The 144,179-nt window shown below is 40.1% G+C and overlaps 6 protein-coding genes and 3 pseudogenes across 6 annotated transcripts; 5 read left to right on the top strand and 4 right to left on the bottom strand.

Moving 5' to 3' along the window:
* Positions 1–10,063: 10,063 nt before the first annotated feature.
* Positions 10,064–11,059, bottom strand: OR52R1 (olfactory receptor family 52 subfamily R member 1). The gene has a single exon (XM_055422646.2). The coding sequence runs from the start codon at positions 11,006–11,008 to the stop codon at positions 10,064–10,066; it is 945 nt and encodes a 314-aa protein (XP_055278621.1). The 5' UTR covers positions 11,009–11,059.
* Positions 11,060–30,611: 19,552 nt separating this feature from the next.
* Positions 30,612–31,619, bottom strand: LOC129553644 (olfactory receptor 52R1-like; annotated as a pseudogene).
* Positions 31,620–48,897: 17,278 nt separating this feature from the next.
* On the top strand, positions 48,898–49,896 carry OR51F2 (olfactory receptor family 51 subfamily F member 2). Its single transcript, XM_055422645.2, has one exon. It carries the CDS (start codon positions 48,898–48,900, stop codon positions 49,894–49,896), a length of 999 nt encoding a protein of 332 aa, XP_055278620.2.
* A 16,125-nt stretch (positions 49,897–66,021) lies between these two features.
* Positions 66,022–66,883, top strand: LOC129553980 (olfactory receptor 51A7-like; annotated as a pseudogene).
* A 5,678-nt stretch (positions 66,884–72,561) lies between these two features.
* Positions 72,562–73,530, bottom strand: OR51S1 (olfactory receptor family 51 subfamily S member 1). The gene has a single exon (XM_055422644.2). It carries the CDS (start codon positions 73,528–73,530, stop codon positions 72,562–72,564), a length of 969 nt encoding a protein of 322 aa, XP_055278619.2.
* Positions 73,531–99,339: 25,809 nt separating this feature from the next.
* LOC129553643 (olfactory receptor 51H1-like) lies at positions 99,340–100,311 on the top strand. The gene has a single exon (XM_055422422.2). The coding sequence runs from the start codon at positions 99,340–99,342 to the stop codon at positions 100,309–100,311; it is 972 nt and encodes a 323-aa protein (XP_055278397.1).
* An 11,033-nt stretch (positions 100,312–111,344) lies between these two features.
* LOC129553977 (olfactory receptor 51H1-like) lies at positions 111,345–112,295 on the bottom strand. The gene has a single exon (XM_055422642.2). The coding sequence runs from the start codon at positions 112,293–112,295 to the stop codon at positions 111,345–111,347; it is 951 nt and encodes a 316-aa protein (XP_055278617.1).
* Positions 112,296–119,759: 7,464 nt separating this feature from the next.
* Positions 119,760–134,602, top strand: LOC129553642 (olfactory receptor 51H1-like; annotated as a pseudogene).
* A 7,704-nt stretch (positions 134,603–142,306) lies between these two features.
* Positions 142,307–143,344, top strand: LOC129553978 (olfactory receptor 51T1-like). Its single transcript, XM_055422643.2, has one exon. The coding sequence runs from the start codon at positions 142,307–142,309 to the stop codon at positions 143,342–143,344; it is 1,038 nt and encodes a 345-aa protein (XP_055278618.2).
* The last annotated feature ends 835 nt before the right edge of the window (positions 143,345–144,179 follow it).

Below are 144,179 nucleotides of genomic sequence, written 5' to 3'. Positions count from 1 at the left end.
CAGCACTTTCACAACATCATCTTTTAGGACTTGATATAGCTAAACTGAAATTCCATCACCTCCACTAGCTTTGTTTGTAGTGATGCTTCCTAATGCCCACTTGACTTTGCATTCTAGGATGTCTGGCTCTAGGTGAATGATCATACCATTGTGATTATCTGGGTCATGAAGATCTTTTTTGTATAGTTCTTCCTTGTATTCTTGTCACCACTTCTTAATATCTTCTGCTTCTGTTGGGTCCATACCATTCCTGTCCTTTATTGTGCCCATCTTTGTATGAGATGTTCCCTTGGTATCTCTAATTTTCTTGAAGAGATCTCTAGTCCTTCCCATTCTATTGTTTTCCTCTATCTTTTTGCACTGATCACTGAGGAAGGCTTTCTTATCTCTCATTGCTATTCTTTGGAACTCTGCATTCAAATGGATATATCTTTCCTTTTCTCCTTTGCCTTTTGCATCACTTCTTTTCTCAGCTATTTGTAAGACCTCCTCAGGCAACCATTTTCCCTTTTTGCATTTCTTTTTCTTGGGCATGGTCTTGATCACTGCTTCCTGTACAATGTCACAAACCTCCATCCATAGATCTTCAGGCAGTCTGTCTATCAGATCTAATCCCTTGAGTTTATTTGTCAGTTCCACTATATAATTGTAAAGGATTTGATTTAGGCCATACCTGAATGGTTTTCCCTACTTTCTTCAATTTAAGTGTGACTTTGGCAATAAGGAGTTCATGATCTGAACCACAATCAGCTCCCGGTCTTGTTTTTGCTGATTGGATAGAGCCTCTCTATCTTTGGCTGCAAAGAATATAATCAATCTGATTTTGATATTAACCATCTGGTGATGTCCATGTGTAGAGTATTCTCTTGTGTTGTTGGAAGAGGATGTTTGCTATGCCCAGTGCATTCTCCCGGTAAAACTCAAAAATCCATAACCCTGAAACTTACTGGGCTATAGTTTTATAATCAAAGAACAAGTGAGGGGGGGAGAACATCTTTGCCTTTCTTGAGTTGATGCCATACTTCCATCATCAGTTCCTTCTCCAGGTTGAGCAGAGGAGTTTTCTTATACCTACACGGTCAAGTTAAGTCCACAAATTATTGTTTTTTATGTGTGCAAAAAGCATGTACTAACTTACTGAGCTCACTGGCCAGGATGTGGGCCTCATGTCACTACTGTTTTGCTCTTTTGGGGGCAAGTCTCATGCTTCTGTCACATGGTTTTGTTGCTAAACAAGCCTGAATGGTTTTGTGGCTAAGTAAACCTGATTTCTTGAGTAATCATTAACTTAGAGGGATCTCCCATAATTTTTTCTACTTACAATCCCCTAGTGGGATTAACTATTTAATGACCTGTTTATCCCTTCACTCTGTCCCTATTGAAACTGTCTGTGAAGTGATGGAAATATTCTATATCTTAATTGGGTGGGTAACCACACAGACATTTACATGTGTCAGAAATCATTAAACTCTGTATTAAAATATTTGCATTTTATCCTCCCACTTATGCAGCCATAAAGCTAATTTAAAAATGAAATAGAGACACACATTCATTAACTGATTTACTGATAATGGAATCATGATTTTTTACAACTCTAAAATTTGGGAATTTGACAATGGTCCTTCAAAATACCTATTTATTTCTGGAGGTACTTTTAGGCTCCAATAGCTGCTTCTTCTGAGAAAACAAACATACTCCTGATTTCTCTTAAAGCACCTTCATTTGACATCGGTTTTAGTAAAGTAAGAGCCTGGATTTTAGAACCTTCTTCATCACTGACTTTGACAAGAGAGTAGTGAGTGAGGACAAAAAAACAATGCAGTAAATGTGATAAATGTGTTCATTACTTTGATTGTGGTGATGGCATCACTGGTGTATGCCTATGTCCAAATCCCCTATGTCAAAATGTATGCCTTAAATATGTGCAACTATTTGTATATTACATGTGACTCAATAAAGTTAAAAATAAGAAAACAATAAAGGACATGTAGTTTTCTAAACTAGTTTAAAATTCTAATTGAAAAGGGAATTGAATATTAACAAATAATTAAATTTCTAGGTACTTTCTTGCTACTATGAACCCTACAACATAGTTATTTTCAAAGAGATTCTTCTTCCTTCTTCTTTCCCAGAACTTCTTCATTTGAAATCCATTGTCATCAGGGAATCAGCAAATTTTGGTAAAAGAGAACAGCATTTAGTTTACCTAATTCCTATTGTTAGGAGTCTCAATAAGTTGTGATTTTTGGCAATGATATTACACCTAGACTTTCAAACTTTCTGGATTTTATTCCGAAATTCCTCATGTTCTCAGATTATCCACTGCACTTCCCTAGGCTTTGGCACTAAATTAACTTCTGTACACTTTTGTTGTTATTTCAATTACTTTTTTTCTCATACTGAAATTAAACTTCCTCAATCATTGATAATTTTTAAAAATACCTAAAAGTGCCAAAAAAAATCAAAATACCACAAATCTCACCATTATTCTTAAATGTTATATCATTTGGATGTATTTCCTGAATCCTTTTCTATACATATATATTACCTTTAAGAATTGGCATCAGCCATATGAGTATGTTTGATGTTAGGACTTTGATGTTATTGTCATCAGTGTATCCTATGTGATGATTTGCAGAGATGTGTTGGGATTACCCTCCAGTGAAGCCCAGCTCAAGGCTTTTGGCATATGTGCCTTCCATATCTGTGTCATCTTGGCTTTTTACACCTCTGCTCTCTTTGCTTTCCTTACCCACCACTTTGGATGTCATGTGCTCTGAGTAGTACATGTTGTGTTTGCTATTCTCTATCTCCTGGTACCTCCCATGCTCAACCCCATCATCTATGGAGTTAGAACCAAACAGATCAGGGACAGGGTTATTCAAAGATGTTGTAGAAAAGACTCCCAACTCACAGCATAGGGTTTTAACCACCCCAAGGTCCCCACTGATAAGGCATTGATGATATAAATGCATACATTTTGCCAGGATGTCACAAATTGTCACAAAGTCATGGCTGTGAACAATTGGCTCAGAGGACTGACACCCTCATGAAGAAAGAGGGACAATTTTCAGGATACCTTGGATAAGAACTTTCAGAAAGAAGTGATTGATAATGGCCACAAGGTCGGCTTATGTTCATCATTTGAAGAAACAGTAGAAAAAAGTTTCAGCTATCAAATTAGTGAACATCTAAAAAGAATATCATCTTCCACAGACCCCGAGGTGAAAATTCCTTTTACATGGCTGGTAGAAGTATAAATTGGTATACCTTGTTACAATGAAGTTTAAAATTTCCCTGTAAACTGTTTAAAAGTCCTGTATTGTCCTCAACTTTGGAGTTTACTTATAGATTTTTAGAAAATGTACAAAGATATGTAGGTGGCTCAGATGGTAAAGAATTTGCCTTCAACACAGGAGATCTGGGTTCTATTCCTGAGTTGGGAAGATCCCCTAAAGAAGGGAATGGCCACCCACTCGAGCATTTTTGCCTGGAAAATTTCATGGACAGAGGAGTCTAGTGAGCTACAGTCCATGGCATCGGAAAGAGTTGGACATGACTGAACAACTAACAGTTTCACGAACCATTTTTTCCTTCTGTGCAAATATTCAGATATATGAACAGACAGATATCCAATGAGACAGGCAGAGGTCTGTAAATAATAGGCTCTATCTTGTAGCCCCCTGCTTTTGAATTAAAACAGCACAACACTTGGGCCAATTTTCAGGGTAGGAAGACAGGCTTAAAGCCCCATAGCAGTGTACTTACAGATACTGAGTTAATTTTGACCTTATGACAATTACCATGAGAATTTGGGCTGGAAGATAGCTGACTGACCAATCGTGCATTTGTAATGCACTTAGGGTGTGACTCTTCTTACTTGGAGGATCAGCAAATTTTTTTCTGAAAAAAAATCAGATCATAAACATTTTAGGCTTGGTCGGCCATACAACCTCTGTAGCAACTTCGGCTTAGTCATTATGGCATAAAAGTAGACATAGTCAATATATGAATATGTGCGTATGGCTGTGTTCCAATAAAAGTTTATTTATAAAAATAGGCTGCCAGATGGATTTGGTGCTAGATTTTCTTAGCACCTGTCATGGCACAGAATAGGTAGTCAATAAACATTTGCCGAGGAAAGTAACAAATACAGGTCATTATTCAGTAGCTATGGAATCACTAAGCAATTAACCATACCTTAAAATGTTCTAACAGAAATGTTCACTTTGTCACCAGACTCACAAGACAGTTACATCCTCTTCTCATACTGGTGGTTGCCCTGCTGGCTATGGAAGGATTATGTGTACCTCACACTGCCGATATTCTGTGGGTTCATACACTTTGATCCCTCTGGTGGCCACCACCTAAGAGTCAATGACACAAAAACTCATCTGGCTCTTATCTACCCAACACCTTTTCAGTATTTGATCTCACTTGACCTGAGTCTTTGCTTGAAAACATTGATTCTTACCTGCTTCATAGCAGAAACATATAGGCAAGAATAACATCTTTTCAACTTTCCTTTAACAACCTACGGACAAATGTGTCAGGAAACCAAAGGTTCCTAAAAAGGGTTTCTGCAAGATCTGAAGTAAACTGAGCCTCTTTCTGATTTTCTCTAGATTTGTAACATTGTGAGAGAATTGGGGCTTACCCTATAGGTCTTACTCTATAATCTGGAAAGTTTACCATCCTACCTAGGTAATAACTATAGGCTTGCTCAAGACATATACTCCTATCTGGCTCATAGTGACATTCAGAAATACACACCCACTATCTAGGGTTTATTTCCTTCTGCCTGGCCTGACCTTTGCAAACAGTCATATATTCTATTTGAGCTATAGGCTCTCTCCTTCCTTTTTGCCTTCTGTATATCACTCTCCACTTGTGAGGATGTAGTCACTGAGCCTCAGATGCACCAGCAAAAGCATAACTTGTACCATCTTCATCCCTGCACTGAGCACTGGTGGAGAGTCTGGCTAAAGATTTAACTTATCAGAGTGAACAATGATCTCTTTGATTGACTGTGGAAAGCATTGCTGTTTTTGCAGATATGACACCATACACTTTTACATTTTATTGTTTCTTTCACAAAACCTCTGCATCTGTATTTAAAATGAGAAAAACAGAGCTCTGTGCAGTTACATGATTTGCCCAAGACCACATAATAAATTCGTGCCAAGCGCACAATGCCACACCACTTGGGTGGTCCACACCACTGCCTCTGCTAGGTACTGATTGATTGGAACACCCACTTTGATTGGCTACAGCAGAGACTGTTGCCCTGTCATCATGAAAAAGCCAGATAAAAAGGAGATCTGTGAAACTGTATACTGAATTACAGACAGATCTGCATTTGAATCCGGCCCCTCCTTAGTTGCTGGGCTAGAACACTCTACAATAGGTTCCAGGCTGCTCTTCTGAAATTTCAGATTTCATCCTGCTTTCTCTAGGAAGGCATCTTTATCAGCTTCTGCCCATGAGCCTTAATAGCGAACTCACCTGTTTCACGAACTCTTTTAGGGGTGGTGACTCTTCTCAAGCAGGCTTCAGCTACTCATTTACTGCGAAGTGAAGTCGCTCAGTCGTGTCCGACTCTTTGCGACCCCATGGACTGTAGCCTACCAGGCTTCTCTGTCCATGGGATTCTCCAGGCAAGAATACTGGAGTGGGTTACCATTTCCTTCTCCAGAGGATCTTCCCGACCCAGGGATCGAACCCGGTCTCCCGCATTGGAGGCAGACGCTTTAACCTCTGAGCCACCAGAGAAGCCCACTGTAGTTGCTTTCAAAAGCGAGTTTCTCTCTGCTGATTCTATTTCCCAGATTCTCCATTGACCTTTTGGAAGACCAAAGTTTCCTCCTAAGAGATACCTCTCAGCTTCCTCATTCCATTCACTGGCTCTGATTTTCACCTCTCAGATTTTATTTTTATATGGACCATGGAGGAGTGGGGCTGATCTGAGATACATGTCTGATTGGGAGGTGGGAGCCCTTGAGAGGCACCTCTCTTTCCTCCCTGCACTTTCTGCTGAGTTCCTAGGGAATCTGGTGCCTTCACACTCACTCACTGGGTGAAATATCAGTTCAATCCAAGTTGCTCAACCCTGAAGGGATAAAGACTAACATGGGCTGAGATCTTGCTAAGCAATAGCTTCAGGGAAATTTAGACTCTGTTTAGGGTAGCTAAAACTAAAGGCCAGAACAATAATGCTGGAGCAGGATGGGTTTCAGATCCACTCTCCTTACTGGAGGCTTTGTGAACGGAGGCAGTCTTCCTACTTTTCCAGAGTCTTCCTGGGGGACACAGTACAAGCAGCAAGTCTTCTTTCTGGCTCAGCAGTCATGTTCTCTGGACCTGGACCCTGCACTGAGTCAGGCTGTCCTGCATGGTGCACACCTTGGGGTCCAACTCTTTGAAGCCTCTGTGAGCCCTACTGCTCCCTGGGTTGGGCAGAGAAGACTGGGACACAGGGCACTACTCACTGTGAGCTCTGCTTTATCTCTCACCAACTCTATCATGACCAGAAATAGCTCTAAATGGCTACTGGAATTCAGTTTTAACAGAAACCACCCACTAGAGCTCAGCTGGTAAAGAATCCGCCTGCAATGCGGGAGACCTGGGTTTGATCCCTGGGTTGAGAAGATACCCTGGAGAAGGGAAAGGCTACCCACTCCAGTATTCTGGCCTGGAGAATTCCGTCGACTGTATAATCTATGGGGTTGCAAAGAGTTGGACCCGACTGAGCGACTTTCACTTCACTTCACTTCTACACACTGGAGCATTTTTGAAGACCTGTGAGAGTTGCTTTTGTCATTATAGTCATATATAATGACCTGCCTCAGGGAACTCTGCCCCTCTGCCTGACTGTTAAACCCACATGCAGGAAATAGTGTTTAGAATTTTTAGTAGAGTATAATTCTCAACTACTTGAACCTCATGCTGGGTGGTTCAGTAGAACAGGATTAAAGAAGTAGATTGATCTATCCTTCTCCAGCTGTAAGGAGATTGTAAACTCAACATATCCTTTTTGAAGAGCAGTCTTAAGTCCTCTAAGGGTTCACAAACCCATTGTTCCCCAGACCTCCTGGGAGTTGGGTTTGTTTTCAAAGACAGAGGTACAGCTTTAATCTGAGTATGGTGAATCCAAGGTTTTGTCTCAGGCAGTTTGACAGATGAGCTCATGGTGAATAACACCTTGTATGGTCCAATCTACCTTGCAGTCAATTGGTCCTCAGCCCGCTGTTCTTTCTAGGTTTTAAGGAGGACTCCATCACTGGGTTAGAAAAAATGTAAGGCTACTTCAGTTGCATAGGCAGATGGAAGCTTAGAAACTTAATGTTGGCTGAAAGGCTTTTACTCTAATATGTGGACAACTGGCTCATAGCTGACCTTACATATGACAAATGTCTGCAGAATACTATCAGAACCCTGAACTATTTGGCTAATTGTGGATAAAAAGTTTCCTAGAAAAATGCCCAGATATGCAAACAGTCGTCTATCTGGGCTTTGTCCTCTCCCAAGGACAGTGGGGTATTTCACCTGACAGGAAGCAGGCAGTTTCAGGCTTGAGGGCACCCAAGATCTGCAGACAACTGAGAGGGTATCAGGGGATGGCAGGGTTCTGTTGGATTTGGATCCCAAACTATAGGCTCATGTTCAAGCCCCTCTATGAGGACTGAAAGGGCATTGAGCCCTTTACTCAAGATCAGAGGTTAGTATAATATAGCAAAACTCATGAACAGAGGTTTTTATAATGTCCAAAGATTTAACATAATTAGCAACAGCTAGGCATTTCAGAGCATTTACAGATACCCTGTCTGGTTGAACAATTGAAATGGCTTATCATACAATATTTCAAAGGGGCTTAATTTAAGCCTACTTCTGGGAGCCACTCTGATATGTAGTAGGCAACTGGCAAAGCCTCATTCCAAGTTAAATTAGTTTACTGACATATTTTGGCAATTCTCCTTTTCAGTGTATGACTCATTTTCTCAGTTTTTCCTGTTGATTGTGGTCTCCAGGATGAATGTAAGTTCCAATCGATTTGCAGTGCTTTAGACAGTTGTTGGGGTATGCTAAAGACAAATAGTAGTTTCTATGCTAACCAATAGGACACAGGAACCTGGTTTAGTATCATCATCTAAGATCTGACAGGGCATCCAATTTGGACCAGGAGCCACATTTGCAGTAGGACAGTTTCCTTTGTGCAAATATCCTGTTCTTATTGTTCAGTTCGTAAGTTGTGTCCAACTCTTTGTGACCCCATGGACTGCAGCATGCTAGGCTTCCCTGTTCTACATTTTCTCCCAGAGTTTGCTCAAACTCATGTCCACTGAGTCAGTGATGCCATCCAACCATCTCATCCTCTGTTGCCACCTTCTCCTCCTGCCCTTAATCTTTCTAAGAATCAGAGTATTTTCCAATGAGTCAGTCCTTTGCATCGGGTAGACAAAGTACTGGAGTTTCATCTTCAGCGTCAGTCCTTCTAATGAATATTCAGGACTGATTTCCTTTAGGATGGACTGGTTTGATCTCCTCCCTGTACAACGGACTCTCAAGAGTCTTCTCCAACAACACAGTTCAAAAGCATCCATTCTTTGGTGCTTAGCCTTCTTTATAGTCCAACTCTCACATCCATACATGATTACTGGCAAAACCACACGTTTGACTACAAGGACCTTTGTTGGCAAAGTGATGTCTTTGCTTTTTAATATGCTACCTAGGATTTTCATAGCTTTCCTTCAAAGGAGCAAGCATCTTTTAATTTCATGGCTGCAGTCACTATCTGCAGTGATTTTGGAGCCCAAGAAAATAAAGTCTGTCACTGTTTCCATTGTTTCCCCATCTATTTGCATGAAGTGATAGGATTGGATGTCATGATCTTAGTTTTCTGAGTGTTGAGTTTTAAGCCAACTTTTTCATTCTCCTCTTTCACTTTCATCAAGAAGTTCTTTAGTTCTTCTTCACTTTCTGCCATAAGGTTGGTGTCATCTGCATATCTGAGGTTATTGATATTTCTCCCGGTAATCTTGATTCCAGTTTGTGCTTCATCCAGCCCAGCATTTCACATGACGTATTCTGTATAATTTAAATAAGCAGGGTGATAATACACAGCCTTGATGTACTCTTTTTCTGATTTGGAACCAGTCTGTTGTTCCATGTCTGGTTCTAACTGTTGCTTCTTGACCTGCATGCAGGTTTTGCAGCAGGCAGGTAAGGTAGTCTGGTATTCCCATCTCTGTAAGAATTTTCCAGTTTGTTGTGACCCACACAGTCAAAGGCTCTGGCATAGTAAATAAAGCAGGGTTGATAAGAAGTCTGGGGTCCCTAAGAAGGAGAAAGGGGTCTGAGGCTCTTGAGGAGAAAAGGACAAACTTTTTTTTCCCCCTACATTCCTTCATCTTAGTCACATAAAAATTTTTTTTCTTTAAGCACAGAGCTAATGATTACACAAAAAATCAACTCATCTTGCTCAAGGAGTTTTTCCTTGAACTCTGTATGAATGATTATGTTACAACTATGTATCCTGCTGGAGGACATGTTTCTCCTTCTTAAGAACATTCTGAATAATCCTGACATCTTAAAATGTATATTGTGGGAGTGGGTCTGGTAAGACCTTTACTACCTTGAGACATTCTTTTGATTTACTGTAATAACCAACTGCTAAGGCTACGAGTGGGGCACTCTCCGCCCCCTTCTGATGTCTATGTCAGAAAGTTTCTCTGTCCTTTTTCACTGTAATAAAAGTGTCACACAAGAGCTCTGAGTGATCAAGCCTGGTCCCTGATCCTGAAGCTAAATCCTCTTCTTTGGCGATCATAAATCCAACATCATTTACTGTAAATGATCAAACATAGGTAAAACTTGTATTCATTATCAGTCACTACTTTCAGGGCATCCTGAAAAGTGTTCCTCTTACTTCGGGAAGGTGGCTGATCTGTGAGCCAGTTGTTCACAGAGATGACTTTGTGATGATATATGATATCCTGGCAAACTTCTGCATTTATATTCCCATGTCAGTGGGGTGATTGGGGTGGTTGAAGCCCTATGCTTTGACTCAGGGGTCTTTTCCACAACATCCTTGAATAACCCTGTCCCTGATCTGTTTGGTTCTAACTCCATAGATGATGGGGTTGAGCATGGGAGGTACCAGGAGATAGAGAATAGCCAACATGATGTGTACCACTCGGGGCACATGATGTCCAAAGCGGTGGGTAAGGAAAGTAAAGAGAGCTGGGATGTAGAAAGCCAAGATGACACAGATGTGGGAGGCACATGTGCCAAAAGCTTTGAGCCGGGCTTCACCTGAGGGTAACTGTAGCACTGTTCTCAGAATCATTACATAGGATACAGTGATGACAATAATGTCAAAGCCAACCACAGAGAAGGCCACAAAAAGCCCATATGCACGGTTAACTCTAGTGTCAGCACACACCAACTTCAGCACAGCCATGTGCTCACAGTATGACTGGGGGATGATCCGATTGGGGCAGAAGCACATCCTGGACACCATGAAACAGAAAGGACTCACCCACAGCAGCCCTCTCATCATCACACCTGCCCCCAGTTTACCCACAACAGATGGGGTCAGGATACTTGAGTGATGCAGTGGGAAGCAGATAGCCACGTAACGGTCCAAGGCCATAGCCATGAGCAATCCGGACTCCACCGAAGAAAAGGCATGGATGAAGAACAACTGGATGAGGCAGGCATGGTATTCAATCTCATGATCATGAAACCAGAGTATGGCCAGCATTTTAGGTTGTGTGGAAGTGGAGAGGACCAGGTCAGTGATAGCCAGCATGGCCAGAAAGAGGTACATGGGCTCATGCAAGGTGGGGTCAGTTCGGATTACAAGAAGGAGAGTGATATTGCCAACTAGAGCCACAACATACATGGCGCAGAATGGAAAGGCAACCCAAAACTGGGAATTCTCCAATCCTGGGATCCCAAGCAGGATGAAGGACACAGGATGAGAAGAGCTGTTCCCTGAAGTCAGCATTGCACTCTGGGTTATATTTCTTCACTGGAAAGGTAATCTACTCTCTGTAGGAGATAGCGTTAAGATAAATCTTCATTATTATTTATTATATTTAGATATAATAATTGAATAATAAGGTAAACGTTGAATGGCAAACCAGAATAACTTCAGCTATTTTAATAAGTAAAATTTTGCACTATAAAATGTTGCTAATCTGTTTTCATTACTTACATTTATGTTCTTGAATATGTGGTCAGAGCACACCACTAGCTGCAACCATGATATTTTATAACACAATTTTTTTGAAATAAGACTATGTAAAAGGAAAATTGAAAAATAATGCCATGTTAATTCTGTCCCTGTGTTCTAGTAAGAACTGACAACTGATTTGCTTAAACTTTCGCATAGGTCATTTCATCCCTGTTGGAAATCCCTAACTCGGGGAAGCACTTTGTTCACTACACCACAATGAGGAATCAGTTTCTGGAGGACCCATGCTCTGAGGATGAGGGGAGCAGTGATCTGTCTTTGCTCTTCCAGCCGGCAGAGGGCTCCTGCTTCTCCGAGGCTGGATACATATGCAGTTGACCCCCTCACCTCCCTGCTGATAGCTTCCAAGACTCCCAAAGTCAAGAATCCTACTGTGTTCTCAAGGCCCTGGGAGGAAGTCCAGTCATGCCTTCCCCCGAACCCCTCCCAGGACAGGGCTAGTCTCAAGGAGGTGGAGCAAGCACACTAGCCAAGGACACCAGGCTGGTTAGGGGCTGAGCCAGGCTTCTACCCCATGTGCCCTGTTTTTCTCCGAATTTCATATACACTTGGACTGACCTGTATTGCGAGTGTTCAGAGCCAGAATGTATCTGAATTTTTACATGAGAATCCCTTTTTTTCCTTCTATAGAAATACTTAGATGTATACACAGACATCCTGATGAAGTAGACGGAGATCTATAAACAACAGTCTCTGTGCTGGGGCCTCATGCTTCTGAATTAAAACAGAAGCAACACTTGGGCCACTTTTCAAAGTACGAAGTCACTCTGAAAACACTTTGACTTAAAGGACCATAGCAGTGTATTTATTGAGTTAGTTTTAACTCTAAGACAATTACCGTGAAGATTTGGGTTCTTACCTATAATGGATTTAGTGTGTGGTTTCTCAGTTGGAGAATCAACTAACTTTCCTTGGTCAAATCATGAATATATTAGGCTTTGTGGGCCACAGAATCTCTGTTACAACTAGTTAGCATAGGTACTGTAGCGTGAAAGAAGCCATAGTCAATATCTAACTTGTGGGTGTGGCTGTGCTCCAACAAAACTTTATTTTTAAAACCGTGCTGCAAAGTGGAGCTGGTGCAGGCTATAGTTTTTCAATCCTTGTCCTAAGTGATAAATTTCATGAAGTTATCCCTGATCTGTGCTCTCTTTCTAGAACCTCTGCTTTGCAAAGAAAGGGAATTTAATCAATGTTGCCTGAAGAAACTAACAAATAAAGGTCATTATTCAGTAGCAATGGAGTCATGAAACAATTTTCCATATCTTAAAATGTCCACATTGGCTCCAAACACAGAAGACAGTTATGTCCATTTCTCATACTAGCGGTTGCCCTGCTGGCCAGGGTTTGACTTTGGGAACATCATCCTCTGCTGGTATTTGCTGGTATCACAAGGATTGATGCTTGTGTCTGATCCCACTGCTGACCACTGTTTATCTCAGAGTCAATAGCAAAAAACACACCTGGTTTGTACCCAATATCTTTACACAATTTAATCTTAGTTGACATGAGTCTTCGTTTGAAAGCATTAGCTCTTACCTCCTTCATAACAGAAACACATAGTCAAGGAGAGTATCTTTTCAAACTCCCTTTATCAAATCACCTCTGGGTATGGACAAATGTTTCATTCACAGGACTCAGTGGTTCCTAAGAAGGGTTTATGCACGATCTGAAATAAATCTAGCCTCTTTCTGATTTGTAACATTGTGAAAGAAGTGGAACTAAGATTCTGTAAGTCCTGTTCTAAATGGAAAGCTTTGCCATCCTTCCTAGATAATAGATATTTGGGGCTTTCCAGATGGCTCAGTGGTAAAGAATCTGCCTGCCAATGCAGGAGACACAGCTTTGATCCCTGGGTGGGGAAGATCCCCTGGAAAAGGAAATGGCAACCCACTCTAGTATCATTGGCCTGGAAAATCCCATGGACAGAGGAGCCTGGCAGTCCACGGGGTTGCAAAAGAGTCAGACACAACTCTGATGGGCTATAATTCATGGGGTCTCAAAGAGTCGGACATGACTGAGCAACTAACACACACACACAAGGCTTAGCAATTAAAAACAAAGTCACCAATAATAAAAAATGAAAAGAAATTCAGAAATGCATGCATTATCTGGGCACTAGGGCTGTGTTTTATCCCCTTTGACCTGGCCTGATGTTCTCAATCACATATTGTGTTTACTCTAGAGGCTCCCTCATTTCCCTTTTTTCACCTCCTATGTGTCACTCTTCACTTTCAAGGGCATAGTCACTGAGGCTTAAGGTCACTTGGAAAAGCATACTTGGCTCATCCTCACTATTTCAGTCGGTACTGGTGATGATGCTGGATATAAATTTATCAAAGTGAATAATAATCTCTTTGATGAATTCTGAAATATATTGCTATTTTTGTAGATACAACATTATACACTTTTATATTTTATTGTTTCTCTCGTAAAGTCTCTGCATCTTTATTTACCATGAGAGAAACAGAACTGAGGGTAGCTACATGATTTGCCCAAAACCACACAATAAATTAGTGCCAAGTGCACAGCTCCACACCCAATGATCTTGGTGGTCCACAGTACTGCCTCTGTAGGTAGAGACTGATTAGAACACCCATGGATACAGCTGTGATTGTTGCCCTGTCATGAAAAAGCCAGATACAAAGGGAACCTGTGAAATTTTTTAGTGAATTACAGATCTGCATTTGAATCTGGAACCCCACTAAGTCATTGAACTGGAAGCCTCTACATTAGGTTCCAGGTGGATTTTCTGGCCTCTCTGAGTATAGACTGCTGAATGGCATCTTCATTGAATCTGCCCATGAACCATAATAGAAACTCACCTTTTATATAAACTCCCTTTGGGGTGGTGACTCTCTTCTCAGCCAGGGTTCAGCTACTCATATACTGTAGCTTCTTTCAAAACCAGTTTCTCTCCTCTGATAGATCTATTTTCCAGACGGTCCCATGGCCTTTTCACAGACCAATGTTCCCTCACAAGTGATGCCTCTCAGCTTCTTCATTCTATTCTCCTATTCTGCTGGCTCTGACATTCAGGTCTCAGATTTTCTTTCTTGGGTCGACAGTGGAGGAGCAGAGCTGACCTGAAATTCAAGTCTGAGTGGAAGATGGGAGCTTCTTGAGAGGCACCTCGCTTTCCTCTCTGCACTTTCTGCTGTGTTCCTTTGAAATCTGGTACCTTCACTATCACTCACCTGATGAAATATCAGTTCAATCCACGTTGCTCAAACCCAAAGGGATAAAGACTAAATGGGCTGAGATCTTGCTAAGAAATAGCTTCTGGGAATTTTACACTCTGTTTTATTACTTTTGGGCATTTAAAACTAAGACCCAGAACCATAATACTAGAGTAGTTTGGGGTCCTGATCCAACCTCCTTCCTAAATGGATTGTGTAAGGAGGTAGTCCTTCACTTTTCTAGAATTTTCCTGGAGGACGCAGAATAAGCAGCAAGTCTTCTTCCCATCTCAGGCTGGAGAACAGCAGTCATGATCTCTGGGCTTGGAGCCCCCAGTGAGTCAGGCCATTCTGCACAGAGCACACCATGCCTCCAGCTCCTTGAAGACTCTGAGTCTTATTGCTCCCTGGGATGGGCAGAGATAACTGGGGCCCAAGGCACCCCTCACTGAAAGCTCTGCTTTATCTCTCACCAACTCCAACTTTACCGGACACAACTGTAAATGACTTCTGGAAAACAACTTGTAACAGAGAACACCGAATGGAGCCTCTTTAAAACCTGTGTGTTTACACTTTCCCTTCCCCCAGGCACCGATTCTCTCCACCCTCCTAGGTCCCACTGCCTCATACTTGAACTGACTTCCTCTAAGCCTGGAGACTAAAAGTGGAAGCATTAACCCCTAAATCTCACTTCTTTATATGTGTGCATTTGAATGCATACATAATAACATGTGTTGTTGATATTGTTTTTGTTCAGTTACTAAGACATGTCTGACTCTTTGCAACCCCAAAGACTGCAGGACACCGGGCTTCCCTGTCCTTCATTGTCTCCTAGAATTTGCTCAAATTCATGTCCACTGATCGTATGAGTGTAAGTTTATCTACATGCCTATACTGTTTGAAGAGTATGTATATTTACAACTGAAGGGATATTTTGTGCAATGTGCAATGTCTTCCTTTATCATGTATATTGATGTGTATATCTGAGTAACAGTAATAAATATGTGTGTAAAGGAGTGGATTTTCTTGAGGATGTATGTATGTGAAATTGTATATACGTGCAAGGACAAATAATGACTTGCATGAAGATTACATTTTAGTGTGATAGCAGGGCTCTGTGAGGGCGAGGTCACTATACATGTGGAGAAAACAACATCACCTGCCATTTCAGTAAGAAAAGAATATTGCCTGCCATTAAGCCATTGAGCCATCAATCAGTGGGCTCTGGAACGTATCCCCCTTCCTGCAACACCATTTCTTAGTTACAGTAAATAGTCTTCATTCAGCATCCTCGACTCCCTGAATTCCAGTGAGTGGGTTCAACCGTTGCTAACTAGGGAAGGGAGGTGATATAGAGACAAAGGGAGGAACAGTCAAAATAACCGCCCCCCACAACACACACACAAAATAGTGCAGGCTTGGGGCAGTGTCCTGATCCTCTCTCAAGGGATATGCATAGCAATATCTTTGAACTGTTTTGCAGATCTGAAAATCCCACCAGGTGGGAAAAATTAACTGCATGCTTCCCACAAACATGTAGACCCCAGACCACTTGGAACCAAAAGGTTGATGATGCTGACTCCCAATTATTAGCACACCACCAGCCAATCAGAAGACTGTCCAATAGATGACCATGCTGTCTTTGAGCCATTTCTATAAAACTCTTCATAATCTCTCCAGATTCGGACACAGAGTATGAGAGCATTACAATAGCAATAAAGCTATTATTTTCTATTTCACCTAAAACTCTGTCTGAGAATTAGTTTTATGCTGGGGTACAGAGGGTGGATTTGACTTCAACAGTAAGGACTTGAATTCAGATACTGATGTTCTAACCTCTGGTACCTCTGAATGTGACCTCATTTGGAAATAAGCTCATGTTGTGCTGTGCTTAGTTGCTCAGTCACGTTCGACTGTTTGGAAACAAGCTCACTGCAGATGTAATTATAACTAATAATAATAACAAATAAATATTAAAATGAAATGAAAATAAACTAGTAATAATAATTTCATGCTGAAGTAGAGTGGGTTCCTAGTCAATATGACTGATTTCCTTCTAAAAAGGGAAAATTTGGACACTGAGACATGCACCTACACAGCATGGCTCATAGTTTCTTTGAGTTAGAAAAGACTGTGGTCCATGTGATTAGTTTGATTAGATTTCTGTGATTGTGATTTTCATTCTGTCTGTCCTCTGATAGATAAGGACAAGAAGCTTGTGGAAGCTTCCTGATGGGAGAGACTGACTGATGGGGGAACCTGGGTCTTGTTCTGATGCGTGAGGTTCAGTTCAGTTCAGTTCAGTTCAGTCGCTCAGTCATGTCCGACTCTCCGCGACCCCATGAATCACAGCACGCCAGGCCTCCCTGTCCATCACCACCTCCCTGAGTTCACTCAAACTCATGTCCACAGAGTTGGTGATGCCATCCAGCCATCTCATTCTCGGTCGTCCCCTTCTCCTCCCGCCCCCAACCTTTCCCAGCATCAGAGTCTTTTCCAGTGAGTCAACTTGTCGCATGAGGTGGCCAAAGTATTGGAGTCTCAGCTTTAGCATCAGTCCTTCCAATGAACACCCAGGATCGATCTCCCTTAGAATGGACTGGTTGGATCTCCTTGTGGTACAAGGGACTCTCAAGAGTCTTCTCCAACACCACAGTTCAAAAGCATCGATTCTTTGGCGATCAGCCTTCTTCACAGTCCAACTCTCACATCCATACATGACCACGGGAAAGACCATAGCCTTGAGTGAGGTAGTACTCAGTAAATCTTTAATCCAATTTTCTGCTGCTGGGCAAGGCCCAAACTAGGTGGAGGCAATGAAGACAATGGCGACCTCCTTCAAAAGTCCCACACATGCACCGCTGCACTCAGTGCCCCCGACCCTTCAGCAGGCCACCGCTGACCCACGCCTCCATCAGAGACCCCTGGACACTCATGGGCAAATCTGAGTCAGTTTCTTGTGAGGTCTCTGCTCCTTTCTCCTGGGTCCTGATGTGCACAAGGTTTTGTTGTGCCCTCCAAGAGTCTGTTTCCCCAGTCCTGTGAAAGTTTTGGTGGCTCTATGGAGGAATTAATGGTGACCTCCTCCAAGAAGGCTTATGCCATACCCAGGTCTGCTGCACCCAGAGCCCCTGCCCCTGCAGCAGGCTTCTGCTGACCAATACCTCCACAGGAGACACTCAAACACTCAAAGGGAGTTCTGGCTCAGTCTCTGTGGGGTCTCCTGATGTGCACAAGGTTTTGTTTGAGCCCTCTGAGCATCTCTGGCGGGTTTGGGGTTTGATTCTAAATGCAATTTCACCCCTCCTACCATCTTGCTGGGACTTCTTCTTTGCCCTTGTACATGGGGTATCTTTTTTTGGTGGGATCCAACATTTTCCTGTAGACGGTTACTAAGCAATGAGTTATAATTTTGGAATTCTCACAAAATAAGATGAGTGAAGATAAGTGCATGTTCTTCTACTCTGCCATCTTGATTTAGCTTAGATGGACGGGTCATGGTGGAGATGTTTTGACAAAATGTGGTCACTGAAGAAGGCAATGGAAAACCACTTCAGTATTCTTGCCTTGAGAACTCCATGAACAGTATGAAAAGGCAAAAAGATAGGACACTGAAAGATGAACTCCAGAGGTCAGTAGGTGCCCAATACGCTACTGGAGAAGAGAGGAGGAGTAACTCCAGAAAGAATGAAGAGACAGAGCCAAAGCAAAAACAACACCCAGTTGTGGATGTGACTGGTGATGGAAGTAAAGTCCAATGCTGTAAAAAACAATATAGCATAGGAATCTGGAATGTTAAGTCCATGAATCAAGGTAAATTGGAAGTGGTCAAACAGGAGATGGCAAGAGTGAACATCAACATTTTAGGAATCAGTGAACTAAAATGGACTGCTGCTGCTGCTGCTAAGTTGCTTCAGTCGTGCCTGACTCTGTGTGACCCCATAGACAGCAGCCCACCAGGCCTCCCCATCCCTGGGATTCTCCAGGCAAGAACAATGGAGTGGGGTTGCCATTTTCTTCTCCAATGCATGAAAGGGAAAAGTGAAAGTGAAGTTGCTCAGTCGTGTCCAACTCTTTGCAAGCCCATGGACTGCAGCCCACCAGGCTCATCCATCCATGGGATATTCCAGGCAAGAGTACTGGAGTGGGGAGCCATTGCCTTCTCCTAAAATGGACTGGAATGGGCAAATTTAACTCAGATGACCATTATATTTACTACTGTGGGCAAGAATCCCTTAGAAGAAATGGAGTAGCCATCATAGTCAACAGAAGAGTCTGGAATGCAATACTTGGATGCAATCTCAAAAATGACAGAATGATCTCTATTCATTTCCAAGGCATACCATTCAATATCATAGTAATACAAGTCTATGCCCCAGCTAGTAACACTGAAGAAGCTGAAGATGAATGATTCTATGTAGACTTACAAGATTTTCTAGAACTAACTTTGAAAAAAGATGTCCTTTTCCTTATAGGGGACTGGAATGCAAAAGTAGGAATTCAAGAGATACCTGGAGTAACAGACAAATTTGGCCTTGGAGTACAAAATGAAGAAAGGCAAAGGCTAATAGAGTTTTCCCAAGAGAATGCACTGGTCATAACAAACACCTTCTTCCAAAAACACAAGAAAAGACTCTACACATGGACATCACCAGAGGTTCAATACCGAAATCACATTGATTATATTCTTTGCAGCCAAATATGGAGAAGCTCTAAAGAGTGAGTAAAACAAGACCAAGAGCTGACTGTGGCTCAGATCATGACTCCTTCTTGCCAAATTCAGACTTAAATTAAAGAAGGTAGGGAAAACCACTAGACCATTCAGGTACAACCTAAATTGAATCTCTTACAATTATACAGTGGAAGTAACAAAATAGATCCAAGGGATGAGATTTGATAGGCAGAGTGCCTGAAGAATTATGGACAGGTGTTTGTGACATTGTACAGGAGGCAGTGAGCAAGACTATACCCAAGAAAAAGAAATGCAAAAAAGCAAAATGGTTGTCTGAGGAGGCCTTACAAATAGCTGAGAAAACAAGAGACGTTGAAGGCAAAGGAGAAAAGAAATGATACACCCATCTGAATGCAGAGTTCCAAAGAATAGCAAGGAGAGATAAGAAAATCTTCCTCAGTGATCAATGCAAAGAAATAGAGAAAACCAATAAAATGGGAGACTAGAGATCTCCTCAAGAAAATTAGAGATACCAAGGGAACATTGCATACAAAGATGGTCACAATAAAGGACAGAAATGGTATGGACTTAACAGAAGCAGAAGATATTAAGTAGAGGTGGCAAGAATACACAGAAGAACTATACAAAAAATATCTTCATGACCTAGATAACCATGATGGTGTGATCACTCACCTAGAGCCAGACATCCTGGAATGCAAAGTCAAGTGTGCCTTAGGAAGCATCACTATGAACAAAGCTAGTGGAGGTGATAGAATTCCAGTTGAGCTACTTCAAATCCTTAAAGATGATTTTCTAAAAATGCTGCACTCAATATACCAGTAAATTTGGAAAACTCAGCAATGGCCACATGACTGGAAAAATTCAGTTTTCATTACAATGCCAAAGAAAGGCAATGCCAAAGAATGTTCCAACTACTGCACAATTGCCCTCTTTTCACATGCTAGTAAAGGAATGCTCAAAATTCTCCAAGCCAGGCTTCACCAATACGTGAACCATGAACTAACTTCAAGATGTTCAAACTGGAATTAGAAAAGGCAGAGGAACCGGAGATCAAATTGCCAACATCTGCTGGATCATGGAAAAAGCAAGAGAGTTCCAGAAGACGTCTACTTCTGCTTTATTGACTATGCCAAAGCCTTTGACTTTGTGGATCACAACAAACTGTGGAAAATTCTTCAAGAGATGGGAATACCAGACTACCTGACCTGCCTCCTGAGAACTCTGTATGCAGGTCAAGAAGCGACAGTTGGAACTGGACATGGAATAACAGACTGGTTCCATATCAGGAAAGGAGTACATCAAGGCTGTATATCGTCACCCTGCTTATTTAACTTATATGATGAGTACATCATGCGAAATGCTGGGCTGTATGAAGCACAAGTTGTAACCAAGATTGCCGGGAGAAATATCAATAACCTCAGATATGCAGATGAAACCACCATTATGGCAGAAAGTGAAAAAGAACTAAAGAGCCTCTTGATGAAAGTAAAAGAGGAGAGTGAAAAAGCTGGCTTAAAATTCCACATTCACAAAATGAAGATCATGTCATCTAGTCCCATCACTTCCTGGAAAATAGATGGGGAAACAGTGAAAACAGTGACAGACTTTATTTTTGGGGGCTCCAAAATCACTGCAGATGGTGACCGCAACCATGAAATTAAACGATGCTTGCTCCTTGGAAGAAAAGCAGTGACCAACATAGACAGCATATTATAAAGCAGAGACATTGCTTTGCTGACAAAGTCCGTCCAGTCAAAGTTATGGCTTTCAAGAAGTCATTTATGGATGTGAGAGTTGGACTATAAAGAAAGCTGAGCACTGAAGAATTGATGCTTTTGAATTGTGGTGTTGGGGAAGACTCTTGAGAGTCCCTTGGACTGCAAGGAGATCTAATCAGTCAATCCTAAAGGAAATCAGTCCTGAATACTCCTTGGAAGGACTGATGCTGAAGCTGAAACTCCAATTTTTTGGCCACCTGATGTGGAGAGCTGACTCATTGGAAAAGACCTTGATGCTGGGAAAGATTGAAAGTGGCAGGAGAAGGTGACAGCAGAGTATGAGATGGTTTGATGGCATCACCAGCTTAATGGACATGAGTTTGAGTATGCTTCAGGAGTTGGTGATGGACAGGGAAGCCTGGCATGCTATAGTCCATGGGGTTGCAAAGAGTCAGACATGACTGAGCTATTGAGCTGAACTGAACTGAACTGAACTGAGACTTGCACACAAAGAGAATGCCATGTATACACAACGTCAGAGATTCTGGTAATATGTTTATATGGCAAGGTTTCCAGAAAATCACTGAAGCTAGGACAGATGCAAGGTACAGGTTCTTCTTCAGAGCCATTAGAAGGAATCAGCCCTGCTGACACCTTAATCTTGGACTTCTAAGCTTCACAACTGTGACACAGTCAATTTCTGTTATTTACTCCACTCAGCTTTTGTTACATTGTTAAGCGAACCATTGAAAACTAATATAACAATAAATGCATTTTTATACATTATTCTAAGACATCATCTGAAAATAATTCACTTAACATGAGCCATTGGATTTTTAATATAATTCTAAGGAAATTATTCATCTACATATGATCCTGTAGAACATACATGATTAGTGTTCCACATACCCAAGAGATGATCTTTTCTTTATGTAATAATAGATCAATACACTGTGGAAGAAAATCAGGAAGAAGTCAGAAGCAGCCACAAATATAATTAAGTAATTTTCATCAGAGAAATCTATGAACTTCAGTGACAAAAAATATGTGGCTAGAACAACTGGGTATAAAAACCAAGATGAAATTTAATTCCTACCTCAATGTAAAACATCTTTATTTGCAATATAGTATAAGCTTAAATTTAGAAGCTAAAACTATAAATATTATAAGAGAAAATTTAATAGGATAATATTGTCATGAACTGAAGGAAAACAAAGATTTCTTAGGATACAAAACAGATTAAAAAAAATTCGGCATTTGAATTTCATCAAACTACAAAACATATAAAAGTAAAAAAGAAACCCACAGATGAAGAAAAACAAAATCTCACAATAGAGAGATAAAGTACTCATTAAAATTCTAAGCATATGATTTAAGAGACACTTCACAAAGAGAAGTAAATGAACGACTAGTATATGCATGAAAATATGCTCAACTCATTATTCATTAGGGAAATGAAAATTCAAACCACAAAGAGATACAAAGTCATTAGAATAACTAAACAAAATGCATTGGCAACACTAAGTGTTCAAAAATACTGTGGGGCACTTGGGGCCCTCAGGCACTGAGGACAACCCCATCAGGAATCTTTTTGGCTACTTCTAACAAAGTCAGGCATATTTTGATGAAGCAGGTCCACTTCAAGTTGCATACACCAAAGAATTGGTTAATACTTACATCAAAATGTAAGAATATCATAACTTTGTGATTCAACTATATTTCAGTTGAGAAAAAGAGCATATTTAAGGTAGCTGTGTACATAATAACAGCTAAAATATGGAAACCCAAATATCTGTCAATTGGAGAGTAATGAAATTTTGCAACATTTATTCAATAAAACACTACTCAGTAAAGAAGGGAAAAAAATAAAGAACTGGGAAAAAAGTATTTGTGGAAATAATATTGTGGAATTTCAGAGTGCCAGGATAAAGACTGGAGACTAAGGCTTTAAAATACGGAACCTATCAACTTCAAAAGAAAGACAACATTTTGTTTTAGTCTACTCAGGCTTAGTAATGAATGTGTGACATTTGTTTAACAGTTTCTCTGTGCCAGGTTGTACTCTAGAGGATTTTAAACTGTGTAGTTATGTATTCTCTACAACAACCCAATGAAATAGGTATCAACCTTCTCATTGTACAGGTAGAGAATCTAAGGCACAGAGAGGTTAAGGTTTTAGAGTGTAGACATACAGAACCAGAATGTTAACTTTACTCTCATTCACTGTAGTTAGCTAAACCTTGAAGTGCTCAAAGAAATTATTTAAAGCCTAGTAATTCTGTATATATAGTCAATCTATCAACGAAGTGTAAAAGGAAAAAATCAGAGAGATATTTTACATCTGCAGAACACACAGAAAATTTATCATTTAAGCGTCACACCCATATTTTTCTGATTAACACTGAATTATGTATTTTAGCAAAAAGAAACATATATGCAATAAAGTTCAACAACTGATTAGAATTGTTAGCTAAGTATAAATTACTCAAGGGTGCCATGTAAAGTAATCTCAGGAAAGGAGCATTCCAACATGCCTTTAAAAGTGCAGAATGTATTAAAGTCTTGCACAAAATAGGGCCTCAGAGCAGAAGTGTTGTCAGAAATTCCTGATTCAGGCCCGCCAGCCCTCAGACCTAATGAAATAGAATTTTCATTTTAACAAGAGGTTGAGGATGTTTGTATGCTCATGAAATTTTGAAAGCTTTTAGCACCATTACACCCAGGGCAGATTCATGTCAATATATGGCAAAACCAATGCAATAATGTAAAGTAATTAGCCTCCAATTAAAATAAATAAATTTAAAAAAAGAATAATTAGCAGAAAGTCATTAGTGAGATGATGCTGAAAGCTTGTCTTTATCCTCCTAGTGAGCAAAATGGAAGATAATTTGAATGCTAGTGAAGTAAGAAAGTTTTCCCAGAAATCCATGGTCCAATGTAAATTAAACAAAATATGATGTATTGAATTAGAGTCAAAGAAAATAATTTATTTTGTTGAATGAATGCTTTCTTTCACAGTGACACGTGTTTAGTTATGTAGAATAATGTCATTATTTTTCCTAGTCATAGTATGTATTTTAAATTCTCTATTGAATAACATGTATTTAAACATATTTCAATCAAAACTGACTTGCTTTAAAGTTCAAATAAATGAAAAATGAATAAATCATATTTTATATAGCTACAAGAGCATATGTAAATTAGGGCTGAAGGAAGGGAGAAAGATAACAATTGAGGTATGTAGAAAAAACAAAACATACTACTGAGCAATAATAGAAAATGAATCACTCATACATGCAACAGTATGGATGAATCTGAAAAGCTGTATTCTGAACTAGACACACGGCTCAAGTTTTGGAAGGAAAAATAATAAAATAGAGAGAAAGAAATCAGATCAGGAATTGCCTGCTTGGGATGGAGGGGGTGTTTGAATACAAACAGGCATCAAAAATCTTTATAAAGTGATAGAAATTTTCTAATATCTTAATTGAGCAGGTACCCACACAGGCATTTACATGAGTGAGAACTCATTCAACTGGGGCTTCCTAGGTGACTCAGTAGATAAAGAATATGCTTGCAGTGCAAGAGACACAGGAGACTTGGGTTCAATCCCTGAGTTAGGAAGATCCTCTGGAGGAGGGCATGGCCACATATCCAGTATTCTTGTCTGGAGAATTGCATGGACAAAGGAGCCTGGCAAGCTACAACCCATAGGGTCACAAAAAGTCCGACACAACTCAAAAGACTGAACATGCATGCACAAACTCATTAAACTATGTATTACAGATATTTGCATTTTACTATTTCAAGTTATACAGCCATAAAATAATTTTTAAAAGACAGAGAGAATCAGAATTATTTATTGATTTGCTAATAAGGGGATCATGGTTCCTCAGAACTCTAAAATTTAGGAATTCTGACAATGGTCCTCCAGAATACCCATTCATTTCTGAAGATTCCTTTAAGCTCCATTAGCTGTTTCTCTTGTGAAAAACAAATACTCCTGATTTCTCTTAAAGCACCTTCATCTGATGTTGGTTTTAATAACATAAGAGCCTCTATTTTAGGACCTTTTTCACCATTGGCTTTGACAAGAGAGTAGTGCATGAGAATAAAAATAAAGTGTGATACATATGTTTATCACCTTGATTGTGGTGATGGTATCAGAGGTATACACCTATGTCCAAACTCATCAAAATGCATTAAATATGTGCAAATATTTGTATGCTTCATACAACTCAAAAAAATGGAAAAAAATAAGAAAAAATGAAGGACATGTAGTTTTTAATATACCTCAAATTTTTCATTTAAAAGGAAACTGAATGGATAAGAAAACTGTGGTACATATACAAAATGGAGTATTACTCAGAAATTAAAAAGAATATATTTGAATCAGTTCTAATGAGGTGGATGAAACTGGAGCCTATTATACACAGTGAAATAAGCCAGAAAGAAAAACACCGATGGTGTTTTCATCCACCTCATTAGAACTGATTCAAATGTATTCTTTTTAATTTCTGAGTAATACTGCATTGTGTATATGTACCACAGGTTTCTTATATACAGTATACTGATTCATGGGGTCGCGGAGAGTCGGACACGACTGAGCGACTGAACTGAACTGAACTGAACTGAACGCATATATGGGCTTCCCTGGTGGCTCAGAGGTTAAAGCGTCTGCCTCCAATGCAGAAGACCTGGGTTCAATCCCTGGGTCAGGAAGATCCCCTGGAGAAGGAAATGGTAACCCACTCCAGTATTCTTGCCCGGAGAATCTCATGGACGGAGAAGCCTGGCAGGGTACAGTCCACGGGGTCGCAAAGAGTCGGACACAACTGAGCAACTTCACTTCACTTTACTTCAACGCAAATATACGGAATTTAGAAAGATTGTAACGATAACCCTGTATACGAGACAACTAATCTTTGAATGTATAGGCATAAAGTTGTTTCTATTATTTATATTCTTAATGTTTCTATGAGTAATTCCCATTTTGAGTATTTTTTTTTCTTTTTCTTTTTATAATTTTTATTTAATAAATGGTACAAAGCACAATGCCAAAAACATTAACAGTTAAAATTTCACCAAATGAAAAAAATACTATAGAATACACAGTTGTAAAAAGCTACATTAAGTTATTTTACAACTGCCTCAAGCTGAAAAAAGAAAAAAAAACCCAATACCATACCTAAGTTATCCCTCTCTCAAAATAATGCCATTTATGTTATAAACTATGAGCACCCCATCAAAAGACTGGAACTGCTTTTGTTAATTCATATATATATATATATATATATATGACTGTATCACTTTGCTATACACCTGAAACAAGCACAACACTGTAAATAAAATATAGTACAATATAAAATAAAAATAAGTAACAGAACTTTGGGGCTTTACATTGAGTTAGAGTTCGTATCAGAGGGATAACAGCACCACAGCCATACTGAATCCTCATGAAGGAGGCACACGAATGACTGGATTACAAGAGTTACAGGAATGAGAGCTGCTCACTTCCAAGAAACTACAGCTCACAGAAAACCAACAAAAGAATGAGATACAGACCATTTACTTATGAATGTGTAAAACTCTTGAGTATTGTTTGTTTGTAAGATTTTTCTTGTTGATTGTTGTTACCTAATGTTTCCCTTTTTAGAGAAGCTTTTTAAGGCAGCTTTGACTCTGTTGAGCCTCTCAATTTTATCTTTATTTTTATTGCATTAATACCTGGTATGTATTAGTTGCTTTCTTTTCTTTATGATTATTCTGTTTATTTTGCTAACTTCTTAAACTGGCTGCTTGTATACTTGTATACTCATTGCTTTTCCTTTTTATGTAAAGTCTACTACATTTAAGGCCTCAGTGGATAATGTTGTCTATATCCCATAGGTTTTAAGACTTTGTATTTTTGTTATCTTTCTGTAATGATGTTGTTTTTAAGTGCCATGTACTCAGTGAGTGATATAAACACATTGCAAATTTCAGTTTTCTAATAAAAATTTTGAAAAAAAAGAAACTGAATATTAATAAATAACAAAATTTGTAGTGACTTTCTTACTGTCTTCAACTCTACAACAGTTATTTTCAAGGAGATGCTCCTTCCTCAATTTTTTTCCAAAATTTCATTTGCAATCAATTATCAACAGAGCATCAGCAAATTTTGTTGAGACCAGCATTTAGTCTACCTAATTCTCACTATTAGGAGTCTCAAGATACTGTGAGAAATATTATATATGGCAGCAATGTTATGTCTATATTTCCAAACATTTCTGGAAATTATTACAGAGTCCTTAATGCCCTCAGATTGTCCATGCCACCCCGCTAGGCTTTGGCACTGAACTAACCTCTTCTGTATAGTTTTATTGTTATTTAAATTACTTTTTTTTCTCACACTGAAACTAAACTTTTCAATCATGAATAATTTTGAGAAATACATAAAGGTGCAGAAAGAACATCGAAGTACCACAAATCTCAGTACTATCATTAACTGTTATAGCATTTGGATACATTTCGTGAATCCATTTCTATGCACCTATATTCCTTTTTCAACTGGAATTCCATCACCTCCACTAGCTTTGTTCGTAGTGATGCTTTCTAAGGCCCACTTGACTTCACATTCCAAGATGTCTGGCTCTAGGTCAGTGATCACGTTATCGTGACTATCTTGGTCGTGAAGATCTTTTTTTGTACAGTTCTTCTGTGTATTCTTGCCACCTCTTCTTAATATCTTCTGCTTCTGTTAGGTCCATACTGTTTCTGTCCTTTATCGAGCCCATCTTTGCATGAAATGTTCCCTGGAATCTCTAATTTTCTTGAAGAGATCTCTTGTTTTCCCTATTCTGTTGTTTTCCTCTATTTCTTTGCATTGATCGCTGAGCAAGGCTTTCTTATCTCTCCTTGCTATTCTTTGGAACTCTGCATTCAGATGCTTATATCTTTCCTTTTTTCCTTTGCTTTTCACTTCTCTTCTTTTCACAGCGATTTGTAAGACCTCCTCAGACAGCCATTTTTCCTTTTTGCATTTCTTTTCCATGGGGATGGTCTTGGTCCCTGTCTCCTGTTCAATTTCACGAACCTCCGTCCAGAGTTCATCAGGCACTCTATCTATCAGATCTAGACCCTTAAATCTATTTCTCACTTCCACTGTATAATCATAAGGGATTTGATTTAGGTCATATCTGAATGGTCTAGTGGTTTTCCCTACTTTCTTCAATTTAAGTCTGAATTTGGCAATAAGGAGTTCATGATCTGAGCCACAGTCAGCTCCTAGTCTTGTTTTTGCTAACTGTATAGAGCTTCTCCATCTTTGGCTGCAAAGAATATAATCAATCTGATTTTGGTGTTGACCATCTGGTGATGTCCATGTGTAGAGTCTTCTCTTGTGTTGTTGGAAGAGGGTGTTTGCTATGACCAGTGCGTTCTCTTGGCAAAACTCTATTAGCTTTTGCCCTGCTTCATTCCGTGCTCCAAGGCCAAATTTGCCTGTAACTCCAGGTGTTTCTTGACTTCCTACTTTTGCATTCCAGTCCCATATAATGAAAAGGACATCTTTTCTGGGTGCTAGTTCTAAAAGGTCTTGTAGGTCTTCATAGAACCATTCAACTTCAGCTTCTTCAGCATTACTGGTTGGGGCATAGGCCTGGATTATTGTAGTATTGAATGGTTTGCTTGGAAACGAACAGAAATCATTCTGTCATTTTAAAGATTGTATCCAAGTACTGTATTTTGGACTCTTGTTGTTCCACAGGACTGGAAAAGATCAGTCTTCATTCCAATCCCAAAGAAAGGCAATGTCAAAGAATGCTCAAACTACTGCACAATTGCGCTCATCTCACACGCTAGTAAGTCATGCTCAAAATTCTCCAAGCTAGGCTTCAGCAATATGTGAACCGTGAACTCCAAGATGTTCAAGCAGGTTTTAGAAAAGGCAGAGGCACCAGAGATCAAATTGCCAACATCCACTGGATCATGGAGAAAGCAAGAGAGTTCCAGAAAAACATCTATTTCTGCTTCATTGACTATGCCAAAGCCTTTGACTGTGTGGATCACAATAAAATGTGGAACATTTTGAAAGAGATGGGAATACCAGACCACCTGATCTGCCTCTTCAGAAACCTATATGCAGGTCAGGAAACAACAGTCAGAACTGGACATGGAACAACAGACTGGTTTCAAATAGGAAAAGGAGTACGTCAAGGTTGTATATTGTCACCCTGCTTATTTAACTTATATGCAGAGTACGTCATGAGGAACGCTGGGCTGGAAGAAGCGCAAGCTGGAATCAAGATTGCTGGGAGAAATATCAATAACCTCAGATATGCAGATGACACCACCCTTATGGCAGAAAGTGAAGAGGAACTAAAAAGCCTCTTGAGGAAAGTGAAAGAGGAGAGTGAAAAGGTTGGCTTGAAGCTCAACATTCAGAAAACGAAGATCATGGCATCTGGTCCCTTCACTTCATGGGAAATAGATGGGGAAACAGTGTCAGACTTTATTTTTGGGGGCTCCAAAATCACTGCAGATGCTGATTGCAGCCAGGAAATTAAAAGACGCTTGCTCCTTGGAAGGAAAGTTATGACCAACCTTGATAGTATATTAAAAAGCAGAGACATTACTTTGCCAACCAAGGTCCGTCTAGTCAAGGCTATGGTTTTTCCCGTGGTCATGTATGGATGTGAGAGTTGGACTGTGAAGAATGCTGATTGCTGAAGAATCGATGCTTTTGAACTGTGGTGTTGGAGAAGACTCTTGAGAGTCCCTTGGACTGCAAGGAGATCCAACCAATCCATTCTAAAGGAGATCAATCCTGGGTGTTCATTGAAAGGACTGATGCTAAAGCTGAAACTGCAATACTTTGGCCACCTCACGTGACGAGTTGACTCAGTGGAAAAGACTCTGATTCTGGGAAGGACTGGGGGCAGGAGGAGAAGGGGACGACAGAGAATGAGATGGCTGGATGGCATCACCGACTCGATGGCCATGAGTTTTAATGAACTCTGGGAGTTGGTGATGGACAGGGAGGCCTGGAGTGCTGTGATTCATGGGGTCGCAAAGAGTCAGACACGACTGAGAGACTTAACTGAACTGAACTGATATTCCTTTTTAGAATTGAAATCAGCCATATGGACCATCTTTTTTCAGTTTTACATTATATTTTGATCATTTCCACACCATTAGATACATTTTGAAAATACTGGTTTTAAATGATAAATAGCATTCAATTGGTCATTACTATATCTGCTTTCTTATAAATCAATATTTGAATGTTTTCCTTCTCTTTTTTTTAGTAATAATGAATCCACACTTGTCTTTGTACATCATTTTCTAACATTCTATTTATATAAATAAATTCTAAGCTTGGGGAAAATAGAAAACTTTTAAACAATTTCCACCAAAATTTCTAAATTCCTTTATCACAAGGTATACCAACTTATCCTTCTACCAGTCATTCAATAGGAAATGTCATCTTGTTTGTCTGTGGAAGATGATATTCTTTTCTGATCTTCACAAATTTGATAGGTGAGCATGTCTTTTACTCTTTTCGTCTGATGATTAACATAGGTCAACCCTGTGTTCATTATGAATAACCTGTTTCAGAGAATCATATTCAGGGTATCCTGAAAATTGCCCCTGTTGCTTCAGGAGGATGGCTATTTTCTGAGTCCGTTGTTCATAGAGATGATCTTCTGACAACATGCAATATCATGTTAAACCTTCTATATTTATGTCCCCAGATCAGTGGGGTGACTGGGATGGTTATATACCTAAGCTTTTACTCAAGGGTCTTTTCTACAATATCCTTGAACAACCCTGTCCCTGATCTGTTTTGTTCTAACTCTGTAGATGATGGCGTTAAGCATGGGAGGTACCAGGAGATAAGAGAATAGCCAACATGTCATGTACCATTCACGGCACTTGATATCCAAAGCAGTGGGTGAGGAAAGTAAAGAGAGCAGGGACATAAAAAGCCAAGATGACTTGGGAGGCACATGTGCCAAAAGCTTTGAACTGGCCTTCACCTGAGGGTAACCACAGCACAGTTCTGCAAATCACCACTTAGGATACACTGATCACATTAACATCAAAGCCAACCACAGAGAAGACTGCAAAGAGCCCATATGCACGATTAACTCTAGTGTCAGCACACACTGGCTTCAACACAGCCATGCACTCACAGTATGACTGGGGGTTGATCTGATTGGGGCAGAAGCACATCCTGGACACCATGAAACAGAAAGGACTCACCCACAGCAGCCCTCTCATCATCACACCTGCCCCCAGTTTATCCATGACAGATGGGGTCAGGATACTAGAGTGATGCAGTGGGAAGCAGACAGCCACATAACGGTCCAAGGCCATAGCCATGAGCAATCCAGACTCCATGGAAGAAAAGGCATGGAGGAAGAACAACTGGATGAGGCAGGCATGGTATTCAATCTCATGATTGTGAAACCAGAATATGGCCAGCATTTTAGGTTGCGTGGAAGTGAGGACCAAGTCAGTGATAGCCAGCATGGCCAGAAAGAGGTACATGGGCTCATGCAAGGTGGGATCGTTCGGATTACATAAAGGAGAGTGATATTGCCAACTAGAGTCACAACACACATGGCACAGAATGGAAAGGCAACCGAAAACTAAGAATTCTCCAATCCTGGGATCCCAAGGAGGATGAAGGGCACCAGATGAGAAGAGCTTTTCCCTGAAGTCAACCTCACTGGACAGTTAATGTTTCTCCACTGGGAAGGTAATCTACTCCCTTTAGGGGATAACATTAAAAGCAGTCATGATTATTATTTATAATATTTTGGATGAAATAATTGAACAATTGAGCAGCTTGAGTTAATATTAAACCAGAATAATTTTGACTATCTTAATAAATAAAAATTTGCAATATAAAATAATGCCACTAATTATTATTTATTCATACTTATGTCCATGCAAAGGGGGTCAGAATATATAAGCTACATTAATAATAATATTTCATGAGTAATATTTCATAATATTTTATAAGAGTAATAGCTTTTTGAAAATAGAATCTGTGAAAGGTAAACTATCTTGACAAACAACATCATAATATTCTTTCCCTTCTTTTCAATTTAGAACTGACAACTCATTTGTTTAACCTAAGAATAGGTCCCTTCTTTCCTCTTGAGAAGTTCTTCCACAGGGAGCAATTGGTTCACTACACGACACCACAATACCCATTCATGGTGGACCCATGCTCTGAGGATGTGGGAAGCAGTGATCTGCTCTTCCTTTCTGTCATGGAGAGGGCTCCTACTTCTCCATGAGAGATGATTATGCAGAAGACCCTGTCGTCTCCCTGCTGACATGTTCTGAGACCCCCAAAGCCAAGGACCTTACCATGTAGAAACCAAAGGAGGAAGACAGGACTGTACGTTCCCTCTGACCCCTCCCAGGACAGGGCTGATGTCTGGGAGGTGGAGCAAGCATGCTAGCCAAGGGCACCAGCCTGGCAAGGGACTGAATCAGGCCTCCATCCCATTTGCCCTGTCTTTCTTTGGACTTCATGCACACTTTCACTGACCAGTTTGCAGGTGTTCAAAGTCAGAATGTACTTTAGATTTTGCATGAGAATCTCCTTTGGTAGAAATATTCAGATATATATTCAGACAGATGACCAGATAACAAAGGCCGAGGTCTATACAGCACACAGGCTGTATGCTGTGGCCTCCTGCTTCTGAATTAAAACAATGGTGCAACACTTGGGCCACATTCCGGGTTGGAAGTCGGTTTGGAAAACTCTTTGACTTAAAGGCAGATAGCAGTGTATTTACTGATAATGAATTAGTTTTGACTCTAAAACAATTACCATGGGGATTTGGAATGGGTGATAACTTGACTCAGCAATTGTGTACCTGTAATGAATTTAGGCTACAACTTCTATTACTTGGAAGATAAGCAAACTTTTCTTTTTTCCTGAAAAAGTCAGATCTTAAAGGTTTTAGGCTTTTGAGTCATATCTCTGTTGTAACTTCATTTAGCCAAAGCAGCTACCATAATCAATATATAAATACATGAGTATGGCTGTGTTCCAATAAGAGTTTATTTATTAAAACAGGCTGCAAGTTAGATTTGGTCTGTAAGCTATAGTTTTCCAACCCCTGTCCTAAATGATAAATTTTCATAATGCCATCCCTAAGCCATGTTCTCTTTCTAGCACCTGTGTAGGCCACAGAATAAGAGTTTAATAAAGGTTTGCTGAATAAAATAACAAATAGAATCCATTATTCAGTAGCAATGGCATCATTAATACATTGACCACATCTTAAAAGGGCTTCCCAGGTGGCTCAGTGGTAAAGAATACACCTGCCAATGCAGGACTCCTGGGTTTGATCCCTGGGTTGGAAAAAGCCCCCGGAGAAGGAAATGGCAACCCACGTGAGTATTCTTGCCTAAAGAATCCCATGGACAGAGGAACTTGGTGGGCTAGAGATCATAGGTCACAAAGAGTCAGACATGACTTGAGCACGCATGCTCGCACACACATCTTAAAATGGTCTGACAGAATCCTCTACTTTGACACCAGGCCCACAAGACAGTTGTGCACATTTTTCATACTAGCTGTTGCCCTGCTGACCAGGGGATGACTTTGTGAACATCGTCTTCTGCCAGTATTTGATGGAATTATTTGGGTTGAGCCTACTGTTTGTTCCAGTTGGTGACTCTTAACTAAGAGTCAATGACTCAAAAAATTCATCTGGAGCTTACCTACCCAACATTTTTTCACTATTCAATCTCACTTGACCTGAGTCTTTGTTTGACAATTCTTAAATTCTTTGGTTAATTCTTAACTCCTTTATAACAGAAACATGTAGGCAAGAAAGATATCTTTTCAAATCTCCTTTAACAAATCTATTGACAAATGTTTTATTCAACCCAACCCAAAGGTATCTAATTGGGGTTTCTGTAAGACATGCAATAAACCTAGCTTCTTTCTGATTTTTTCCTAGATTTTCAACAATTTGAGAGAGGTGTGGCTCTGAAGTTGTCTTGCTCAAGTTTGGAACTAGATAATCCTATCTAGATATTAGCTGTAGATTTGCTCAAAACAAATAGTCCTATATGGAGTATGGTGAAATTTCAGAAATACACACCCATTATCTGGGCACTAGGGCTTTGTTTAATCCCCTTCTGCCTGTCCTGGTCTTCCCAAGTTGTCACATATTCTGTTTGAGGTAGAAGCTTCCTCCCAAACTCCTTTTTGACTCCTGTATGTCATCCCCTCACTTGTGAAAATGTAGTCACTGAGACTCAGTGGCACCAGCAAAAGCACAAGTTGTACCATCTTCATCAGGTTGTACCATGGGCACTGGTGAAGATGCTGGTTGGAGATACAATTTATCAAAGTGAACAATAATCTCTTTGATGAACTGTGGAAGACATTGCTATTTTTGTAGATATGCCTTTACATTTTATTGTTCCTCCCACAAAGACTCTGCATCTGCATTTAAAATGAGAAAAATAGAGTTGAGAGTAGTTACATGATTTGCCCAAGACCACATAATAAATTTGAACGTGAAAGTCGCTCAGTCGTGTCCGACTCTTTGTGACCCCATGGACTATATAGTCCATGTAATTCTCTGGGCCAGAGTACTGGAGTGGGTAGCCTTTCCCTTTGCCAGGGGATCTTCCCAACCCAGGGATCAAACCCAGGTCTCCTGCATTGCAGGTGGATTCTTTACCAGCTGAGCCACAAGGGAAGCCCCATAAATTAGTGCCAAGTGCATAACTCCACACCCAAGGATCTGGGTGGTCCACACCATTGCCTCTGCTAGATAGGGATTGGTTGAAACACTCACTCTTGTAGCACACAGAAGAGATTTTTGTCTGCCCTGTCATGAAAAAGCCAGATGCAAAGGGGACCTGCAAATTATAGGGAAATCTGGATTTGAAAGCAGAACTCTGCTTTTCATTGGACTGGTTGCCTCTATAACAAGATTCCAGGTTGATTTTCTGGCATCTCTGGGTATAGACTGCCTTCTCTAGGATGGCGTCTTTATTGCCTTCTGCCCATGAGCCTTAATAGAAAACTCACCTCTTCTGTAAACTCCTTTAGGGGTGGTGACTCTTCTCAACCAAGGTTTGGCTATTCGTATACTGTAGCCCCTTTCAAAACCAGTTTGTCTCCACTGATTCATCTATTTTCCAGACTCTCTAATGTCTGTTTCACAGACCAAAGTTCCCTCAAAAGAGATGCCTTTCAGATTCCTCATTCTATTCTGCTGATTCTGACTTTCAGATCACAGATTTTTTTATGCCCCCTTGGGTGAACAATGGAGAAGCAATGCTGACCTGCCACCCAAGTCTGAAATGGGAGAGGGGAGCCCTAGAGAGGTGCCTGTCTTTTCTCTCTGCACGTTTTCCTGAATTCTTACAGAATCTGGTGCCTTCACACTGACTCACGAGTTGAAATAGCAGTTCAATCCATGTTGCTCAAGCCTAAAGGGATAAAGACCTAAATGGGATGAGATTTAGCTAATGAATAGCTTCAGGGAAGTTGAGACCCTGTTTTTGTACTTTGGGGTATTTAAAACTAAGACCCAGAACAATAATTCTGGAGTAGCATGGGGTTCAGATCCAACCTCCCTCCTGGAGGGTATGTGTATGGAGGAAGCCTTCCTACTTTTCTAGCGTCTCCCTGGAGGACACAGAACAAGCAACATGTCTTCTTCCCATCTCAGACTGGAATCAGCAGTCATAATCTCTGAATGTTGAAAGTTTGTATTTATCCCTTTATCTTGTTAGTGGGCAAAATGGAAGATAACTTGAATTCTGGAGAAAGCAAAATGTTATCCCAGAAATCCATGGTCCAGTGTAAATTAAATAGAAATGTGACATAGATATGGGTAATTGAATCAGAGTCAAAGGAAAAAAGTGATTTTATTTTGTTGAATGGATGCCTCCTCTTACAGTGGTGTGTGTTTGCATGCTCAATCACCTCAGTCTTGTCCAACTCTTTGTCACCCTATGGACCGTAGTGCCCAGGCTATTCTACCATGGTATTCCCTAGGCAAGAATAGTGGTTTGCCATGCTCTTCTCCAGGGGTTTTCCCAATCCAGAGATCAAACCCGCATCTCCTGCATCCCCTGCATTGTGGGCAGATTCTTTACCCACTGAACCACCTAGGAACACAGATGTGTGTTTAGTTACACAAAATTGTATGTTTTTTATTTTTCTAGACACTTCTTGGGTTTTAGATTCTGTGTTGAATAATGTTTATTTAATCATATTTCAATCAAAATTGATTTGCTTTAAAGTTCAAACAACTGAAACACAAATATAGTATATTTAATAATAGCTATAAGACCACAGCTTGTGTGGAAGAAGCACAAGCTGGAATCAAGATTGCTGGGAGAAATATCAATAACCTCAGATATGCAGATGACACCACCCTTATGGCAGAAAGTGGAGAGGAATTAAAAACCCTCTTGAGGAAAGTGACAGAGGAGAGTGAAAAGATTGTCTTGAAGCTCAACATTCAGAAAACAAAGATCATGGCATCTGGTCCCATCACTTCATGGGAAATAGATGGGGAAACAGTTGAAACAGTGTCAGACTATTTTTGGGGGCTCCAAAATCACTGCGGATGCTGATTGCAGCCATGAAATTAAAAGACGCTTACTCCTTGGAAGGAAAGTTATGACCAACCTAGATAGCATATTAAAAAGCAGAGACATTACTTTGCCAACTAAGGTCCATCTAGTCAAGGCTATGGTTTTTCCAGTGGTCACGTATGGATGTGAGAGTTGGACTGTGAAGAAAGCTGATCGCCGAAGAATCGATGCTTTTGAACTGTGGTGCTGGAGAAGACTCTTGAGAGTCCCTTGGACTGCAAGGAGATCCAACCAGTCCATTCTGGGGGAGATCAATCCTGGGTGTTCATTGGAAGGACTGATGCTAAAGCTGAAACTCCAATACTTTGGCCACCTCATGTGACGAGTTGACTCACTGGAAAAGACTCTGATTCTGGGAAGGATTGGGGATGGGAGGAGAAGGGGACAACAGAGAATGCGATGGCTGGATGGCATCACCGACTCGATGGCCCTGAGTTTGAGTGTACTCCGGGAGTTGGTGATGGACAGGGAGGCCTGGCATGCTGTGATTCATCAGGTCGCAAAGAGTCGGACGTGACTGAGTGACTGAACTGAACTGATAAGACCACAGCTTTGCAAATTAACTATATTTCAATTAAAAGATAAAATCCCTGATCTGCCACTATCCAGTTGTTTCTATAATGATCAAATGCCAAGATGGAGAAGGAAATGGCAACCCACCCCAGTGTTCTTGCCTTGAGAATCCCAGGGATGGCAGAGCGTGGTGGGCTGCTGTCTATGGGGTCACACAGAGTCAGACACGACTGAAGTGATTCAGCAGCATAAGACTTCCTGGTGGCTCAGATGGTAAAGCGTCTGCCATATATAAATTTATATAAATATTCAGGAAAATATTATGGTGTAGGTGATTATATTAATATCTGGGAATGAAGAAAGGAGATAAGGGTAAGGGCATTTCTTGTCTGCACCCTGCACAGCAATAAACAAAACTGAAAATTAATGGAGGAAAAAAAGACTGTTTACATTTATGGAACATTTCCTAAAGATAGTGAAATAACTAAAAGGGAGATGGCAAACATATTATTTCAATTTTCTTCAATCTAAAACATACTATTTAGTATTTCCCAGGTGAGCCTCCTGGGAAATTCTAGTCTTCTACCTAGGATTATGCTGCTCATCTAATTTTACTCTCTCCAAGCCCCAAGGGTCTCTTGGCAGTAGAGCTGAGTCACATGCTGGGCTCCTCAGAAGACTGGGTCTGAGAGCTACCCACTGTACAATTGACTGGGCAGTAGACGAAAAGGCAGCTGCCCCTCTGTTGAGAGCCAGGTAAGATGCTAGAACCAGAAAGTGTAGACCAAGAGGAGGGACTGTTGAAAGCTCATCAGAAGGGCAAGGGACAGAGCAGAGGGAGGGATGGGGAGAGGGGAGGCAAAAGGCTGCACACCTAAAAAGGGAGAGTAGAGGGGATCAGAGAGACAACCCCAAAGCTAGAGCTTGTGAAAGTAAAGTGACACATCTGCAAGCACACATATGTCTACAGGAAAAGCATTAAATTCAGTTCTATTACGAAATTGAGTGAATTGTACTTCTGTGTGGCCCAAATTTGATATTTATTGTATAATTTATTGTTATTTCACACAGCTTTTAAATTTTATTTCTGTCTCCCAATTTGTTAGAAAGTAAGCTTTTTGAATTCTTTTACTTGGCATCAGTTCCACCTTTTTCACAGGATCCTCACAGTCTGAGCTTCTAAGAAGCCTTTTATGTTTAGAAAGAAGTACTTCAAATACATCTTGGCGTTTGATCATTGTAGAAACAACTTGATATTGGCAGACCAGGGATTTTATTTTTTAATTCAAATATAGTTAATTTACAATGTTGTATCAGTTTCTAGTGTACAGCAAATGATTCAGTTAAACACACATATATAAATATTTTTTTCAGAGTCTTTTCCATTATAAGAAATTGAGTACAGTTCCCTGTGCTATACAGGAGGTCATTGTTGGTTAGCAATATTATATATAGTAGTGTGTATATGAGATAAATTAGGAGTTTGGAACCATGGATATTTAAGTCCAAGGTTTACAGGTAAGGAATCTTAGATGGGAATGGGTTACCAAGGTCCACCTCTCACCAGTGTCAGTGTAGGAGCAAGGACTTGTACCTTCATCTTTATTATTATACTGGGCCAGAATAATACATCCCAACATCCATGATCAAAACCTCTGGACACAAAAATTTATTAAGTGTTATTGTTCCTGTTCCCAACTCTCTTACCATGTATCTAACCACAGACTGTCATCAAATAAATAACACATGCACAATCTACTTTAAATCAGAAGCAGCAGTGTTCTCTGGCCTTGGCATTATCATGTGTATATTTGCTGTACAACTTATTTTACTTACACATATCTTTTGTAACCAGTTGTATTTAAGTTTGACATAGTGTGTTCTGTATTGGTATTGTACTTAACTGTTTTCATTTCATCTTATTTAAGAAGGCACTCCCCCCAAAATATGCATTTTCCCTTATTTATTCTAATATTAATTATCATAGCTTTTTTTTTTTGCCTTGAAATTTTTAACCCAAGTGCAGATATGTGTGAAATAAGGATCCTTTCATATTTTTATAAATTGTTAACCAACTGACCAAGTATTATTTATAATATCAAATTTTTCCTGGTAACATGCCATTGTCATTATATTCTTTATCTTCATTTATATATTTTTTGGAAATACTCTTCTATTCTGGGGGTATATATTTTTAAACCTTATACATTTTTTAAATTATAATAGCTTTCCATTACATTTTGACATATAAAAGGATATCCCATCTTTGTCACTTCAATATTATACCAAATAATTTGCATATTTATAGTACCTAATATATTTTATAATACATCTGTCACTATCCATCAAAAACTTTTGTGTTATTGACTGATAACATTTTGAATTTATGGGAGTGTTAATGGGAAAATTCACATCTTTTCACTGTTGAATATTCATTCTTACTTTTAGGAAAGGAATAAAGGACTTAATGATCTTCAGTAAATTTTTACAGACCTCCCCTATCTCTGCCAGACACAAACTTCTGTCATATGAATGCATTTTATAGCTTTGTAGCTATTATAAATAAATCATTACTTTTATAAAATTTTCTTGGCAGTTAATATCTTTTTAAAACATTTTTTATTGGAGTAGGTTTACAATGTGTTATTTTCAGGTGTACAGCACAGTGAATCAGTTATACATATACATATATCCATACTTTTTAAATTTCTTTTCTCATATAGGCCATTATAGAATATTGAGTGGAGTTCCCTGAGCTATACAGCAGGTTCTTAATAGTTATCTATTTTACACATGATAATTTTTCAGTCTCAGTCTTCCAGTTTATCCCTTCCCCACCCTACGTTTATCCTCTGGTAACAAGTTTGTTTTCTAAATCTGTGACTTTACTCTCAGTGGTTAATTTCTGTGGCAGAAAAAAAGCCATTGATTTGTGATATTGATCGGCTACAGAATCACTTTGGCAGATTCCGTTTTTAAGAGTTTTCAATCTATTCTTTTAAATGATTAATTAAAACCTAAATAAAGACAGTTTTGCTTTGTCTCAAAGGTAACACTATCTCCTTTTATTTACTTGTTTTTTTTCATTTATGAAGATTGTTCCATTAAATGTTGAATAGTAATTGTGTTAATAAATACCGTTGGGGCTTAGGGCAGCCCATCCCAAAATACATTACAATGGCATGTTGATTATTTTGAATCAAAAGTTACTTTAGAAACAACCAGTGCAAGGGCATTCTGACTATCTTCTCTCTTTCTTAAATTAGGAAATAAATCTCCCAGTGACACCTTCCCTGTACTGTAGTGTAAAGATAGGACCTTATCATCAGAGACAGGGAATTCAGAGCCCAGTAGGTTGTACAGACAGACCTCGCTACTTCTTTACTAGTTTACCACCACAAACCAGAACTCTGTTTAGATGTGTCACTAATTAAGCACCCAAGCCTAAGTTTCTTTGTCTGGTCATTTCCTCACAAATATGGTTTTTTTTTTGTATTAAGAGTATAAAGCTGCCAGCTTTGGCCACTTCTAATGTTCCATTTCCATGAGACCTCCACACTCTACATGTAGAAATCAAATTTAATATGTGTGTGTATGTTTCACCTGTTAATCTGCCTGGTGTCAATTTAATTACTAGATTAGCCAAAAGCTAAGTATGGGTAGGGGGGAAATTTTCCCCTCCCTAACAATATCTTTATCTTGTCACTAACTTTAACAGATCTGCTTTTCACAGGTCACTGGTAAATACATTTGCTCCAAATTTCTGAAAGATACCTTTCATTTGGAACACTATTTGCATTTTAAATATTAAGAATTGTATCACAGATTGCCAGTGAATTTTCTGATTTCTTCCTCATCTCTTGAGAAAAATCATCATTTGCTTCCCTTGCTCTGTTGGTGTAGTCATACCATAGCATGGGCTCATTTGATGATTGTTTTTCTATAAATGTTATCTATTTTGTATCTGTTGCCAAATATAATATTATACTTATGCATACTAGTCTATTAAAAAGTTTTACTTCTTTGTTCTTATTTCTCATCCAGTTAATCATGCTTTTTCTAAAATTTTCTTAGAAAAATTCACATATTTTCTTTTTAAATGATCAACTTTGGTTTTATTGTTAATGCATTAATTTGTGCTCATTTTCTGACATTTATTTAAATATTTTTCTAACATCTTAAACTGAAAACAAAAAATATTTTATATCATCGCTTTCTGCATTGAATCAAAGAAAATTTCATTAAAACAATGAGGTTTTGACCAATATGAGCTGTGCTTAGTTGCTCAGTCATGTCTGACTCTTTGTGACCCCATGGACTGCAGCCCTCCAGGCTCCTCTGTCCATGGGGATTCTCCAGGCAAGACTACTGGAGTGGGTTGTCATTCCCTCCTCCAGGGATCTTCCTAACCCAGGGATCAAACCCAGGTCTCTCCTTACAAGTGGATTCTTTATCATTTGAGCCACCAGGGAAGTCCATCATTGTTTTCTAATAAATGCATATTTTTTTGGTTAATATTTTTCAGTGCATTGCTTCAGAGGCTTTGATATATGTTTCTCTAACTTTTATTCAGTTTAAAATATTATTTTTCTCATTTATATTTTTCTATCATAGAAAAGATTTTTAATAAATGAATGACGCTACTGATGCAGAATCCTTTGGTGGGGGTTCAGGGGAAGTTGCTGAGTGGTGGGAGAAAAATAATAGAGACTTATGCCATATAATTTACAGAGAGAGGAAATTTCCAAAAAGAAGGGGTCGTCAGAATAATATGTAAGTGGCGGATAAATGAGATGGTCACCAAAATGATTCAACTGAATTTGGCGATTCTATTATACTTTGGCATTGTTTTCCCTACTGGTTGTATCCTCAACATCTAATTCTCTGGACCCTTTGCACACAGAACTATTCATGATGAGATTTTTTTCTTGAGAAGCCTAAGCAGCATCATACCCACACAACTGACATGGAATTAACATTTTAGGTGTCTGAAAGTAAACATCTAAATTTGTCATGGACATTTGTCGGACTATGTTAGAGATTCCTTCTCTATGTGCCTCAGCCTTATTGAATGAGGTCATATATGCTTTGGGGTCATCATGAAAGTTCCAACTTCAGCTTTTCTATGTCGAGCTCTATAATTTGGGGCAAATTAACTTCATCAAATCCCTTATGATTATACAGTGGAAGTGAGAAATAGATTTAAGGGACTAGATCTGATAGATAGAGTGCCTGATGAACTCTGGACGGAGGTTCGTGACATTGTACAGGAGACAGGGACCAAGACCATCCCCATGGAAAAGAAATGCAAAAAAGCAAAATGGCTGTCTGAGGAGGCCTTACAAATAGCTGTGAATAGAAGAGAAGTGAAAAGCAAAGGAGAAAAGGAAAGATATAAGCATCTGAATGCAGAGTTCCAAAGAATAGCAAGGAGAGATAAGAAAGCCTTCCTCAGTGATCAATGCAAAGAAATAGAGGAAAACAACAGAATAGGAAAAACAAGAGATCTTTCCAAGAAAATTAAAGATATCAAGGGAACATTTCATGAAAAGATGGGCTCGATAAAGGACAGAAATGGTATGGACCTAACAGAATCAGAAGGTATTAAGAAGAGGTGGCAAGAATACACAGAAGAACTGTACAAAAAAGATCTTCAGGATGAAGATAATCACGATGGCATGATCACTCACCTGGAACCAGACATCTTGGAATGTGAAATCAAGTGGGCCTTAGAAAGCATCATACGAACAAAGCTAGTGGAGGTGATGGAATTCCAGATGAGCTATTTCAAATCCTGAAAGATGATGCTGTGAAAGTGCTGCACTCAATATGCCAGCAAATTTGGAAAACTCAGCAGTGGCCACAGGACTGGGAAAGGTCAGTCTTCATTCCAATCTCAAAGAAAGACAATGCAAAAGAATGCTCAAACTACCACACAATTGCACTCATCTTAAATGCTAGTAAAGTGATGCTCAAAATTCTCCAAGCCAGGCTTCAGCAGTACGTGAACTGTGAAATTCCAGATGTTCAAGCAGGTTTTAGAAAAGGCAGAGGCACCAGAGATCAAATTGCAAGCATCCGCTGGATCATGGAGAAAGCAAGAGAGTTCCAGAAAATCATCTATTTCTGCTTCATTGACTATGACAAAGCCTTTGACTGTGTGGATCACAATAGACTGTGAAACATTCTGAAAAAGAATACCACACCACCAGACCTGCCTCTTGAGAAACCTGTATGCAGGTCAGGAAGCAACAGTTAGAACTGGTCATGGAACAACAGACTGGTTCCAAATAGGAAAAGGAGTACGTCAAGGTTGTATATTTTCACCCTGCTTATTTAATTCTATGCAGAGTACATCATGAGGAACGCTGGGCTGGAGGAAGCACAAGCTGGAATCAAGATTGCCGGGAGAAATAACAATAACCTCAGATATGCAGATGACACTACCCTTATGACAGAAAATAGAGAGGAATTAAAAAGCCTCTTGAGGAAAGTGAAAGAGGAGAGTGAAAAGGTTGGCTTGAAGATCAACATTCAGAAAACAAAGATCATGGCATCTGGTCCGATCACTCATGGGAAATAGATGGGAAAACAGTGGAAACAGTGTCAGACTTTATTTTTTTGGGCTCCAAAATCACTGCAGATGCTGATTGCAGCCAGGAAATTAAAAGATGCTTACTCCTTGGAAGGAAAGTTATGACCAACCTAGGTAGCATATTAAAAAGCAGAGACTAGTTTGCCAACTAAGGTCCATCTAGTCAAGGCTATGGTTTTTCCTGTGGTCATGTATGGATGAGAGAGTTGGACTGTGAAGAAAGCTGATTGCTGAAGAATTAATGCTTTTGAACTGTGGTGACTGAGAAGACTCTTGAGAGTCCCTTGGACTGCAAGGAAATCCAACCAGTCTATTCTAAAGGAGATCAATCCTGGGTGTTCATTGGAAGGACTGATGCTAAAGCTGAAACTGCAATACTTTGGCCACTTCATGCGACGAGTTGACTCACTGGAAAAGGCTCTGATGCTGGGAGGGATTGGGGGTGGGAGGAGACGGGGATGACAGAGAATGAGATGGCTGGATGGCATCACCGACTCTATGGACATGAGTTGGAGTGAACTCTGGGAGTTGGTGATGGACAGGGAGGCCTGGTGTGCTGTGATTCATGGGATCACAAAGAGTCGGACACGACTGAGCGACTGAACTGAACTGAACTGAACTGAATCACTTTAAACAGCAGTTTCCCCATTTATATATTCAGTTCATTTCGGCTGCTCAGTAGTGTCCGACTCTCTGCAACCCCGTGAATCACAGTATGCCAGGCTCCCTGTCCATCACCATCTCCCGGAGTTCACACAAACTCATGTCCACAGAGTCGGTGATGCCATCCAGCCATCTCATCCCCTGTCATCCCCTTCTCCTCCCGCCCCCAACCTTTCCCAGCATCAGAGTTTTTTCCAGTGAGTCAACTCGTCGCATTAGGTGGCCAAAGTATTGCAGTTTCAGCTTTAGCATCAGTCCCTCCAATGAACACCCAGGATCGATCTCCTTTAGAAAGGACTGGTTGGATCTCCTTGCAGTCCAAGGGACTCTCAAGAGTCTTCTCCAGCACCACAGTTCAAAAGCATCAATTCTTTGGCGATCAGCTTTCTTCACAGTCCAACTCTCACATCCATACATGACCACAGGAAAAACCATAGCCTTGACTAGACAGACCTTTGTTGGCAAAGTAATGTCTCTGCTTTTTAATATACAATCAAGGTTAGTCATAACTTTCCTTCCAAGGAGTAAGCATCTTTTAATTTCCTTGCTGCAATCAGCATCTGCAGTGATTTTGGAGCCCCAAAAGATAAAGTCTGACACTGTTTCCACTGTTTTTCCATCTATTTCCTATGAAGGGATGGGACCAGATGTCATGATCTTTGTTTTCTGAATGTTGAGCTTCAAGCCAACCTTTTCACTCTCCTCTTTCACTTTCATCAAGAGGCTTTTTAATTCCTCCTCACTTTCTGCCATAAGGGTAGTGTCATCTGCATATCTGAGGTTATTGATATTTCTCCCGGCAATCTTGATTCCAGCTTGTGCTTCTTCCAGCCCAGCGTTCCTCATGATGTACTCTGCATATAAGTTAAATAAGCAAGATGATAATATACAACCTTGATGTACTCCTTTTCCTATTTGGAACCAGTCTGTTGTTCCATGTACAGTTCTGACTGTTGCTTCCTGACCTGCATACAGGTTTCTCAAGAGGCAGGTCAGGTGGTCTGGGATTCCCATCTCTTTCAGAATGTTCCACAGTTTATTGTGTTTCACACAGTCACAGGCTTTGGCATAGTAATGAAGCAGAAATAGATGTTTTTCTGGAACTCTCTTGCTTTCTCCACGATCCAGCGGATGTTGGCAATTTGATCTCTGGTGCCTCTGCCTTTTCTAAAACCTGCTTGAACATCTGGGAGTTCACGGTTCACATATTGCTGAAGCCTGACTTGGAGAATTTTGAGCATGACTTTACTAGCCTTTGAGATGAGTGCAATTGTGCAGTAGTTTGAGCATTCTTTGGCATTGCCTTTCTTTGGGATTGGAATGAAGACTGATCTTTCCCAGTCCTGTGGCCACTGCTGAGTTTTCCAAATTTGCTGGCATATTGAGTGCAGCACTTTCACAGCATCATCTTTCAAGATTTGAAATAGCTCAACTGGAATTCCATCACCTCCACTAGCTTTGTTCGTAGTGATGTTTCTAAGGCCCTCTTGACTTCACATTCCAAGATGTCTGGCTCTACGTCAGTGATCACGTTATCATGACTATCTTGGTCATGAAGATCTTTTTTGTACAGTTCTTCTGTGTATTCTTGCCACCTCTTCTTAATACCTTCTGCTTCTGTTAGGTCCATACCATTTCTGTCCTTTATCGAGCCCATCTTTTCATGAAATGTTCCCTTGGAATCTCTAATTTTTTTGAAGAGATTTCTTGTTTTTCCTATTCTGTTGTTTTCCTCTATTTCTTTGCATTGATCACTGAGGAAGGCTTTCTTATCTCTCCTTGCTATCTTTGGAACTCTGCATTCAGATGTTTATATCTTTCCTTTTCTCCTCTGCTTTTCGCTTCTCTTCTTTTCACAGCTATTTGTAAGGCCTCCTCAGACAGCCATTTTGCTTTTTTGCATTTCTTTTCCATGGGGATGGTCTTGGTCCCTGTCTCCTGTACAATGTCACGAACCTCCGTCCAGAGTTCATCAGGCACTCTATCTATCAGATCTAGTCCCTTAATCTATTTCTCACTTCCACTGTATAATCATAAGGGATTTGATTGAGGTCATATCTGAATGGTCTAGTGGTTTTCCCTACTTTCTTCAATTTAAGTCTGAATTTGGCAATAAGGAGTTCATGATCTGATCCACAGTGAGCTCCTGGTCTTGTTTTTGCTGACTGTATAGAGCTTCTCCATCTTTGGCTGCAAAGAATGTAATCAATCTGATTTCGGTGTTGACCATCTGGTGATGTCCATGTGTAGAGTCTTCTCTTGTGTTGTTGGAAGAGGGTGTTTGGTATGACCAGTGCGTTCTCTTGACAAAACTCGATTAGCCTTTGCCCTGTTTCATTCTGTGCTCCAAGGCCAAATTTGCCTGTTACTCCAGGTGTCTCTTGACTTCCTAGCTACCGCACGTCCAATAGGCAGAGGCTGTGCGGGCGCAGGAGGGCCGAGAGGAGCTACTCCACGTTCAAGGTCAGGAGGGGCGGCCTTGAGGAGATACCCCTCATCCAAGGTAAGGTGCAGCGGCTCCCCTTTCTTGGAGCAGCTGTGAAGAGACATCCCACACCCAAGGTAAAAGAAACCCAAATAAGACGGTAGGTATTGTGAGGGGGCATCAGAGAGCAGACACAGAAATCATAATCACAGGAAACTAGTCAATCTGATCACATGGACCACAGCCGAATGTGGTCCACTGGAGAAGGGAATGACAAACCACTTCAGTATACTTGCCTTGAGAACCCCATGAACAGTATCAAAGGGCAAAGTGATAGGATACTGAATGAGGAATTCCCCAGGTCGGTAGGTGCCCAGTATGCTACTGGAGATTAGTGGAGAAATAACTCTAGAAGGAATGAAGGGATGGAGCAAAAGCAAAACCTATACCCAGTTGTGGATGTGACCAGTGATAGAAGCAAGGTCTGGTGCTGTAAAGAGCAATATTGCATAGGAACCTGGAATGTTAGGTCCATGAATCAAGGCAAATTGGAAGTGGTCAAACAGGAGATGGTAAGAGTGAACATAGACATTCTAGGAATCAGTGAATTAAAATGGACTGGAATGGGTGAATTTAACTCAGATGACCATTATATCTACTACTGTGGGCAGGAATCCCTTAGAAGAAATGGAGTAGTCCTCATGGTCAACAAAAGAGTCCGAAATGCAGTACTTGGATGCAATCTTAAAAATGACAGAATGATTTCTGTTCGTTTCCAAGGCAAACCATTCAGTATTACAGTAATCTAGGCCTATGCCCCAACCAGTAAAGCTGAAGAAGCCGAAGTTGAACGGTTCTATGAAGACCTACAAGATCTTTTAGAACTAACACCCAAAAAAGATATTTATATATTAGAGATAACATTTTTTGGTAGTTGATTGGATAGTTATGATTATTTGATCAGATTATGGATATGAAGATAATCACATCTGTCACATGTTTTGTATTTAAGAAATGCTAGCCTTTGTGGTTCTTTGTGTTTCAGTAATTGTTTAGTCGTTAAGTCATGTCCGACTCTTTGGCGACCCCATGAACTCTAGCCCACTACGTTCCTCTGTCCATGGGATTTCCCAGCAAGAATCCTGGAGTGGGTTGCCATTTCCTTCTTCAGGAGATCTTCCCAACTCAGGGAGAGAACCCATGTCTCTTGCGTTGCAGAAGGATTCTTTACCACTGAGTTACCAGGGAAGACATTTTAGAAATAGCTTGCCAAATTTATCAAAATGAGGTGTTATTGGATTGTGTTAAAATAATGGCAAGTTTTGTCTTTTTTTCTTCCTTCCTTCCCTCTTCCCTCCCTTCCTTCCTTTTATGCTTTCCTTCTTTTCTCCACCTTTTCTAAATATGTGGTTTCTCTCAACAATTGTTATCTTTAAGTCTTCATTTCCTCACATGCAATGTATACATTTATACATATTACCTAACTTCTAGAGTTAGTGTATGGGTAAAATCATATAATGCTTACTAGTATTTGTCAACAGCACAGGGAAATTTCAACAAATGAAAGATATTCTAATTTTTCTTAGTGTGGTTCTTTGGCCCATCATCACATATACAAACGTGAGTCTTGGAGATACCTTAGACATGTGTGTGTTAGTCACTCTTCAACTCTTGTGACCCCATTGATTACAGCCTTCCAGGCTCCCATGTCCATGGAAATCTCCAGGCAAGAGTACTAGAGTGGGTTGCCATTCCCTTCTCCAGGGGATTTTTTCTACCCAGGGATTGAACCCAGGTCTCCTGCATTGCAGTCAGATTCTTTACAAACTGATGGATATATCCCAGGAAAACCTAATAATACCCACATTTCAAATATGAACTGATTTTTTGGTTCTTTATTCTAGGATCAATAAATTATTTTTTAAAAATCCTGGAAACCAGATTTATCAGCATACTGTTTAGGTATTCTACTGGAAACTTTTATAGTTAAGAAAAATTGAACTATGTTATTGTTGCCACCAAAGATAATTATAGACTTAAGAAAATTTGATGTAAATAATTCAGGGAATCTTCAATTCTCAAAAATGAGAAATACTGAGAAGCAGGGAAAGAAACTTGTGGCTCTATAAAAATCATAAAATACTAAAATTCCTAGATCAGCGATAGTAATTTAGTGAATCTCAGAGTGTCTAATGATAAGCTATATTTTTATCATATGTTATGTTTAATTAATCAAATATCCCTGTCTTCTCAGCCCCTTATTATGTGGGTTCTCAACAATACCAGTGCTCAGCCTCTGACCTTCCTCTTGACGGGTATTCCAGGACTGAGATCAGCCCAGATCTGGGTCTCCATCCCTGTTTGTCTCCTGTATGCTGTCGCCCTCTCTGGGAACAGTATGATCCTGTTTGTGGTCCTCCGTGAACAGAGCCTTCATGAGCCCATGTATTACTTCCTCTCTATGCTTTCAGCCACAGACCTGAGCTTATCCCTGTGCACACTTTCCACTACCCTTGGTGTCTTCTGGTTTGAAGCCCGAGAGATCAACTTAAATGCCTGCATTGCTCAAATGTTCTTTCTCCATGGATTAACTTTCATGGAGTCTGGGGTTTTGCTGGCCATGGCCTTTGACCGTTTTGTGGCCATCTGTAATCCACTGAGATACACCACCATCCTCACCAATGCCAGGATCGCCCAGATTGGGATGAGCATGTTGACACGAAATGTTGCTGTCATGTTGCCAGTTGTGCTTTTTGTCAAGAGGCTGTCCTTCTGCAGTTCTATGGTCCTCTCACTTTCTTACTGCTACCATGTTGATCTCATTCAACTCTCATGCACAGACAACAGAATCAACAGCATCCTTGGTCTGTTTGCACTCTTCTCCACAACAGGGTTTGACTGTCCTTGTATCTTGCTCTCCTATGTCCTGATCATCCGATCTGTCCTCAGCATTGCCTCCAGAGAGGGCAGGCAGAAAGCCTTCAACACCTGCATTTCCCACATCAGTGCGGTTGCCATCTTCTACATCCCTCTCATCAGCCTGTCTCTTGTCCATCGCTATGGCCATTCAGCACCTCCCTTTGTCCACACCATCATGGCCAATATCTTCCTGCTTATTCCTCCTGTGCTCAACCCTATCATCTACAGTGTGAAGACTAAGCAGATTCAAAAGGTTGTTATCAAGGTCTTAATTCAGAAGCGACTTCAAATCTAATCTTTAGCTGCCTCAGAGTTAAGTGCTTTGAATGAATGCTTTGGTAGAATGGTGTAACTGTCCACCAAATGCCTAGATTTGCCTCCAACAGTACAAACTATTCAACTTATAGGTTATATGATATTTGCTTAGCTTTCTTATTCAGTAAGTTCATATTAATAACACCTAAATTATTTTGGTTTTTAAGATAAAGTGAAATAATGTATGTAAACAAATATTTATATTTGAAAGTAGTATGAGGCCTGAATAAAATATTCATCAGACTCTGCAATAATAAAAGCTCAGATTTATGTAGGAAACTTTATTAATAAGCCAGTTTTTTTCTGAATCATATACAAAAAATACTTCTACTAATTGAACTTTTTTCTTAAAACTCTCAATTTCCTGCATGCTTCCAAAACAGATATATATAGAGAGACTGGGTCCTAAAATATACATCAGTGTAACCTAACATTGGATCTTATGTAGGTAAATTTATCTTTGTCCTTTATTATGTTATAGGGGCATACCCAATGTGAATGTAAAATGTCATATCAAGTGCTCTGGATCAGTTTTGCTGCTGTTAGCTGAACATTAAACACTTGTAATAACATTATTAACATCTCAGTAATGAGAATTGTACTGTTTCCCCATGATCAGCCTTGAGAAAAGAGAGCTCATACTTTTGGCTCATGCTTTATTTCCAACTCTGCCATTATGACTCCATCTATGGGCCCACTGGGCCGGCAGCAGTGGAGCTAAGGCCAAGTGATATTTCTATGTAAGTTCTCTCCACTTCCTTATTGAATTCCTCCACTGAGGTGTGTACTGTTTGGTGGGTAGCAGCATGAGATTTGGTGGGTGGTGGTAGTGTCAGACTTTATTTATTTGGGCTCCAAAATCACTGCAGATGCTGATTGCAGCCATGAAATTAAAAGACGCTTACTCCTTGCAAGGAAAGTTATGACCAACCTTGATAGTATATTAAAAAGCAGAGACATTGCTTTGCCAACCAAGGTCCGTCTAGTCAAGGCTATGGTTTTTCCCGTGGTCATGTATGGATGTGAGAGTTGGACTGTGAAGAAAGCTGATCGCCGAAGAATTGATGCTTTTGAACTGTGGTGCTGGAGAAGACTCTTGAGAGACCCTTGGACTGCAAGGATATCCAACCAGTCCATTCTAAAGGATATCAATCCTGGGAGTTCATTGGAGGGACTGATGCTAAAGCTGAAACTGCAATACTTTGGCCACCTCATGTGACAAGTTGACTTACTGGAAAAGACTCTGATGCTGGGAAAGGTTGGGGACGGGAGGAGAAGGGGACGACAGAGAATGAGATGGCTGGATGGCATCACCGACTCTGTGGACATGAGTTTGAGTGAACTCCGGGAGTTGGTGATGGACAGGGAGGCCTGGTGTGCTGTGATTCATGGGGTCGCAAAGAGTCGGACATGACTGAGCGAGTGAACTGAACTGAACTGACGGAGCATGAGGTAAGGGGCTTCCCTGTGGCTCAGACAATAAAGAATCTGTCTGCAAAGCTGGAGACCCAGGTTTTATCCTCGGGTCGGGAAGATACCCTGGAGAAGAGAATGGCAACCCACCCCAGTATTCTTCCCTGGAGAATCCCATGGGCAGAGGAGCCTGGTGAGCTACAGTCCATGGTGTCACAAAGAGTCGGACATGACTGAGCAATTAACACTTTCACTTTCAGCATGAGAAAAGATTTTCATTCTTTATGACCTCTTCAATATGCACTTCACATGCACCTTCTACAGACTTCCTTTTTTCTCTTCTTTCAAGGTTGCTTATCCTATCCCATGACCAACTATCTACACCTTTCAGAAAAGTACAGAAGTCCATGTATATCCACATAAGTCAGATGACCTCTCTTTCTACACAATATTGACAACCAAGAGTACTGCGCATTATGAGAATTTTTATTCATTATTTTTTTCTTTCACGATCACCCATGTGTGGGACTGTCTTGCTGTTGTATTATATTTTGTGGCTCAGACCATGAAGAGTCTGATTGCAATGCAGGAGGCCCAAGTTCTATCCTTGGCTCTGGAAGATCCCTTGGAGAAGGAAATGGCAACCCACTCCAGTATTCTTGCTTGGAAAATCTTAAGAACAGAGAAGCCTGGCAGGCTACAGTCCATAGGGTCGCAAAGAGTCGGACATGACCGAGCGACTACACTTTTCTTTCAGCATCAAATTGTCCACCAATCCACCCATAAAGCCAGTGATAGATTCCACAGGATTCTAGGACAATCATTCATTCACATAATTTATTTGTGTTTTGTATAAATAAATTATGTGAATGGGACCTTGCACTTTGTCTTTCCCACTGTAATGGTTTAAACATCCCAGACAGAGTAACAACATGAGATTTTACCAGCTGCTAAATGTAATCTTGCTAGTTATATACTCAGGCATCTGTGTATATCACTGTGTATCTCTACACAGGTAGAACTGAAAATCATCAGGTTCACTATGAGATAAACTTGGTCCAGAGTTCCATCAATCATCTTGCTTCAATAATCTCATACTTTAACCAAACAAGAATGTGATGGTATATTTGGTTTTCTATATCAGTGAGATATTATATCCTATATCCAATAGTCCTCAAAGAATCTGGGTATTTGTCTTTCCCCAGTGAACAAGAACTTTTGTAAATGGACGTATGTCTATTTGGGGAAAGACCTGGGTATTTTTTGCTGTTGTAGTTGCATACTTATAATGGCATGGCAGGTTATTTCATCAAGGGAACCAAGACTCACATCCAGTTGATGACTACCCGGTATGTGAAGTGACTTAAATCTTTCAGATAATCTGAGGAGTCATCGTTTTCTGTTAGAGTTGTTGAGGACAGTCTGATGGTCAGAAGTTCTCTGTTTTAAATGTATTTCAGGTAACACCTAGTCACTGCCCACTTGGCTTTTCTTCAATGCTATCGTCTAATGCAACAGATCATTATGGGTGCTGCCACCTTGTTTGTCATTCTAGACTTGCTACTCTCTACTGCAGTCATTTAGCTTACTTCTGATAGCTAAGTACTGCCATGTGGTCTCAAAATCTCTCTATTCTCATTGATAGTGGGAAGTTGCTCCACAGAAGCAGCTTTCGCTGACAAGTCCAGCCTACAGAGCATAGCTACTACCGAACTATTCAAAGATATCAGATACTCTTTTACAAACACATTCTTTATTGCCTCAGTGAGGGGATATCCTTTCTTTCCTTCCAGAGAAAATAATCATGTGATAAATTATCTGATCCTGCATGATAAATCCATTCTAATATTTTCACCTCCTTTAGATTTCTATATATTTTGCCAAGCAGATATGGAGTCTCTAATTTTCTGTAGGTAATTCATCATGTTAAAATTTCAAGCAACCATATCAGCAGTGCATTATCATAGTTTGCAGGTTTCTCTGATGTAATGGTGAACCCCAATCATGTATGAGTGTCCTCATGTCAATAAATTATTCTCCATGTCAACTTATATCACCAGTCACTTCCTCTGCTGTCTCAAATCTAACACTTTCAAGATCCAGGTTTACAAGTGTTCATTTGATTCCAGCTAGTACATTTAGGTAGATTCTGTAGCGACTTCAGTGGTTAAGCCATTTTCTCCCAAAATGTTAATAACACTACCCTGTTCATGCTTTGCTGAGATATGATTGCTTATTGACTTGGGTACAGTGAGAAATGATGGGGGCAGACCTTGCATGGGAGAAGCACCATGTTGTAAGACACCATACTCAGGCTTGGTTTTGTGAGGTGTCCAGACATGATAAAATAATTATTCTCTGTAAAATGAGAATAAAGTTCTTTCTTCTGGTGTGAAATCTTAAAAGACTTTGAGATTTTGGGGCTTGTTCATGCAAAGGTCCACATTCTGGGAATAAGGATCATATTACTTCCTCAATTTTTAATTCCCTGTATTTTTCAGTGTTCTGACTTAATGAAAGACGATGTATCAAAACTGAACATTCAGGCTACCTTGAAACTCTGTTACACTTTCATTTACATCATCTGCTGGATCTTTTTAGAAATGTATGATCTTTGGGTGCAGGAGATAAACGTTGCCTTAAAGGTTCCTATAGTGGCCCTCTGACTTCCACACATGCCCTGAATTGTCAGTGGCTGTCCTAAGTGAATGATTTTCCTACCTAAGGTTTTTAGTGCAGATACCAACAGTCAGTTCATTCCATAATCTTGATAGCAAATGTTTTTTGATAAAAATGGGAGACTAGATTGAGGATCTACAGTGACCATGTAACTTAACATCGCACCTTCCACCTGAATCTCATCCAATCAACCACAAGTGAGAGTTTTGGTAATTGTTGCATTTTGGAAATCATTGTCAGTCCATTGACCACCGGCAATAGACTCACTGGAAAAGACTCTGATGCTGGGAGGGATTGGGGGTGGGAGGAGAGGCGACGACAGAGAATGAGATGGCTGGATGGCGTCACCGACGCGATGGACATGAGTTTGAGTGAACTCCGGGAGTTGGTGATGGACAGGGAGGCCTGGCGTGCTGTGATTCATGGGGTCGCGGAGAGTTGGACACGACTGAGCGACTGAACTGAACTGAACTGAACTGAACTGAATAGATTCTTGGTTATAAACTGACTATGTTATTGATGATGATGATTCATGGGGTCGCGGAGAGTTGGACACCACTGAGCGACTGAACTGAACTGAACTGAACTGAATAGATTCTTGGTTATAAACTGACTATGTTATTGATGATGTGATTTCAGCAAACATGCATGAGAAACAACTGAAGTCAAAGAGGGAAGGGTAATAAATTTATTTTAAATTGGATGCTGTGTTAAGGGTCCAACAGGAGAAGGAGACCACACAATGATTTGAAAAGGGAACATTTAATATAAAGAATTCTGTTATTAAAAAGTATATTAGTGGGGAAATTGGCTAGTAAAAGTTAAAAGAGAAATATAAAGAATCTATGAGAGAAGAAGATATAAGAAATAGTCACTACTTCTAGAATTGAGGTGGGCCATCCAAGGAAGAACCTTCCTTTCTTTTATTTAAGCCTGTGAGATTACTAAAGTGACTTACTTGGGAGGCTTGCCAAAAATCTGCCCTCTGGGAAGGTCAAAGAAGGGCTTCTACAGGAAGTTGCCAAGCCTCTTGAAAGATAAAATATTCCCTGCCAGAACAGCAAACAAAAGATGTCACAGTCAGCAGTGAAAACTCAGAAAGGGGACAAAGAATACTTGCCATCTAGCAGCTACCAGACTGCAGCCACTCACAGTGGGGTGAGCCCTAAGGGAATTCAGGATGAGAAAACCCAAGATATGGCCCCAGATACTTGAGTTGTACATCCTCAGACTCTTGTATCTTCCTGTATATAGAAAACTACTAAATTCCATAACTTGAGATAACTATTTTTAACAGTAATCTTTTGATCTCTCTACCAGCCTTTGTTGCAAAATTCCTATATATCTTAGCTACCCCCTCCCCCCACACACAACTCCTCAGAGCAGTTTTCTCAGTTACTTGAGATGCTGCCTGGTGGGTTTGAAGTCCTCAGTATGACTGCTGAAAAAAAACCCACAACTCTCAAACTTTTAGATTGTTATTATTTTTTTAGTTGACACTTCAAACTTGAGATGCCAGAGAAGGCTATGACTGTTAGACGCTTTTTGAACTAGAATACTGGGAGGCTGCCTAAGGCTCAGCCTGAGGTAGTTCCAGGCTGCCTTTCTGGGAGGAGGTTTCGGTGGCCAGGTTGTTCCACAGCTCACCCTGTACTGACTCAATGTACAGCCACACAGCCAGGCTAATCAGAAGATGTAGCGAAGCTGTTTCAGCTGGGGTGCTGGTCCATTCTGGCTGGGCCCCTGGTTATACCCCTGCTGTCCCATTGAAGAAGGCAATGGCACCCCACTCCAGTACTCTTGCCTGGAAAATCCCATGGATGGAGGAGCCTGGTGGGCTGCAGTCCATGGGGTTGCTAAGAGTTGGACACGACTGAGCAACTTCACTTTCACTTTTCACTCTCATGCATTGGAGAAGGAAATGGCACCGCCACTCCAGTGTTATTGCCTGGAGAATCCCAGGGACGGGGGAGCCTGGTGGGCTGCCGTCTATGGGGTCGCACAGAGTCGGACACGACTGAAGCGACTTAGCAGCTTAGCAGCAGTCCCATTGGAGACCTGGAGAACAAGCTTAGTGTGTAAATCCTGGAGGAAGTTATGTATGACTGCTGGAACAGAGCACTGAAGAAACCACACAGTGCCAAGCAATGGGGAAATAGCATGTTCTGTGAGTCTAGCCTGCAAGCAACACAGAAAGCAGGAAGAGAAAACCCCTCTTCCTCTGGTGTCCTCCTACCACCCTCTAGTGACAAGTCTTAACATTGTGCCAACTGACAGAAGAGAAATAGTCACAGAATCCAACACTGTCATCATGGAGCAGGCAAAAAGAAATCTGGAGCTGAGAGATGATGAATCAGTAATAAGCCAGACACCATTGCGGGTGACTATTGCAAATCCTGCAGATCCATCTCTGAAGCCTTATCAAATATGCCTCACGATACTCTATCCAGGAAAATAAAGTGGGGAAAATTTCTCCATTGGATCCTATTTGGTCAAAACTGACCCTATTTGTTGTTGATTGTCCAATACTTCTGGGTTGCAGATTCGCGCACGCTTAGCTATTGTTGTTTAGTTGCTAAGTTGTATCAGACTCTTTTGTGACCCCATGGGCTGTAGCCTTCCAGGCTCCTCTGTCCATGGGATTTCCCAGGCAAGAATACTGGAGTGGGTTGCCATTTCCTTCTCCAGGTGATCTTCTGGACCCAGGGATCAAACCTGCATCTCCTGCATTAGCAGGCAGAGTCTTTACTGCTGAGCCACAAGGGAAGCCCTCATGAACACCTAGTTCAGCTCAGTTCAGTCACTCAGTCATGTGTGAGTCTTTGTGACCTTATGGACTGCAGCATGAACACCTAATAGTACTTAAGAGAATCTCACTTCTCAGTGTCAGCCCTGGGCAAGAAGCGAGAGGTACATGGTGCAGGCCTAAAGCAGTCTAATATCTTGTTTTCTCTGTGTGAAATAAATGAATGATGGGGCTGCTTACTGCACCAGTGACTAGACAATGAGGTTGAATGATCTGAATGGTACACTGTGAAAAACTGACTTTCAAGGCAGACTCAGACCGTGATATTCTAGCTGGAGAGTTTGTAGGTTGAAAGATTTGGTTGTCTCAGAGTAAGGTTTGGGCCATCATGCTTGTTGTACTGTAAAGTGAAAAGTGAAGTCGCTTAGTTGTGTCCCACTCTTTGCGACCCTGTGGGCTGCAGCCCACCAGGCTTGTCCATCCGTGGGATTCTCCAGGCAAGAATACTGGAGTCGGTTGCCATTTCCTTCTCCAGGGGATCTTCCCCACCCAGGGATCGAACCCTGGTCTCCTGCATTGCAGGCAGATGCTTTAACCTCTGAGCCACCAGGGTTGTACTGTAAAGTTACCCTTAATCATTTTTTCTTTTCGTGCAAGTTGTATTGCCCCTTTAAATCCCCATAAGTCAATTATTGTTGTTTAGTTGCTTAGTCCTGTCTGAGCCCGCCAGGCTCCTCTTTCCATAGGATTTTCCAGGCAAGAATAATGGAGTGGGTTGCCATTTCCTCCTCCACGGGATCTTCCTAACCCAGGGATCAAACCCTTGTCTCCTGTATTGGCAGGAAGATTCTTTACTACTAAATCACCAGGAAAGCCCTATAAAGTCAGTTAGGGTCATATAGTTATAAACTTCTGTTCCTTTATATTTTAAACCTCAGAGAAGAAAAATGATCCAGAAAAAGTTTTTCATAGGCAGCATGCTTTAAATAGATTGAAAGTAGCTCCAGGGAAATGGGGAAAGTGCTATGAGTACATAACGCATACAGAAGTGGTCTCAGAAAGACCACTCAGAGCAATCCCTCTAATCAGAAATATTTGTTGATAAATTCATGGCCTTTTCCATTAAAATAATAATATTAACAATAAGAAAAAAGGAACAAGGGGAAAAATAAATGAAAGTGGCAGGGATTAGGCAGCAATTTGAATTGGAAGAAGAAAATAGGAAGAAAATAATATATTTTATTTCATATTTTACCTGACTTTACCTAAATTTACTTATTTAAATGTACCTTTTACTTAAATATAGACCCTATAGGTCCAGATTTCTCCTGCCTCCCTCCCTGAAAAAACAAACAAATAAACAAAACACTTTTTTTTTTTTTTTTGGCTCCAACTGCTTTTCCTCCTGGTCTCATTTTGTTACCCGGAGACTGATGGATTTTCAACTCAAAACAATGCAGATACCTGTCAAAAAGTGATGGGAAAAAATAACATAGTTGAACTTGAGCCATATAATTGCATTATGATCCTAGAGTGATATGTATATCAAGGTTAGACATTTTTATTACTTTATCTAGTACTTTAACTGGAATAAGCATTTTTGGAGGGGAGTGGAAAGCCAAGATTAATAGTCTATGGGCACCTTTTCTTCAATTTCCTTCCTGACCTGATTTGATGACTGTAGCCCCATTCCCAGCACATTCCCTCTTCTACTAACCTGGAGACAGAGTCATCATTGTTGGTTCATCAAAACTGATTCATCTATCTCTTCCTACTTTTTCAAGAGTAAGATGTTTTACTAGATCTTATTTTCTACTTCCTGCCTGAAAGATCATGTCATCCCATAAAATATTATCAAAATTACACTTTTTATTTACTTTCAATCTTCAAAGTTGAGGGCTTGATAAAAATTGGTTTTCTCTTCTAAACTTGAGGGTCCAAGATACCAGGACTACTTGTGACCTTGGGCTTTCTGCTCTGTGAGATTAAATGCCTTTGGTTGCCAGTAAATGTGAAGACAATAAAAAAAGGGGGAATCTATGATAAATTTGAGAGTTCATAAGCTACTTAAATGCATTGACATTAAAACTAAAATTAAACATTGTGATGACCAAATAGAGTTTTGTGGACAGAACTCTACATAAGGTCTGCGATAGTCTCACATTGAGTCTGCTAAGGTATACACTTCATCTTGCAGCTACAGCTAGATATGGGCTGCCTTACCAACATCTGAGACTGGCATTACCAAAGCCTGCACCCGATGTGGGAACAGGGTCACAGGAGTTAAATCTGACTGAGAGACAGAAACTTGCTCTCTGCATTTTCTTAGGAGAGGTCATTATTGACAGACAGTGATAAGCGAGTGGAGCCAGTATTCCCAGGGGCATAGTGTCTGTCCATTCTCATGAGGATGTGCCTATGTTTCCTAGAGAAGTATATGAAAGCGTAAAAGAGGATGCGAATCCCAGCAGGGCCCTGGAGCAAAGAAGTTGCCAAACCTGAATAATCTGAAACCTTGCCACCCTTGTTTTGGGATAAGGTAACCAGGAGCCTGGTAGTTGTCCTGAAGACTCAGACTAAACTTCCTTAAGATGATTTTATGTTTTTCAAGGAAAACTCTGCAATTTATAGGCATCAACCCAATGCCTTTCAGAGGGTTAGAGATAAAAATGTTTCATAGGTTCTCCAGCCAAGGGATCAAGCTATGTTTGGGACAGTGTTGATGGCTGAAAAGATTAGGGTCTGTAAGTGGGACAGGGTACATCTTTGTATTTGCATAAAGAACAGTTGAAAAAAATGATATTATCAAGAGTAGCTCATTTATTTAGTTACCTGAATTAGGTTGGAAGCTTGTCAATGAAAATCTCAGACATGGAACTTTGGATATGACCCATTTTGAAGGGACTCATTGAGTAAGAATGGACAAGGGGTTATCCTTTTTCTCTCTGCCTCTGAATTCATTCGCCCACAAAGGTAGACTGTCAGCTGCCCCACTGGGGCTTCTCTGGTGTAGAGTTGTTAAAAGGAGAGTCACCCAAGGTGTCAGTGATGCTGATGCCAGGGGTGTGAGCAGGGCCAAGTCTAAATGGCAGACATAAGAACCTAGTTTCAAGTCACCAATCTAAGGGCATTCACAGAGAAGCCAAGAACGATGGGAAAAGAACTTGGAAGAGGGAGAAAAGAGCAAAATCTGTGGCTATTCTGATCTGGATCAGTAGCAATTGCATGAAAGGATGTGAGGCTTTCAATTCAGTACAGTCCAGTTCAGTCGCTCAGTTGTGTCCAACTCTTTGCCACCCCATGAATCACAGCACACCAGACCTCCCTGTCCATCACCAACTCCCTGAGTTCACTCAAACTCATGTCCATCAGGTTAGTGATGCCATCCAGCCATCTCATTCTCTGTCGTCCCCATCTCTTCCCGACCCCCAATCACTCCAAGCATCAGAGTCTTTTCCAGTGAGTCAACTCGTCGCATGAGGTGGCCAAAGTATTGGAGTTTCAGCTTTAGTATCAGTCCTTCCAATGAACACCCAGGATTGATCTCCTTTAGAATGGACTGGTTGGATCTCCTTGCAGTCCAAGGGACTCTCAAGAGTCTTCTCCAGCACCACAGTTCAAAAGCATCAATTCTTCGGCGATCAGCCTTCTTCACAGTCCAACTCTCACATCCATACATGACCACTGGAAAAACCATAGCCTTGACTAGACGGACCTTGGTTGGCAAAGTAATGTCTCTGCTTTTTAATATGCTATCTAGGTTGGTCATAACTTTCCTTCCAAGGAGTAAGTGTCTTTTAATTTCCTGGCTGAAATCAGCATCTGCAGTGATTTTGGAGGTACCCAAAATAAAGTCTGATACTGTTTCCACTGTTTCCCCATCTATTTGCCATAAAGTGATGGGACCAGATGCCATGATCTTAGTTTTCTGAATGTTGAGCTTCAAGCCAATGTTTTCACTCTCCTCTTTCACTTTCATCAAGAGGCTTTTGAGTTCTTCTTCACTTTCTGCCATAAGGGTGTGGTCATCTGCATATCTGAGGCTACTGATATTTCTCCTGGCAATCTTGATTCCAGCTTGTGCTTCTTCCAGCCCAGTGTTCCTCATGATGTACTCTGCATATAAGTTAATAAGCAGGGTGACAATATACAACCTTGATGTACTCTTTTTACTATTTGGAACCAGTCTGTGGTTCCATGTCCAGTTCTAACTGTTGCTTCCTGACGGGCATACAGGTTTCTCAAGAGGCAGGTCAGGTGGTCTGGTATTCCCATCTCTTTCAGAATTTTCCACAGTTTATTGTGATCCACACAGTCAAAGGCTTTGGCATAGTCAATGAAGCAGAAATAGATGTTTTTCTGGAACTCTCTTGCTTTCAACATGATCCAGCGGATGTTGGCAATTTGATCTCTGGTGCCTCTGCCTTTTCTAAAACCTGCTTGAACATCTGGAAGTTCACGGTTCACATATTGCTGAAGCCTGGCTTGGAGAATTTTGAGCATGACTTTACTAGCATGTGAGATGAGTGCAATTGTGTGGTAGTTTGAGCATTCTTTGGCATTGCCTTTCTTTGGGATTGGAATGAAGACTGACCTTTCCCAGTCCTGTGGCCACTGCTGAGTTTTCCAGATTTGCTGGCATATTGAGTGCAGCACTTTTACAGCATCATCTTTCAGGATTTGAAATAGCTCATTTGGAATTCCTTCACCTCCACTAGCTTTGTTCGTAGTGATGCTCTCTAAGGCCCACTTAATTTCACATTCCAAGATATCTGGCTCCAGGTGAGTGATCACAGCATCATGATTATCTTGGTCGTGAAGATCTTTATGTACAGTTCTTCTGTGTATTCTCGCCAACTCTTCTTAATATCTTCTGCTTCTGTTAGGTCCATACCATTTCTGTCCTTTATCGAGCCCATCTTTGCATGAAACGTTCCCTTGATATCTCTAATTTTCTTGAAGAGATCTCCTGTTTTTTCTATTCTGTTGTTTTACTCTATTTCTTTGCATCGATCGCTGAGGAAGTCTTTCTTATTCTCCTTGCTATTCTTTGGAACTCTGCATTCAGATGCTTATATCTTTCCTTTTGTCCTTTGCTTTTCGCTTCTCTTTTTTTCACAGCCATTTGTAAGGCCTCCTCAGAAAGCCAGTTTGCTTTTTTGCATTTCTTTTCCATGGGGATGGTCTTGGTCCCTGTCTCCTGTTCAATGTCACGAACCTCCGTCCAGAGTTCATCAGGCACTCTATCTATCAGATCTAGTCCCTTAAATCTATGTCTCACTTCCACTGTATAATCATAAGGGATTTGAGTTAGGTCATATCTGAGTGGTCTAGTGGTTTGCCCTACTTTCTTCAATTTAAGTCTGAATTTGGCAATAAAGAGTTCATGATCTGAGCCACAGTCAGCTCCTGGTCTTGTTTTTGCTAACTGTATACAGCTTCTCCATCTTTGGCTGCAAAGAATATAATCAGTCTGATTTTGGTGTTGACCATCTGGTGATGTCCATGTGTAGAGTCTTCTCTTGTGTTGTTGGAAGAGGGTGTTTGCTATGACCAGTGCATTCTCTTGGCAAAACTCGATTAGCCTTTGCCCTGCTTCATTCCGTGCTCCAAGGCCAAATTTGCCTGTTACTCCAGGTGTTTCTTGACTTCCTACTTTTGCATTCCAGTCCCCTATAATGAAAAGGACATCTTTTTTGGGTGTTAGTTCTAAAAGGTCTTGTAGGTCTTCATAGAACCATTTAACTTTGGCTTCTTCAGCATTACTGGTTGGGGCATAGGCTTGGATTACTGTAATATTGAGTGGTTTGCCTTGGAAACGAACAGAAATCATTCTGTCGTTTTTAAGATTGCATCCAAGTACTGCATTTCGGACTCTTTTGTTGACCATGATGGCTACTCCATTTATTCTAAGGGCTTCCTGCCCACAGTAGTAGATATAATGGTCATCTGAGTTAAATTTACCCATTCCAGTCTATTTTAGTTCACTGATTCCTAGAATGTCGACGTTCACTCTTGCCAAGTCCTCTTTGACCACTTCCAATTTGCCTTGATTCATGGACCTAACATTCCAGGTTCCTATGCAATATTGCTCTTTACAGCATCGGACCTTGCTTCTATCACCAGTCACATCCACAACTGGGTATTTGTTTTGCTTTGGCTCCATCGCTTCATTCTTTCTGGAGTTATTTCTCCACTGATCTCCAGTAGCATACTGTGCACCTACCGACCTGGGGAATTCCTCATTCAGTATCCTATCATTTTGCCTTTTGATACTGTTCATGGGGTTCTCAAGGCAAGTATACTGAAGTGGTTTGCCATTCCCTTCTCCAGTGGACCACATTCTGTCAGACCTCTCCACCTTGACCCTTCCGTCTTGCGTGGCCCCACATGGCATGGCTTATTTTCATTGAGTTAGACAGGGCTGTGCTCCATATGATCAGCTCAACTGGTTTTCTGTGATTATGATTTCAGTGTGTCTGCCCTCTGATGCCCCCTCGCAATACCTACCACCTTATTTGGATTTCTCTTACCTTGGTCGTGGAATATCTCTTCACAGCTGCTCCAGCAAAGCGCAGCCGCTGTACCTTACCTTGGGCGTGGGGTAGCTCCTCTCGGCCACACTTCTGCGGGTGGTCGGTTGCGCTGGAGCCAGCGTCTCTCGTGTCTCACATCTGTGAGGCTTTAGGCAACAACAAATAACTATTGTGATGTGTTCCGCATGCCAATGGAACATTAACCACATCTGAAAGGCTGAGACACAATGCATACTCAGGACTGTGGTAGATCAATTTTATATTTTCATATACATGTTCCATGAACAATAATGTAAGATTTAGGTCTCCTTTAACTCCTGTTACTATAGCATCTGTGGTTTTTTTGAGTATGTGACCATTGTCCACATCCATGATGTTATAGCTTTTCCAGATTGCAATATATTCCCAATTTAGTGTTCAGTGCTGTTCAGTGACTCAGTCATGTCCGACTCTTTGTGACCTCATGAACTGCAGCATGCCAGGCCTCCTTGTCCATCACCAACACCCGCAGTTCAACCAAACCCATGTCCATTGAGTCAGTGATGCTGTCCAACCACCTCATCCTCTGTCGTCCCCTTCTCCTCCTGCCTTCAATCTTCCCCAGCATCAGGGTCTTTTCCAATGAGTCAGCTCTTCGCATCAGGTGGCCAGAGTATTGGAGTTTCAACTTCACCATCAGTCCTTCCAATGAACACCCAGGACTGATCTCCTTTAGGATCATCCTTCAAGATGGACTGGTTGGATCTCCTTGCAGTCCAAGGGACTCTCAAGAGTCTTCTCCAGCACCACAGTTCAAAAGCATTGATTCTTTGGTGCTCAGCTTTCTTTATAGTCTAACTCTCGCATCCATATATGACTACTGGAAAAACCATAGTCTTGACCAGATGGAGCTTTGTTGGCAAAGTAATGTCTCTGTTTTTTAATATGCTATCTAGGTTGGTCATAACTTTCCTTCCAAGGTGTAAGCATCTTTTAATTTCATGGCTGCAGTCACCATCTGCAGTGATTTTGGAACCCCCCAAAAATAAAATCAGCCACTGTTTCCATTGTTTCCCCATCTATTTGCCATGAAGTGATGGGACCAGATTCCATGATCTTAGTTTTCTGAATGATGAGCTTCAAGCCAATATTTTCACTCTCCTCTTTCACTTTCATCAAGAGGCTCTTTTTTTTTCCACTTTCTGCCATAAGGGTGGTGTCGTCTGCATATCTGAGGTTATTGATATTTCTCCCAGCAATCTTGATTCCAGCTTGTGCTTCTTCCAGCCCAGCATTCCTCATGATGTACTCTGCATATAAGTTAAATAAGCAGGGTGACAATATACAGCCTTGACGTACTCCTTTTCCTATTTGGAACCAGTCTGTTGTTCCATGTCCAGTTCTAACTGTTGCTTCCTGACATGCATACTGGTTTTTCAAGGCAGGTCAGGTGGTATGGTAATCCCATCTCTTTCAGAATTTTCCACAATTTAATTTACTTGATGCATAAACCTCCAAACGTGGTGGCTTAATAAAAAAGAAAAGTTGTTAAAGCACTCTACTACTTCTGAAAACAGGTTTCCTAGATGGCTCTAGTGGTAAAGAATGCACCTACCAATGAAAGAGACAGAAGACACTTGGGTTCAGTCCTTGGATTGGGAAGATCCTCTGGAGAATGTTGGGGTCCTTTAATGGACCGAGTCCTGGTGGTCTGGAGGTGACGATAATAAAGTGAAAGAGAGAAAGAGGCTGATACTCCCTGGTTTATGCAGAAAACCAACCAAATCCTTGATATAGGACTTGCGTCTCTCATGAAGGCACCAGGCACCCTCTCGAGGGTGGGGGTGAAGGCACATTGCATCTTCTCGAGAGAGTCTTAGAAGCCTGGGCAGGAGAGTGATCAAGACGAGTCTCTATGCTCCAAGGAATCAGCTGAAGAGAGAAAGAGAGAGAGAGAATGAAAGAAGGAAATAAATAAATAAATAAAGACATGGGGACCCAAGCTCTGATGGAGCAAAGGTGATTTAATGATTTCTCTGAGTATATAAAGGCTGTGGTACAAGAAATTTCTTTCAACAATGATAAAGATCAGAAAACCAAATGTACAGTAGCTGTTACCAAGGGAACCAGGGGCTAATAATAGTCACAAGGTCAGGAGACAATCCATATCTCAAGAAAGAGGATCAAGACTAAGCAGTTTTGTCCTAAAGAGAATGTTTACTAAACAAGATTCAAGCCTGTCTCACACAATGACCTCAGTTCCTGGGAGCAGCGTGCTGCTCTGCTTGAAAAGAAACAAAGGACTTGTGAGAAACAGCAGGTAGGAATCCTCCTGTTAAACATTCCCCGACAGGAGAAGGGCATGGTAATCCACTCCAGTATTCTTTCCCGGAGAATTCCATGGACAGAGGAACCTGGCATGCTACCGTTCATAGGGTTGCCAAGAGTTGGACACGACTTAGCATGCACACACACACTTCTATAGAGTTGTTTAGAAGTATATAAGGAATAAAGATAGACTTGAAGAGTGTAAAGGCCTTAGATAAAAATGAATCTATTTAAATTTACTCTTTATTTTTCTTTATATAGAAAAAATTATATAACATTGTTTCTTGATACATAAATGTGAACTGTGTTTAATTTAACTGACAACTAAAGTGAGTTTTGTTCAGTAAACATAACTAAGATAATAATACTGTGATTATTTATCTACCAGGAGCAGTATGTAAGAGACCTATTTATGATGCTTCCTCTCAATGCCTCAGAAGCTGCAGTCTTCACATTTCTGTTGATTGGGATCCCAGGGTTGAGGGTGTGCAGATTTGGATCTCCATCCCTATCTGCCTCATGTACTTCATGGCTATCCTGGGACACTGCACCATTCTATTTGTCATCAGGACAGAGCCTTCTCTGCATGAGCCCATGTACCATTTCCTCTCCCTGCCCAGGATTTCTGCTGATGCCTGCATTGCTCAGGAATTTTTCATCCATGGAATCACAGGCATGGAGTCCTTGGTACTCCTGATCATGTCTTCTGATTGCTTTATAGCCATTTGCAACTCCCTGAGATACAGCTCCATCCTTAGTAGCTCCAGAGTTTTGCACATTGGGTTAGCATTTGCTTTTAAAACCATTCTCCTAGTTCTTCTTTCACTTTAAAGAGACTCAAATACTGCAATAAATGCCTGCTATCCCACTCCTACTGTCTCCACCAGGGCGTCATGAAGCTGGTGTGCTCTGACAATAGAGTTAACTTCTACTACAGTCTGTTTGTTTTACTCTGTATGATGTCAGACAGTATGTTAATTGTTGTCTCCTATGTGTTTATTCTGAAGACTGTATTGGGTATTGCATCTCACAGGGAATGGCTTAAAGTTCTTAACACCTGTGTGTTACACATCTGGGCTGTGCTCATCTTCTATGTGCCCATCATCACCTTGGCTATCATGCACGGCTTTCCCAAGCATACGTCCCCTGTGGCTATGATTCTGATAGCTGATGCATTCTTGCTGGTACCACCCTTGATGAATCCCATCTTGTATTGTGTAAAAACTCAGCAGATGAGAATGAAGGTTCTGGAAAAATTGGAAAAACTGGGTCTGAAGTCTAAATGATGAGGCAAAGGTGGGAGTTCCATTTTCTCTACATCAAATTGTATTAGAAGTAGGACGTTTCTTTCAAATAGGAGATGCTTCCATTTACTTTAGAGTCCTTAATTACATTAGCTAATTAATTAAGTAATCAATTAATATCTATCAGGGATGTCACACACCACAGCTTTTTGATATTAAGGAAGAAGAGGCTTACAATTTATAAAGTAGGTAGTGATCCTGTTGTTGTTGTTGGGGAGACAGGACACCTATCCTCAGGTAAAAGAGTAAAGAAGTCATCTAACCTCAGAGAAGCTTGGAAGTAGGAGTTGAACTGTAATTGGGAGAATTCTGCAAGGTTCTAGACCATTTAGCACCTTCACATTTGTCTCTCAGCATTTGATTCCTCCTTGTGATTTACACTAAATCCTTTCCAATGTGACTAGGTTTGTCTAAGTAACTTTTCTTCCTTGCTAACCAAAGGGTGTTGCACTGACGTGCCTCAGCAGCATCTGGGAAATAAAAAGAATCATAGGGTCTCATCCTTCTTCAAGTCTACTATGTCACAATCTGTCTTTTAATAAGATTCTAGGTGGTTGGTATGTACATTAACGATTGAAAAATACAAAATACTTTCCTGGGATAATGTGAAAGGGAAACCTAGACAGTGTGTCTTTTGCTAAAGCCAGTTTGGAAGGAAAGTGTAGGAGGAAATCCTTGGGGCACAAAGGATGGAAACCTATATACATCATCAACATTCATACATCTCTGTCATTGATACACTGTGAATTTACACAAGGAAAGAGTTATGAATGATTCAAACTTAAAAGTCTCTTCAAGATGAAATACTTCATCCATTGTATATGCTTGGCAGGTGTATCTCAATTTGAACTAAAATAATAGTCTAAATGATAGGGTGTGGGTAAAATGGCTAGCATAAAGAAGTGTAATAAACATTAGAGAACAAATTATGGTTCCAGAAGTTCTTATTAATAGCTCTATCCCCATATGTGCTGTTGAGAGGAGAAAGAACATTTGAGTTCTTCCTGAAACTAATCATTCAAGTTGGTATGGAATGATTTTCAGAGATAGAACGGTGCTATGAATGGTAATAGCAACCACTGGAAACCAAAGATGTGACAGGATTGATGTGGGTGTGGCCAATGGTCAGGAGAGAGGGAGAGCCAGGAGAGAGCAGTTGAGGCCCTGCTGTGAAATGAGGAGCTCTTTGCTCCCATCTCTTAGTAAAGTAATAAACACATGGAGGCAGTCAGTGATTCTGCATTTAGCTCATCTACCACCAAGTTACAAAGGGCCATTCAAATGCTTTCAGTTGTTTCATGTATACAATGAGGTGGTGGTAGGAACTTAAAGAAACTTCCAACTGTAAAGTTCTTTATTCAGATTGAATATGCATATGAAGTTTAAATATAGTTATTTTAATTTCCATGATTAATTCTAAAAACTATCATTTATTGAATATTTTATATATTCAGACACTATGGTACAGAGACTTGATTGCATGAAATTCTTATTTACACCTGTTTTCAAACATGGAACAGCCAGTGCCAAATCACTGAGGAATAATGGACTGAGGATTTTAAGCCGGGCCAATGTGACTCCACCATTCTTTCTATCCAACATTCTACTCTCGGTAAAGAAATGGGGAGATGGAGGTAGGTGTTCCAGGGAGGAGGAAAGAGTGTGCTTTGGGGAAAAACAGTTTCTCAGAGACTCATCACTGTTCTTCAAGACCAAGCTGTTTCTCTGTTCAATAATTTTATTTATTTTTTAATTTAATTTTTTTATTCAATAATTTAAAAAGAGTATTTTGTAGCAGGGATTTTGAATTAAGGCAAATCTGAAAATAAATTCTGTGTAGTAACTAATTTTATAGACCTGGGGCATTCTTAAAATCTCACCCTCAGTATTCTCATTCAGGAAATTAAGAGCTACTGCTGCTGCTCAGTCGCTTCAGTCGTGCCCGACTCTGTGCGACCCCATAGACGGCAGCCCACCAGGCTCTGCCATCCCTGGGATTCTCCAGGCAAGAACACTGGAGTGGGTTGCCATTTCCTTCTCCAATGCATGAAAGTGAAAAGTGAAAGTAAAGTTGCTCAGTCATGTCCGACTCATCACAACCCCATGGACTGTAGCCTATCATGCTCCTCCGTCCGTGGGATTACCCAGGCAAGAGTACTGGAGTGGGTTGCCATTGCCTTCTGCATGAAATTGAGAGACTGACATCTAATTAGTTTATTAAGAGAATATATAGTATATCTTAAAAAATAGTTTGATAAAATATGAGGCTGTAACTGTTTCTGTATTCCTAGAATATGTTCTAATATATCACTGTGTATTCTTATCTTGTCACTAAATGGATTTTATCTGAAAATTTGATTTTTTCACTTTTCATTTAAAGTGTGTTCTTCTGTAATCACAAGTAACTAGGATGTTTCAACTGTTCAACATATTAAAGTAGGCAATTATTATTGTTTTAGTGAATGCTGAAAAAGCATTTAATAGGATTCATTCAGTTCAGTTCAGTTCAGTTCAGTTCAGTTGCTCAGTCGTGTCTGACTCTTGTGACCCCATGAATCAGAGCACGCCAGGCCTCCCTGTCCATCACCAACTCCCGGAGTTCACTCAAACTCATGTCCATCGAGTCGGTGATGCCATCCAGCCATCTCATTCTCTGTCGTCCCTGTCTCCTCCCACCCCCAATCCCTCCCAGCATCAGAGTCTTTTCCACTGAGTCAACTCATCACATGAGGTGGCCAAAGTATTGGAGTTTCATTAAGTAAGCTTATTAAAATGTTTTTAAAAATGCAACATAAATGAACTATTTAAGTGTTATAAAGTTTATTCAAAGATCTAGCAGTCAACCATCTAGCAGTGCCAGTAAGTGAAACACTAATGCCATTTAAATAAAATGAGAAACAACATTTTATGTTCACTCTTAAACTTTCATAACAGGTTTGGAGATTCCAATGAATTTAATAAAATAAGAAAATGAAATAATTTATATGAATATTAGGGGAACATTACCTATCATCTATTTTTACTTATGAATGCTATTAATAAATACAAATAAAATACAAAAATTTAAAAATGCTCCTAAAAGTTTATGATAATTTGGTAAAGTACATACTAATGCAAGGTAAAAACTATTTTTCTCAATCTAGCACTATATATATGGAGATAGAAAAGGCCAGTTATCTCAGGTGATTAGAGTTTGGTGCTAATAAAACCAAGGTCCTGGGTTCAGGACCTTGTGCAGGCCACAGAAAGTTTTCCTCCTTACCACCCAAGGTGATTACATGTTAAGGGCTTCCTAGGTGATGCTAGTGGTAAAGAACCCGCTTGCCAATGCAGGAGACAGGAGACATGAGTTTGATTCCTGGATGGGGAAGATTCCCTGGAGAAGGAAATGGCAACCCACTCCAGTATTCTTGCCTGGGGAAACCCATGGCGAGAGGAGCCTGGCAGGCTACAGTCCTTGAGCATGACTGAGAACACACACACACACACACGCCCACACACACACAGAGAGAAATGGGGTAATGTTTTATTTATAATAGCAACACAATCATACATTTTAAAAACTACATAGAAATAGATTTAAATAAAGTGAATAATTTTATTGAAAAGTGTAAAAATGTTCTTAATAAATGAAATACATAAATTGTTGGATGTGGAAACTTATCATGAATGCTGATTTGGTTATATTTAATCTACTAAAAATGTAATTCTTGTTAGAATTTCAGAGTTTTTAATCGCTTTTGAAAGAGGATCACTTTATACCTCATATTAACCAAATCACATTATGCAGCTGGTCTAATAGATCAGTGATATGTGAATATATATGACACATATATTGTTGTTCAGTTGCTCAATTTTGTCTGACACTGTGACCCCATGGACTGCAGCACACCAGGCCTCCCTGTCCATCACCAACTCCTGGAGTTTGCTCAAACTCATGTCCATTGAATCGATGATGCCATCCAACCATCTCATCCTCTGTCACGCCCTTCTCCTCCTGCCTTTAGTCTTTCCAAGCATCAGAGTCTTTTCAAAGAGTCAGCTCTTTGCATCAGGTGGCCAAAGTACTGGAGCTTCAGCGTCAGTCCTTCCAATGAATATTCAGGGTTGATTTCCTTTAGAATTGACTGGTTTGACCTCCTTTGCTGTCCAAGGGACTCTCAAGAGTCTTCTCTGGCACCACGGTTTGAAAGCATCCATTCTTCAGTGCTCAGCTTTCTTGATGGTCCAACTCTCACATCTGCATATGACTACTGGAAAAACAATAGCTTTGACTATATGGACCCTTGTCAGCAAAGTGGTGTCTCTGCTTTTTAATACGCTGTCTAGGTTTGCCATAGCTTTTCTTCCAAGGAGCAAGCGTCTTTTAATTTCATGGCTGCAGTCACTATCTGCAGTGATTTTGGAACCCAAGGAAAGAAAGTCTCTCACTGTTTCCATTGTTTCCCCATCTATTTGCCATGAAGTGAAGGGACCAGATGCCAAGATCTTCATTTATTGAATGTGCAGTTTTAAGCCAGCTTTTTCACCTATATATCATACTCCATAAGAAGATTTCTAAAGCAAAGTCCATATCCATACACACACCTAAAATATGACACATATGCTGCTTAGACAGTCATGTCTGAGTCTTTACAACCCCATGGACTGTAGTCTGCTAAGCTCCTCTATTCATGGGATTCTCCAGGCAAGAATACTGGAGTGGGTTGCCATTCCCTTCACCAGGGAATATTCCCAATCCAGGGATCGAACCAGGTCTCCTGCACTACAGGTAGATTCTTTACCATCTGAGTCACCAGGGAAGCCAACAATATGACACACATAGTTTTTTATTTCAGTGAGAAAAAGAGAATGTATTTAATAGATGATGCTACCACGAGTACATAATTACCTTGTTAACATAACATTGGACTTAGAAAGAAAAGTCATTATAACAGTTCTTTTTAAAAAAGGCTTAAGAGAATATGTGCAGAACAGGTTAAAGACACTTGTTTTAAAAACAACACATGAAAAACAAAAATTATGAAGATATATAAAAGTGGATTTGATTATGTAAAACTGTATTTACTCGAGATTTGGTTGCTTAAATAATGAAAAAGGCAAATACTATATTGGCAAATGTATAAAAAGGATTTTTTATAAAGGATTTCTTGCACATTTGTTTTTAAAACCATAAACAATCCAGTAGAAAAATGGATGAAGGCTTTTTGAAGAGACTATTTATTCATAGAGGAAGAAACAAAATAGCCTACAGATATGTGAAAGACACTGTTTCTATTAGGAAAATCTGATGTAAAGTAAAATTCACCACTAATAAAATTGATGAAAATTTAAGAATAATGGTAACAGGGAATTCTGGTGGACATGCAGAATACGCACACTCCTAACACACCTGAATGGTTGTGACAAGACTTAGATTCTGACTCTTTCTGGGCCATGGATGTGATGTTCATAGGGGCTCATAATAGACCACTCCCCTTCTCTAGGGCTCATAAACTTTCATCAATAGGCACATGAACACTTCAAGGGACAGAAATACATATCTGTGTACAAGCACTTTTGTGTACCTGAATGACATTTTATGCATGATGAACCGAGTTCTCAGTCATGGAAACTTTTGTGTCAGGTAACCACCAAATATGGAGGAAACATCCTTCTCACTAAGCACAACCCACCTTCCCGGGCTGCAATCTCTTGTGGATTCTCTCTCTAATCTCTTTCATCTTGACACTATAGAGAATAGGGTTTATCAACGGGGGAAGCAGGAAGTGGACATAGGAGAGAAGAGTATGGGCAGGCTGAGGGATTGGCATCCTGAGACGATCAATGAGAGCCAGGAGGACCATTGGCATATAGAAGAGAAGCACAGCAGAGAGGTGGGCAGCACAGGTTTGGCCAGCCTTCCAGCGATCCTCACTGGATCCCAAACCTTGCAGCACCCTGCCAATTAGGCCATAGGAGAAGAAAATAAGCAGAGGATCCAAGCCCATGGCAGACAGGACCACAAAGAGGCTATAGACCGCTCCCCCACCTCCGGGGCAGGCCAAACGGGCCATATCCGGGTGCAAGCAGTAAGAATGGGTCAGGACCTGTGGACGGCAGTAAGGCATGTGGGCCAGGAGGAATGGCAGGGGCAGGTGGAGACCCAGGCATCGGAAAGCAATGGCCACACAGATCTTGCTGATAACACCATTGGTGAGGAGTGTTGGGTAGTGGAGAGGGCGGCAAATGGCCAGTGCCCGATCCAAGGCCATGGCGAGTAAGACAGAGGACTCCATGACAGAAAAGACATGGACAAAGAACATCTGGAGGAGGCAGGCTGAGGCAGAGACAGCATGAGTGTTTGCAAAGGCAAGACCCAGCAGGGTGGGCATCAGGGCTGTGGCCAAGCCAACATCAGACATGCTGAGCAGGAAGAGGAAGAAGTACATTGGGCGGTGCAGTGTGGGCTCCAGGGCAATGATCCAGAGGATAGCACCATTGCCCAGGGCAGACAGAAGGTAGACAGTGATGAGGGGTACTGCCCACCAGGAGGGTACAGCCGACAGGCCTGGCAGACCCACCAACAGGAAGGTGGGGGCCATCGAAGTGCTGGTATTGGGAGCTGAGTGGGTGAGGAATGTTGACATACTTCAGGATCCCACTTTGAACTCTGGAAACTGAAAACTGATTAGAAAGATTTATTTAACCTTATGACAAATTTGCATAAGGCTTTCTAAAACTGCCTACCCACTCCCTCTCCTGCCCCAGGCACACATACACAGACTCATTCTAGTATCCTGCCACAGTCATCCCTTGCCTTAGAGCGCTTTCTATAGCTGTCTACAAAGATTCTCTCTTTAAATTATTTTCCCATTTTCCTCAACCCTGTTTTTCACTGTAAGCTTTTTTCCTAATTTGCTCCCCCCTTTAACATAAAACACCCATAAAGGGGTCTATACGCCTATGAGCATGTTTTCTTTTTTTCTTTTTAAGTGTATTTGGTTATGTAGGATCTTAGTTGCAGCATGCAAACTAAGTTGCAGCATGTGAGATCTAGTTCCCTGACCAGGGATTGAACCCCAGGCTCCCTGCATTGTGAGAATGGCGCGTTAGCCACTGGACCACCAGGGAAGTCCCTAAACATGTTTTCTACTTCTCCCAGTCCCAGGCAATCTAACTTCTGTGCTGCCTTAACACACATTTCAATTCACTTTAACTGCTCTCATTAGTCATCCATTACTCCTTTATTACTAAATCTAGGGGCACTTACATTTCCTAAACTGATGTATTTCTCAATGAGCTTTGGCTCTTATGAAACAGTTTCTCCATCTCTTTTTAATTCTACCTCTCAGAATTTATATTCTTAGTTCTCCATGCCCTTTCCCATCCAATTTATACACTGGTATTTTTGAGAATCTTTATTTTGCTATTTCCTTTTTCCTCAGCGACATTCCTCTTGACTTCAACTAAACTTTATAAATTGATGAATCATAAATATATCCCCAGATGATTCTATATTTAGCTCACCCAAATCTCTACTTGGATGTCATAAGCATTTTAAATTCAAATAATCCAAATCAGACCTTAACAAATGTATTCATGTACAAAATATTAAATTATACTTGGCTCTTATACTGCAAACAAAAAATCAACTCAAAAAGCTTTAAAGATTTAAACATAAGACCTGGAACTGCTAGATGAAAATATAAGGGAAAAGCTTCATGACATAGGAATTGGTGATAATTTCTTGAGTATGACACTAAAAGCACATGTGACAAAAGCAAAATTCGAAAAGCGACATCATATCAACTGAAAAACTTCCGTATAGTAAAGGAAACAATCAATGGAGTAAAAAGGTAACCTACAAAAGGGAAGAGGATATTTTTAAACCATATATCTGATATATCTAATAGCTAAAATACATAAAGAGTTTCTACAGCTCAATAGAAAAAAAGGAATAACTCCATTTTAAAAACGGGAAATGAATTGACTAGGCATTTCTCCCAAGATTACATACAAATGGTCAACAGGTACATGGAAAGATACTCAACATTAGTAATAATCAAGGAAATGCAAATAAAATCTTAGTTATATAATAACCTCACACCTGTTAGGATGACTATAATTTTTTTTTTTAAAGATAGGAGTTGGCAAGGATATGAAGAAATTGAAACCCTTGTACACTGTTACTGGGAATGTGAAATGGTGCAGTCACCAAGGGAAATAGTACAGTGTTCCTCAAAAAATTAAAAATGGAATTGGTAAACGATCCATAAATCGGTTTGGGGGTATACATTCAAAAACATTGAGATCAGAATCTCAAAGGATATCTGCACCCCCATGTTCCTTGGAGCACTATTCACAATAGTCAATATATGGAAACAACCTAAATGTCAATCAGTGGATAAAAGAATAAAGAAAATATGGTAAACACACAAGGAAGGCTGTTTCTATTGTTGTTATTTAGTCACTGAGCCGTGACTGATGTTTTGCGAACCCATGGACTGTAGCCTGCCAGGTTCCTATGTCCATGGGATTTCCCAGGCAAGAATACTGGAGCAGGTAACCATTTCCTTCTTCAGGGGATTTTCTTGCTGCAGGGATGGAACCTTGTGTCTCCTGCATTAGCAGGCAGATTTTTTTTTCTTTTTTTAACCATTGAGTCACTAGGGAAGCCCACAAGGAAGGTTATTCAGCCTTAAGAATGAACGAAAATGTATATGGCAATCCATGTTGCCATATACAACAACATGGATGGACCTAGAGACAGTATGCTAAGTGAAACAAGCCTGTCATAGAAGGACAAATACCTCATGTTTCTACTTATATGAAGTAAATAAATAGTCAAACTCATAGAAACAAAGAGGAGAATGGTGGTTGCTGGAAGAGGGGGAAAATTCTGTTTAATGAATAAAAAGTTTCAGTTATACAAGATGAAAGGTTCTAGAAACCTTCTGTACAACATTGTGCCTAGAGGTATCAACTTAAAATTTTAAGAGGTTAGATGTCATGATTCATCTTAAAAAATTTCACAGCAAAAAAAAAAAAAATCTAATATAACCATGGTATTTTATATGAGGTTAAAAGATTAGGGAAACAATGGAACAGAGCATCCCTAAATGGAACAATATTTTCAGCTTACATTACTGAATGAAGTTTAGAATTTGAAAAACATTAAAAAACTACAAATAAATAAGACAGATGAGTAATCTAATATCAAATTTGGCAAAATATGATTTTTTTCTTATAAGTACAAATACTGAAAAAATATACAATAAAATCAGCCCCAACAGTCACAAAAATAATACATATTTTCAAAATAATAAAACTTTTCCTACCTACCACATGGAGTAAATCATAAAATCTGATAAAATTACATTCTGGTAAAGATTAAGGGCCTTGCTTTTAATCAAGGCTGCAAGACTATAAAAGTGTGTAGCCCTTTTGGGAGCAATTTGGCAGAACTCATTAAAACAAGAACCTTATTTGGCAGTTCTAGTTTTTGATATATTAACCAGACAGAATGGTTCTCATATGCATAAAGAGGCATAAAAAAGATTTTTGTATGCAGAAGGAGAAAAGAAGTAGAGTTCTTTATAATTCTTCAATTAATTAGCTCCGATAACTAATCAGGGAGATGGTCATGATGAGTAATAATCTTAATAGTTAAGAATGAAAATATATTGTGGAGTTAAAAAATTTATAATGATTTCCATACAATGGCATCAGTTTAAAACCCTCTTAGAGTACACTGTCTCCCGGATAGCTACATTTGTACTTAAATGCCTAGAAGCCCTGGAAGGATTTGCATTCAATTGATTTGATTAGAGTAGCAATGGCTGTGAAAAAGGGACTAATTCTGGATCGAGGATAGGAATTCAAAGATGACTTTGGCCTTAAGCTTAATACTTTATTTTTTTCAGAAAGATAGATTCTTGTATCAAATAAGTAACTGTCAATTACACAGTAAGCTCCATTGTTTCATATCAAATATTTCTCCCTAATCCAATTCATTCACTCATCAACAATGCTGTGGTCTTTGCTGAGGTTTATATTTGCATTATCTCAATTGTTTTCCCTACTACTAATTCTTCTTCTTTTTAATCCTTCCACCATACAGATCCCACAGTGTTATTTCCAATTTGCTGTCTGATAATGTGGCTGTGATGTCTTTACTCAAATCTATCCGGTTTTCTACTGCTTTAAAACAAGAGTCCATAACCCCTTTACCATCTGGCCCCCAACAACGTTTACTGTTTAATCCAATTCTATTCTATTTCTACTCATCTGTGTTAGCCTTCCAGCCCTACTGTGACTCCTCAGGTATGTCACTGACTTTCACACCTTCAAAAATGCAATATATAAGTGCAATTTTCTTCTCTCTCTCTGTATCATCATGCCTCATATATATCATGGAGTTCCAACACAGATACTGTTTCTCTCTCTCCTGAACCCCTGCTGACCACCTTTTCTCCCAGGACTGTAGCCTACCAGGCTTCTCTGTCTATGGAATTTTACTGGCAAGAATACTGGAGTAGGCTTCTGTCATTTTCTCCTCCAGGAGATCTTCACAACTAAGGAATCAAACCCACTTCTCTCGTGTCTCCTGCATTGGCAGGTGAATTCTTTACCACTGTGCCACCAATGCAGCCCTTCTATTAATAGTTTATATTAAGCTGCAAATAAATTTAATTCATAAGTCTTTTGTACTATTATTTTGCACTTCTGCAATTCTGTTTCTTTAAATTTTCTTCTGGATTTGATCACTCTGAAATGCCCATTTGACTTTATTATTCCATAATTATCACCTTTTTCAAAATCTCCCCATCCACTCCTCATGCAGATCTAAGTTTCTCCAAAATGTTATTCTTTCCTTCAGTGGAGTACTTTCTTCCCAACCTATTTCCAGTTCACACCTCCCCCTCCTGTTTCTTGGGTTCTCTGCCTCTCCATCCACTAGATGGAGCTTCCGAGTGTCAGGGCTTGCAATCAGGAGAATGAAGGTTCCTGCTATATACCATACATTTCACGGAACATCCCTGTTCATTAAAACAGTTCAGGTAATTGATTATGCTTGACAGATGTAAGGTAGAAATATGCTTGGGGCAGGTTTCTGTTGTGGGGATATTTAAGTCACCATATTTGGCAAATCCACTGAGGAATGAAAGTAAGAGAAAGTCGCTCAGTCGTGTTCGACTCTTTGCCACCCCATGGACTTTATATACAGTCCATGGAATTCTCCAAGCCAGAATACTAGAGTGGGAAGCCGTTCCCTTCTCCAGGGGATCTTCCCAACCCAGGGATTGAACCCAGGTCTCCCATATTGCAGGCGAATTCTTTACCAGCTGAACTTTTAGGAATTGTGAAAGTCTTCTCATACATACCTAACAAGTATACAGGAAGCACTTATGTCATCTCCCATTTACACTATTCACACACAAAAGGACACTCACATCTGGTAATCAATGTGCATGCCCACGCATAACACAGACATATTCATACGGACTCATACATGTTTATTCATACTGATATACAGAAACACATACAGTTTCATATACTCATGTAAAAAAAAAAAGGTTTATCACGGACAGGGGTATTTTTGAGGCTGATGCATATTAAATTAGCAGATATTTAAACAAAATGTAATGCATACTCATGCAAACACTCAGCCATGCAGAGATATACAAAATGCTCATTCCCTAAGACGGAAGCACTTCTGAATATGTACTGATATGTGTACACATATTCACATGAAAATACATGTGGAACAAAAGCACCCGTATACTAGTATATTGTTATCATACATGTACTCATCTCCACAGATTGTGAATGGCAAGTGCCCTTAACCAATCTTTTGCTGCTTTACACCATCAGAGCCAAATAAATATAAAGACTCAATCATTTTCCATAAACACACCTGCAGACAATGAGTAAGTCTACCTCTTCACATACACATATTCCTCAGATGTTTAGAAACTTCCCTCAGTATGCAGCACACAAACATACATCTGCACCCATCAGAAAGGCAGGTGATCATAAACATGCATCTAATAATCACATCTCACATCACTCATTTTTATCAATATTTTACTTAGGGCATTTTTCATCCATATTTTACTTCAAATATATGAGAGATTACTACAAAGACAAGCATAAGCTCCATTTTTCTCATACTGAAATCTTGCTTTCTATAGATTTATTTCTGTGATTCAAAACTGAAAATGGGGACATTATCAATAAAAGATGTGCATAAATACTTAATGATGTTTTCTGGGAGAGGACAAGTTTCGTTCATTACCGGCTTAGTTCCCTGCCATTTGAAATACAAGTGGGAGAAGGAAATGGCAACCCACTCCAGTGTTCTTGCCTGGAGAATCCCAGGGACGGGGGAGCCTGGTGGGCTTCCGTCTATGGGGTTACACAGAGTCAGACACGACTGAAGTGACTTAGCAGCAGCAGCAGCAGCAGGCCACTAAAGAGATAGAACATGGGATATTTGGTTATTGGGGAGATTTGAGGCTGGCGCAATGGAGAGATTGGAGCAGCCACACAGAGATGGCAGAGTATTATGAATAAATATTCTCAATTTACAGTTGCGTCCAGACCAAGACTGACTATGGTGTTCTCACTAAAATTCTCCTTGCTACTTAGCAGACCAGCATAGAAAAATGTGTGTGTCAGACAGGTCTTCAGTTGCAGATGAATGCTACAGAATTAGAAGTGGCCAATTTGAGAAATTGCTAAATTAGGTCATAGGGGATAAATCACAGTAGGAAGAAATGGCTAAGGGATTGAACTTTTCTCCAAGGTGATGATTGCCTCTCCATTTCCTGAGAGACCTCCGCTTGTCTCCATATTAACCTTGACTGTACTGAAAGAGATATTTTCAGGGCCAAGAACTAATGAATCTGCTGGAGGCAGGTGGTATATCGTATGACAAAGTAAGAGATCAAATCAGATATGTTATAAAATTTGAATACGCAAGAGACCTAGGCATATAAGAAACATTTTAAAAAGGGTGTCACATGTGGGATTGAGAAATAAAACAATCCAGGGAACAAAAATGATTTGGTAAATTATAGAGTCTAACTTTTGGTAATAAACTCTCTGTTTTTGGTCTCAAATCTGTGGCTAGTTGGAATACAAGGCAGGGATCAGTTCTGCTACTCCGTATATTCAGATTCTTTCTCACACTACGTCTTTGTGATGACACCCATGGGATTTAGCTTTGCTCTGAAGAATCTGGGGAAAAGGACCCCTGCTAATCTTATCAGGAGTGTAAGGTAGGCAGAAAGCCAGCCCACATATAGAGAATAGCAGGTACTGCTACTGAATTTTCAAGATTCCCCAAGCTCCACCATCCAGATTTTGGCCACCAGATCCCAGGTCTTCATTGGAAGGACTGATGCTAAAGCTGAAACTCCAATACTTTGGCCACCTCATGCGATGAGTTGACTCACTGGAAAAGACTCTGATGCTGGGAAGGATTGGGGGCGGGAGGAGAAGGGGACAACAGAGAATGAGATGGCTGGATGGCATCACCGACTCGATGGACATGAGTTTGAGTGAACTCCGGGAGTTGGTGATGGACATGGAGGCCTGGCGTGCCTTCATGGGGTCGCAGAGAGTCGGACACGACTGAGTGACTGAACTGAACTGAACTGAACTGAAGCTTAGAACTATACTACATTAATTTTTCCAATAACTTTTTAGTTTCTATTGGAGGATAGCTGATTAACAATGTTGTGATAGTTTCAGGTGGATTACAAAGAGACTCAGCCATACCTGTATATGTATCCATTCTCCCCCAAACTCCCCTCCCATCCAGCCTGCCACATAATATTGAGCAGAGTTCCCTGTAGGTCCTTGTGGGTTATACATTTTAAGAACTATACTTTATTAATTTTAAGACATCTCTCAGTGATATTTTTGATCTTCAAAGTCTGCTTCAAGTGACTTCCTATCTCTGAAGTATGGTGGTAACTGTTAGAGTCCTTTATGCCTGGTCTCCAAGACTTTAACCCAATCCTGAATACTGCTGTTGGTTCAGAATCCATGTCTTTGCATGGACAGTTATTTCTATCTTCACTCCATTATCCATCTCAGGAAACAATTTATTCTTACAAGAACTCATCTACTACCAGTTCCCATAGACTTGCTAAAGTTAATATATTACTCCCAGCAAACAAATCACTTCTTATTATTCTCTTAACTCTACGCATCCCTCTAGCATAAACTAGGGCACTATTATAACACTTTCCATGCCTTCCTGCTATAATGTGAGCTGTATAAAGACGTATTATCTTTTATATTTTTCATTCCTATAATAATGGTATCTTTCCATTATATGACATATATTTGTTGAATTCCATGAGCTGTTTTAGAGTCTGCTTATATAAAAATTGCTTTCATTGTCCAGATTATGAGCCCATAGCTCCTTATAAATGGCATTGTGCTTTTTCTACCTTTCTTCTGCTCCATCACAATTCTCCAACCCAAATCTACATTTCCATGCTTCAAAAATGGAAGTAACTTTCTGAAAGTGGTCAAATTCTTTACCCTATCTTCTCCTGCCCTCTCAGTAACTTTCACACCTATTTCTCCCTTGGTTTTCCTCATTCTTGTTTCATCTCCCCAGTTACTACCCTCTCCCAATTTACTTTATCACTCTTACCTCGAGTCTTATGGTCCTTTTTCTCTCCTGCTTCTCCCTTTGTGCAGTTCACTCACTTCGTTCTCCCAGTGGCCCTCACACACTTTGGGGTTCTATTGGCCTCAGAAGTATTCTTTATGCTACCCTTGTTTTACAGCTTCTGGGGGAGTGGGTGGGGTGTGGGGTACAGAGAAGTAGAGAACAGGTGTCCAGTCTCTTGTTGCCAGAGCCCCATGGGGATCCTGAGAATGCTGTAGTTAGTTAAGGGTCTGTGGTACTGCCCAGAGGAAACATCGTGATAATTTTTGAACTGTAGCTGGAATGGAAGAATCCTTCCATCCCCAGTATCAAGTCCTGCTGTCACAGCCTGTAAAACAAGTCTCTTTCCACCCCACACTAACCCTGAGCTCATAGGCCCACTAGGTTCTGATGCCCTGTTTTGTCCTGGCCTTTCGGCTCTTTGGCAGTTTACAATCTCTCCCAAGTCTTTTTTTCAAAGAGCAGATAATGAGCCCCAGAGAGTATCCCAGGTTTAGTCCATAGGGACACCTTCTGGATTTGTCACTTGTCTTTGGTTTGACTAATTGCCATGAGCTCAGTGGAGTACCACAGGGTGCTAATGGCTCTAAGGGTACAGGTTCCATCTCTACAAAGATCACTTACTTTGCTTTGTAACTTCAGGATAAGGGCTGAATCAATTCAAATAATGCATTCAAAGAGGGCTGTTGAATGACCTTTTATCCTTATTACGGTTTGATGCTCATCTCCAGCCACACTCACTCTGCTACACATAAAGTCAGATCTCTCTGAAATAAAACAGTGAGCTTGACTGCTCACTCCTCTGGCCCAAATCAAGTCATTTGGGCCCACTCTTTTTCTCTCTCTTCCCTATATTTGCCCTCTCTCATTCTCCCTGCCATTTCTCATTCTTTACAAATGTACTGTTGTCTGGTGGATCAAGTATCAGACACTCCCACTCCCCACACCAGCTTGTGGCTTTTCCTTCACACCTTGGACATAATTAGCCCAAATATCTATAAAGAACCTAGGGACTCCTGTGTCATGCCAACCACTGCTCCTCCCCTACCTGAAGACTTTCAGGGATGTTTTTGTTCCTATAAACCCTAAGGCAGACCTGGGTAACCAGATCCCAGCTTGTGGGTTTATACTGGTTCATCCCTATTACTTTTACTTCTCTTGAAGAGATTGTATATTAATGTCTTTTTCCCCAGGGTACAACTAAATTTCTCCTAGACTCAAGTTACTACATCCTTCCTCTCATTTTCTTCCAGAAAATTCCAGTAGGTGTGATCTATTGGACCTGGAGGCTGCCCTCAAACTCTCCAGTTCAGTTCAGTTCAATTCAGTCGCTCAGTCGTGTCCGACTCTCCGCGACCCCATGAATCACAGCACGCCAGGCCCCCCTGTCCATCACCAACTCCCGGAGTACACTCAAACTCATGTCCACAGAGTCGGTGATGCCATCCAGCCATCTCATTCTCCATCGTCCCCTTCTCCTCCCACCCCCAACCTTTCCCAGCATCAGAGTCTTTTCCAGTGAGTCAACTCGTCGCATGAGGTGGCCAAAGTATTGCAGCTTCAGCTTTAGCATCAGACCCTCAAACTCTCCAACTGAAACTTTTTTAAATCCCTGGGGAATGGAACTAGGACCTTGATAAAGTCAGTTTTACCTCCTCAGAACACCCACAGTCCCATAGCCAGTCCTGGCATAGGTTCCCTGTTCAATTCAGTGTACCATTCCCTATTCTTTCATGCCTTTGGGATCCAGGGTTGTCTCTACTCTCATCTCTAAACCATAGAAATGCCCCCATATCTCTGTACTCTGGTCTTCCTAATGTTCAGGATAACTATTTTCTAATGTGATAAGTGAATCTGACCTAATAGGTTGGAGGAATGGACACAATTAAACCATTCCTGGATACTTCTTATCTCAGATCAACATATCTGTCATCTGCTATCATATTTCAGGAACCCACAATATGGCATTATGACTTTCATATTTAGGCCTATCTAAGTAAAAATCCTTCCAAGGAGCAAGCGTCTTTTAATTTCATGGCTGCAATCAGCATCTGCAGTGATTTTGGAGCCCAAAAAAACAAAGTCTGACACTGTTTCCACTGTTTTTCCATCTATTTCCCATGAAGTGATGGGACCAGATGCCATGATCTTTGTTTTCTGAATGTTGAGCTTCAAACCAACCTTTTCACTCTCCTCTTTCACTTTCATCAAGAGGCTTTTGAAGGAAATTTATGACCAACCTTGATAGTATATTAAAAAGCAGAGACATTACTTTGCCAACCAAGGTCCGTCTAGTCAAGGCAATGGTTTTTCCCGTGGTCATGTATGGTTGTGAGAGTTGGACTGTGAAGAAGGCTGATCGCCGAAGAATCGATGCTTTTGAACTGTGGTGTTGGAGAAGACTCTTGAGAGTCCCTTATACTGCAAGGAGATCCAACCAGTCCATTCTAAAGGAGATCAATCCTGGATGTTCATTGGAGGGACTGATGCTAAAGCTGAAACTGCAATACTTTGGCCACCTCATGCAACGAGCTGACTCACTGGAAAAGACTCTGATGCTGGGAAAGGTTGGGGGCGGGAGGAGAAGGGGACGATGGAGAATGAGATGGCTGGATGGCATCACCGACTCTGTGGACATGAGTTTGAGTGAACTCCGGGAGTTGGTGATGGACAGGGAGGCCTGGCGTGCTGTGATTCATGGGGTCGCGGAGAGTCGGACACGACTGAGCGACTGAACTGAACTGAACTGAACTGAACTGAAGTAAAAATCCCTGCTTTGCTACTTTCTCTCCATAATACAGGACAAGCCACTTCATATCTCCAAGCTTCAGTTTCCTCATGAGTAAAAAGAGTTTGTATGTAAGGTTAGTGAAGTGTCCAGAATATGCATAACTCCTATTTGCTGTATGTGCCCATCAATATAAGGTCTCCGATCTTCCCTCTTTGTTGTCCAAAGTGGCTTTCTCTCAAAGATGAGTTATGAGTACCTGATATATAGGCAAGAGTACTGGAATGGCTTGCCATTGCCTTCTCTGACCTGATATATACCAGATATTATTATAGGCTAGAGTAGTAAACAAGGGAGTAAACAAGAGTAGTCAGGTTGCTTGTTCCACAGATCCTCCAGCGGGGAGAGTGATAGACAATAAATGAATAAACAATTCAGACAATTCCAGATGGCTCTATCTAAGGTTTATAAAACAAATAAAAAAGGATCATGGGATAATGAATGGAGAGTGGCTGAATACTATAGAAAGGGTGATAATTCTGAAGGTTATATTTAAACTGAGATCTAAATATTGAGAATGAAATAGCCATCTGCCGATATGGACAAAACATGTTTCAGGCAAGCAGGAGAAGGCAATGGCAAGCCACTCCAGTACTCTTGCCTAGAAAATCCCATGGATGGAGGAGCCTGGTAGGCTGCAGTCCGTGGGGTCGCTAAGGGTCGGACACGACTGAGCGACTTCACTTTCACTTTTCACTTTCACAAAATGGAGAAGGAAATGGCAACCCACTCCAGTGTTCTTGCCTGGAGAATCCCAGGGACGGGGGAGCCTGGTGGGCTTCCGTCTATGGGGTCACACAGAGTTGGACACGACTGGAGTGACTTAGCAGCAGCAGCAGCAGCAGCAGCAGCAGCAGCAGCAGCAGCAGCAGCAGCAGCAGCAGCAGCAGCAAGACTATGTTTTTGTTTGAAGTCCAAGGAAATGCCCTTGGGTGTTTTCAAAGTAGAGAAATGTAAATATATGATTTGTGATTTTCAAAAGTTACATCTACCTGCAATGTAGAGTAGGAATGGATTTAGCAGGCAAAAGTGGAAGCAGGAAGACCATTTAAGATTATCAGAAGATATCACATGTATGTGGAATCTAAAAAGAAAGAATACAAATTAATTTCTTTACAAAACTGTAACAGACTCAGAGACAGGAAAAAAAAATTATGGTTACCAAAGGGAAAAAGGTTGGGGGAGAGATAAATTAGGAATTTGGGGATTAACGTACACACACTATTAAATTAAATTTCATACATTAAATTCCTCAGTCTTCCCCACCAGCTACCAACTAAAAGTGATCCTCCTGATGTTAAAAGCCTTATCTTGGTTTGAGCTCCTTGAACAGTACATAACACATTTAACTTTTCTTATATTTATTTTAATATTTATTTCACTTCTAAATCTATCATTTTGATAGAAAACATATAAGGAAATCTACCATGTTAACCACCTTTCACTTTCATGCATTGGAGAAGGAAGTGGCAACCTACTCCAGTGTTCTTGCCTGGAGAATCCCGGGGATGGGGGAGCCTGGTGAGCTGCTGTCTATGGGGGTGCACAGAGTCGGATACGACTGAAGTGACTTAGCAGCAACCACTTTTAAGTGTATAGTTTAGTGGTATTAAGTATATTCTCATTGTTGTGAAATAGATTTCCGTAACATTTTGTCTTCTGAATCTGAAATTCTGTAACCATTAAAGAGTAGCTTCCTTTTTTCCTCTCCTAAAGCTCCAGGTAACCACCATTCTATTTTCTGTTTCTATGATTTTGACTACTTTTGATACCTCACATGTTTATTACAGTATTAAAAGGGCTAGTATTTTTAGTGATGTTCATTTATTAACAATACATTAACATGCATCTTTTTTCCTGAAAAAATGAAAATTTACAGGATTAAATATCTGAACTTTAGCCACTGATTTAAGAAAAAGCTCATGACATATTCCATATAGATACTCAAAGATAAAGATTTTATCATTAAAGAGATCAGTAGTTACTCTTGATCATATTTTTAAACAATTTGGTGGATGAAAGGTAAAGTTACAAATGTTTATATAGAAAGCTTTTGAAAACAAAGTTCAACCCAATGTTATTTTGTTTTACACAAGTGAAATGAAGAGCTTTGAAAAATATTGACCATATCAGCTAAAATAAATAAAAACTGAACAAACAAAGTGAACATATGATATAGTTGCAAAACACGAAGCTCGGCTTTTATTCCGTTGGTACCCACACAGTGAAGTTAGCATTAATGAAAAAGAAATAGTATAGTCTATTTATACACAGGATTATTATTTTTAATTGCTAAGTGCAATGGGACAGAGATATTAATAACAAGTTAATCCACAAGTTTAATATATCTTGTTTATCACTGTTTTTGACCATATAGATCTGATAATGCAATGCAGCTGCTAAATCATAATAGAAAGACATACCTAAAATTTATCATTCAAACATTTTAAGCAAGATAACTGCAAGTCAGAAAAACAAATCATTTCAATTTAGCAAAAGTATTCATAAAAGATAAAGTAGCTTAATATTTACTCTTTGGAGTGTATGTTCCTTTTGACTACAAACTATCTCCTTAACTAATAGCAAAGTACAATCCAATTATGGGATTTGGCAGGGTCATTAAATATTTCCAGATGAAAATGCAGAAGAAAGGATATAAAGTACAGTTTTGCCTTTCTGTTCTAGAACATTGACTTCACCTCTTCTTTCAACATGGCTTTTTGTTCTCTGGGAGGAAGATAGTGGGAGAGCAATTGAAGCTTTGGTTGGCAGGTTGGTTAAATCACATCGTCAGATAGGGAAAGTGTGATTCACAACGGAAGTCAGAGTGCCTGACACTTTGCCTTTAAATGCTGATGTGCAAACAAAATGGTTGAACATTATTTTAAAGGAGAATTCACAGTTAAGAAACAAACAAAACTTGCATCTTGTGTATGCTAGGAGTGAAAGACCCTCAAGAAAAGGGACAAAAGTCAAATTCAAAATGAAAGGAAAAGAAAATGAAAAGAGAAGTTACCTTCAATTACAATTACCTAAAAATGGAGAGAATGAATTATGACTCATTATTAAGATGTCAGTTCTACCCAAGTTGTTCTAAAGATTTAATGTCATTTCAATCAAAATTCCTGCAATGCTTTTTTTGTAGATATAGACTAACCAATTCTAAAATGTATATGAAAAGTCAAAGGAACTAATGAAGACAAAACAATTTTGAAAAAGATGAGCAAATTTCAAAGGCCCACAGTAACTGACTTTTAGACTTCCTAGAAAGCTACACTAATCAAGAATACATTTGAATCAGTTCTAATGAGGTGGATGAAACTGGAACCTACTATACAGAGTGAAGTAAGCCAGAAAGAAAAACACCAATACAGTATACTAACGCATATATATGGAATTTAGAAAGATGGAAATGATAACCCTGTATACAAGACAGCAAAAGAGACACAGATGTATAGAACAGTCTTTGGGACTCTGTGGGAGAGGGTGAGGGTGGGATGATTTGGGAGAATGGCATTGAAACACGTATATTGTCATATGTGAAACGAATCACTAGTTCAGGGTCGATGCATGTTATATGATGCTCGGGGCTGGCGTGCGGGGATGACCCAGAGGGAGGATAAAGGGAGGAGGGAGGTGGGAGGGGGGTTCAGGAGGGGGAACTTATGTAAACCTGGGGCGAATTCATGTCAATGTATGGCAAAACCAACCAATATAATATTGTAAAATAATTTGCCTCCAATAAAAAATAAATTAATTAAAAAAAAAGACATGGTTTTTGCAAGGGGATAGATGCATAAATCAGTATCTAGAAATAAACCTACATAAGTATGTTCAGATGATTTTTGAACCAAAAACACATAAACCTAAAAGTAAATCATGATACTATAAAACTTTTAGAAGAGAACATATGAGAGTATCTTGGAGAATTTTTGTTATACAAATAATTCTTAGACACCAAAATCATATATAAAAGGATAAGAAAGATAAATTAGATTTCATCAAAAGATATTTTTTAATGTTTGATGAAAGACTTTGTTAATAGAATGAAAAGGCAAGACACAGACTAAGAGAAGATATTACTAACCATTTAAACAAAGGCTTTTTATCCAGAATTTGTATTAAAATGAAAACATTATGAGTTTAACAATAAGAAAAAAATTATGACCCAATAAGAAATATGGACAAAAACTTGAACAGACACTTCACCAAAGAAGAGGCATGCATAGCAAATAAGATGTTTCCATGTTGTGTTCTAGAAAAAATAGTATTTAATGAGGAAATATGCTTACCCTACTTTTTGATTGAGCTGTTGTGTTAGATTTTCTTTAATAGGATTTTTAATGGTTTCTCGTCAGCCTTTAAGTGTAAAAAAATAAAGTTGCAATTCATGCATTTAAAAAACAAAGAAGCTCAACATTACATGTTAATCATTGCAGAGATACAAATTAAAAGTACCATGATGAGAAGCCACTGTATACCTATTAGAATGATAAGAAGATAATTTGAGGTCAGAATATAAAACAGCTAGAATGTTCATACAGTGGAAATGCTACATAGCACAAACACACTGAAAAACAATTTGGTATTTTCTTAGGAAGTTAAACATATACTTAACATATGACTGGGCAATTCACTTTTAGGTATTTAACTAATAAATGAAACATGAACATATAAAATCTTATACTTGAAAGCTTACAGCAACTTTACCTATACTAAAGTTCTTTCAACTACTGAATGGGTAAACAGATTATCACCTATATCCACAGAGTGGATGTCCATACAAAGGAATACTGTACAGCAATAACAGGATAGATATCAAATACATTATGCTAAGTAAAGAATTCAGTTTGAAAGATTATTTACTGTATAATGAGCCATAATTATTGAGTTAGACAACAGGTTAGTAGTTGCCTTAGGTCTTTTGAAAGGTCACTTTCATGCATTGGAGAAGGAAATGGCAACCCACTCCAGTGTTCTTGCCTGGAGAATCCCAGGGACAGGGGAGCCTGGTGGGTTTCTGTCTATGGGGTCGCACAGAGTTGGATACGACTGAAGCGACTTAGCAGCAGCAGCAGCAGCAGTAGGCCTTTTGATGAGTGAAGAGGTTGACTACAGAGGGGTAGGGTGAGAATGGGTTTTGGATTGATAGAACTTCTCTTTATCTGCATTAGGGTGGTGGTTACATGACTATGGCTTTTGCGTTTGTCAAAACTCATAGAATTGTACAAAAGAAAGTGATTTTCAGTATAATTTTGATGTGTTAGTTGCACAGTCATGTCCGACTCTTTGTGACCCTATGGACTGTATCTTGCCAGGCTCCTCTGTCCATCAAATTCTCCAGGCCAGAATACTGGAGTGGGTTGCCATTCCCTTTTCCAGGGGATCTTCTCAACCCAGGGATCAAACCCATAGCTCCTGTATTGCAGGCAGATTCTTTACCATCTGAGCCACCAGGGAAATCCCATAAATTTAAAAAGCATCCGAAGACGGTAAACTCATATGAACATTTGTCAGTTTCACTTCTTTAAAATGTACCTGTGTGAGGCTCATTCTTCTTTTCTTATATTTTCCCTGTCTTTTCTTCCATTTTTTCATTATAATATCTTCTTTCCTGGGTTTTCTGCTTCTTTCCTTTCTTCTTTCTTCTATCCTTCCATCCTGCCATTTTTCTATAAAACAAATATTTCTTGATCAACCTTGACCATACAATATATGTTAGCCCTGGGTTATGATCTGAAGGATCTGTATTTGACACATTGTAATAATCCAGTTTTTGAAATGTCTCAGAAACATATTAAGAATGAGTCAATAAGAAAGAATATGTTTTGGGAAACATACACTCGTGAATGCTGAAAATTATCTTGACAGTATGAAAACTGCTTAAGGATAGAAAAGATGTATTATACAGGCTTACAAATTATTTCAAATGTACTTTTGGCTATTCATGATTATGATTTTTCATATAGCTTTAATAAATTCAAATTTATGTGGCAATTAAATCATTTAACTAGAGGCAATAAGAGATCTGTCTAATTCAAATTTGGTTAGTGCTAAATATTATTAGACTAATATTTTCTAAAGAAGCTGACAATACATAAGAGAAAGTGATTTCTCCTTCAAAGCTAAAAGAAAGAAGGAACAGGGAAAAAAAGAAGAAGCAAAGTGATTTATTTTTATGTGAATAAGAAACTTAAAATGTTACTGAGGAAGTCCACATAGCAAAAATAGAGACTCTGGAATTGTATAATATTGTTAAATATGGAAAGAAAAGAGCAATAATAGAAATATTTCAGAGGTCAAATTGTTGGGACTTATGATTTATTGAATGGTTATATTTTCCTAAACCTTTTTACTTCATTAATTTACTAACCCAAGCCCAAATCCCCTCTGTATTGTCAATTCTTCACAAATACATTGTATCCTTGTCTAAAAGGTACAAAGTTTGCCTGCTTTGGTCAATTCTTTGAGTTGTTTTATGTCAATTTAATTATTCAGTTCAGTTCAGTTCATTTCAGTCGCTCAGTCGTGTCCGACTCTCCGCGACCCCATGAATCACAGCACGCCAGGCCTCCCTGTCCATCACCAACTCCCGGAGTTCACTCAAACTCATGTCCACAGAGTCAGTGATGCCATCCAGCCATCTCATTCTCTGTTGTCCCCTTCTCCTCCCGCCCCCAACCTTTCGCAGCATCAGAGTCTTTTCCAGTGAGTCAACTCGTCGCATGAGGTGGCCAAAGTATTGGAGTTTCAGCTTTAGCATCAGTCCCTCCAATGAACATCCAGGATTGATCTCCTTTAGAATGGACTGGTTGGATCTCCTTGCAGTATAAGGGACTCTCAAGAGTCTTCTCCAACACCACAGTTCAAAAGCATCGATTCTTCGGCGATCAGCTTTCTTCACAGTCCAACTCTCACATCCATACATGACCACGGGAAAAACCATTGCCTTGACTAGACGGACCTTGGTTGGCAAAGTAATGTCTCTGCTTTTTAATATACTATCAAGGTTGGTCATAACTTTCCTTCCAAGGAGCAAGCGTCTTTTAATTTCATGGCTGCAATCAGCATCTGCAGTGATTTTGGAGCCCAAAAAAACAAAGTCTGACACTATTTCCACTGTTTTTCCATCTATTTCCCATGAAGTGATGGGACCAGATGCCATGATCTTTGTTTTCTGAATGTTGAGCTTCAAGCCAACCTTTTCACTCTCCTCTTTCACTTTCATCAAGAGGCCTTTGAGTTCCTCTTCACTTTCTGCCGTAAGTTCCTGCTTTGGTAAATTCTTTGAGTTGTTTTATGTCACTTTAATTATTAGGCCAGTGAAAAAATCTAGAAGGGAAGAAGGGAAAAGTTTTCCTCCAATGGCCACCAGGCAGATAACATATTATTATCTGGAACTCATCATAAGGCTCAGTATCAGAGATGTAGATCTGAAAGGACTCTGATTATGCATGAAGTTGAATATATATATATATATATGTGAATATATATATATATATGTGGAGAGAGAGAGAGAGAGACCCAACATCTAGAAAAGAGCCTGATGCTAGGAAAGATTGAAGGCAGGAGGAGAAGGAGAGGACAGAGGATGAGACAGTTGGATGGCCTCACCGACTCAATAGACATAAGTTGGAGGAAACTCCGGGAGATGGTGAAGGACAGGGAAGCCTGGCGTGCTTCAGTCCATGGGGTCGCAAAGAATAGGGGACTGACCAAATGAACAATGATGAGAGAGAGAGAGTCACTCCACTGGGCGTGGTGAGTGGGGTTACATTTGAACCTGGGAAGGGGCAATTTACTGAAATACTAAGGAAAGGATGGGTGTGGATGTATTTCAAGAAGTAGCTAAGAGATAAACAACAAGGATATGTTGTATAGCACAGGGAACCATACTCATTATCTTTTAGTAACTTATAATGGAGTGCAATCTGCAAAAATACTGAATTATTATGCTGTACACCTGAAAATAAGGTACTACTGTAAATCAACTATCCTGCATTAAATTAACTAATTAATTAAAAAGAAGTAGCTAAGAGAGGAGGACTTTTGATAAAAATGGGGTTAGTATCCAATCAAGGGAAAGTAAACTAATTAAAGATAGATTCTCTAAATATATAGGACGATAGAGTCTATTGTATAATCAATCTCCTCTGCAATTTTAGTTTTGACTATGTTAAAAAACGGAGAAGGCAATGGCAAGCCACTCCAGTACTCTTGCCTAGAAAATCCCATGGATGGAGGAGTCTGGTAGGCTGCAGTCCATGGGGTCACTACGAGTCAGACATGACTGAGCGAATTCACTTTCACTTTTCACTTTCACACATTGGAGAAGGAAATGGCAACATACTCCAGTGTTCTTGCCTGGAGAATCCCAGGGATGGGGGAGCCTGGTGGGCTGCCGTGTATGGGGTCACACAGAGTCACATGACTGAAGTGACTTAGCAGCAGCAGCAGCATGTTAAAAAATCCCTTCTGATTATACAGTGGAAGTGAGAAATAGATTTAAGGGACTAGATCTGATTGATAGAGTGCCTGATGAACTATGGACGGAAGTTCATGACATTGTACAGGAGACAGGGATCAATACCATCCCCATGGAAAAGAAATGCAAAAAGGAAAAATGGCTGTCTGAGGAGGCCTTACAAATAGCTGTGAATAGAAGAGGAGTTAAAAGAAAGGAGAAAAGGAAAGATATAAGCATCTGAATGCAGAGTTCCAAAGAATAGCAAGGAGAGATAAGAAAGCCTTCCTCAGCGATCAATGCAAAGAAATAGAGGAAAACAACAGAATAGGAAAGACAAGAGATCTCTTCAAAAAAATTAGATATACCAAGGGAACATTTCATGCAAAGATGGGCTCGATAAAGGACAGAAATGGTATGGACCTAACAGAAGCAGAAGATATTAAGAAGAGGTGGCAAGAATACACAGAAGAACTGTACAAAAAAGATCTTGACCAAGATAATCATGATGGTGTGATCACTCACCTAGAACCAGACATCTTGGAATGTGAAGTCAAGTGGGCCTTAGAGAGCATCACTACGAACAAAGCTAGTGGAGGCGATGGAATTCCAGTTGAGCTATTTCAAATCCTGAAAGATGATTCTGTGCAAGTTCTGCACTCAATATGCCAGCAAATTTGGAGAACTAGGCAGTGGCCACAGGACTTGAAAAGGTCAGTTTTCATTCCAATCCCTAAGAAAGGCAATGTCAAAGAATGCTCAAACTACTGCACAATTGCAGTCACCTCACACACTAGTAAAGTCATGCTCAAAATTCTCCAAGCCAGGCTCCAGCAATACGTGAACCGTGAACTTCCAGATGTTCAAGCTGGTTTTAGAAAAGGCAGAGGAACCAGACATCAAATTGCCAACATACACTAGATCATGGATAAAGCAAGAGAGTTCCAGAAAAACATCTATTTCTGCTTCATTGACTATGCCAAAGCCTTTGACTGTGTGGATCACAGTAAACTGTGGAAAATTCTGAAAGAGATGGGAATACCAGACCACCTGACCTGCGTCTTGAGAAACCTATATACAGGTCAGGAAGCAACAGTTAGAACTGGACATGGAACAACAGACTTGTTCCAAATAGGAAAAGGAGTATGTCAAGGCTGTATATTGTCACCCTGCTTATTTAACTTATATGCAGAGTACATCATGATGAATGCTGGGCTGGAAGAAGCACAAGCTGGAATCAAGATTGCCGGGAAAATATCAATAACCTGAGATATGCAGATGACACCACCCTTCTGGCAGAAAGGTGCCAGAGGAAGAGGCACTAAAGAGGAAGAGGAACTAAAAAGCCTTTTGATGAAAGTGAAAGAGGAGAGTGAAAAGGTTGGCTTGAAGCTCAACATTCAGGAAACGAAGATCATGGCATCTGGTTCCATCACGTCATGGGAAATAAATGGGGAAACAATGGAAACAGTGTCAGACTTTATTTTTTTGGACTCCAAAATCACTGCGGATGCTGATTGCAGCCATGAAATTAAAAGATGCTTACTCCTTGGAAGGAAAGTTATGACCAACCTAGACAGCATATTAAAAAGCAGAGACATTACTTTGCCAACCAAGGTCCGTCTAGTCAGGGCTATGGTTTTTCCAGTGGTCATGTATGGATGTGAGAGTTGGACTGTGAAGAAAGCTGAGTGACGAAGAATTGATGTTTTTGAACTGTGGTTTTGGAGAAGACTCTTGAGAGTCCCTTGGACTGCGAGAAGATCCAACCAGTCCATTCTAAAGGAGATCTGTCCTGGGTGTTCATTGGAAGGACTGATGCTAAAGCTGAAACTCCAGTACTTTGGCTACCTCATGCGAAGAGTTGACTTACTGGAAAAGACTCTGACGCTGGGAGGGATTGGGGGCGGGAGGAGAAGGGGACGACAGAGAATGAGATGGCTGGATGGCATCACTGACTTGATGGAGGTGAGTTTGAGTGAACCTCGGGAGTTGGTGATGGACAGGGAGACCTGGCGTGCTGTGATTCATGGGGTCGCAAAGAGTCGGACATGACTGAGCGACAGAACTGACTGAGCTGACTTTCTGATATTAAAAGATATGGCTTCCCTCAGAACTCAGTTGGTAAAGAACATGCTTGCAATGCAGGAGACTTGGGTTCAATTCCTGGGTCGGGAAGATCCCCTGGAGAAGGAAGTGGCAACCCACTCCAGTATTCTTGCCTGGAGAATCCCATGGACAGAGGAGCCTGGCAGACTACAGTCCACAAGATTCGGACACTTTTATTTTTATGTTAAAATAAATAAAAGATGGTATCATTTGTTTAGTTTTATACCCATGCTGGCAGTTTATGACAGATCAGAATCCATGTGGGATGTAAATAATCAACCTGTATAAGTAACAAAAACAACAACAAAAAGCTGTTACCTGAGGAACTGGAATGAAATTGTAGTGATTCAATTACTCAAAAACCCTGTTTGTCAATATAGAAAAAAATTACAAATAAGAGCAAATCTGAGCTACAAATGATACATTTATAGTGAGCATTGGAGTAAGTTTAAAGAGGAGGTTAAGCTCTTGAAAGTAGAGCAATTTCATATTTTAACTACTTCAAAAGTATTACAAGAATGATTATGAATCAGAGGTGAATTTCATCTGAGTTAAGGAATTCAACAGTATTAGAAGAGTAATCTGCACTGATATTAACTTAGTCCAGGATTATCATGTAAATATATGCTCAGTGACTGAGAGCTTAGTACATGATCTCGTTCTCTATGAGTCTTTCTTCCTTACCTAGTCCTGGTGTCCTCCAGGATCCAGGAAGTCCAGAACCACCTGGGGCAGTGAGGAGTCCCTGCCCTGTTATTTCTATCCTGAGTAATTTCTACAGTTAAATTCTTACTGGGCCAATTCCCAGTGTGATCCTCTTTTCAAAGGAGTATTAAGGTCATGAGGATTATAATGGTGAAGTGCAAAGCAAACATGATAAAATGTGATAAAATTATACAGCTGATAATGCTCAGAATTAATATTAGATGTTATTATCACTATTATTAATGCTACTTATGATACTATTATTGTTATTCAGAGGCAGATAAAGACAGTAGCATTTTCTAAAGATGATAATTGGATATTTTGGAATATTCATTGCCTCCTGCATTTCTTAATGACTCCCTGAAGGGCTTCTTGCTTTTCTTTTGCACAGAGCATGATTAGTTTGATATTGAAAACTGAAAAATGCAGGTGAATTATGAAGAAAAATTTATTCATTAGAGAATCATTTCAACTTTAGAACCATATTTCTTTAGGAGAGTTTTATTAGTTTTGCTGTGTTTTGAGAAAAACAAAGGCAACTATTATTCATTTCAGGGCATGGAAGAGTGAGGTGCCCAAGATGGCCCTAAGAGAATGTGACTGAATACTGACCAGCCTCTGAATCCTCCACCCCAAATACACACACACACATGCACTTTTTGCTAATATCCTCCTCAATACTTCTCATTTTTCAGACATAAGAATCTAGGGCTTTATTTCACAATCCTGGAGAGACCACCTCAATCTTGGGAGCCCCAGGGAACAACCCTGTTTACCGATCTGTGAAACTCTCCGTGATCTGGTATGGGGAGGAGTTTTGGAGCAGCTCAGGAAATAAAAGTCTTCATGTGAGTAGAAATGGTTTTGCCAAGCAAGCCTCAGGCAGCTAGAGAACCGTCTTCCAGCTAGGGGCACCCTAAGCAGCAAGGTAAGTTTTAGAGCAAAATCAGAGGCTAAAGTTGTGCTATCAACAGAATATCTTAAGATAATGTTACTAAAGTTTCCAACTGTCCCCCAACCACTTTCTAGTACTTAGCGAAATGGAAGTGTTTTTGTTTTTCTGCTGTTACTCAGACAATAGAGAAATTTTGCAATTTTATTGTTCACTAGTCAATCAAAGATCTCTAGTGAGATCATATAACTTGTGGCACCTATGGGGCAGATATAAAACACTTAACACAATCATTTTCCATAAATGAGGCAGCTTCCATGGACAGTAGAGGGTCAGGTTAGGTGAAACTTTCAGAAGAACTTGGGATCTAAGAAACTGATCTTCACCTGTTTAGTACATCCTGGGGAATATAATTATGGACAAAATCAAGGACGCATTTTAAGGAATAAGTAACCTAGCCAAGAGATGCCTTTTTAACTTTGTCTTTGCTAGGTGAACCCTCAGGCTTCAGTATATTTAGTTGTAACTTTCTTTCCTTCCTTTTCTCATCTGTTTTTTTCCCACTGACTATGTGTTTGACTCAGGGTAAGTTATTTATTTATGCTTCAATTTCTTTAATAGTAAAATGTGAAATAGTTTGATATTTACTTCTGCTCTTCTTTGTGGCTGTAAATCATTTCAGTCATGTCCAAATCTGTGCGACCCTATGGACTGTGGCCTGCCAGGTTCCTCAGTCCATGGGATTCTCAAGGCAAGAATACTGGAGTGGGTTGCCATACTCTCCTCAAGTGATCTCAACCCAGGGATCAAACCCACATCTCTTATGTCTCCTGCATTGGTAGGTGGGCTCTTTGCCACTAGCACCACCTGGGAAGCACCTGCTGTTCTTTGGATTTATTCTTTTCTTTTTTCATTTCTTTTCTCTCCTTCTTTCTCTTACCTTATATTCTTTTCCTCTTGTTTACCTCTTAAAAATTCCTTTAATTTCCATTCTATTACAATTATTTGAAAAACTTAATAAATATTTTCTTTCTCAAAAGTCCTAAAACAAACAAAAAACTAAAATAAGTTTGTTGAAAGAGTAGAAAATATATGCTATCTAATAAGCCAGAGTCTTTTGAACAAAAGACTAGCTGTCTTTCATAGGAGCAATGGAAAGACATGAATATTTTACAGAAACAGAGGATATACCCTAAATAAGGCTGGGGGAATCTGTGTCAGAAATCTTTCAAAGAAGATCTTTGAGGAGAGAAATTTCAAAACTGTACAATATGTTTTTGATTCATCAGGAGTATGCATCAGTCAGAGATGTATACGTAGCCTGGGGTTCAGACACATATTTGCAGAGTTAGAGGGTAAATTATTCAAAGATCACAAGAGACACAAAGTTAAATGTGATTCTTTGCTGATAGAAGAGCATCTATCAGTTTCACTTCCATCAGCTGCAAAGATCTCTGGTTGAAAAATCCAAATCAGAGAGACAAAACAAAAAAACAAGAAAGAAAAAAACCTCAATTCAATACTGATATTGAGAACGTGTGAAGAGAAGAACTTTTTTATTCCAAGTTCTCATAATTAAAAGCACATATATTGCTTTTTTACCAATGGAAAGATCTTCTGTAACCCTGACACTGCCCCTATAGCATAGGCATTATTGTCCGTGTGCTACGTATATAAGGCCATATATGAGGAGCAAGGGAAATCAGAATCTGATAAGAAGATGTGTGGATCTGGAGTTTACATTACCTTGCCTTTTAGTCACCTTGGTTCTCTTCAGTTGATGAAGGCATCCGATGTGTGTCTTAAGGTTGAAAGAGTTTCTCAAAGAGAATATGCAGTTCGTCTAACTGACATTCATGTCTAAAGTTGAATGACCCCGTCAGGAGGCATTTTGGAAAAAACACAGTTACTGATTCTGGAAATATCAGCATGTTTCTTCCAGATCTCTACTAGGACCTCTATACTGGCCCTCTGAGAGTGTAAATGCCATTAAGTGAATGCTCACTGTGCCTTTAGTGATACAATTTCCAGATGATCCTGATTCTAAAAAAGGCTTCAGAGGAGCCTCACTTCCTTTTGGACAAAATGAGTTGGTCTGAAAAAAAGAATTGCTGCTGTCGCTTTCCTAAATATAACTTACTCCCCTTTCTAGATTTCGTTAGATTAGAGATGACAAATACATTTCATTTTCTATGATCAGAAGTTGCTGTCTGTGGTTCCTGGATTGAGAATGATGGAGTCCACATCCAGGCTCAGGGGAAGTGAAGGTGGTCATGCTCAGATTCAAGCACAGGCGTGTGCACTGGGCATGTCCATCCCTGCCTTACATACAAGACCTGTTGCCTTCATGAGAGTTGCAGTACTGGGCATAAGGGGAGTGATGGGTGGAAATGACATCCTTTGTGAGCAGTCAACTAATTCTTATTTTATACTAATTCTGTCTTAGTCATTGTGTTCTCAGCCTCTGACTCAACAGCTTGTAAGATATGGATGAGAAAGAGGGAGAAATGGACTGGAGAAAGCAAAATATTTTATCTAATGCAGTGTGTTTTAAACTGAATGTGACTTATTTGACTTAGTGAGACTTTTTCATTGGGTCAGTAGAAGTTTCCTCCACGGGATATATCTTGGAAGAGTAATTTCAGCGACTCAGCCCTCCCTTAAACTCTCTTTTACCCATGTTAAAATAAAATGGTTCTGCTCTGAGGAAGATCAGATTCTAATATATTGTTAATACTTGTCACTGCATTCTTAGGGAGACACACATCAGGATCTCAAAATTTCCCTCTTGTGTTACATTGACTTCATGGCAGATAATAACCACTCTCACTTCCAACACCTCTACTTTGTCTTAACTGGAATTCCAGGGCTTGAACTAGAATATTACTGGATGGCATTCCCACTGGGTGCTATATATGTCATTGCCCTCTTTGGCAATGGTGTCATCATCTCTACCATCAAGTCCGAACTGTCCCTCCACATCCCCATGTATTACTTTCTGTGTATGCTGGCACTGGCAGACACGGGACTTGTCCTTTGTACTATGCCCTCCATGCTAGGCATATTTTGGTTTAACTACAAGTCCATCACCTTTGATGCTTGCCTTGTTCAGATGTACTTCATCCACACCTTCTCAGCCATTGAATCTGGCGTGCTGGTGGCCATGGCCTTTGATCGGGTTGTGGCAATCTGGAAACCCCTCAGGTACGGCACCATCCTCACCACTGGTGTGGTCTGCAGAACAGGGGCCGTCATCTTGACAAGGGCTGTCTGTGTGGTATTCCCAGTGCCTTTCCTCATCAAGCGGCTCCCCTTCTACCGCTCCAATATCCTCTCCCACTCCTTCTGCCTCCACCAAGATGTCATGAGCCTTGCCTGTGCCAGCACCCGGGTCAACAGTCTCTACGGCCTCATTGCGGTTATCTTCACCAAGGGTTCTGACTCCCTCTCCATCCTCTTCTCCTATGCATTCATTCTCCGAACAGTGATGGCCATTGCCTCAGGGGAGGGCCGGCTGAAGGCACTGAACACCTGTGTTTCCCACATCTGTGCTGTTCTCATCTTCTACGTGCCACTCATTGGGGTGTCTGTCATTCATCGTTTTGGAAAGCACCTTTCACCACTGACCCATGCCCTCATGGCTAATGCCTATCTTCTTATACCCCCTGTGCTAAACCCCATAGTCTATACTATGAAGACCAAAGAGATACGGAGGAAGCTCATCCGGATATTTGTTCCAGCCAAGGTCACTGCAGAGGGTCAGGGTCTGACATTTTAAGAAAGGAAAAATCTCTTCTGTAAAGGCTCAAATATGACTATGAAAAAATAAATGTTTTTATTTTCTCACATTTTCTGTGTGATTTGAATTGGGCAGAGATATTTCCCTGCTCTCAAAACATACTTTCCTCTTCCTGTACCAAATCGTCCTTTGTACAGTATGTAAAGAGTGGCATTTTTAAGAACTGTTCCATGTACTTTCCTGAGGCCTTGCATTAGAGTTGGCCCATAACAAATGAAAGGGTAATATTACTAATTCTATTCTGTAATAACTCTTTTGAGCAGAAATAAGCCACAAGCTTAATGCCTTTTAAATTAAAGATCATTGAGTTGATTTAACATTCTAGCTCAAGAGTTAGGAATGGCCTCTATTAGCTTAATAGGGGAGAAATGAACTATACTCATTAAATAATAAGAGAACACCTGGGGATAATACATTGTTAAATAAAACATGGATTAGAAAGATGGTTAAATTTTAGGATTAAGAATATAAATGTATATAATTGAGCAGAGGCCAACCATATTGTATAACTTGAGATCAACAAAGGAAGGGTGAGTTTTAACTCTTCCATGTGTGACACTAGATGTTCCCTTTCCTACCACTAATGGCAATTTCTTCATTTTTGAAGCTGGAAATATTATCACTTAACAACCAGTGTGGTTATGAAATTAAATTTAATCATATAAGGACAAGTATTTATAAACTATGTAGGGTTGTGAAACTATAGGAAGTGTTCAAGAATATTGAATGTAAGACAATAAAACTTATAGACTGTCCACTAAGAAAAAGACAATACCAGAGCCTTTTACATGCTTTCATATTGGATAACTACAGCATCCCTATGGGGGACAGTGTTGTACGCTGTTTCCAAAGCAGTTCATGTGTTGGCCCAGGCTCAGTCAGGCAGATCTTCTGGGGAATGTTGAACTATCTATATTGTGGGAGACAGATAAAAGGGGCTGGACACTCAGGGTAGAAGGTTAAAGAATTACTACAGATTTAATTGGAAGACACAGTAACAGATTGGTCAAAACATTCATTTGGATTTATTCTTAAGATGCTATGGAAAAAACCAAATAAACATTTTAGCCAACTCAATATATGAAGAAGAAGAACAAAAGCATGCATATACAATGTGTAATAATGAGCGACTTACATTCTTTTACATGAGCCATATGACTTTTGCTCAAGTTTTTATTTGATCTTTAAAATCTAACACAAAAGATTCTTTGGGTCTTTCATGGTTATGTAGCTACCTGTTACTCAAATCAGTAGCTATTTTAGAAGTCTGTCAGAACAGACACTAGCCTAGCTAAGGCTGTGTACAAGAAAACTTATTCCCATTTTAATACTGCTTTCAGGTTCACCAGTCTTTCTGAATTAATTTTAGATAGGTTCACACACACAAAAATTTCTTAACTCTATAAAAAACAGGCACATTGCTGACATTTAATAAAATGAGTGTAAAATATCATTTAAACCTTCTGGGATTTGTGGGGAGACTTGATGCTTTTGAACTGTAGTGTTGGAGAAGACTCTTGAGAGTTCCTTGGACTGCAAGGAGATCCAACCAGTCCATCCTAAAGGAGATCAGTCCTGGGTGTTCATTGGAAGGACTGATGTTGAAGCTGAAAATCCAGTACTTTGGCCACCTAATGTGAAGAGCTGACTCATTTTAAAAGACCCTGATGCTGGGAAAGATTGAGGGCAGGAGGAGAAGGGGACAACAGAGGATGAGATGGTTGGATGGCATCACCGACTTGATGGACATGGGTTTGGGTAGACTCCGGGAGTTGGTGATGGACAGGGAGGCCTGGTGTTCGGTTCATGGAGCTGAGTGACTTAACTGAACTGAACTGAGTCCTACCACCTCTGGAAGGCTTGCTAAGAGTTCACCAACACTATCACAGTCCTGAGCCTGGAACAGGAATTGCTAGGGGTTATTGTTAAGAAGGGGTTTCCCTGGTGACTTGGTAAAGAACCAGGAGATCTGGGTTCAATCCCTGGGTTGGGAGGATCCCCTGGAAAAGGAAATGGCAACCCACTCCAGTATTCTTGCCTGGGAAATCCCACAGACAGAGGAGCCTGGAGGGCTACAGTCCATGGGGTTGCAAGTTAGATTTGACTTAGTAACTAAACCACCAACCAATACCATTGTTAAGAAGAAAAGTCTCTATCTACTTGTTCCAATATGAGGGCAAAGGTCCTAGTAGGAGTGCAGTGACCAATATCCTTGGGATGAGCAAACCTCTTTGACGACTTTCAGCTCTTAGTTGTTTTCACTCAGTGCAGTGCTTGACATTTAATTGATGTACCAAATTTCTATTTTTCTTCATTTTTTTTTAAATTGGAGGCTAATTATTTTACAATATTATATTGGTTGGTTTTGCCATTCGTTGACATGAATCCGCCCTGGGTGTACATGAGTTCCCCTTCCTGAACCCCCCTCCCACCTCCCTCCTCCCTTTATCCTCCCTCTGGGTCATCCACGCACACCAGCCCCGAGCATCCTATAACATGCATCGACCCTGAACTGGCGATTCGTTTCACATATGACAACATACATGTTTCAATGCCGTTCTCCCAAATCATCCCACCCTCACCCTCTCCCACAGAGTCCCAAAGACTGTACTATACATCTGTGTTTCTTTTGCTGTCTTGTATACAGGGTTATCATTTCCATCTTTCTAAATTCCATATATATGCGTTAGTATACTGTATTGGTGTTCTTCTTTCTGGCTTACTTCACTCTGTATAATAGGCTCCAGTTTCATCCACCTCATTAGAACTGATTCAAATGCATTCATTTTAATGGCTGAGTAATACTCCATTGTGTATATGTACCAAAACTTTCTTATCCATTCGCCTGTAGATGGACATCTATGTTGCTTCCATGTCCTGGCTATTATAAACAGTGCTGTGATGAACATTGGAGTACATGTGTCTCTTTCAATTCTGGTTTCCTCTGTGTGTGCCCAGGAGTGCGATTGCTGGATCATATGGCAGTTCTATTTCCAGTTTTTTGAGTAATCTCCACACTGTTCTCCATAGTGGCTGTACTAGTTTGTATTCCCACCAACAGTGTGAGAGGGTTCCCTTCTCTCCACACCCTCTCCAGCATTTATTGCATGTAGACTTTTGGTTAGCAGCCATTCTGACTGGTGTGAAATGGTATCTCACTGTGGTTTTGATTTGCATTTCTCTGATTATGAGGGATGTTGAGCATTTTTTCATGTGTTTGTTAGCCATCTTTATGTCTTCTTTGGAGAAATGTCTGTTTAGTTCTTTGGCCCATTTTTTGATTGGGTCATTTATTTTTCTGGAATTGAGCTGCAGGAGCTGCTTGTATATTTTGGAGATTAATCCTTTATCAGTTGCTTCATTTGCTATTATTTTCTCCCATTCTGAAGGCTGTCTTTTCACCTTGCTTATAGTTTTTTTTGCTGTGCAGAAGCTTTTGATTTTAATTAGGTCCCATAAGTGGGAATAGAGGGGACATACCTCAACATAAAAAAAGCTGTATATGACAAACCCACAGCAAACATTATCCTCAATGGTGAAAAACTGAAAGCATTTCCCCTAAAGTCAGGAACAAGACAAGGGTGCCCACTCTCACCACTACTATTCAACATAGTTCTGGAAGTTTTGGCTATACCAATCAGAGCAGAAAAAGACATAAAATGAATACAAATTGCACCAAATTTCTAAATCACACTCTACCTTTCAGAGACAGTTGGAAATGCACTCCATAACTGTTGTCTTTGGTGCTGTAAATACTTAAAAGCCAACCCCAGAAACAAGCGTATTGGTGAAGGAGTTTTTGAGTTTTCCTCTATCTAGTTTGTGTCTCCTTCACATTTCTCCTTTAAAGACGAAGATGATGATTGCCACACCAACTGCAGCATCAGCAGTAATAGTATTATGTGTGGTTCAGTTCAGTTCAGTTCTGTCGCTCAGTCGTGTCCGACTCTTTGCGACCCCATGAATCACAGCACGCCAGGCCTCCCTGTCCATCACCAACTCCCGGAGTTCACTGAAACTCATATCCACAGAGTCAGTGATGCCATTCAGCCATCTCATTCTCTGTCGTCCCCGTCTCCTCCCACCCCCAACCTTTCCCAGCATCAGAGTTTTTTCCAGTGAGTCAACTCTTCGCATGAGGTGGCCAAGGTATTGCAACTTCAGCTTTAGCATCAGTCCCTCCAATGAACACTCAGGATTGATCTCCTCTAGAATGGACTGGTTGGATCTCCTTGTAGTCCAAGGGACTCTCAAGAGTCTTGTCCAGCACCACAGTTCAAAAGCATCAATTCTTCGGCGATCAGCTTTCTTCACAGTCCAACTCTCACATCCATACATGACCATGGGAAAAACCATAGCCTTGACTAGACAGACCTTGGTTGGCAAAGTAATGTCTCTGCTTTTTAATATACTATCTAGATTGGTCATAACTTTCCTTCCAAGGAGCAAGCGTCTTTTAATTTCATGGCTGCAATCAGCATCTGCAGTGATTTTGGAGCCCCAAAAAAATAAAGTCTGACACTGTTTCCACTGTTTTTCCATCTATTTCCCATGAAGTGATGGGACAGATGCCATGATCTTCGTCTTCTGAATGTTGAGCTTCAAGCCAACCTTTTCACTCTCCTCTTTCACTTTCATCAAGAGGCTTTTGAGTTCCTCTTCACTTTCTGCCATAAGGGTGGTGTCATCTACATATCTGAGGTTATTGATATTTCTCCCAGCAATCTTGATTTCAGCTTGCGCTTCTTCAAGCCCAGCGTTCCTCATGATGTGTGTGGTACCATCTGCTAAATAAGAACCACAATAACGGGTATTTTAGGTATGGTCTCATTACTCCCAGATCAACTCTACCAGTGAATATATTGAGAGGAAAGGCTTGGGTTTAATTCCTGACTGTGTCACTTGCATTCTGTGTAATATGGATAAGATACCTAATTTATTCAATGCTATCAGAGAAGGCAATGGCAAGCCACTCCAGTACTCTTGCCTAGAAAATCCCATGGACGGAGGAGCTTGGTAGGCTGCAGTCCATGGGGTCGCTACGAGTCAGACATGACTGAGCGACTTCACATTCACTTTTCACTTTCACACATTGGAGAAGGAAATGGCAACCCACTCCAGTGTTCTTGCCTGGAGAATCCCAGGGATGGGGGAGCCTGGTGGGCTGCCGTGTATGGGGTCACACAGAATCGGACACGACTGAAGTGACTTAGTAGTAGTAGTAGTAGTAATCCTGCTAATCCACAAAGTCGGGACGAGACTAGTTCTTATTTGTTTTATAGAGTTATAAAGATTAAAGGAGTTAATGGATGTAAATTCCCAGGGCCTAGAAATAATTAGCATTCAATAAATGTCAGTTGGTATTGTTGTTGTTGGTATTATTATTTTCAATTAAAATGAAATATACTAAAGTGTAGAGGGTTCGTGTAGCTTGATCAAGTTCACACAGCAATAAAATAGAGCAGCTACAATATGAAACCATATCTAGCTCTCAAATCCATGCTGATTCCTACTGGGTCTCATTCGTACCCTCCACCTCATCTTCTTCATGCCCTTTCCCTGGTGTCAGCAGGAAAGAACTGTGTAATCTCCATACAAAAGAGAAAGTATAATCTAGTCTCTCACAATGATAAGATTTTCATTCCAAAAGATAGATCGGGGAGAAAAACTAAAGAAGGAGGGGATCTACTACAACACTATTGAAACCAACACTATTGTTGACCTACTACAATACTGGTACACCAGAACCATATACTGGTGCTTGTCTGGGGATGGTGTAGTATGTATCTGTGTGATGACGCAAGTACAGAGACGGAGAGCATTTGAAAATCAGCGTAACAGTTTGACTTTGCAGTGACACTGAAGCACACAGTTTTGTGTCCAAACTCAGAACAATAAAGTTGTATTTGTTCCAGATAAACTGGAAAAGTAAGAAACAAAACTCAAAATTAATTTACCACATACAGCTTGAGAAACACAGTTTTATTTAAAAAGAAGGGAGGATATTTCATTTTCTTTCAGTCCATTGAGTTTCCATAGTTATTTTAGGCACAGAGCTGCACAATGAAAATAATGAAACCAACACTGGTTTCATTTCGTGTCATGACTGGACCCTCAAGTCTAAATTCATAGGGCCACACAATGTAATTTCAATTTTTCTCTCTCTACCACTTTCAGGAATCTAAATAGACTACAACTTCTCTTTACCATGTTAAAAAGCCTGAGTTCTGCTCTTTGCAACATTGGAAAACAAGAAGGAGTAGCTCCAATTTTATGTGAAGTCTTTCATAATGGCTTCGACCTCAGCTTCCATTTCTCAAGGTCTCAGGGTCAACTTTCCTTAAGACTGCAAAAAGGTTTCAGACAATAATAGCATGAGACCAAGTCTCCTGGCTAAGAAGCTTATCTAAATCAGGTACAGGTAATAAACTTGGTCATATATTCAAGATACGTTTTTCTAAGATATCTTCTTTTAAGATGTAGTTTGACATATTGTTTCCTGTGCTGGTTGTTTTCTTCCCCCTGAGAAAAGTTCCCCCTCATTCCATATCACCTCCAAATTCTGAGGTGATTCATGTTTTCCATTTAGATAGCATCTATCTATATTGAGGCCTTGGATGATGTTCGCATTCTGCACAAACTAACAATTCTCAAGTAATTTTGTAACATTGAAAATGTAAACTCCAAGTCAATCTTAAAAATTTATTCTGACTCTGCCTCTATTTCTGTTTTCATCTTGGCAAGATACAAATATGTATCTTACATTTGTAAGAGGACTAAATTTGATGAAAGTGAAAGAGAGTGAAAAGGTTGGCTTGAAGCTCAACATTCAGAAAACCAAGATCATGGCATCTGGTCCCATCACTTCATGGGAAATAGATGGGGAAACAGTGGATACAGTGTCAGACTTTATTTTTTTGGGCTCCAAAATCACTGCAGATGCTGATTGCAGCCAGGAAATTAAAAGATGCTTACTCTTTGGAAGGAAAGTTATGACCAACCTAGATAGCATATTAAAAAGCAGAGACATTACTTTGCCAACCAAGGTCCATCTAGTCAAGGCTATGGTTTTTCCCATGGTCATGTATGGATGTGAGAGTTGGACTGTGAAGAAAGCTGATCGCCGAAGAATTGATGCTTTTCAACTGTGGTGCTGGAGAAGACTCTTGAGAGTCCCTTGTACTGCAAGGAGATCCAACCAGTCCATTCTAAAGGAGATCAATCCTGGGTATTCATTGGAAGGACTGATGCTAAAGTTGAAACTCCACTACTTGGCCACCTCATGCCACGAGTTGACTCACTGGAAAAGAGTCTGATGCTGGGAGGGATTGGGGATGGGAGTAGATGGGGACGACAGAGAATGAGATGGCTGGATGGCATCACCGACTCGATGGACATGAGTTTGAGTGAACTCTGGGAGTTGGTGATGGACAGGGAGGCCTGGCGTGCTGTGATTCATGGGGTTGCAAAGAGTTGGACACGACTGAGTGACTGAACTGAACTGAGCTGAAACTAGAGTGATTACTAACATGGACATGGATGTTTGTGTGCTCAGTCCCTCAATCATGTCTGACTCTGCAACCCCATGGACTGTAGCCCACTAGACTCCTCTGTCTATGGAATTTTCTAGGTAAGAGTACTAGAGTGGGTTGCCATTTCCTCCTCCAGGGAATCTTCCTGACCCAGGGACCGGACCCACATTCTTGTGTCTCCTGCATTGACAGGTGGATTTTACCACTATGCTACGTGGGAAGCAGACATGGATGACAGAGGCAAATAAATCAAAGACAGAAGGACAGTTTCTGGATATGTGCCTGTATGTTTTTGAATGTTACGTGAATGGAGAATTTATACCTTCAAAGAAATGGAAAGTGATTACTGTGGGGAAAAGCAAGAGTTAAATATGGCTTGTATGAGAGTGAGGTATACAGAAAACTCCATGTAGAGATTATGCAAAGGCAGTTAAAAATTAAGAGTTCGATCTTAAGAGGGGGAGGAGAAGGAGAGGGAAAGAAACACGCATGTGGGCTCTCTTTTAAAGCTGTTAGCATGACTGGTATCATGAAGAGAGAAATTTACCGAGGTTACTGAAAGGCAAGGCGAGAACTTGGAGAAATACTCACATCAAGTTTGAGAGGAAGACGTGAAGGAAGGTATGCTAGGAAACAAGAGAAGTTGAAAGTAGGAGATGCAATAGAGTGCCATGAAACCAGAAAGAAGATTAAAAGGGAGGGGACTTTAAATATTTATAATCTACTCAAATACATCAAGCTGAAGGAGGATTGAGGGGAAATATTTGACTTGCTATTTCAGAATAAATCTGAGCCATGGGAACAGGTTTCATCTAGCAATGGAAACGAAGTCAGACTGCAGGATCTAGAAAAGAGAGTGTACAGTGAGGATGTGGAGTATGTGTGTTTATTGCCAGTAACAAAAATTAGATTTTTGATCTTGCCACTACATGGCTCCATCATAGAATCAGAGATTAATGGGCACTTTCTCCTAATTGCCTCTGTCATCACAGTATTTGAACACTGTAAACATAATCGATAGTTGTTGGCTTTTATGTCTAATTTAAGGATTTCAAGTTTTGGTTATGTAATTGTATAAGAAAAAAAAGACACTTCTTAATATGTTTTTTTAATTAATTTATTTATTTTAATTGAGACTAATTACTTTACAATATTGTAGTGGTTTTTGCCTTACATTGATATGTTTATATTTTATGTTTATGCATTCAAATATTGTATATAGGCACACTGTACTAACATGTATATGACAACACATTAAGAAAAATAAACATTTTTTAAAGATGAGATAAATTTAAATACGAATAAAAGATCTACTATTTTCTCCTTATAGGCCAATTGACTATAATGTACTTTGTTTGGGATTCATGGTTTCCATTTAGATAGCATATATCTATATTAAGGCCTTGGATGATGTTTGCATTCGGCACAAACTAACAAATCTCAACAATTATGTAACATTGAAAATGTAAACTCAAAATCAGTCTTGCAAATTTAGTCTGACTCAGCCTATCTATTTTCTTGGGCTCCAAAATCACTGCAGTTGGTGACTGTAGCCATGAAATTAAAAGATGTTTGCTCCTTGGAAGAAAAGCTATGACCAATCTAGACAGCATATTAAAAATCAGACATTACTTTGCCAACAAAGGTCCATCTAGTCAAAGCTATGATTTTTCCAGTAGTCATATGGATGTCAGAGTTGGAATACAAAGAAAGCTGATGCCGAAGAATTGATGCTTTTGAACTGAAGTGTTGGAGAAGACTCTTGAGAATCCCTTGGATTGTCAGGAGATCAAACCAGTCATTCCTAAAGGAAATCAGTCATTCATTGGAAGGACTGATGCTGAATCTGAAGCTCACAATATTTTGGTTACCTGATGCGAAGAACTGACTCATTGGAAAAGACCCTGATGCTGGGAAAGATTGAAGACAGGAGGAGAAGGGGATGACAGAGGAAGAGATGATTGGATGGCATCACCAACTCGATGGACATGAGTTTGAGCAAACTCTGGAAGTGGTGATGGACAGGGAGGCCTGGCGTGCCACAGTCCACGGGGTCACAAATAACTGGACACAACTGAGCCACTGAACTGAACTGAAATAACATTTCTACAACACTGATTACTAACATCTCTCACACATCACATTTTAGGATTACTGGTTCCTTCCCTCTACCTCAAATTTTCTTAAAGTTTAGAAAACCCTGAGACATGTGTCAAGTCTCAGTTCACAGGTTTTAGAATCAACGGATCTAAGCTTGAATTGAGTTCTTCCACTTATTAGCTATATGATTTTGAGTAAGTTACTTAACTTCTTTAAACCTCATTTCCTCATGTATAAAATGTGATAACATTATTCTCCAAGATTGTTGGGAGAATTCACTGAGAGAATATATAAAGGCAACTAAAACTACTAGTATAGCAAATTAAATGTGATATTGTAAAGTAATACCGACTTGACTTGTATACATATTTCCTTGCAGAGAAATATGCCACAAACTGTGCAGGAAGTTGGTGCATTCTTCTCTGTGTGTTCAGGGACCAGAAGGCTTCCCAGGTGGAACGGTAATAAAGAATCCACCTGCCAAAGCAGGAGATTCAGGAGGCATGGGTTTGATCCCTGGATTAGGAAGATTCCCCTGGAGAAGGGAATGGCAATCCACTCCAGTATTCTTGCCTGGAAAAGCAGGTATGAACTTCAGTGCAAAGATGCATCGCCTTTGACATACTCATCCCCACACATGGGTACCCTGCTTTCTTAAACTTCCCAGTGCTGCAAGTGTTCACTTGTCCTTACACAAAGCATGGCAGTACTTTTACTTGATAAAGCTTCGCTGGGTCCTTTGTACACAGCAAAATAGAGTTCACTTCTGCTGGGTTTAAAGAGTAAAGGCAGAGCACCTGTTATTCTACTAAATATGTGACTGAAAATTAGAACTGTAAAGAAGTAATAACCCTTAAAAAAAAGGCATATATTAAGCAACCACACATGTGTTTGTTTTAATTTTAACATAGGCACTCTTTACCCAATGAACATTGAAACAACAAAATAAAAGCTGTTTGATTATGGAACAATTTTCTTTCTCCATATTAAGAAAAAATATCTTAGACCTTCAGCAGTGCTATATAGCATTTTGAATCTTTCCTTTTCTGATTATTATTTAATTAATAACTAAAGAACAATATTACTTAACATTATATGAATAAACACTCAAAAGTGTTACCTGGATAAACAGGTGATGAGTTATGTCTTCACTGATGCTCATCTCCAGTTTCAGAGGAGAAAATTATATTAATTAATTAGATTTTTCAAGTGACACCAGATATCAAAAAATATGCATTCCAAAATGGAACATATATAGAACAAGAAAGACTCTCACCCACAAGCCTTGCCCTTTCGATTTTCCCAGAAGTGTACAATTTGACTGCATTGTAGTTGCTCAAAATGCTTCTTATTCTCCATATTACATTTGATTCCATGACACTAGACCCTGTTCTTTCTCCTCTGGAACACATGGGTGATCCTCCTCCGTATCTGCTTGGTTTTCACACTATAGACAACAGGGTTTAGTACAGGGGGCAGTAACAGATAGGTATTGGCCATGAGTGTGTGTACTACTGGTGACAGATGTTTCCCAAACCGGTGGATCATGGTGACACCAATGAGAGGAACATAAAAAAGGAGCACAGCACAGATGTGGGAGAGGCAGGTGTTGAGCGCTTTGAGCCTTTCAGCTCTGGAAGCGATACCCAGTACTGTCTTCAGGATGAGCACATAAGAAAAGAGAATGATGAGGGCATCAAACCCCAAAGTGAAGATGACGATTATGAGGCCATAGAGGCTGTTGACACGAGTGCTGGCACAGGCTAACCGCATTGCATCTTGGTGGAGACAGTACGAATGAGACAAGACATTGGAATGGCAGAAGGGCAGCCGCTTTATAAGAAAGGGCACTGGGAAGACCACGCAGACTGCCCGGATGATGACAGCTATTCCAATCTTGCCAATGATGCCAGGGGTGAGGATGGAAGCATAGTGCAGTGGGTCTCGGATGGCCACAAATCTGTCGAAGGCCATAGACACTAATACTCCTGATTCTACCACTCCAAAACTGTGGATGAAGAACATCTGTGTGATGCATGTATCAAAGGGAACCTCGGGGACATTAAACCAGAAGATGCTGAGCATGGAGGGCAGGGTGGACATGGAGAGACCAACATCAGTCAGAGCCAAGATAGAGAGGAAGTAGTACATAGGCTCATGGAGACTCTGATCTACCTTGATGATGGCAAGGATGGTACCATTTCCCAGGAGAGTCATGGTGTAGAGAAATCCCAGGGGAAAAGCCATGCATGGGTTTTTATCTGGCATTCCTGGGATACCTGTCAAAATGAAGCTATGGTGGTTGACCTGTGATGCGCTAGAGTTCATCATGATGTTCTTACCACTGATTGAGGCTGGACTCTCCCACCGGGCTTCCAGCTCCTAAATTGAAAAAAGCTTTTAAGATAGGTAAATGGCTTTACGGATGTAGCAGTGGAACAACAGAGGGGAAAACTATGTTCAAATCAGGGGCTGAGAGGTTTTTGCATCTTTTTGCTTCTTAGACAATCACATGCGATGACCTCCATTCACTTGAATTTAATTTTCTGATCTTTAAAAGGGAGATAAGATGAAACAACTAGTGTTTAGACAGAAGAAAATTTTGATATCTTCCTTTAACAGCACTGAATATTTGCCAGAATAGCAGCAGCAACATCCAAGGACTTAATAGCATTGAGAATTTTGCTAAATAATCAAAGGAAGAACTCACAGTATCATCACCACAAACACACCTTCACAAAATTTCATCACCAGCCAAACCTACATCCCTTGTCTATATAAATCCATGTGTATGCATGTATATATATATGTGTGTACATATGCATATATTCTCTCACACACACATATATATGTGTGTATATATTCTTGCATGTGCCTGAGCATCTATTTCACTGTTTTTATAATGGCGGCTAAGAGGTAAAGAATCTTCCTGTCAATTCGGGTTCAGTCCCTTGGTCAGGAAGATGCCCCAGAGTAGGAAATGGCAAACCACTCCATTATCCTTGCCTGAAAATTTTATGGACAGAGGAGCCTGGTGGAGTTCATTCCTGGAGTCACAAAGAGTCAGACAGGACTGAACTACTGAGCACACACATACATTTGTAAATAGACACATTAGTGGATATAACTGTTCAAATTAATCTTCACAAGTTGTACATAACTTGCTATAACCTCATTTTAAAATATTAAGGGAAAAAGAATAAAGGCTATTGACCCTGAAACAACCACATATGAGAGTAGCTATTCACAAAATCTTTATTTCGAGAATCTTCTAACACTCCAAAAACCTGAGGCCATTCTTGAAACCTCTTCTTTCATTAAACCAACACTTAATGAGTTTCAAATTTGTTTCCAAAACATACAAAATCATTATTACCTTTCTTCCTTTTGTGTAGTCAAAAATAGCATAGTTCATTTCTTCCGGGCACCCTAACTTATCCTCCACCCATGAATGCCCCCTTTCAAAAATTCCTTTCTGCAGTCAGAATACACTTTGAATATTTAGAAAATTATTTATCCACCAAAAGCCTAAGGTCCCTCAAGATCTTCTATTGTACTTAGCACAGAGTCCTAAATATTTATCATTTCCTTCAACTACAGCACAATTCAGCCCATGTCTACCTCTCCAGTGCCAATTCACACCATTTCCCCCCACTTTGGTCTCTTCAATCCAGCCAAATTTGCAGTCTCTAAGTTCCTAGATTTCACTAAGAAACTTCCAGATATGGGATTTCCCATGTGTTCCTTCCTGTTTCTTGTGCCTTCCTCCACCTTCTATAAAATTCCTCTTTGCCTAATCAAAGCCTGCTGCTGCTGCTGCTAAGTTGTTTCAGTCGTGTCCGACTCTGTGCGACCCCATAGATGGCAGTCCACCAGGCTCCACCAATCCTGGGATTCTCCAGGCAAGAAAACTGGAGTGGTTTGCCATTTCCTTCTCCAATGCATGAGAGTGAAAAGTGACAGTGAAATTGCTCAGTTGTGTCCGACTCTTAGCTACCCCATGAATTGCAGCCTACCAGGCTCCTCTGGTCCATGGGATTTTCCAGGCAAGAGTAGTGGAGTGGGTTGCCATTGCCTTCTCCAATCAAAGCCTGCTGCCGCTGCTGCTGCTAAGTCGCTTCAGTCATGTCCGACTCTGTGCGACCCCATAGACAGAAGCCCACCAGGTTCCCCTGTCCCTGGGATTCTCCAGGCAAGAACACTGGAGTGGGTTGCCATTTCCTTCTCCAATGCATGAGAGTGAAAACTGAAAGTGAAGTCGCTCAGTTGTGTCTGACTCTTAGCGACGCCATGGACTGCAGCCTACCAGGCTCCTTCATCCATGGGATTTTCCAGGCAAGAGTACTGGAGTGGGGTGCCACTGCCTTCTCCAATCAAAGCCTATCTATCCTCAAATAGAAAGATAAAGTGAAAGAAAGTGAAGTCACTCAGTCGTGTCCAAATCTTAGCAACCCGGTAGACTGTAACCTACCAGGCTCCTCCATCCATGGGATTCTCCAGGCAAGAATACTGTAGTGGGTTGCCATTTGCTTCTCAAGAGGATCTTCCTGATCCAGGGATCCAACCCAGGTCTCCCATATTGCAGGGAGACACTTTACCCTCTGAGCCACCAGGGAATCCCAAAGAATAATTCTTCTCAAATAGCCTTTTGCAATTCTCATAAGAGTTTAAGATGCCTCAGTACATAGTTTTCATAGTCTTCTTATAAGTAAGTGCAGTTAATTAAACACTGCATAGATATTTGTTTAGTGTCTATCTCTCCTACTAGAATTAAACTTCCTGAAGGAAAGGACTCTGTTTATCACCTAAAAGATCATGTGCTGGGCTTCCCTGGTGGCTCAATGGTAAAGAATCCACCTGCCAATGCATGAGAAACATGTTCGATCCCTGATCCCCAAAGATCCCACATGCCATAGAGCAACTAAGCCTGTGCACCACAACTATTGAGCCTGTGCTATATACAGTCCACGGGGTTGCATAAAGTAGGACCAACTACTGATCCCATGTGTCTAGAGCCAGTGATCCACAGTAAGAGAAGCCACTGCAATGAGAAGCCTGAACACCGTAACTAGAGAGTAGCCTCTGCTCACTGTAACTAGAGAAAACCTGCAAGCAGCAATGAAGACCCAGTGCAAGCAAAAATAAATCAATCAATAAATCTATAAAAGACCATATGCCAAGCATATGTTAGCTTTCCATATGCGTTGAATGAAGGAATTAAATAAAGAATAAATGAATATGGATGATTAAATATCATTCTTTTCAGATATTTTACAAACTCTCAAAGTCCTCCTTGATTTTCTGCATGTGGGTTGAAAATCATTGATCTAGAGAAAAATCTTTTTCTAACAGGGCACAAAAGCTTAAATGAAGGGGCTTTGAGAGCAATTAAAATTTCTTTGTCATCATCCAGGTACTGATTGTGAGAAAGGCGAAAGAAAAATCAATGAGTTTTTCTGGGAGAGTTGGGGATGGGCAGTGGTGGTGTTGACAGGTACATAAGACCAGGTAGGCTTCCGGGCTCATTCTTCCTCCTGTTTCCCTGCTGTGAGAGGAGAGTTTGTGGTTGGGGGACAATACTACAGTGAAGTTATTTTTCTCCAAATAAGTCACAACGCTCAGATCTAAACAAAGCACTCTGTGCTGCCCAGCTAACCCTCTGGAGCACTTTGAGGAAGGGACACTTTTATACTTTACAGGTTAAGTGAGAGCCCTCTAGTTGGCTGGTCCTTCTTCCCAAGCAATTGGTGATGGCTTTTACTTGAGAAGAATCAGTTGGCTCATCCCTAGTAGATATTTTTCTTGGAAAAACTCATAAAATATTTGATAGTCTCGATTAAGTCCCCAGGGCCTGCTGAAGCACTGCTGTTCTATGGAAATTGCTGATTTTATGTTACCCTTTCTTTTACGTGCCTTTGACTCTGTTTTTCTTTACCTGAATATGTTTTACCCCATCTTCTCCTTTTTAAACAATCTCATTTCTATCTCTATTCTTCTTCTCTTTTCCATTCTCCCTGATTTTTCAGACCCTTATTTTCTCTAGCTTCCAATTCACTTCTGATTTACTCTTCCATCCACTTTTTGTTTCATTTTTTTCTATTTGATAGATCCTCCCTCACAGTGTATCTCTTCTTTTACTCCTAATAACATTACGTACATTTTACTTTTTGTCTCATCTTTTCTTTGTTTTCCAGCAACCCCTGACACTGGACACTCTCCAGGTGCTTCTCATCTGCCTTGGTCATTTTCCTCACCAGAATTTTTATGAAGATTTAATGAAAAATGTGCATAAATAATCCTACACAGAGCTTGGTATATAGAGGTCATGCCAAAAAGATTTTAAGATAAACTTATTACCTGTGTCAACCTCTGTGTTCTTGTTCAGAATTAATTTGGCTTCTTTCCTTCCCTGAGACTAGTAAACAGAGCACTTATGAAGCCTCCTCAAACTTCTGGTGGTGTCTCAGCCATCATGGTTCTATATGATTTCCTAATTCCTCTGGAGAAATCCTTTGAGGCCCGTTATGTAGTGCTGCCTGAGCTATTCCATCGTGAATTCCCAAAGAACGCCAAGCTGCTCCTGCATCTGTCAAATTGCCTTTCTTCTACCAACACCTGTTTCAAAATTTCCTTCATTTTGATTTTATTTGTGTCCTCTCAGCCAAGACTGAGGAAGGAAAAAGGATCTACTTCTTCTCCCAAACACACACACACACACACTTTATACATTTATGTGTGTATGTGTATATATATATATATATATAATATTACTAAAGAAGTCCTAAAATCCCAGCCTAATTTTCCCCTAGAGCTTCTGATTCCAAAACCAGTTTAAGTCTCATTGCTAATATAGTGCTGAGATTTACCTTGAAATAGCACTGAAGTCTACTGTTATTTTGGATAGAGAGAATTGCTTGGAATTTTCATTAGGAACAAAGAAGACAGAATTCATTAAATTTGTTGGACTTCTTTGGTTTTCTGCATTGTTATTCTAATATCTTAATTATAATTTCTTTCATTTGTTTTAATGCATTTTTCTATAATAATATTTTTTCATCAATGAGGTAATTCTTAGTATTGTAGAAACAGCTCGTTATTCCATCAGTGTGTACCATTGTGTGGTCAGTCATTAAAATGTCCACAAACACTTTCCACCACTTCTTCATGTCTCTTTTCATAACATTTTCTTTACCTTCATAGGCATATTTGAATTTTAAACAGCAGAAAACAAAAGCCAGATATAAACAATTCTTATGAAGATACTTATTTTCTTTTTTGTTTCAATTTATTTATTTTAATTGGAGGCTAATTACTTTACATTACTGTATTGATTTTGCCATACATTGACATGAATCTCTCCCGGGTGTACATGTGTTCCCCCTCTTGAACCCCCCTCCCACCTCCCTCCCCATCCCATCCCTCTGGTTCATCCCAGTACACCAGCCCCGGGCATCTCAATGCATGATACAAGATACTTATTTTCAAGTATGATAGAGAATGTATGGAAGAAGTTTATATACTTATTTTTAATTTTTTTTTTACTTTAAACTAGATTTAAATTTAATTGGGGTTTAAATTTTTAATTTAACTCATTTCATTCCAAATGTGTATTATAATCTTCAGACTAACTTTATCATAAATGTGAATGGTTGGTGTTTTATAATAGATATTTCTGTATATTTTTTAATATGAGTATGTGACTACACCTAGAAATCTATAATTTTCTGTATATTCATATTTTACATAATCCTTTATGTGGGCTATATACATGTATGTATGTCTACATGTATATGGAGATATTTATTACTAAATATATATATAAAGATCTACATTTCTTTAGCATCCCTTGACATTATGCTTTTGAACTGTGGTGTTGGAGAAGACTCTTGAGAGTCCCTTATACTGCAAGGAGATCCAACCAGTCCATTCTAAAGGAGATCAATCCTGGATGTTCATTGGAGGGACTGATGCTAAAGCTGAAACTGCAATACTTTGGCCACCTCATGAGACGAGTTGACTCACTGGAAAAGACTCTGATGCTGGGAAAGGTTGGGGGCGGGAGGAGAAGGGGACGACGGAGAATGAGATGGCTGGATGGCATCACCGACTCTGTGGACATGAGTTTGAGTGTACTCCGGGAGTTGGTGATGGACAGGGAGGCCTGGCGTGCTGTGATTCATGGGGTCGCGGAGAGTCGGACACGACTGAGCGACTGAACTGAACTGAACTGAACTGAACTGACATTATGTGAAGGAGTTAAAAGATGAAATCTTTGTCCTCAGGGTGTTTCTAATCTGTGAGAATATTTAATGCTTCCCAATCTCTCTTGAAGTGCTGTTAGAGACAGAAATAGACCTACACAAAATGCTTGATCTGAGTGTTTAATGGATAACTTGGGCTCCTCTGAAAACATCAGGATTTGCGTCATCCATATCTACAGAAACTGATGTCCCCTTTAGAATAACTTCATTCAGGAAAGCCCCCATATTATTCTAACAGAATTTCCTAATATCTGGAGTTCTACTTTATAAAGGGTAACCTTTCCAGACCCCAAAATGGTAAAATTCAGCAGAAAGAGTAGAGTCTGAAATCAGATGCACCTTGCTTGAAATCACCATTTTAATTTTCTGGAAGTTTGATCTTAGAGAAAGTCATTAATTTTCTTATTCAATCAACATTTTATTGTTCCTAAACAATATCTACCGTTTAAGTCCAGCTGTTCCCTCTCCTCTCCATCTGCATTGATGAGCCCAATACACTTAGAGAAGATCATACAACCATGTTGAGTACTGTATTCTTACTTTAAACGTATCACCAAAGACCTCATGGACTCCCTCAGAGCTTTCAAATGATCACTTTTTTATGTGTCTTCTTCTACTCCATTACATCTTTTCAAATTCTTATTCTTTGTTGATGACTTTATTTCCTACGTCATCAAGAAAGTTGAATTATCAGAAAATAACATCCAGGGCCCTGACCACATTTACTCGTCTTTTAACAGGGTCAAATATATGCTGATTTCTCTGTTACCTTATATAAATTAGGTGAACTATTCATCCTCCTTTCTGAAACCAATCCTTCCATTTTTGTACTAGATCCTGTCCTTATCATTTACTCAACAAAATCATTTAGACACTTCTTTTTATCACTTTTTTATCATGAAGTTTTTACTCTCTGGTTGGTTATTTTTATCAATATCATACGTGATATTTCTTTGCTTTCCTTTTCACTGGAAAAGACTCTGATGCTGGGAAGGATTGGGGGCAGGAGACGAAGGGGACGACAGAGAATGAGATGGCTGGATGGCATCACCAACTCGATGGACATGAGTTTGAGTGAACTCCGGGAGTTGGTGATGGACAGGGAGGCCTGGCATGCTGTGATTCATAGGGTCGCGGAGAGTTGGACACGACTGAGTGACTGAACTGAACTGAACTGAATGTAAAATCTCTAAAGCAGAAAAAAAAAATGGAAAAGATGTATTTCTGCCTACTTTAAAGGGAAGAGGTTGGTGAATACTCTCTGCAGAGAAAAAAAAAAAAGAAAAGAAAGAAATGCATAAACCTGGAAAAATAATTTTTTTAAATGTAACAACAAAAGATTCTAAGGTTCTAGAAGTTGACCTAAGTCAAATAACAGATTGAGAAACATATTTGAAAACTTTTTACAGCTTCAGGTAAGGACATATTCCTTCACAACTGATTTAATAAGCAAATTTTCAAAAGTAGTTTTACTGGGTTGGAGCTGGCTCAAAGCCAGCTGCTATGTTGTCAGAGAGTACAGAGTCAACTTGAGATGGAGGGAAAAAAATCCGAGGCTTTGTCAGCTATCAGCAAACCTAGCAGCAGTGTTACCCAAAAGTGAGGCCTAGCTGCTTACCACTCTGGAATCAGTAAAGTCTTATACCAGCTTACTATTAACAAAACTTTCATTCATCTAATTAAATTCAATCTAATCTTAATTCTGACAATGTACAAAGTTCTTTTCTCAAATTTCTTTTTTCACAGACCTTTTCTCACTTTCTGGATCCAAATTAATTTGTCTTTATTATCCTCACACATAAGCAACAAGCTCTAGGACAAAATCATTCTCCTTTTCTTTCCTTAACAAAAATATCACCAGTCTTTATACTTTCTCTCACTGGTAACACATATCCTACTTGCTTAACATACTGAAATGTTTCCCCTATCATTTCTGTTCTGTTCAGTCGCTCAGTCGTGTCCGACTCTTTGCGACCCCGTGGACTGTAGCCTACCAGGCTTCTCCATCCATGGGATTCTCCAGACAAGAATACTGGAGTGGGTTACCATTTCCTTCTCCAGGGGATCTTCCCAACCCAGGGATAGAACCCAGGTCTCCCGCATTGGAGTCAGACACGTTAACCTCTGAGATACCAGGAAAACCCTTCCCCTATCATTTAAGTAGGTTTAATTACATATTCTAATTTTTAAGTTTTAAAGAAACTGAACAGAACCAAAAAGCAAGTAACAATTGTTATATCAGCATTTTCTCATTGGTAAACTTAAGAACATATTCTATAGCCTATAAAAACATACATTTTTCTTGTACCACAATTTCCCTTTGATGTAGTACAAGGTGTGTGCTTAATACACCCAAATATCTTTGAAGTTCTACTAATTAACCCAACTCTGAGGCTTCCAGCAAACTGGGTTGTTGTGTATTTCAAGGACATGGTAAAAGTTTACTTCAAGCTTTCTCGCAGGCATATTTTTGTTCTCACAGGGTCAGATTCTGAAAACGGTATTTTATCAAGCTAGCTTTCTCTAACTGCATATACAAAAAGTATGTTTTTTAATTTCAAAAGAGCTTCACCTTCACCAATTTTCTTTGGAGTCTAAAGGATACTGTTGCCATATAATGTTTAATTTATTCATGATTTCATGATTAAATTTTTTCCAATGAATTGACCCTGAAGTTCCCATTTTACAAAAGACAACGACACCAGTCACACAAATGAAATATATACTCACACACCAGAAGACAGAGCTGTCACAAGTCCCCCAAGAATATGACCAAATAAACACTTGCTCAACATGAAAAGTTCCTGACATGACACATGACACATTTTGGCAAAACGCCCAAATAACACTCAGGGTTCACCAACTGACTCCTCAATGGTAGACACATGTCAGATCAATAGGCAAAAATGTCCAAATAGTACTCCATGCTCACAGATGGTCCTTTCAGATACACATCAGAACCAATTGACAAAATGCCCAAATGACACTTGGTGCTCACAAACAGTCTTCAGTGTCAGATACCTGTCAGAACCAACAGACAAAATGCCCAAATAACACTTTGTGCTCAAAAGAGAAGTTTGCCCGGGTCACACCGGGAGACTTACTGGGTCTTGGAGCTTCTCAGATATCCAGATGTAGCTTTTTGTTTCATCAAGGAAAAATGTAAGTTGGCAGCCAAAGACTCTGCTGGAAAGTGAAAGTATAGTGGGATTTGACAACTGGTTGATGTGAGTGTAAAATGGTTCAGCACATTGGTAAACAGTTTGACATCTTCAAAATTAGACAAACACCTGTCACACTATCCAGTGATTCCTTCTCCTGATATGTGCAAAAACACGCCAACACAAAGACTATCCATTAATGTTGTAGTGGCACTACTATAATAGTCAAATACTGTAAACAATCCAAATATATATCAACTAGTGACTGGATAAATAAAGATGCTTTATCTGGACAGTGACATACTGTTCATGAAAGAAAAGGAACAAATTATGAATATATTCAGCAACAGGAATAAAACTCATAACGTTGCATTAAGTGAAAAAAGATAGACATAAATGATAATGTATTAATATGACTCCATTTACATGAAATTTCTAGTAAAGGCAAATTATACAGATAGATAGTGTATCAGTGGTTTCCTGGAGCTACAGACAGGCCCAGGACTAACAAACCACCATCAGGGAATATTTTTATGTGATGAAGTCTTAAAATCAGTTTGGCATGATAGTTTCACAGCTGTATAGATTTACTGAAGCTCTTCAAATTGTACATATAAAATGGATAAATTCTATGGTCCATAAATTATACCACAACAAAACAAGCAAATTAAAAAATCAATAATTAGAAGGCTATTGCTATATTGCAGATGAGGGGTTATGGTGGCTTTGCTAAAATGATAGAGGTGAAGAGGAAGAGAATTTAAAGTATGTGGAAAATACTTTGGTTTGGACTTAATAGGACTTGGCAATGATAGAAGGAAGAAGGGGAAAATAATCTGTAGTTTTGATTTGAGCAGCTGAGTGAATTGTTGTATGGTTAGTCTGATTTCTTGAAATTTACCAGCAGAAAAGTTTACAGTATTCATCATGCTAATTTTTAGCTTCCTATTTGATATCTGAAAGGAATTATCATGTAGAAAGCTGATAAGGCAGAATTAATTAGTGTATAGATGGTATGTGAAGTCAGTTCAGTTCAGTCGCTCAGTCGTGTCTGACTCTCTGCGACCCCATGAATCACAGCATGCCAGGCTCCCTGTCTATCACCAATTCCCAGAGTTCACTCAAACTCATGTCCACAGAGTCGGTGATGCCATCCAGCCATCTCATTCTCTGTCGTCCCCTTCTCCTCCCGCCCCCAAACTTTCCCAGCATCAGAGTCTTTTCCAATGAGTCAACACGTCGCATGAGGTGGCCAAAATATTGCAGTTTCAGCTTTAGCATCAGTCCTTCCAATGAACACCCAGGATTGATCTCCTCTAGAATGGACTGGTTGGATCTCCTTGCAGTTCAAGGGACTCTCAAGAGTCTTCTCCAGCATCACAGTTCAAAAACATCAATTCTTCCGCGATCAGCTTTCTTCACAGTCCAACTTTCACATCCATACATGACCACAGGAAAAACCATAGCCTTGACTAGACGGACCTTTGTTGGCAAAGTAATGTCTCTGCTTTTTAATGTGTTATCTAGGTTGGACATAACTTTCCTTCCAAATTGTAAGCGTTTTTTAATTTCATGGCTGCAATCAGCATCTGCAGTGATTTTGGAGTCCAGAAAAATAAAGTCTGACACTGTTTCCATTGTTTCCCCATCTATTTCCCATGAAGTGATGGGACCAGATGCCATGATCTTTGTTTTCTGAATGTTGAGCTTCAAGCCAATCTTTTCCCTCTCCTCTTTCACTTTCACCAAGAGACTTTTAGAGTTCCTCTTCACTTTCTGCCATAAGGGTGGTGTCATCTGCATATCTGAGGTTATTGATATTTCTCCCGCAATCTTGATTGCAGCTTGTGCTTCTTCCAGCCCAGCGTTCCTCATGATGTACTCTGCATATAAGTTAAATAAACAGGGTGACAATATGCAGCCTTGATGTACTCCTTTTCCTATTTGGAACCAGTCTGTTGTTCCATGTACAGTTCTGACTGTTGCTTCCTGACCTGCATACAAGTTTCTCAAGAGGCAGGTCAGGTGGTCTGGTATGCCCACCTCTTTCAGAATTTTCCACAGTTTATTGTGATTCACACAGTCAAAGGCTTTGGCATAGTCAATGAAGCAGAAATAGATGTTTTTCTGGAACTCTCTTGTTTTCTCCATGATCCAGCGGATGTTGGCAATTTGATCTCTGGTGCCTCTGCCTTTTCTAAAACCTGCTTGAACATCTGGGAGTTCACGGTTCACATATTGCTGAAGCCTGGCTTGGAGAATTTTGAGCATGACTTTACTAGCGTGTGAGATGAGTGCAATTGTGCAGTAGTTTGAGCATTCTTTGGCATTGCCTTTCTTTGGGATTGGAATGAAGACTGACCTTTTCCAGTCCTGTGGCCACTGCTGAGTTTTCCAAATTTGCTGGCATATTGAGTGCAGCACTTTCACAGCATCATCTTTCAAAATTTGAAATAGCTCAACTGGAATTCCATCACCTCCGCTAGCTTTGTTCGTATTGATGCTTTCTAAGGCCCACTTGACTTCACATTCCAAGATGTCTGGCTCTAGGTCAGTGAACACATTATCGTGACAATCTTGGTCATGAAGATCTTTTTTGTACAGTTCTTCTGTGTATTCTTGCCACCTCTTCTTAATATCTTCTGCTTCTGTTAGGTCCATACCATTTCTGTCCTTTATCGAGCCCATCTTAGCATGAAATATTCCCTTGGAGTCTCTAATTTTCTTGAAGAGATCTCTTGTTTTTCCTAGTCTGTTGTTTTCCTCTATTTCTTTGCATTGATCACTGAGGAAGGCTTTCTTATCTCTCCTTGCTATTCTTTGGAACTCTGCATTTAGATGCTTATATCTTTCCTTTTCTCCTTTGCTTTTCGCTTCCCTTCTTTTCACAGCTATTTGTAAGGCCTCCTCAGACAGCCATTTTGCTTTTTTGCATTTCTTTTCCATGGGGATGGTCTTCGTCCCTGTCTCCTGTACAATGTCACGAACCTCCGTCCAGAGCTCATCAGGCACTCTATCTATCAGATCTAGTCCCTTAAATCTATTTCTCACTTCTATGCAGACGCCGGCCCCGGCGGCGCAGACGCGAGAGACGCTGGCCCCCCGGCGGCGCAGACGCGAGAGACGCTGGCCCTGGCCCCAGCGCAACCGACCACGTAAAGAGGCACAAAGGTGAGGAGCTACCCCATGCCTGAGGCCAGGGCCGGCGGCCAAGTGGAGCTACCCCACGTCCAATAAGCGGAGGCTGTGCGGGTGCAGGAGGGCCGATAGGAGCTACTCCACGTTCAAGGTCCGGAGGGGCGGCCTTGAGGATATACCTCTCATCCAAGGTAAGATGTAGCGTCTGCGCTTTCTTGGAGCAGCTGTGAAGAGATATCCCACACCCAAGGTAAGAGAAACCCAAATAAGATGGTAGGTATTGCGGGGGGGGGGGGTGGCATCAGAGGGCAGACAAACTAAAATCATAATCACAGGAAACTAGTCGTTCTGATCACATGGACCACAGCTGAATGTGGTCCACTGGAGAAGGGAATGGCAAACCACTTCAGTATACTTGCCTTGAGAACCCCATGAACAGTATCAAAGGGCAAAATGATAGGATACTGAATGAGGAATTCCCCAGGTCGGTAGGTGCCCAGTATGTTACTGGAGATCAGTGGAGAAATAACTCCAGAAGGAATCAAGGGATGGAGCAAAAGCAGAACCAATACCCACTTGTGGATGTGACTGGTGATAGAAGCAAGGTCCGGTGCTGTAAAGAGCCATATTGCATAGGAACCTGGAATGTTAGGTCCATGAATCAAGGCAAATTGGAAGTGGTCAAACAGGAGATGGCAAGAGTGAACATAGACATTCTAGGAATCAGTGAACTAAAATGGACTGGAATGGGTGAATTTAACTCAGATGACCATTATATCTACTACTGTGGGCAGGATTCCCTTAGAATAAATGGAGTAGCCATCATGGTCAACAAGAGTCCGAAATGCAGTACTTGGATGCAATCTTAAAAACGACAGAATGATTTCTGTTCGTTTCCAAGGCAAACCATTCAATATTACAGTAATCCAGGCCTATGCCCCAACCAGTAATTTTGAAGAAGCCAACGTTGAACAGTTCTATGAAGACCTACAAGACCTTTTAGAACTAACACACAAAAAAGATGTCCTTTTCATTATAGGAGACTGGAATGCAAAAGTAGGAAGTCAAGAAACACCTGGAGTAACAGGCAAATTTGGCCTTGGAGCACGGAATGAAGCAGGGCAAAGGCTAATAGAGTTTTGTCAAGAGAACACACTGGTCATAGCAAACACCCTCTTCCAACAACACAAGAGAAGACTCTACACATGGACATCACCAGATGGTCAACACGGAAATCAGATTGATTATATTCTTTGCAGCCAAAGATGGAGAAGCTCTATATGGTCAGCAAAGACAAGAACAGGAACTGACTGTGGCTCAGATCATGAACTCCTTATTGCCAAATTCAGACTTAAATTGAAGAAAGTAGGGAAAACCACTAGACCATTCAGATATGACCTAAATCAAATCCCTTATAATTGTGAAGCAAAGGGACTTGATAATATCATTCAGCGCGAGAATGGACCTATTAAGAGATACACTAATCATGGTATCTGGTCCCATCACTTCATGGGAAATAGATGGAAAAACAGTGGAAACAGTATCAGACTTTATTTTTTTGGGCTCCAAAATCACTGCAGATGCTGATTGCAGCCATGAAATTAAAAGACGCTTGCTCCTTGGAAGGAAAGTTATGACCAACCTTGATAGTATATTAAAAAGCAGAGACATTACTTTGCCAACCAAGGTCCGTCTAGTCAAGGCAATGGTTTTTCCCGTGGTCATGTATGGATGTGAGAGTTGGACTGTGAAGAAAGCTGATCGCCGAAGAATCGATGCTTTTGAACTGTGGTGTTGGAGAAGACTCTTGAGAGTCCCTTATACTGCAAGGAGATCCAACCAGTCCGTTCTAAAGGAGATCAATCCTGGATGTTCATTGGAGGGACTGATTCTAAAGCTGAAACTGTAATACTTTGGCCACCTCATGCGGCGAGTTGACTCACTGGAAAAGACTCTGATGCTGGGAAAGGTTGGGGGCGGGAGGAGAAGGGGACGACGGAGAATGAGATGGCTGGATGGCATCACCGACTCTGTGGACATGAGTTTGAGTGAACTCCGGGAGTTGGTGATAGACAGGGAGGCCTGGCGTGCTGTGATTCATGGGGTCGCAGAGAGTCGGACACGACTGAGCGACTGAACTGAACTGTACTGAACTGAACATTTAGTGATGTAGGAAGAAGCTAAGCCATCAGAGGATATTAAAGAGTGGACATTAAAGATGGAGAAAAACATAGTGAAACACACATAAAATAGCAAACAAACAATGAGAAAAACAGAAAAGAAAGCAATTCAACATCAAGGCAATTTTCCACTGTATTGAATTTTGCTGAAAAGGAAAGTAAGACGAGGAATGTTTGGCAATAAGCAGACCATTGATGACACACACAAAAATAATGTCAGAGGAGTGGGAAACAACACTCACCGAGGCTGACTGAAGAGAAAATGGGAAGCAAGTGGGAAGAGGGACCACAGAGCACAGCATTGCAAGGCTTTACAATCATGAAGCAGAAAAAAGAATAAAAGATAGTATGTGGATACAAGACTGAGCTCCACATTTTCTTTTAGTTTCTTTCCCTTTCTCTCTTCTTTCTTTCCTTCCTCTCTCTCCCCACATCCCTCCCTCCCTCCCCTCTTTTTTTTTTTCTTAGACTGAATTGTAAAGATTAGGCAGTAGAGTATGTCTGTAATTTGATATAGTTGCAGAAGTACCATTCATATGAGATTCAGATTGATTGTGTATTTGAATGTTCGTCATCAAAGGTTTGCATTAGGGAAAATTAGGTTCGATATGCCCAGAAGCCTGGGTCTATATGGTCTATGCCCCTGGTGACATCTTCAGCAAGACTGATACTCTTGTCTCCAGAGGATCACCCCAGAGGGGATTCTAGACTAGATGCTGCTAGTTTATAATCCCAGTTTTATTGCTGTGGTTGTCAGTTAGCATCAGAAATGATTCTCATCTCCTAGACTGGGTTTTAATTAAGTTGGAGACCAAAACTTGGGTGGTACTTTTTCCAGGATGCTGTCGCAGAATGCAGAGAGTTGCAGTATATAGTTTTTAGGGAAAAAATGAAAGAAATCAGTGAACTTCCAGATGTTCAAGCTGGTTTTAAAAAAGGCAGAGGAACCAGAGATCAAATTGCCAACATCTGCTGGATCATTGAAAAAGCAAGAGAGTTCCAGAAAAACATCTACTTCTGCTTTATTGACTATGCCAAAGCCTTTGACTGTATGGATCACCATAAACGGTGGAAAATTCTGAAACAGATGGTAATACCAGAAACCTATATTCAGGTCAGGAAGCAACAGTTAGAACTGTACATGGAACAACAGACTGGTTCCAAATAGGAAAAGGAGTACTTCATGCCTGTATATTTCACCCTGCTTATTTAACTAATATGCAGAGTACATCATGAGAAATGCTGGGCTGGAAGAAGCACAAGCTGGAATCAAGATTGTTGGGAGAAATATCAATAACCTCAGATATGCAGATGACACCACCCTTATGGCAGAAGGTGAAGAAGAACTAAAGAGACTCTTGATGAAAGTGAAAGAGGAGATTCTAAAAGTTGGCTTAAAGCTCAGACTCAGAAAATTAAGATCATTGTATCCTGTTCCGTCACTTCATGGCAAATAGATGGGGAAACAGTGGCTGACTTTATTTTTTGGGGGCTCCAAAATCAATGCAGATGGTGACCGCAGCCATCAAATTAAAAGATGCTTACTCCTTGGAAAGAAAGTTATGACCAACCTAGACAGCATATTAAAAAACAGAGACATTACTGGCCAACAAAAGTCCGTCTAGTCAAGGCTATGGTTTCCAGTGGTCATGTATGGATGTGAGAGTTGGACTGTGAAGAAAGCTGATCGCTGAAGAATTGATGCTTTTGAACTGTGGTGCTGGAGAAGACTCTTGAGAGCCCCTTGGACTGCAAGGAAATCCAACCAGTCCATCCTAAAGGAGATCAGTCCTGAGTGTTCATTGGAAGGACTGATGTTGAAGCTGAAACTCCAATACTTTGGCCGCCTGATGTGAAGAGCCAACATATTAGAAAAGACACTGATGCTGGGAAAGATTGAGGGCAGGAGGAGAAGGGGATGACAGAGAATGAGATAGTTGGTTGGCATCAACTGACTCAATGGACATGAGTTTGGGTAAACCCCGGGAGTTGGTGATGTACAGGGAGGCCTGGTGTGCTGAGGTTCATGCGGTTGCAAAGAGTCGGACATGACTGAGCAACTGAACTGAACTGAACTGATTGAGTGGTGGGAGTGAAGGAAGTCAGGTCTATCGAGGTCCATCTACTGTTCTTTCTTGAATTTGATGATAGAAGTTGTCTCTGTGGTTAAAAGTTCATCCTCTTTTTTTAGGATCAAATAGAACTTAAAAGAAAAATGGTCAGAGCACCCCAATGTAACTTTTACTTTGGGATTTGGGTCAAGTTAATTAACTTGCCTGACCCTATTTTTCACTCATGCATACAGTGACAATAATAAAGAGTAATTTTCCATTAAGTATTCATGATCATTTGAATGGAGTACATATGAAAACTTGGAACATAAATAAGCACTGAGCAAATTTTAGATGTTTTTATTATTAAAGGATTTAATTTAAAATGTCTGCCCATTATCCCTGCCATTGTCTATCTATGACAATATAAATCTATTGCTTGTGATTTCTATTTCTATAAAAAGCCTAGAATCATCAGAGTCTCAGCAAGAATTATTTCACTTCCTTCTATTTCTTCTTTTTTTTAAGGTTGTTTTTTTTGGCTGTTGGGTCTTAGTTGAGGCACATGGACTTCTCTCTAGTGGTGGCACATGGGCTCAGTAGTTGCCCAGTGGCATGTGGGATCTTAATTCCCTGATCAGGGATTGAACCTTTATACCTTGCATTGGAAGGCAGATTCTTAACCACTGGCCCACTAGGGAAGTCCCACTTCCTTCTCTCTCTCTCTCTCTAAATGAGAGAATTAGGTGGAGAGTGTGTCATTTTACCAAAGGCCAATTAGAGAAGTAACAAGATCACTGAAAATTTTGCCCTTCCCACCTAAGTTCCAGCTCAAGGCCAATAGCAAATACATTTCTTCTCAAAGTGAAAGACAAGTCTATGGTTCCTCAGAAGACAAATCCAAGGGACCAGAACTCTGTTTCAGCCTGTAGCTCAGACACTTAGAGTATAAATTTCTCAGTCTTTCAGGGAAGAGTTCTTCTCCCTGACTGCCTGGGTGGTAAAGAACATTGAATAGTACGTCAATGTTCTTCAATGTTGTGGGTAGAAAAGCGAAAAATCTCATTTCCTACTTCTCCTCCACCTCCCCACATACTCTTCTTATGCCATAAACTTTCTGTCCTTTTGCTGTGAGGAAAGTTTACATTTGATCTTCTCTATTGTCTGTCACTATTACTGATGGAGACAGAGTTAATTTGAGTCCAGTTGAGGATACATAGGTGAACAAGGTGAACATATTGACCCATCTGTAAAGCTTGCTTTTATTCAACTCCAGGCACACATTCCACTCCTCTTTCTGATCTTGTTTTTCATGTGTTCCTCGCTAAGGGTCTTGGAAGGCAAAAAAAAAAAAAAAAAATCTCATTTTGATCCTCTGATTATTATGACTTGTCTCGAACTTAGTAGGCATTCAACAAAGTCACTTATCAGTAACTTAGTTAAACATGAAAGCTTTTCCTGGGTTCATCAGATCTTAAGGAATCAACAGGCTTACGTGCAAACCTCATCTTGAATTGTGGATGGGCTGTGTTGATCTCTGGGATGAATCTCCTCAGATGGTCAGTGCAGTGTTTGTTTTGTACTCCTAGTCTCTCAGAATCAATGTTCTTTATTCCTCTCTTCCTCTTACTGATTTTCACTACCTATGATTTCTACTAGTATATTATCCTTTCATCTCTATTTTGTCTAGGATCTTCTTCCAATAAATTCTTCACAATAAGCATTCATGATTAAGTGAAGAGTCAGTGGAATTCTTGATCTTGAGCACTGCAACAGTCACAGTATTCAAGCCACTGATATTGAGTGATGGGATAAATTCACTGGTGGAGACAAAGATTTAGATGATACAGAATTTGATTAAAATACATCAGTAATATATGAGTGGGCTTCCCTGGTGGCTCAGAGGTTAAAGCATCTGCCTCCAATGCGGGAGACCCTAGTTCGATCCCTGGGTCGGGAAGATCCCCTGGAGAAGGAAACGGTAACCCACTCCAGTATTCTTGCCTGGAGAATCCCATGGACGGAGAAGCCTGGTAGGCTACAGTCCATAGGGTCGCCTAGAGTCGGACCCGACTGAGCGACGGAACAGAACGGAACGGGATATATGAGTAGGTAGATATATCTCTCAGTGTGTAAATAAATTCCACAGCCTACTGATATTTTTGAGATTAATTCTCACAGTTAGCCAAATATGACAAAGTTCAGAGAAAAAAGGCGCTCATTAATTATAGCTAAATTTTGAGTGTTAATTTGCCTGATACTTAACAAAATGCCCAATATCCCCAGTGGATAGTCTTAACTATCCCACTCATTTTAAAAAGGTGAGGAATAAATCACAGAGATTCTTAAGTAACTTGTCTAAGGAAATAGAACTATGATTCAAACCCAGGTGGTCTCTCCAGAATCTTCAGTTTTAGTGGTACTTTCCTATTTAATTTCCCCCCCAAAGAGACAAAGACAGAGAGGCAAAGAGAGGCAGAGATTATGCAGTATGAAAGACTCTTAAATCCACTTGGAGCTAAGATTTGGCAAAAGGTCAGCTAGAATGTTGGTATTTTCTAAATTTGCAGTCTGCATCACTGATTTTTCAAATCTTAATAGAATTTTTTGGAATGAGGAAAACATTCTACATCTGTACTTTCCAAATACAGCAGTCACTGGCAACATGTAGCAACTGAATACTTGACAGACAGCAAGGGCAGCTAAGTTACTGATGATGTAATTAGCTTAATTAATATAAAGATAAATGGGCACAGGTATCTAGTGGCTACCAGAGTGGACAGTGCAGCACTAAGCTATCGACTGTCAAGAAACTTGGAGCAACTCTTTCCTGTCTGCATTTATTCCCGAGCATCCAGAGTTTTCTGCCCTTTATGTCCAACCCTGGATTTCATCTAGTGCCTTTGTTCTTTCTGTGACTCAGGCTTCTGTTCCATTTTCATCAACATGGATCCTGAGATGGGCTTCAATAATATGTGAATTCACTTAATTTTTATGCAGAGTTTTGCTTGTATTCAAGTATGTGTAATATATGAATACTTTTATTTGAGAAACTCATTATGAGATGCTCAGTAAGGATCATAACACATAACTAAGAGCCATTATAGCACTGTTCTTCCTTCAATCCTGAATTCTTATCATTTGTGGCTAGACTGACCCCCCAAAAGTGATATCTCAGCTGTACATTTGGATACATCTTCCTAAAGATAACAAACAATTGAAAAAGAAGATATTTAATTGTATGACACCAAGATTTTAATACTGATCTTTCTTACTGCAACTGTTAGGCACTAACATCTAGAATGATTTATAAGTTCATCTAGGTCTTACTCAGAATTACAATAAGAAATAGAACTGCTGGAAACTCAAGGAGATTACTAAAGTAGCCGCACAGTAGTGGGAACGCATAGAATGAGAGATCTCTATGCAAGAACAGGGAAACTAAGTCCAATTGTGTTCTCAACACCAAGGCCAATGACTTCATCAATCTGAGTAATGTTTGAACCTGTCTTTTGGGAGATTCTCCAGAGGTGGATTTCACCTGACTGGATCAGTTTTTAGTTGTAAAACTCATCGCAAGTTCTATCTGGCATTCTGTTCTTTCAGGTGTAACACAGAAATGGATCTCAGAATTCTTTTCTTGATACCTTAGGACAGAGAAGTCTAATTTCCATGAAGAAAAAGGACAGGGTCTGAGTCCATGAGACTGAATGGGAATATTTCTGAAAAGGGGTTAAAGCAAGTCTCCTCTGGCTCCTCTGGATATTAGTTTTCTTCTTCTCCCACAACAAATTACCATGAATGTAGTGACTCAGCATACATATATTTATCTTACAGTTCTGCATGTCAGAAGAACAACACTGTTCTCACTGGGCTAAAATCAAGGTGCCATCAAGTCTGCATTCCTTTCAGAGAACTCTAGGGAAAATTCTACTCCCTTGGCTTTTCCAGCATCTAGGGGCTACTCGCATTCCTCGGCTCTTGGTCCCCCACCTTCATCTTCACAAGTCCTGCTGAGTCTTTCTCAAGCTGTTGTCTCTCTGGTTTTCTGCAGCTGGGGAATTTTCTTCATCTTTGAGGACTCATATGATCAGATTTGACCTATCTGGGTAATCCAGGATAAACTTCAATCTGAAGTCCTTAACTTTAATGCCATCTTCAAAGTTTCTTTTGCCATGCAAGCCACTATATTCACAGGTTTCAAGAATTAGGAGGTGAACATCCTCAGAGACTGTTATCCTGTCTATCATAGTGGGTCCTTATAAAATTCCTTGGAAAGCCAAGTAATTTCTTCCTTCGTCACGTACTGTAATCTCAGGTCCTTTTAGTACCCATACACTACTGGGAATGCAGATAGTCAGAAGTTTAGTCCTTGAAGACTATCTTTCTCATTCTGTCCCGCATTATGCAAGTGGAAAACTTGAATCTCAATGAGGATTTTGTCTAAATCACAATTTAAGATCATAATTAAGATACTTACAGGTCTTCATATACGTGTTCATGAACAGTCCTTATGTCTTGTTTGTGCCTGATAATATTTCTTTTCTGGTTATTTGCATCAGTTTTTATGACCCACAGAAATGTACAGTATCATTTTTCCTTAGGAAGGAGGCAAGCAACTGCTCCATATTTCTAGGTGAATTGTATTCCAATTCACCTAGCTTAGGTGTTGATTAAAGTTTTTGTTGTTATTCTCCTAGATATTTTAGCATATGGTGGTCAGTAATAGAATTGCTTCATGGAGGTGGGGATATCATTTTCTGTATCCGAATGCGAACATAAAATATTTGTCACTGCCTCTCATGGTTAACATCTCAAAACTTATCGTCAGTTATTCTAATTGAAGCTGATTGGCTTAATGAGTTCTTCTCTTTTTGCCTAGTCAAGCCTTTGATCCACAGTGCTGTCATTCAACCAAACTATTAATAACCATCAGACCTTCACCCTTACTGGGACTCCAGGAATGCCAGAGAAGGACTTCTGGTTGGCCCTGCCCTCTTCTTCTTTACAGTTTCACATTCCTGGGTAATGCCACCATCCTCGCTGTCATCAAATTTGAGCAACATCTCCATGAGCCCATGTATTATTTTCTGGCAATGCTAGTTGCCACTGACCTCAGGCTTTCATTGTCTTCCATGCCCATTATGATCAGTGTTCACTGGCTCAGCTGGTGCTTAGTAACCCTTTATGTCTGCGTCACTCAAATGTTCTTCATCCACACCGTTGAGGGAGTGGAATCAGGTGTTCTGGTGGCCATGGCCTTTGATCGCTTTATGGCTATTCGCTTTCCTTTGCACTATGCTACCATTCTCACTCATGGAGTCATTGGCAGGATTGGAGCAGCAGTCCTGTTGCAGAGTGTGGGGACTGTGCTCCCTGTGCCTTTCTTTATCAAAAGGTTGCCTTTCTGCCTCTCCAACACCCTCTCCCACGCATAGTGCCTCCATCAGGATGCCATGAGGCTTGCCTGTGCTGACACCCATGTCAACAGCATCTACGGCCTCCTGGCATTGATCTTCATCATTGTGCTAGATGTCTTGATCCCCTTGGCCTCTTCCTTTCTAATCTTCCAGGCAGTATTGGGCATGCTTCCTGGGAAGATAGACTCAAGGATCTCAATACCTGCCTCTCTCATATCTGTGCCATGCTGTTCTTCTCTGTACCTCTCATTGGCATGACTGTGATTCACCGCTTTGGGAAGTATGTGTCACCCATAGTATACACAGTTATGGCCAGTTCCTACCTGCCACTGCTTCCTTTGCTCAGTCTGATCCTGACAATGTTAGGACCAAGCAGATCCATCAGTGGATTGTCCAAGTGTTCCGTGGGGGCAGGGTGGGCTCTTAGGACTTCTGTGCAAACACAATCAAGTCAGAGAAGAGGATCAAGTACAGCACTGTCCAATAGGAATTCCTGCAGTGTTGTTAAATGTTCTAAATCTCTGTTGTTAATATAGTAACCACTAGACACACATGGCTATTGAGCACCTGATACTTAGCTAGTGCAACCAAGGAACTGAATTTTTTAATTAGATTCAATTCTAATAAATTGAAATGAAGATTTAAATGGTCACATGTGGTGAGAAGCATCTAATAGGTTTTTATATGCCATTGCATAGTAGTTTTGATGAAAGCAAACATTTAACTTGATACAAATATGAATGTTTCTTTCTCAAAATGGTGTATAGCAACTTTTCATTATTTATATACAATAAAATTTACTGGTTTTGGTATATAGTTCTATTAAGTTTTCACTGATGCATAGTCATGCAGCCAACACTGATTCCTAGATACAGAAAAATTTTATCACTGTCTCAAATTACCTCATGCTGCAGCTTTAGTCAGCCCCTCTATCCATGCCCAATGCTGACAAGCTCTAATTTGTTTCCATGCATATAATTCTTGTTTTTCCAGAATGCCACGGGCTCTTCAGCACATAATCTTCCTTGTCTGGCTTCATAGTGTAATGCATTTGAGATTCACTCATGTTGTTGTAGGTCTTTGTAGCTTATTTCTCTTTATTGCTGACTAGTATTCCATTGCATGCCAATCTTTAACAACTTATCTAAGAAAAGTTCTCAGATTATTTTTGCTCCATTGTAATCATGCTGACATATACTGTTGAATATAGGATATGTCTTCTTTTGTCATTAGTGTTTATTTATATGTTCTGTAAATGTATTTCATAAAAATAGTGTAGGCATATATAATGGGTTGGAAGCAGGAGAGAAATATATTAAAAATAAAATGCCAAGTAAAAAACATGATGAATTCAGTGAGCTAGAATAATAGGGAACTCTGTATAAATTTTTGATAAAAATTTCAACTTTATTTCTGTCCAGAAGACTTTTCTGACATGCCCTTTATTATGTTAGAGTTTCTCACAATATATGAAAAGGTCAGTCTTCATTCCAATCCCAAAGAAAGGCAATGCCAAAGAATGCTCAAACTACCGCATAGTTGCACCATCTCACACGCTAGTAAAGTCATGCTCAAAATTCTCCAAGCCAGGCTTCAGCAATATGTGAACCGTGAACTCCCAGATGTTCAAGCAGGTTTTAGAAAAGGCAGAGGCACCAGAGATCAAATGGCCAACATCCGCTGGATGATGGAGAAAGCAAGAGAGTTCCAGAAAACATCTATTTCTGCTTCATTGACTATGCCAAAGCCTTTGACTGTGTGTATCACAACAAACTGTGGAACATTCTGAAAGAGATGGGAATACCAGACCACCTGACCTGCCTCTTGAGAAACCTGTATGCAGGTCAGGAAGCAACAGTTAGAACTGTACATGGAACAACAGACTGGTTCCAAATAGGAAAAGGAGTATGTCAAGGCTGTATATTGTCACCTTGCTTATTTAACTTATATGCAGAATACATCATGAGGAACGCTGGGCTGGAAGAAGCACAAGCTAGAATCAAGATTGCTGGGAGAAATATCCATAACCTCAGATATGCAGATGACACTACCCTTATGGCAGAAAGTGAAGAGGAACTCAAAAGCCTCTTGATGAAAGTGAAAGAGGAGAATGAAAAAGTTGGCTTGCAGCTCAACATTCAGAAAACAAAGATCATGGCATCTGGTTCCATCACTTCATGGGAAATAGATGGAAAAACAGTGGAAACAGTGTCAGACTTTATTATTTGGGGCTCCAAAATCACTGCAGATGGTGATTGCAGCCATGAAATTAAAAGACGCTTGCTCCTTGGAAGGAAAGTTATGACCAACCTTGATAATATATTAAAAAGCAGAGACATTACTTTGCCAACAAAGGTCCGTCTAGTCAAGGCTATGGTTTTTCCCGTGGTCATGTATGGATGTGAGAGTTGGACTGTGAAGAAAGCTGATCGCCGAAGAATCGATGCTTTTGAACTGTGGTGCTGGAGAAGACTCTTGAGAGTCCCTTGGACTGCAAGGAGATCCAACCAATCCATTCTAAAGGAGATCAATCCTGGGTGTTCATTGGAAGGACTGATGCTAAAGCTGAAACTTCAATACTTTGGCCACCTCATGTGATGAGTTGACTCACTGGAAAAGACTCTGATGCTAGGAAAGGTTGGGGGCAGGAGGAGAAGGGGACGGCAGAGAATGAGCTGGCTGGATGGCATCACCAACTCTGTGGACATGAGTTTGAGTGAACTCCGGGAGTTGGTGATGGACAGCAAGGCCTGGCGTGCTGTGATTCATGGGGTTGTGGAGAGTTGGACACGACTGAGCGACTGAACTGAACTGAATTGAACTGAATTACCTAATAGCATTGTGTTCCTGCTTTTCTACATACTTCATAAGAACCAAACCCTAAGAGACTCTTTTTATACTACATCTGTCTATCTCAAGTATGTACTTAGTATAGTTCATAAGATATGTCCTTTTTGAATTGATTAATGAGTTAAACCTCTATTTTATCAAGATTGATTTCATGCTGCCTAATTTCTCTGTCTCATTTAATTTTAGTAAGTCTCATTTGAAATTTCCAGTTATTCATTTTTGCTGAGAAGCGCCAGTGGGAAAGGATGTTTTTTACACATAAATCTAAACATTACTTGCTGTATAAAAAGTTTATGCTATAACTTAATCTCTCTACATATACATTGGGATAGGTATCTCCATCTTTGCCCAGTGTGTCTGGCTACGATAAAATGAGACATGGTTGGAAAAATGCTTCAAGAAGGATAAAAAGTCAAGGATTATTAGATATGCTGCACACATCCTAAGTCGCTTCAGTTGTGCAAAACTCTTAGGGACCCTGTGGACTGCAGCTACCAGGCTCCACCAACCATGGATTTGTCCAGGCAAGAAGTGGGCTGCCAAGCCCTCCTCCAGGGCATCTTCCTGACCCACGGATTGAACCCATGTCTCTTAATTCTCCTACAGTGGCAGGTGGGTTCTTTACCATTAACACCACCTGGGAAGCCCATTAGATATGGTACAAATTATTAATTTACTGCCTACTATGGAGAGACAGATTCTTGTCAAAATGAGCTATAAGCTTGTAGTTGAGAATCAAGCAATCTATAGAATGGATAGATCAAGAACCATGTATTACAATCACATTTCCTGAAATATCAGTGGAAGTGGTTAAACCATAGAAGGCAGTATAGAATATTGTTTAACAGCTTTAGAGTAAGATAGACATGGGTGAATACCAGTTCTGTAACTAGCTAACTTTTATAGTTATTCAAAACCTCTTTGAGTTTCAATTTCCTCAACTGTGGAATAATGGAGAATAATACTTAACCCATAAGCAAGATAATAAATAAATACAACAATGTGTTTCAAGGGTTAGTGTTATTTTTGGCAAGTGTTATGAGCTCATCAAATGCTAGTTTAATTATGCTTAGAAGGGTAGGTGGGCTGCAGATGTGATTCAGTTAATAAGATGGCTTCTTAGAAAAGGATCCTGAGTAAGAGGAGGAACATAGGAATGACAAGAAGGACAACAAGATTTGTTAGAAAGAGCACATATTGGAGCTGGGAACATAGGGATGACTCTCTCTGCACTCTCCTGAGCCTGCTGTGACATCAGGGAGCATCCTGGGCTAAGAATCTGTAGCCGAAGGCAGGGTGAAGAGGAATGGTTGCAGTTTTCTGACCCAGGCAGGCAGATTTTGAAGACACCCATTACTGTCAGCCCCCAGGGCCAGGGCTTTGCTTACAGCTCCTGATATATGGGATTTGCTTGGGCCTGGGAGCAGGGTTGGAAGCGTGTCAGGGAGATGTATCTGAGCTGTTGGAGAGGAACATAGTCTTATGGGCGCCATAACTCTTGATCCAACCAGTTCGTTCACCAGCCCTCTGTTGCCTGGTGACTCTACTAATCTTCCTCTAAAGCGCCCACTCTTGGGAGCTGGCTCAGTCCCTGCTCTGTGGTGGGGTTGAAGAGAAGTTGGTGCCATTTCCTGATGACTTGAGCAGGTAAGAAGAATGCATTAGTGGGTAGGAACAGAAGGGAAGGGATTAAAAAGTGAGAAATGTTAGGAGAAGGAGGGAAAGAGAAGATCAATGAAGTTACGGAAACTATAAATGAGGTAGGATCAATAAACAGAGGGGTGTGATGGAGCCTTGAAGAAATTGAGACAGGGAAATGAAGGACAAGAGAGAATGGGAGGAAGGAAGAGAAAAAGGGATAGAACTCACAACTCTCTGCCTATGGTCAGGATCATTTAGAAATTAATCAACAATAATTACAGATTTGTGTTATTCCATATCCTCCTTTATGTAGCTAGCACTAAGAGAAGAAAATCAGGCATTTCCAAACCTTTAAGAAACTCACACTCAAAGCAGAAAAAGGAGATGGTACTTGCATATGTGACTTACTGATCGATATTAACCATACCTCATTATTGAGTCAAATGTAAGATCCAACCATAAAGTGGTACAGAGAAGTGGAGGCAAAGTTTCAGATTAATATGGCCTGGATCTGTCACGACAGGGTTCCAGATTGTGGAAAGAATAGATTTCAGTGTTGAGAAATGAATAGAAGAAGGTGGGGATTGGTCTGTACTTTACTGATGCCAGTAAGCAGTGATGCTGTCCTTTGGACCACTACATTATTTAGTTGGGTGGATCTTACCAAGTCATTTAATCTAGCTTTCTGTATGTGAATTGATAGATGTTACCTTCTGCCTGACCAGTCAGGTGAACAACTGGTACTATAAAGCACTAGCCTAGTCTTCTGGTTAGTAGTTAGTACAGAGAAAATCTTGACAAAACTAGGCGCTGAGTTTTGTCCTATAACTTGTTCCAGAGTGCATGGGCTTATGTGAGCTGGAGAGAAAACCTTCTCCTGCCTACATATCCCTATCCCATTGGAAACAATTTTTCCAGTAGCATAATGAACTGAAATGAGTCTCCTTTCCTCCTAACCCCTCATATCATCCCATATTATTTTTTTGTCCTTTATGAGATACAATTCAAATAAGAGAAGATAATTGGTATCTGATTGTTGTCATCTTTTGATTACATTCCCATTCTAAAACTCCCTACGTCCACCGGCATATGGAGGTATACACAATACAAATATATGTGGACATCCACGCATATTTTATGCAAACTGATCAACTCCACAAATATTCTTTATATAAGCCATAAGGACATTGTTGTTTTACTTATTTCTCATCTCTATACTTCCTCTAAGTCACATACAAGTATATAGTAGAAACTGTTCTTTCATTTTCAAGGAAGAATATCACAGTGTTCAACTGTTTAACTTCTCTCGTAAGCCTGATTTCTCGAATGGTCTATGGTTTAATAAAAAATGGTTTAATGGATTTTGAAGTTAGTAAATTTGGCTTTGAATTTTGAATGTATATGTATAATTTTACCTTGTCAGTTTCATTTCCTTTCTCTAAAATAGAAGCACAAACATATCTATCAATTTTTGGTATTATATAAAATTACATGTAAGTTGGCTAACAATATAAAAGACTTTAATTCTTTTCCTTTTCTCTTAACTTACCCTCCTTCTTCTCCCAATCAATAAGAGGATTAATTACTCTCCTTATGCTCCCCGTATCTACGGAAACAATTTGCCCTCAAAACTTCCAGTCTCAATTTGTATTTCTCTCATCTAGTCTTTATCTATCTCTCTGTTATCTATCTATCCACCTGCTAACACACCTAATGAAAATTAGTTTATCTGAACTCTTATCACCATGCTTTGCCTCTGGAGAAAACATAAAATGAACACATATGTTTTATGTGCAGAGAGCCAGAATTTTAGAGGAAGAAAGAAATGTGATCAACCAATAGAATATTCATGTGATAAAAAGCATATGTAAAGCACTGATGAAAGACAGTCAATAGACTGAGCGACATTATTGCAGAGAGATTCCAGGATGGTTATCACAGAAAAGGAATCCACTTCTAATATCTTTGTTATCAAATTGAAAAGAAGTTCTCACTAGTCTTCCTGTTTCTTTCTCTTTTATTCTCAATCAAGTATAATATAACAATACTAAATATTATAGCAGAAAAAGCAATTAATTTTTTACTTTGGTGTAACAAGTAATTTTATCCATAACCATCCAGGGTAGACTCAAGGATGGGAAGAAAATAACCAGCAATCCCTCATTTATCTTTATAAAACAACTGGAAGGATCTGCTATGCACAAATTCTACTCTGTCACTGGTACAGAAAGCCTAGACTAGTGAAAAATAAGAGTAAGAAAATTATGATTGGCTATATCTACACAATGGTTAGGCTAGGCATATCATTCCTTTTTGTTTTTTTTCTTGATAACTAAATGTCCCAAGTGAAAAATTAAAATGAGCAATGACATTAGAGCTCATTGAAACAGTCCTAAATCGAATTGCAATGCTTGTCTTAAATATCAATTGCAGGTTCTGCCTCCCTCATGACATCATCTCTGTGTATATGTGTGTGTGTGTGTGTGTATGTGTGTGTGTGTGTGTGTGTGTATGTGTGTGTGTGTGTGTTTGCAGCTATTATTCTATGGGCTTCCTCACTCACTGAACTACCTGATAATCCAGTTTAAGATAGCACCTCATCCCGTCTGTCTCTGAGTGTCTCTCTTTAAGCTCTTAGTCCTTACTTCCTCTCCATTAATGCTTTTTACAGTCATCCATCTCATTTTGCTGAGGGCCTCTCACATTTTTTTATATAAGTATTTTGTCTAGCCTTACCCACTATCCCTAGATTAGGATGCTTGAAATCATGTATTCTAGAATATTATTTGAAATTTTTACAGGATTCATTAGGGCAATCTAGTCAGTGAGTTGCTTACAAGTAACATGGTAGAGACCTAAGTTTGGACAAAAGGAAAACAAGGTCTTGTTATTTCAGTAGACCAGGAAAAGGATACAGAGAAACAGAATTAGAGCACAAGATGATGTGGAGAAGACGAGAGAGGAATTAAGGAAGCTGTTCCATTAAAGGAAAAGAAACAAAGAAACTCTGATACCTAAAGGACATTTCTAATAAAGTCCACTAGGAGAGAATGGCTAATAATTCAGGTACAAGGGTATTTCTGGATATAAAATCCTAGCCCATCTTCCAGCAAGAACATTATGAAATATGCTTTCACAGGTGCCCTTAAGAAGTGCCCTTAAGCACTTCTCCATTATTTCTATAACAACTCATATAGTTTGGAGACTTTTTTTCTTGAGTGCACCACACAGCATGTGGGATCTTAATGGAACCCATTGTTCCTGCAGCAGAAGCTCATAGGCTTAACTGCTGGACCACCAGAGTCCCAGCTTGGAGATTTAATACTAAGACCCAACAGTTGTGATCGCACTTGTTGTTTTGTTGGTGTGTGTGCATGTGTGTGACATAAGTCTATAAGTATTTCCTGCTTCAAGTCAGGGCTGGTCCGGGCAATAGGGTGGGATGAACCTAGAGAGATTGGTGGTTTTAGTTGGGAGATGGCAGAGAAAGAAAATAGGGCCAGGTCTGATAAGAAAAATTTAAGATACTGTAGAATTATGTGATAGGTATCATAATTAAATTGGAGGTTTTGAATACAGAGATACATTGTGTAATTTGGGAAGAGTTTATAGAAGAGTTAGTGCTTGAAAAAGGATCAATATGACAAATACTATTATTGTTTTCTCTTTTTTCAGGGCGTGTCCTCAACCCACCATGATGATTTTCAATAACACCACATCCTCCCCTTCAACCTTCCTCCTCACTGCATTCCCTGGGCTGGAACTCGCTCATGTCTGGATCTCCATCCCTGTCTGCTGTCTCTACATCATTGCTCTCTTGGGAAATAGTATGATCCTGTTTGTCATCTTGGTTGAGCAGCGTCTCCACAAGCCCATGTACTATTTCCTCTCCATGTTGTCAGCTGCTGATTTGTGTCTGACCATCACGACCCTCCCCACTGTGCTTGGGGTTCTCTGGTTTCATGCCCGGGAAATCAGCTTTAAAGCTTGCCTCATTCAGATGTTCTTCCTACATGCTTTCTCCTTCCTGGAGTCCTCAGTACTGGCAGTTATGGCTTTTGATCGCTTCATGGCGATCTGTAACCCACTGAAATATGCCACTGTCCTCAAAGACATGATGATCATGGTGATCGCACTAGTCATTTGCATACGGCAACTAATTTTCATCTTTCCCATGCTTCTAGCCTTGAAGAGGGTATCTTTCCAGGAAAGAAAGGAGCTTTCCCATCCATTTTGTTACCACCCAGATATAATCAGAGATACATATTCCAACCCCTGGATCAACAGCTTTTTGGGCTTGTTTCTCCAGCTCTACATGACTGGTACTGACTTATTGTTCATTCTTGTCTCCTATGTCCTGATAATCCGTGCTGTCCTGAGCATTGTGGCCCCCAAGAAGCAAAAGAAAGCTCTCAACACTTGTGTGTGTCACATCTGTGCTGTCACTATTTTCTATGTGCCGATGATCAGCCTGTCCTTTACACATCGCCTCCTTAGCTCTACTCCGAGGGTGATCTGTAGCATTTTGGCCAATGTTTATTTGCTCCTACCACCTGTACTGAACCCTATCATTTACAGCTTGAAGACCAGGACGATCCGCCAGGCTATGCTCCAGCTGCTTCACACTAAACGTTCATGGAGCCATAATGTGAGGGGTCTTAGAGGATCGTGGGACTGAAGGGGAGAAATTGTCAGTCCATAAAGTATATTTAAGTAGGAGAGGGATTTATATTCATGTCATCCTCAGGCAGGCACTGCAGTTACTAAGACAATTTCAGTTAAATTTTAGGAGTAGGAAGATGAGAATCCCCTCAATTTATCAAAGAGTTCAAACAAACAAACAATATTCAAAACCAAATTAATTGTGTATTAGTCCCCCAAACATTTGGGGCTTCCCTGGTAGCTCAGTTGGTAAAGAATCTGCCTGCAACGTGGGAGACCTAAGTTCGATCCCTGGGTTGGGAAGATCCCCTGGAGGGGGGCATGGCAACCCACTCCAGTATTCTTTCCTGGAGAATCCCCATGGACAGAGGAGCCTGGTGGGCCATAATCCATGGGGTGGTAAAGAGTCAGACATGACTGAGCAACTAAGCACAGCACAGCACAGCTCTCAAAGATTTAAAACCACTATGTGGACTTCTGTGCATATTAAAAGCACAGAAAGACTAAACACACTCAGAGTGGAGTCATCTTAGTCCACCCAGTTAAACAATCTAATTATCTGCTTAAAAATGATAATTCTTAGGACCAAAACAAATGACAATAATTTTATTTTTCATTCAGCTGAACAAAACCATTTATTTCTGTGGTCAAATTTCCCAGTGGGAATTGAAGATTTTTGCTTGAGCTGGTAAACAGAAGAGTTCCATGTGCGTGCAAAGGTTCACACATAGAAATTTGTAATTTAAAACTGGGTAATTATTGTACACTTCTTTCATTTCCTAGATCACCTCCAGAGACCCCTGCCTCCTTCTGGATACATGCCCTGAACTTCTCTTTTTGTTTTTTCCCTT

Source organism: Moschus berezovskii, chromosome 14, assembly GCF_049115385.1.
Source record: "Moschus berezovskii isolate FMDL1 chromosome 14, NW_MosBer_1.0, whole genome shotgun sequence".
NCBI lineage: Eukaryota > Metazoa > Chordata > Mammalia > Artiodactyla > Moschidae > Moschus > Moschus berezovskii.
The sequence above is the reverse complement of the archived record's forward strand: the minus strand, read 5'-3'. Positions and strand labels throughout refer to the sequence as shown.

What these genes read in the sequence shown, in the direction of transcription:
- OR52R1 (XM_055422646.2), bottom strand. Translation starts at nt 11,008, where the DNA reads ATGCTGACTTCAGGGAACAGCTCTTCTCATCCTGTGTCCTTCATCCTG.
- OR51F2 (XM_055422645.2), top strand. Translation starts at nt 48,898, where the DNA reads ATGTTATGTTTAATTAATCAAATATCCCTGTCTTCTCAGCCCCTTATT.
- OR51S1 (XM_055422644.2), bottom strand. Translation starts at nt 73,530, where the DNA reads ATGTCAACATTCCTCACCCACTCAGCTCCCAATACCAGCACTTCGATG.
- LOC129553643 (XM_055422422.2), top strand. Translation starts at nt 99,340, where the DNA reads ATGGCAGATAATAACCACTCTCACTTCCAACACCTCTACTTTGTCTTA.
- LOC129553977 (XM_055422642.2), bottom strand. Translation starts at nt 112,295, where the DNA reads ATGATGAACTCTAGCGCATCACAGGTCAACCACCATAGCTTCATTTTG.
- LOC129553978 (XM_055422643.2), top strand. Translation starts at nt 142,307, where the DNA reads ATGACAAATACTATTATTGTTTTCTCTTTTTTCAGGGCGTGTCCTCAA.